Raw genomic sequence first — 144,179 nt, 5'->3', positions numbered from 1 at the left:
CCGGCCCCTTCCTACCGATGTTACCTCCGCGACTGAGCGCGGCGCGGGGAGTTCCCGCCCGAAACCCGGACGGTCCCTGTCCGATTTACCTGACGATAACGCCCGGGCTGGGGACAACGGGCCGCCCTGATCACACAATCTCGAGTACATAAACCCGGCCACATAATCTGGCTACTCATCCTGAATCGAAAACACAGTGGGCGATGAACAGTGAGCACCCACTCAGGAGGGATCGAACACGGAGGTTCCACAGACCTTGAGCTGTCGAATATTGCGATTACAGCACTTGCTTACTTACCGATACAAGTCTTCCTATCGACATGGGCGTCTGGGGATTCCCCGGCGTCGTGACTGATAGTGAGTGGGGTCACGCGGTGACCTGACCTCTGACCTGACCTGTCCGCAGACGCCGCTCCACCTGGCGGCACTGACCGGTGACTCGGAGCTGGTGCGACACCTGCTGGTGGCCGGTGCTGACCCGACGCTGCGCGACCGGCACGGCAACACGCCTCTTCATGTGGCCTGCGAGCGCGGCGACCGCGGCTGTGTGCTCAACCTGACAGAGCCGGTGACGGCCAACGAGATGCGCCAGGCGGCGTGCCGCTACACCTGCCAGCCGAGGCCGCTGGCCTGCGCTCAGCTCGACGAATGGAACTACCAAGGTGGGTGGGCCGAACGGAGCAGTCGGGGGGGATTGGGAGTTAGCTACTGCACTGGGTGGAATGTTTGAATAGTTGGGATCGGTGCACAACGTAAAGCGAGGTGGGCAGTTGTACCGACCCCACACACTGCAGCTGCAGCTAGTGGAACGTGAAACATCCATTAACAATAGAGGCGTTACAGGGGGCTCATAAATTCCCCGCTGTGTCAGGAGTGCTGCTCGGCGGAAGTGAAGGGCGGCCGTGCCGAAAATAGAGCCGCTATGCACAGACCGACTGGTGCCGGTCGCCCGGCGGTCTGTAGGGCGGCCGGCGGGGGCGGTCGGTCGCAGTATCGAGCGCCCGCGGCTGTGTTAAAGGGACTTAGCCGATTCCTGGTACGGCATGTTGACGAGTAGGCGGCTGCCGACACGGTGTCTGGTGTGCTAGCGGTCGATACCGACCGCCCGGGCGGTAACCGGCGGTCGCCGGGTCCGCCCCGGTGCGATCCAGACGACACCGGCCCCGTCTGCGCCCCGACCGACCGGCGACACCCACCAGAATACCCAATGGTCGAACACGACGACCCGCGAGAGGCTCATCCGGACTCATCCAGTCCAGTCCGCGGCCGTCTGTGGTTTCCGTGAGGCGGTGAGCGGCTCTGTCTGGCTGGGACGGGACTGAGTAGCCCGCTGCCGTTGTGCGGCCTGCGGGACGCTGTGCGCCGGGTCTCTACTGTGATGCGGCTCCACTATTGATCGGTCTGCTCCGCGGCCGGCGGCAGAGGGAGTTCCCCGGCCTCGCCGTCGCCGCCGGCCGACCAGCGGAGCGTGATGCCAGCCGGGACGGCCGCCACGAGGCCGGCCGCGCTACCGGCTCTCGCCGGATTGCGCGAGCGGCCACGCGTGCCTTCAGAGAGAGAGAGAGCGGCGGAGAACAGCCCGGCCGGGGGCTTCCCCTCCGCGGCCGGCAGAGCGAGGAGGATTGAGGAGAGAGGATGGGCCGCCGCCGCACTGCGCGCCGTGCGCAGTTCGCTGCGGCGGAACCGCTCTTTGTTGGGCCGCGCAGTGACGCGGCAGCGCGGTGGCGGACGGCGGCGCCGGCCTCGCTGGGAAGTCCGCGCGGTCCGCGCCGCGTGGGCTACCCTCTCGCGCGGCTGGCACGCGCCTGGGCCCGCCGCATGACCTTATTTGGTAGTCGGCGCGCGCGCAGCGTCGGCGGCGGCGCGTATTTTTGAACTGGTTTTCCCAGTCGTCGGCTGCCAGCGGCGCTAAATCGGAGCGGCCGGCCGGCGGGCGTGCCCGAAATACGCGGCCGGCCCACCGACGGCGGCGGCTGAATCAGTCTGCACGCGCGCCCAGTCACCAGCTCCGGCGGTCAGGGCCGGCCGGCCTCCTCAGTTAGTCAGTCACGTACCGTCCCAGGCGGTCGCCGCCGTGCGTCATTGTGGTTCTCAGAGGGACTAGGTCGGTGTCGGCGGGACCGACCCGACCCCACCGTTTGACGACACAAAGCCGCGGCGGAAGCCTGTGGCGCTGCCTGAGGTCAGGGGTCGCCCCTGGCCTGTCGTGTGGCCGTGATAAGGTCATCGGACAGCGGTCGGTAGTTCCCCCAACGTCAGCTCCGAGCCGAAAACTGAACCGTGACGGGTCGGAATCCGCCGGTTCTGACCAATTTTGTTCCTGTATACTATTGCATGTTATGGCGTAGCAGCGTGTCGGGCAGACCCTAATCTGGCCATTGCACCGCCGCGGGCCCCCTGGAATGTGCTTAAATCATATCCTCTCCACGGCAGTCTGGTTCGTGCGCGTACGCTGGGCGTCTACGACACACAAAGCTCCGGAAGCGTGTTGGACGATGGTCACGCTACGAACGCCAGCGCCCGGCACGTTCGGCTATCACGGCATGTCCTCAGTGTCTGTGAAAGCCTATCACGAGTCGGTCTCGGCCAGGGATTTCCTTCAACACGTAAAAACGAGCCTGTCGGGCGGCGGCGGCGGCGGCGGCGGTCGGGTGACCACCTGCCCCGGCCGGTGCAGCTGCACCCTCCTCCCCTCCCCGCCCGGAAAACGGCCAGGGGGCGGGCACGAGACGGGCCGTGGAGACAGGCTGTCGTGCTCCGGCCGGGATTTCCAGCTGGCGGCGGAATGTGGCGACTGGCAGCCAGCGCCCGTTCTCCACTCGTGACTGGCGCTGGCAGCGAACCCGGCGGGGACAGCCAGAGGCCGGTCAGGCCGCCTGACCCGCGGCCAAGGCCTGACCGGCCGCCAGAAGCCCGATCTGCCTCCGCCGGACAGGAGAGGACCGGTCGGTCCGGCTCATACCGGCTCGGGAACCTAGATCGGTGGGGCGCTGCTCGGCCGCCGGACAGCGGCGTGTGACACCGCATAAATCCGTAATATTGGCCGGCGCTGAGGACGCGACAGAGTCCCGGGCCCGTATCGTTTCTCGATATGTGAGCCGTGGTCTCGAATGGGTGGTGAACTCCGACAGTGTTCGCAGCCAATCAACCGTCATGAACGATAGGCAGACACGCGATTAACACTACACGAATGTAGAGAAACCGCGACTAGTTCTATCCGATGAAATATCACCCTGTTTGCAGCGCGCTCTAACTCCTTTTTTCGTTTGTTGCAGGTCTGAGCTGCCTCCACCTCGCCGTTGCTTCCCGTGACCGTGAAATCACGGCGCACCTCATCATTCACGGATGCAACGTGAACATCACGGTAAGCACTGAACCCTGTGCGATGTTCACTCGCCGCGTAGAGTAGCCTGGTTGTTTGTTTGGGGACGGCATGCATCTCGACGATGGCGGAGGGGGCACGGAGTCCCAAATGATCCCTTGGCCCTACTGCGCATCTAGCTGCATCGTTTGCAGCATGGGGACCTAAATCGGCCTCTGGCACCCTGGGTCAACATTCTAAACCCCGATGACCGTACCCCTCGCCCTCGTACCATCTGACCACCATTTTGCTTCGCCTACAGGAGGGTAAGAGCGGCCGCACCCCGCTCGTCCTCGCCATTGAAATGGGCGACATCGAGATGCTGCGCTTCCTGGTCGAGGCGGGCAAGGCCGAGGTGAATATCCCCACGTACGGCGGTCTCAGCGGCTATCAGCTGGCGCTGCTCAACGGCAGGAGAGACGTGGCCGAGCTGCTGCTCCACCTGGGCGCGCAAGTGTCGCCACTGCCTGACTCCGAGATGGACCTCTCATCGTCCGACTCAGAGTCTGAGGTAAGAATCAGAGTCGCTCGGCGGGAAAAGTTGATAGAGCCATGTCGCAAGGTGTTGATTAGGGACGTGCATACGGGAATGGCCGTCGCGGTAATGAGGTGTGGAGATTTTTTTATTGTTCTTTGAAGGATGATGGTGCAGGTAGATGGTGGGTCGTGACGGGGACTCCGGACTCAGACTCGAGTCGTCTCTGGGAGTCCCGAGACGTGCGGGCCAGTCCCGTCGCCCCGCCGCGCACCTCATTAGTCACCTTTTTGTCGCTGCCGCTCGCGGCTCTCAGGGACGGGCTGCCTGAGCCGGGGAACCCCGCCTAATAAGCACCGCCGGCGACGGTCCGGCGGGCGCCGTTATTGGAGTGGCTGCGTCGGTCGGCCTGTAGCGGCTGCGGGGAACTGTCCCAACTCGCGGACGGCGGGGAACTGTCCCAACTCACCGACTGGCGTCACGCGCTGCCTCTGAATCGAGTCGTCACGAGCGTCACAGTCCCATCGTTTGGCTATAAATAGCTGAGTGACTGTGGCCGTGACGCCTCGGTGCGGTGAAGTGGCAAACCGCTGCCCGAACCGGCCGGCTTTCTGGATCAATCGCTCACTGGTATGGGTGGCCACCTGGCGGATGGATTAGGAAGCTTTGCCGCTTATTGCTACAGCTAGGGGCGCTCGTTTTGTTACCTGGCCCAGTGTGTCGAGTGTGAAATCTTGGGATGGTTTAGCGTGTATTCAACACTGTAGTGGCAGTGTTCGAATCGTTGCTAGTTTTTGGTGTAGGTAACCATGTCTGACGTCTTATTTCTCTGTTGTTACAGAGCCTGATGAAGGGCGACGATGTCTACAGCGAGCTGCGACTACGTGGCCAGCCCCTGGTGGCAGCCCAATGAACTAGTGGATCGTTCTGAAACCGGGGGTCGGGGACACGACGGGGTCAATTCGGGAGGGACGGGGAGGGTACGTTGTTTGGGCGCCACCAGTCGATTTTGACTGGTGTATTTAAAGAAGACTAGAATGCCGTGGAATTATGTGCGCTGGCGCTGGACCGCATTGTTGAACGATATTGTCATTGTCTCATTGTAAATAGTCATCATCACTTGTAAATAATTCATGTTTGATGTCAAACTTGTAGTGGGCTCTGTTACTTGTGGACATGTCCCATGTAATACATGTTGTATGTTATTTGCTGTTTCTAGGAGGCCGAACTGAGGGATCACACCACCACATAAATCTTGGTCCAGAAACATGCCGAAAACTAGTGAATCAGGACTCATGAGCGTGGTAGATTGGTGCTTCTAGTAGAAGCCAAAACATTCACGATGGTCACATCCTATTTCTATATATCAACTGCGTGGGTAGGTACTAGGTAGGTATCTTCCCACTTACAATGCACATCAGACATCACGGTATAAATTGGCAAGACCAAAATGAGGGAAAATCTGCCAACCAATTGACGTATAAAGCGTTTCTTTGGTGGCCAATAAATATTGCAATCTATCATAAGCCTGTCATAGAGCCCCACACACACCCAGGCATACCAACGCAGACTCAAATTCACTCTCTTCGACACCTGTCCCCTGGCCAGCACTAGCAGACCACGCGGTGGCTAGCGGAGCTCGGCCGGCGCCGGGTCAGTCGGAGGCCGAGTCCGGCGGCCGCGACGGGTTCTGGGTCTCCTGGAACAGTTCATACAGCTGCACCAGCTGCTCGGGCCGCAGATGGTCCAGCTGCTCCTCGGAGATGTGCGTGCCGATCGGCCGCGCCCCCTTCACACCGCGCACGCCCAGCTGGCGCGCCAGGTTGAGCGCGTAGCCGGCCCACTCCTGGAGGAACAGACCGGCCTCGCGCGCAGGCGCGTCCCGATGTCGCCGAAACTCATCGCGCACGTATTGGTCGCCAAGGGCCTTCAGTTCGGCGGGCAGACCGCGGTGCAGTCGCAGCACTGATTTGTACAACATGCGCACCGACTGCACATGGGTCAGCGTCTGGGGCACCCCCATGATGTGGCCACCACCCACCACTGCGGCAGGACCCTGCAAATGATAAAATATAAACCTCAGCATCTTGGTGACAACTGCACAAATTGAAATCATACAAGGTTAAATGTTGAGAATTGAGATGCAAGATATTTAAGTCAACAGAGGTAATGGGAAAAAATTATCAAGTGTAAGTTGATAGGAAGGTAGGTACCCTTACCCTTACCTATTCCTAAATGTAAAAATGTGATCATGGTGATATAGATCATCCAGTATGAGATGGCCATAGTAATACAACTTTCTAGAAGTGATTTAAAAATAACCTAACTCTAAGCACAGGTAGGTATTGCATTTGATGCGGGCCCTGACAAAATAAAAGGACATAAGTAGCAAACATGCACAAATCAAACATTACATGATATGATGTCATGATAATGCAATCCAGCAAAACTCAATCCTCATGCATGCTTAATAAAAAGAAATCTTAGTCTAATTGAACAACATCAATGTGTGAATATGGTCATTGGTCAGGTAAATCAATGCTTGATAATCTGGGCTAGCACACCACGTAACACCTACACTCATAGGTACCTAGGTAGGTAGTGGGTGCAATGTGCATCATAATCCATGAAAAATGCCAAATGGGTATATTGAACTGTGAAGTCATTTAAAGAAAATAGTTCACTTTTAACATGGGGTTTTGAACTGGAATAGCAGTTTTGTAGCCTGACTGAATTTTGAGCATGAAATAGTAAATCCATTTGAAAAAAACAAATTTCAGGAAAGTGAACTATTCCCTTAAAGGGACCCTCCCACCTTCAAAAAAGTTTATGAATTGGCATGAAAGTGATGTCGCTCGGTTCAGAACGAGCGAAAACGAATATCTACCAAATTTCACCGAAAAATATTCACCGGTTTTCAAGATATTAGACTTTTACTTTTGTTTACTTTTTTGGGATCTCCGCTGTTTCTAGCGACTTTATTTTAGAAGTGCGGCGTTTGCGGCAGATGTTGCGCGCAAATAGCATATACCACCGCGTGCTACAAAACGTTTTAGTCAAACATTTAAAAATCGTTAGATATTTGCGCTGACGTCACACATTCAGAGGGGTATTCCTAAGCATTAGCCCCTCTGAATCAAAATGCTGCAATTTTGAAATTCAATATTTCCGATTTAAGGCATTTATCGATGTTGTGAGTGCCGAAACCGGTAATTGTGAGCCAGGGACCCCATTTTGGCTATCTCAACTCAAATCTAATGTTAAAGGAAATAGTTCACTTTCCTGAAATTAGTATTTTGCTATGGATTTATGTTTTTTATGCTCAAAATGATCAGAAAATAAAACAAAACGTTTTTGTAAAAAGGATTATTTTCTATATTTTAGTATAAGAAGAACTATATTCTATATAAAATAATGTTTGACGCGGAAGCTTATTACGCGTTGACCAATCATATTGCGTAGGACAAACCCATCGGCTGTAAGCAGCATTCTGATTGGCTGATGATGACGTGACTGCATTCCTCAGCAAGGCACGCATTCCTCTGCAAGGCACTCTTTTCGGAACGAAAAATGGAATATCTTCGTCTAGGGTGATCGTTGGGCCGTAAAAGCTTCTGATTTGTGCTAGTCTCAGCGCAAGCAACTAAACTGCTATTCCAGTTCCAAACCCCATGTTAAAAGTGAACTATTTCCTTTAAGGTGGGAGGGTCCCTTTAAGCTACCAGGCTGTATGGGGTGTTTGAAAAACAGGATACTCACCTGTCCAAACTGAAACTCAAAACTTGGGCTATAACTACAAAAAATCAAAATCATATACCTAGCTTTGATAATCACTCAGCAACAAATCAATCAGCCTTAATGTTGATGTAATGAACATGAGCACTTGCCTTGAAATTTGAATCACTGAGCTTTGCAACAATGGAATTAATTTGAACGCGACAAGGCCTAACCGCGGCCTCATTCACGGCTCAAAATCACAATAGACCCAAACTCAATTGCCCAAATCCATTGAATTGCCCAAATCCACACTAACTCTTACCAGCCACAGTGCTGATTCATTATAGAGTTCAGTGTGCTTATTCGACATCTGTGGATTTATGTTCTTTAATCAGTATTCGGAAGCACTTATGTAATCAATGACCAACGAAAGCATAGAAAGAGCCTTCTGCAATCAGCAGCGGCATGTTTTAGCGTCCTAATATTCTAAAAATGAACACAAAATTATGAAAGAAGAGCGCAATAACCGCATTTTCTGTGCTTCCAGTAAAGACTACCAGATGAAGGAAAGTTGACCTTCACCTGATTAAACCTTCACCAGAAGTGAAGTTGACTACCAAAGACGCCACTTCATTTCAATGTAGGTAAATAGCCAATAGGCATGATCAAAGGTAAGAGCAATTTGTCCAAAATCCAAATCACGTCCACATGTTGTATCAGCCGAGTGATAATCGTCACCCACCCCATACACCGTCGGCCACATATCTTTTCCTCCCTCCCTCTGCGGTCTGCCCTCCCCACATCCCAGCTCAGCGGTCAGCACTCAGCATGCATGGCTGCCGAGTCTGATCGCGTAGCAGCGCTCGCAGCGCTCATGCTGCCGCGGTCCAGCCCAGAGTACCTAAAACCCATACATTTGTCCAGCCGTCCAGCCGGTTTATAGCCTTGGTCCAGCCCCAAGATACTTATAAGAAACCCCCGGGCCCGTCCCGCCCGCCGGCACAAGGGGGGTGATGCACCCCCCTAAGGTTTTTCGGGAATAACTCGCGTAAAAAGCGGCTGATCGCGACGAAACTTACAAGACCCTCGCATTGATCAATTTTACACCTACCCTGAAAATTTCATGACCCTGACCCAAATGACCTTTGACCTGTGACCTCTTTTCCGAGACCATGTTTGGCCGGAATCGTGATTCGGCGTATGTCGGCTCGCATTAGCCGCGCGTTTGCAAGCCTTTCGTGGTTTCAAACGTTTAAACATGTTATTTGATGTTGCTCCCATGCATTAGGGTGGGTGTCAAGGTCACCTGAAGGTCAGGTCAGGTCATTGAACTTTGGTGACCTTGGTTCACTTTTTCGAGTTTTACATGTTTCTAGGCTAGTTTTTGGAGCTGAATTCGAATTTAAAAGCCATTTGAACATTTGCGAAGTAGTTTTGGTGCATTTGTAACATGTTACGAAGCTCTCAGAGGCGGATGACAGGTACTACGAATACCCGTCACGACCCCTACCGGTTGACCTGACCTGACCTGACCCGACCTGGTCTAAACGCTTAAGTGCTTAACAGTTAACGACATCATCTGTGATCAAAACTAACACGATATTTGTGATCAGCACCCCGGAAAACCCCTTAGCAGCCACGCTTTACGACTTTCTAACAGGTCCCGACAGGGGCGTCGCCACGGATTTTTGAGTGTGTGTGTGTGTGTGTGGGGGGGGGGGGGGTTGACGGTCTTCATCTTGATGGGTAGGGGCGTTTTTAGCCACACTCCCGTTTTTTTCGTGTGTTGAGAAAAACATCGGCGAGCAGCGCCGCAAAAGCAGCGGTATATCTTATTGTACGTACCTAGGTACACATCATTTTTGCATCGAGCATAGAAATCAAGCACAGGTCACCTGAGGTCAGTCACAATGTCATGTCAAGCTCAGTTTTAATGCCTCTAAAAACTGCAATCTTGTCATTCCTATTGATTTTCTCCTATAAGTCTGAAATTTGGTGTAATGAATGGGAGTATAAGTACCAACAGTTCATCAATATGGGATTTTACATCTGAGAAGTGAAGTCTGGTCAAATATGTGACCTGTCCTCACCAATCATGATAAGATATGGGAAAAAGCACGAGTGCCCTCTGGCCTCTGCTTTAAACGAATATGCTAAAAGCGCTAGATACTTTTGTAGCCATGGCACCTCTGCTCATTTTAGAGATAAGGTGCAACTATAATGACCAGATGGTGACTTGAATGGTCAATTGGTCAGTCATTAGGTCATCAAAGGTCTCTAACACATTTTCGACAACAACTTTCGATGGAGACGCTGTAGAGCGATGACAGCACCTGGAGTGTGTTCAGCTCAGCAACACAGATCGATCCATATGCAGCAGGTTCTTTTCCGGTCAGGACATGACCTTTACCTGATGTCAAGTTTTCTAGTTAAATTTTCAAGTTCAAATTGTAAGCCATGCGACGTATTTCGACGAAACAAACACGATGGTGATAACATGAATATCATACACATTCACTGAATCTATAGGTTGTTACAGAACAAATGTTTCGGCAGAATCCGCCCGTTTAGCTGTTTGGCCTCTGTGGTGCACAAGCCATAGACCCGAAGTCTGAGGCGAAGTTGGCGAAAGAGCTTTAAAAAAGCTATATCGAATACGCTTTCTGTGTCGCTGTAGCTCTTATTCGTGTTTTACGGGTCGCTAAGGTAAAAAGTTTACCAACGTAACGCTAAGGTATGCTTTCGGTCCCTGATCGAGGTAGAGCTTCGCGGAAAAGCGAGGATGCTGCCCGTGATGAGAGAACGCCGATGATGCCCAATTTCAAGGTCTTGGCCGGGTCATCTTAGGTCAACGTCCAAGAAGGGCAAATCTGGCCTGATAAGTGCTAGAACTTTGTGAGCCGTAGGGGAGAGCGGGGAGAGTTGTATCATGTCCAAGTTGTATCAGGGCGAATTGTGCCAAACTTATCCAATGGATGGCGCTCGCGACACGACCAGCCGACGAGGTTTTCCGGGCGCCATCTTTCCCTGTTCTGTCTTGTGGCTGAGTGGACGCGTCTCGAGGTGAGAGCCGATTTTATGTTTTTTTTAATGTCATTCTAAAAAAATAAGTTGCAAGAAAATGTGTGTTCTGGGCATTTAGATGTGCACGAATTTGAAAGATCTCCGTAGCGGTGCGCTGCGGTGGTGAGGGTAGGTTCTAAGGCTGCGTGAGTGAAAACGGATTTCTCCAGCTGTCCGCTGTTTTTTGAGCACGAGGATGTTTTTTCCAAGATGGCGGCTAGGTACATGTTGTATCAGAGCCGGGTGGGGTATGTTGTAACATGTATGTATGTATGTATGTATGTATGGGTATGTTGCTTTTGATCGCGAAAGCTAAGCCCTGGCTCGCGTTTGTAGGTAGCTAGTCAATGCTCGTTCCATTTCGGCACAATGTGTTGGCTTCTTTGCTCTTAACGGGCCACTTTTGCGTCTAGTCTGTTGATGTTTCGTTCGGATTGCATTGACCTAACTTTGGTCTAATAAAGTGAAGCCTTTGAGCATACCTATACATTGTATTAGCCCCATTTAATGTTGTTGTTATGTTCAAAACGGACGCCATTTAATTGCGTCCCAGAAAAGCTATTTCTGGCACCTAAAAGCTGACTCGCCCCAAAATTGGTCCTCAGCACCTATTTGGTGGATACCAGCACCAATCATGGAAAATGACCTTAATTAGCTGTTTCTGGCACCTATTCATCGGTACGCCTTACTCTTTTTTCTGAATCTGGCACCTAAATGCTGAGCGTAGCACCAATCTACAGGGTGTTTCACTAAAAGTGTCAAAAAGTAAAAGGCCCTAATGCACATAATAACTATGTTTTCTATGGACATTTGCACATCATTCCATCCGCGATTGTTGGACATTTGAATATGTAAAAATGATATCACCGTCACTCAAACCTATTACACATATCCGCCCCTTCTTTTGATGCACCGTTTCCGCACGTGTCCGGAGGTGGCTCACAGCCCGTTTTCATATTCAGCGTCCAGACTGTCGGCAAAGCCTTGCATTGTGCTCTTCAGCTCCAAAAGTGATGCGACTTAAGTCTTCCTCAGCTCTGCGAGAGCTACTGACCAAAACCAGAAGGCTAGCGGTGACAGATCGGGGCCTCGCGCTGGCAAGGGGCGGGCGGTGAGGCAGCTGATTATTCGGCCCGGGAACGGAACTTCTGGTCCAGCCAGTTCTTGGTGGCTACAACCGTTACAGTGGTTGTTTCTGATAAATTGGGGGCTTGGCTATTTCTGATGTTGAAATAAGCTTCTTGTTATCTTAAAAGGCCCTAAAAAAGACCCTGACCTTTTCAACGATTTCCGCCGAGAGGTGGGGGCGACCCGCCTTTTTTTTGGACTGGAACCGGCATCAAAGGAATCCTTTTAAACCTCTCAAGAAGCACTTTGAAACTTTTATAATCTGGGTCGTAGCGAGGTAAGAGAGTGAAACGTTTCCTGAAAAGTCGGCGTACGGTTTCAATGTTTCTGATAGCACCAAATGTAAGTGTAATCCACCGCTCCTGTTGCGGTGTAAATAACCTGTTCTTGTTCTGTATAAGGAAAAAAACGACTAGTAACTTTGGCCTCCTGCCCTCGCTCCGTATGAGTGTAAAATATGTCTTAAGTGGCCAAAGCATAAATGTTCAAAAATTTGCAACAAAGCCACGTGCGCAACCACGTGCTTTGCGTATTTTATATATCTTTAATAAGCATTTACTTTTTGACACTTTTAGTGAAACACCCTGTAGTAGAAAAATGACCTACTGGCTGGTAGAATCATGTTGTTCTGGTATAATGACCCCTGGAGTCTAGCCTAAAGGTTGCCAGTGCAGCTACACTCTAAGACAGCCCCGTAGTGATCTCAGCATTGTATATGACGTTTAAGTAAGCAAATAATATTAATTGTTTGAAAAAAACATTGTCATTTACCTACCTAAATATTTAAAAGTATTTATTTGTAATGCTTATAGGGAAACATTTTTGTGAGTAATTGTCTCGATTTTGACCATTAAAACGGGTATTGTATTTTTTGACGTCATCAAATAGCTCCAAAAAAGAAATGTAATGTTTTCATTCCGTTCAAGGCCGCTGAAGAAACGCGGGATCTTGCGTGGGACATTGTCCGTTGTTTGCCGCGCACAAGGCCCTATATACCGCCGCGCAGAGTTGTGCCGTGGTTGTCCCTTTTTCATCCGTTTCTTACTTATGTCATATGTGTGCATGAAGCTTTGATTTTGTTTTTGGTTATTGTGTGGCCGGTCAGTCAAACGCCCCTGTAGAAACCGGATGCTGCGTTTGATCGAGATGGAGTCAGACGATGATTGCAGAAAGCTAATAATATTGAAAAGAGGGCCGGTTGCGTGGCATGTCTGTTCAGAGTTGACATTTTGCTTTACTCCAGTTTATGACCTGAGAGCCTGGCTGGAAGTGACGGATCAAAACTTTTCACGTTAAAATGGCTGAGGGTGCAGTAATCTCTAGTCTCTACATAGCGGGCTGGTATAGGAGCGTCTTGCTATGCTGCACCCATGGGTGGAGAACCTGCCCCGGCCACCCCGGCCGTGGCCGGGGTAACTTTCAGCCGACCCCGGCGCGGCCGGGGTAACTTTTTCCATTTTTGTAAATCCTAAAAGCTGTCTCCATACGAAAAAACTGCCATCTATAAAAGCGTCTCTCATTATTCTTATATACCTTGAAAAGTTCTGGAAAATTTACTTTATTTTCATTTTGGAACTTCTATGTTTTTAAAGTCTTTTCATCGCGGAGCCCGACATGTTTCATAAAACAGAAGTAGGTAAATCATATTTAAGGGCCGTTATCGTAAGATGGCACTGTAATAACATCACAAGACAGGACGATCAGTGAGATAGAAGGACGAGCTGCTAGGGCTCAAGGCTCCCCCCCCCCCCAACTTAACCCGCGCTAGGGTGGTGGCCTTATCGTATAACACGTTGAGTCGAGAGGTGGGCTTTTCACGCTCCTTCTAACTCGGCTACTGGGCTACGAGGCGAGAAGCGGAACGACGTTTGAAAGAGCGACAAACGTGACCAGAGAAATCTGGTCAAGATTTAGGCAAGCTCAATAATAAAATCACCACAGATCATCAAAAGCCGAATTTCCCTGATTTTAGCGTTCTCCGAGTTCCGACAACTTTTCTCACAGTTCATGAACATCACGGAGCTTAAACACTGCAAACAAAACAACCCCCCTTCCGTTTTTTTGAATAACTCAAGAACCACTTACCTACGCTATCAACTTGAAACTTGGCATACCTTCTCCCCCATCAATTTGACGTCTTCTGTGTAATTTTTAAGAAAAAAAATTCAAACAATTTTGAGATATATCGATTTTAGTGATGTAACTACATGGCGTTTTTAGTCAAAAAGTGGTAGGTAAATGTTTAAAAAATCGCCAAAAATCAGGGCTAAAAGCAAATTGCAAATTAAGGACATGAATAGACGCAACTCAACGAGTTCTTTAAAATGGCTATCTCGGATTTTCCATAAAATGCGTTTTTCACCCCTAAAAATTCAAAAAACTACATTTTTTGGAAAACAGCTAATAAAATCCAAAATTTTGAGAAGTTCCAAAAAACCGGAATATATGTTATAGAGCTCTATTAGAACATTAGATGTCCCAAATTTCAACTTTCTATCTTGATTTTTGACCCCCAAATTGTAAAAAATAGCTCCAACATGCATAGGGCATGGTGACGTCATAAGCATTTTCGTGAATTAGAGGCACTTCTGAACATCGCATGTGAAAACAAATGGCACCACTAGATTCCTGGGACAAAGCTCGTCTAGAAATTTTTGATGTCAAAAACAAAAGGTTTGAAAAATTGACCTTTTTTCTCAGCCCTCGTTTAGTTATGTATGGTATAAACGATTTTTTATGCTTTCAATGCACACTTATCACCAGCACAGTGACTTGGGGTCACATATAACCATTACCATCGGATTCGGCATGAAAAATAAGCCATAAAACATGTGTCGCACGCCCATGTAGCAGAAAGTGAAAACCGTGACCTTTCGTGACCTGACCTGACCTTGACCCGTACTTAGTATGACCCCTATACGCGCATGGTACCTTCACTAGGCCTTTGAGGTCATTTTTGGTGAGTTTCGAGCAGCAGCTATCGATTTCACTGTCCGTAAGCCTAATCATGCAAAACCCCAGAATTTGACCTTTGACCTGACCTTGACCCGAAAGTTGACCTCAATCTTAAAATCTTAAGAGTGCTTTGGGGAGGCCTCGTAGAGACCTTTCGAACGCCGCCTCGCGGGGCTCGATGCGATCATTGGTTCTCGATATAACAGGGGGGGGGGTCGGATCCGACCCCCCCCCCAGGCTGTCGTGGTTACGGAAATAGCCCAGGCGGTGCCGGGTTAAGGCTCGGTCGCGAATAATATTTCAGGTGCGAGCTCAAATCAATAAGAGGGTCAAAACGGTCAAATTTGACATTTTGTTTTGTGTGGGAAGGTTGCAACTTCCACGGAATAAGCTTTTTTTTTTCTAAGCCGCCGCCCATGATCAGACGACCAGGAGTGTCCACCCACTGACCCACGCGACAACAGCACCTTACGTTAACACCTCCCAAGACAAAAATATGAAGAAAGTCGCGACACTCCCTGCTAAGAAAAGGAAAGCAAACAAAAACAAAGCTAAATACAATACTTAGTAAGTTAGTAAAATGTCATAAGAAGAGGCAAAGAAGTCAAGACTAAATGTAGCTTGACTGGCCGCTACACCATTCCCAAAGAAGATAGTAAGAAGGAGAGAGTGATCCAGGGGTTAGTGGTAATAAGCGCATGCAAAGCTTGCATTATAGAAGAGGGACAGAGCCTAGTCACACCCGGAGGAGTCAGATCCTCACCGAAAAGGGATACCGAGCTAAGCAAGCTTGTTGCTCGGTAAACCCAGGTCGGCGGGAAGTATCGTAGGGCTGATTTACGTATTGTTACGTATCCAGGAGAACTTAAGTGTGACTTGTAAGTACACAAAACAAGACGAGACGACCGGTATACAAATAGCAAGTAATGTAAATAGCAAGAAAGCTAGGTCATTGAGCGATGGCGATGATTCAAAGACATACAGTTAGTACTGTACGTACTGTATGATGTTTATAGGAAGAAAAAGCAAAGCTTAACAAAAAGAAAAGGGCAAAACAAAAATGTGGGATAAAAGTTCGAGAAGAAGTAAAAGACAAACAGGGAAAAGACATAAGGACCACTAAATACCACCACCTCTTGTGGCGATCTAGGTACCCAGTTAGAACATACCTACCCAGTTACAGAGATGTACAATGTTCCAAAATTAGGTATGCATAAGTGATATGCATTAAAGACAAATTCTGTAATTGTGTACATATAACTATGTACTGTGCAAGTATGTACCTGTGAGAGAGCGGGTAAAAAATACATTATCAGGTAAATGTACGTACATACCCACAATAAATAAAATGGGGGATCATTTCATTGGCAGGTATTCGTATGTTTACGAACGCAGGTGGAATACAAGAACAATAATGTCAGTGTTGGCAATGGTATCAATATTGATCGATAAAAAACTGCTTTGAGAAATCCTTGATTTCTCTCTTTGTTAGTGGAACTGCTTCCATATCTGTGAACTTAGGACCAATTATTGAGTTCCAAATTCTAGGTGCAGACCACCTAGTAGTGTAGCTGCGATAATTTTTTTCTGAGAAGAACTCGTGGAAATGATGGGTCGAGCGAGTATCTCGAAGCGGTTCGAGTATCGTAAAAAGTCTGTCAATAGATGAAGGCAAAGTTCCTTTCAACTTTCTATGCATTAGCAGAAGCATCTGCTGCTTACCAATGTCTCTCAACTTAAGTATTTTCAGTTTCTTAAAAATTGGTGCTGTGTGTGCGAGTCTATGTTCACCATCGATCATTCTGACCACACGCTTTTGTAATTTCTCGAGCTTATCTACGTTTGTAATATAAGTGTTGCTGTAAAGCATACAGCAGTAGTTGATATACGGAAGGAAAAGTGCGTTATATAAAAGAAGCAGCTGTTTAGGTACCAATATATACCTAGCTCTGCTTATGAGTCCAACGTTACGAGTCAGCGTTGTAGAAAGGTGTGAAATGTGTGATTTCCATTTCAGATCGTCATCTACGTACATGCCCAAGTACTTAACTGTTTTAACAAATTTAATATGTGCACCAGAGAGCAAAACAGACACATTGACAGCGCGTTTAGAATTATTGTAGAGCTGACAAAAAGTTTTGTCTGTATTTAAAGATAATTGGTTTGCTTGAAACCAAACAGCTATCTTGGGCATTGTGGCGTCGATGACTCTTTGCAAATGGGCTTCATCATTGCCTTCAATGAAAATGGCTGTGTCATCTGCATACAGATATGCAGTTATATCATCAGAAATGGAGGGAAAGTCATTGATGTAAATTAAAAACAGAAGTGGCCCAAGGATGGAGCCCTGGGGAACACCGATATCAACCGAAGCAAGGCTGGAGCGAACATGCTCTACCTCAACACACTGTGTGCGGCCTTCTAAATATGATTTCAGCATCATAAGTGCATTGTCACGTATACCGTAAGCATACAGTTTCTTAAGTAAAATGGTTTGGTTCACAGTGTCAAATGCTTTTCGGAGGTCAAGGTATAAGCCGCAGACAACTTTGCCTGCTTCAAATGCTTGGTTTACCTTTTCTTGAACCAAAAGAAGGGGCATGTAAGTGCTCATGCTTTTTCTAAAACCAAACTGAAATTCGGTGATGATTTTGTTATGTTCAAAGAAATGCTCAAGTCGGGTATGTACTAGTTTTTCTAGTATTGCTTCTAGTAAGCTTTGCAAAGGACATGATGGCATTTTTAGCACGATCATCCAGCAAATTTGACCTGATGACCTGACCTAGCACTAGGTGACATGCGTCCGAAATTTTAAGGCGTGTTGCAAAATTGTTATTACAATTACGAAATCTTCCGCACCTGCGTGCAGCAGTTTTCCCTAAAAACGTACAAACGGCAGACATCCATTATTATATGCCACAGAATAGGGGTTTGTTGATAGCCGTTGACAAATATTTGAGCATCATCGTCTTTCTGACTTTCGGTCGCCGGCCGGGGTAACTTTTTCAAACATTCTCCACCCGTGGCTGCACCATAGCTGGCTAGTGATTCTCTTTTGGCTAGAAATGGCATTAATCATTATCTTCACTGGCGAAAATGGCACTTGACATCACCGAATGCAACGTTCATGTTGTTAGGATACATAAAATCAGGAAGATTACGCGAATTAGGTAGGCAAACGTGGAATAAAATAGGTGCTGGATGTTTTGGTTTTGGTGCTGAATCAGCAAACAGCAAATACGGAGTTCAACTAGACGATCTGGCAACTTAAGGCTGTGTGGAAGCAATTAGGTGCCAGATTCAGATATTAGGGTCGAATAAGCATTTTGGGGCTGATCAGCAATTAGGTGCCAGAAACAGCTTTTTAGGGACCAGAAACAAATATTCCCCGTTCAAAACCAGTAGCAAGCACACTCCCTGAAACGTGAAATAGTGATACAAATTACCCTGCACCATGTGATACAACTCACCCAAGCCATGGGGCAAGTTGTACCTATCAAAAACATTGTTCTATTCGGGAGACCGTAGAAGAAAAACTGATAGAGGTAGCGGAAAAGTTACTTTGCACAAAAAAGCAGAAAAATCAAGGAAGTGGAAAGTATGGAAATAATGAGTTTATCACGGATAGTTACGAGGTTATGGGTCTCGGAGTAAAAGCTGATACAACCCACCCCACTCTCCCCTAGCTGTTATCGGGGTCCCGAGTACGATTTCGATGTTAGTTTTGAACAAAGATGATGACTCCATGCAATTGGGGTAGATCGGGTCGGGTCAGGTCAGGACTCAGGTCGACCAGCAGGCTTCCTGCCGGCCATCTAGAGTGGGTGACAACTGACGACCACCAACGATAGCTTCGTAATATGTTACATAACCACCCCGCTGCAAACACTGTTGAGCCTGTGCCAAAGATGAAAAACAGTTCTTCTATTATGAAAATATTTTACAATTTCAACAAAAAGACGTATATTGAGGCACAGAGCAGCATATTTTAATAAATCCAACCGGTTTCAAAGACCTCTCGTCTTCGTCATCAGGGATTGAAATATACAGAAAGGAGAAAGATTACATATTAAGCGCTGAAGAGAATAGCTATAATCACATGAAGTGTTAAAAAACTCAATTCGGGCAACATAGACCCACAAACATCGGAAGCAACGGCAGAACACAGCTACGACACAGGACATACAATTAAATGGGAGAACACATCAGTGATTGGATTTGAGGCTAAAAGGAAGCAAAGAGAAATAAAAGAAGCGATATATAGGTATCCAAGCTTCAACCGAAGAAAAGATGAACAGAAACGTTGGAAAATATACAATTTACCAGGGATGGATTGACCTCCTCAAGAAAGACGTCAACAAGAAATAGTGAATGACGACCTTAAGTGACCTTTATTTTTTTAAGCACGCTCTCCACGCGTTTTCTAACAGAAAAAGCATGATTATAGCTATTCTCTTCAGCGCTTAATATGTAATCTTTCTCCTTTCTGTATATTTCAATCCCTGATGACGAAGACGAGAGGTCTTTGAAACCGGTTGGATTTATTAACCTTCGCCCGCACATGCCATTTTCCCATCCTAGAACGCGCCATTTCGTTCCTGTTGGAGATAGAGCTTAGCAGTAAAGACCAAAAAGATTCTTTGGGAAGAGACGAATCCAATGATACCCAGTTTTACCTTCTCAGGTCAGTCATTGACCTTCCAGGTCAGGTCAAACTAAAAAATGTTGCTGTTTTGGGTCACCGTTGGATATCAAGTGCGCTGCTTATCAAATACCGATGACGATGCTGTTTTCTGGTGCCAAGCCAGCTAGAACCTCTTTGTCACACTATCCGACCAGAATTGTGCTGCTGAGGTCATTTCAGGTCAAGTTAGGTCAAGGTCAATTATATGTGTTTGTATGTCTGTGTGTGTCTGTGTGTATACTGATGTGTGCACCGATTGTTTTTGAGTCCATATCACATGAAATCATGATCTGAGAAGCTTTTACCAAAAATGCAGTCAAAAAACTTCACAAAAAGTAAATTCAGCTTGCCTAAAACGCAATTATCTTAGATGACCTAGGTTGACCTTTACCCTGACCTTGACCCCTGTACATCGTCGAACAACATGTTCCATGATAGGTGGGAGGTAAGACTGGCAAAAAAGGCCGAAATCAGGGTGTCAAAAGCTCACAAGGCCCATGGCAAACGCAAGATGTTGAGAATTGGCCATTTGGGTCATGACATGACCTGAAAAACAAGGTCATATCTCCGAAACCAAAAATCACAGAAACTTGAAATTTTCAGTGGACATCAAGAAAGGATAGACGAGCAGCTATACGAAAAATCAGCCTTCTAGCTTTAAAAATGTTGAGTGCAGAGCAGAAAGACTGCCTGGGGGGGGGGTGGCAACCACCCCCCCCCCATGTGCGGGCGAGGGTTAAAATATGCTGCTCTGTGCCTCAATATACAATGTACGTCTTTTTGTTAAAGGTAGTGTGCCACCTTTGAAAGATTTCCCATTTTATTTTTCCTAGGATAAGAAGCTTCTGTTTTTACCTAATATCGCAAAAAAAAAAATCAAAAATGGGCCTGGAATAGTGCCTTTTTCGCCTAAAAGTTTTTCGGTTTTAGATATGTATAACAACTGTAGTGGGCTCACCTGCAAACAGGCGTCGGGCAACAATCGCGAATGCGGCGCACTTGTGACAATAAGCAAAGGTCATTATAGTGTTACGACCATACGACGTACGGGAATGAGTTATCAGCTGTCTAATCGTAGACAACACAATGTCGAGCCTTAAACTGTAAGCCCGTATTGGTATTGTTTCTTTTATTTGGCTGTCGAACATTATTTATGGTTTGAAATATGATTTTATGTAAAATAATTGATATGAAAAAGCCGTCTTATAAGTTATGACCCCATTTCACCACACGCAAGTGGCAGAAATGACAATGATCAGCTGACGCATTTTTCTTGGCCGAAGTCAGAGCGCGCGGCCCGACGCACCACGCGTATTTGGAAATTCCGACCTCGACGAGCATCAGAAGCCACCTAACAGGCGTGTTCGAAACCGCAGGAGATGATGATGAACGGGTTTATCGAAACTTGATTGGATGAGCATATCGGTAATAGCGATTTCAGTGTGTGCATTTATTGTTCATAGTGGTGTGAAATGTGGTTGGGGTACGACCGACAACCCGTCGGGGCGAATTTCGCACTGGGGTACTCAAAATTTGAAGAATTTAAGACGTTTCCATGAGTTTTGAAGGTAAGGATAAGTTCTAAAAATCCGGTTCTCCTTATCTGGGCCATTAACTCCATACGGTCCAAGAAAGCTGGCACACTACCTTTAATCTTTACCAGAGCAATGAACAGTAATATCAATATTTTACAATTTCCTTTCGTTAATATAATTTATTTTTATTTTTATCATTCTGTGTTTAAATGTCATAAACATATGCCAAAAAATGAGTTGAGGAAAGTGGTAGGCATAGCCCGCGCCCCGCTGGGGGGGGGGGGCAGAATCTGCCCCCCCGTTTTTCGCCAATAACTTCTAAACGCGTTACGCCAGCGACGTCAAACTTTCAGTACCTTATCATACATCAATTTGACACGTTCCCTGAAAATTTGAGCGAAATCCGTCGGACATTTTTGAGAAAATGACGTTTTAGTGACGTCATGTTCGCCATTTTCGCCTCAAAAACGGCAAAATTTCAAACGCCGCCAACATCTTCATTTTTAAAGGAATCAAGACGTAACAAGAAAGGTTACCAGCGCCCCGTAGGGGGGGGGGGTGGCCGAAACGCCCCCCTGTCCTTTTCGGTCGATATCTCCTAAACAGCTGGAGATATCGCCACCAAACTTTCAGGACCCCTCCGGGCATCACTTTTACACATTGTGACAAAAAAATTAAAGAGGCTGTGATAGGTTGGCCACAAATGACGTCAGAATGACGTCATGTTCTGTCATTTTCGACCGAAAAAAGACCTTCGCGAGAAGACCTGTCAGGCCTACAGCTTTGAAGATACACAAAATGATCAAGACATAAAAGATGCAGAATAGACAGGGCTACAAAACTACTATCTCGGATTTTTGAAATTTTAGAGATTTGACCCCCAAAAATCAAAAAAAGCATTTTTTGGATATATCAGCCAAAAAATCCATTTTTTTAGTTTAAAAAAACCGGAATATATGTGATAGTACCTACCGTCTTCTATCTAGATACCAAATTTCAGATCGACACCTCGTTTCTTGGCCAAGTTATAGTGAAAAAACTGTTCAAAAATGATGACGTCAAATTTTCAAACTCAATTTTTGGCAATTCTAGACCACGTAGGGCAAAACAAAGACCACCATCGGACTCCCCGTGACGAGCTGCATCGAATCGATACCCATTTTATGCAAAAATATCAACTTTGAAATTTGACCTAATATGACCTGACCTTGACCTGACCTTCACCAAAACGTGACCTAGGCTGGCCCCAAAGGCTGCCTGACCCACATAATCGCACTTGTCATGTAAAATGGACCATAAAACATGTATCACACGACACTTTCATAATGTGACCCCGGTGACCTGACCTCGCTGTGACCTGACCTGGTATCAGTGACCTCAGATAGCAAAGTATGTGTTTGACGAACAATGTACCATCGATGGTTTTCAATAAATTACCAATTTACTCGCTTTCACAACACATTTCTTGAAATGCCTGTGAACGGTGAAAATCTGACCTTTGACCTGACCTGTGACGTCATCGGTTTGACCTAGGTCAATGAAATTTGGTCACAAGGTAGTTCCCGGGTGGGGCTATCGAACGCGTTTTGAATTTTGAAAATCGGCCGGTAACTTTCCGAGATCTTAGGGGGGGGGGGGGGGCCGAAACGGCCCCCCTACGGGTGGTAGGGTCCGCCGGTAGCCCTACGGGGCGCGGGTTATACGTGATTCTACTTTGTCTATCAAATGGCTATCTCGGTATTCTGAAACTTTTGGATTTTGGCCCAATTTTTTCTTTCTTAAAAAACTGACTTTTTTGGGAAAATAATTATAAAATCCAAAATTTTGAGTGTATCGAAAAAACCGGAATAGGGGAGAGCGGGGCCAGTTGAACCACTTTTTATATATTGACATGCACAGCGAGATCTAGTTGTCATATCGAAAAATGCACAATGCCATGAAAAAAATATGCTCTTTTGGCTTTATTTTAAGATATGTAAAATTATGTTTCAAACATATTTTGCTGCCAAACGCATGCTTATAAAACAGCTCTTTTTTCCCACTTTATTTACACATACGAAGCACAACACATCACTAAAACATATCTTGATATTACATGTGTCGCCTGCCTGCAACACATTACACAACCCATAATCATATGTTGACCGAACCAGTCGACCGTAAGCGTTATATCGCTATACCATTTTCAACATAAATGCATCGCCATTTGGCAGCAAAATGTTTCATTCGATTTTCTCTCAAAGCGATTATTCTCTCTGCCTCATAAAACTGTTCTACCTGAGATTTCAACTGCGCCATCACGAGTGTCCTACCATCCCTACGCTGGACATGTATGTAACGCTTCGTTAACAGAATGATGACATTAATGACACATGGCACCTGCGTTGCACCGAACAACACGGAACGAGCATCGCACGGAACATGTGCAGGTCGTATTCTCGAGTTCATATTACGAAATAGCCTAATCCAAAGGGCGTGCACAGGTGGACAGTTGTATAAATGATGTACGAGAGTATCGGATTCTCCACAGTAGTCACAACTCTGCGTGTCTATGACTCGTCTGACGTGCAAAAAGCGTTTAGTTGGCAAATATCTGTGCAACACCTGAAACTGAAAGGACTGAAGTTGGGTGGAAGCGCAACACGTGTATGGAATCTTAAGGTATGTGGCCCAAGCTTCTGGGGCTAGATGCTCGGCTTCCCACTTTATTAGAGACTTTGGTTTTTGACTTGTCAAACCTAAAAGATATAGCTCTTTTGTCCTTAAATTTACGATCCGCTTTACTTTGGATCCTATCCGGCAGCAAATAGCAGCCCCTCTCATCTGTCCTACATCAAGAAAGTCTCCAGGTCGCCGTAAATATAACTTCCAATCAGAAGGGATAGCCCTTATTAATCCTTGATACAGAAGGCTGTTCACTCTAAAGTTGTATTTCTCTCAAAATTCCGCGTACGTCATTAACTGTCCCTGGGTTGCAAGCAAGTCGTTAATGAATATTATTCCTTTCTGATACATTCGAGGGAAGAACACAGGACTGTTATCTATCAATATTTTTTCATTATACCACAAAATCTCTTCTCGAACTGTTTCGTTAGAACCGGGGCAGGGTTTGTGGAACAACTTCTTGAATTTCCGGAGCAAATCTTTATGAAAGTCGCTGAGTCTACATCTTTCCAAGACCTGTTCATTGAATCTAGTTCTCAAAAAAGTGTTGACCGTAAACGGGGCAATGCGAGATCGGAATATATCACCAGATCTCGATTCATGTCCCAGTAAGCGCACCACCCAACTTAATCTAAGCGCGTTGTGTAAACTATGCACTGATGTTGCACCCAGCCCACTTTCTTCCACCGTTTGGTAGAGCACATCTCGAGAGACTTTCGGCGGACGGCCGCGCCAAATGAATTTCATGATGAGGCTCTGAATCCTGCACAATGTCTGTTGCGGAATTACCAAAGATGCCAACACATAGTTCAGTTTTGATACCGCGAGGCTTTTGGCAACGGTTATTCTCCCTTTTATGCTCAAATGCCTTTCAGACCACATATTTAGCACTATCCTAATACTATTCAATATAGGTTCGAGATTGTCATCTAAGCACTGCCGGCTCGCGGAAAACCAGACACCTAAAATCTTAATACTCTCTGATGGCACTATACCACACACTGGCTGCGTCAAATCCTGACAAGGTCCAAGACGCATAATTTTAGTCTTGTTTAGGTTCAATTCTAACCCAGAAACTTCCGAGAACTCTCGCACGATCCGTATCAGCTCGTGAACTGATACCTCATCCCTTGCGAAAATCGTAGTATCGTCTGCGTACTGGGTCAACTTCAATTCCACTCCAGATACGGAAATGCCTCTAATTCTATTTGAAGCTCTTATTCTTAAGGCCAACATTTCCACAGCTAGCGCAAAAAGCATTCCAGAGAGGGGACATCCCTGCATGATGCCCCGCTTAGGCGAAAACCAGTCCGAGGTAAATCCATTGTTAATAATGGCAAGCTCAGATTGATTATATAGTAATCGTACCCACCTCGTAAAATTGGGCCCAAAATTGAATCGCTCGAGCGTATTGAACATGAAATCATGTTCAAGAGAATTGAACGCTGCCTTGAAATCAAGGGCACATAAAATTCCAGAACGTCTATCCACTGCTGTGTAGTCGATAACGTCTTGTATAATTCTCAGACTGTCGCGAATATTCCTGCCTTTAATAAAGCCATTTTGATCACGATTCACCAGGACATGAATAACCCTTGCTAGTCGCACTGCAAGCACTTTGGCAATGATTTTATACACTACGTCCAGGAGACAAATTGGCCTTTTATTTTTTAACTGCTTTTGGTCTCCTTTTTTGGGAATCAGTGTAATTAATCCCCTGCGTTGCGTGACAAATAATAATCCCGTTTCAAATGAATGATTTATATAATCAGTCACCAGATCTCCTAACTCATCCCAAAAGCAATGGAAGAACTCTTTGGTAAATCCGGAAACTGATGGGGCTTTATTTCCTGACATTAAATTTAATGCATTCTTGCATTCTTCCTTTGTCATCATTCCCTCGCATGTTTCTCTATCTAGGTCTGACAGCTGAGGAATACGGTCTGCAAACTCCAGGTTTCTGTTTGCTGTTTTACAGGAGGAGTGCAAATCTTCAAAGTAAGTTTTGCAGGCGTTCAGGATCCTCCTATCCCCCGTCACAGTTGAACCATGTTCATCATCTAACACGTATATTGCTCTCTCGGTCGCTTGCTTTTTGCACAGACGCAAGAAATATTTTGATGGTTTTTCTCCTTTCTCTATCCAATTTGCCTTTGAGAATAGCGTAGCTTTTTTCCCCGCTTCCTCTTTTATCGTTTCTAATTCAGATTTGACTTGTTGATATCTCTGTAACGTATCCTGCCCGCTTGAACCCAATTTTTGTTCCAGATTGGATACTATCTCCTCCAACTCCCTCTCCTTAGCTCGCCTGACCTTCGCAAGCTCTTTTCCTTGTTTAATACAAAGTGCCCTTATATTGCTCAACATTACTTCCAATAGCAATCCCGGGATATTGCAATCCGAATATAGCCCTACTCTATTCTTAGCCTTCCCTATCTCCTCCTTTATTGCCTCCTTTAAGCAGTCACTCTCCAATAAGCTATTATTTAGTTTCCAGAACCCAGGACCTCGTTTACCATTAGCTAACTTCATCTGTAATAGTACGACGCTGTGGTCACTCATGATCCCTGGATCTATTGAACATTTTTCAATTTGTTGCGAGCGGTGGATTCCAGCACTTATTATGAAGTAATCAATTCTCGATTGCTGAAGCGGATTTAGTCGCCTCCACGTAAAGCCTGTATTTTTAGGGTTAAGTTGCCTCCATATATCAAGCAAATCAAATTCCTCCATAATCTCTTTTAGAACTTCTACCGGACGGTGTGTTCTTCTCTGATTTTTGTCAACATCCAACTCACTTAAATGCACATTTAAATCTCCGGCTATAATAAGGTTTGACAAGTCATCTTGGTTATCCAAAACATCCTTTACATTTGAGAAAAACTCAACCTGCGCTGGCGTTGAATGGGTAGGCGCATAAAGACCAACTAATTTAATAACAGTGTTGGCAAGCTTGATTTGTGCGAAAAGAATCCTCCCCTCCTCGAAGCGTGTGCCACAATCTACCCTTTCTAAAGGATTTGTACAGCGCCGGGGCGTGAGAATGCATACACCCCTGGAAATGTTGCTACCATGCGAGAATAGTACCTCGCTGCCCCATTCACTTCTCCAAGTTTGCTCGCAATCAGGGGTAGAATGTGTTTCCTGAAGCACCGCAAAATAATCTGGGTACCTAACATGAATATGTCTGAAAACTGAACGTCTTTTCTTTCTCTCTCGTAATCCCCTTACGTTCCAACATATTATTCCGAATGTAGACACTTAGAGCAAATGTGTGGGTAACTCTAGAGGCAGAGTAGAACGGAAAACACGTTTCCGTCGATATCGACTCAACATGATAATGATACAGCACGGTTTACTGCTATTTAACGATGGAGCGTCAAGTAAACAAATATTGAACTTCCTGTCATACTGGCACACTAAACATAACCACACATACACTGTATGAAACTCAAACAAAACAACACATTCACACAAGAAAACACGTACACACATGACCTAGACATAGCCATGGGCACACGGCACCATAATGTTAAAGACCACATTTGTCTCAAACAATGAATCAGCCGTTTGAATGAATCAATGAGACACTTACTCACCCACCGTGAGTTCTGATCGGCAAATCATACCTACACCGACAAGAGCCGACAAAGAAAACATCCCCCTCCCTCCCGCCAAGTAAAGCAAAATCAAATAAAGGATCTGCCACGACACGGGCAATCTCACCATCCGTAGGCTTATAAAACAGCTCTACGCCCGTTTCAAATGACCCCGATGCGAGGGTCAATTGAACCAGCCCATGGGGTCAATTGCACCTATCCTTGACAATGGGATGTTTTCCTCTTTAAGGCCACTTTCTTAAGGAGATATTTTGTCCGGTTTACTTTTCCAAATGCTACATTCAATAGGTCGTTGGAAAGCTAAAAGTGCAAAGTTCCTCATAATAGGTGACATAAAGTACATAGACTATGGTAAAATGGGCGGATGAGAAAAATGAGAAATATCTCAGGCTATAGTGTGCTTTCAAGCAAAAGGCTGGAGAAAAGGGGGTCAAAAATTGAGCTCTATTAAACTACTATTTCAGTTTAAAAGCTCATTTCAAAGGTGGACTATTTACTTTAATGTTTACAGCCCCTGAACAATAACCATTGCAAAGGTCACCGGGGTCCATTGAAACGGCCTGTGGCCCTGTTTCAACTGACCCTCAGAGAAGCGTTTCAATTGACCCCATCCGCTCCCGCCATCTCGCACGCGCCGTAAAGCACATGTCAAACGAGCTGGAGGGACGACATCATGCTGAATGAAGGGCCAAATAAGGTGTTATTCCGGAGCCAGGAGTTCTTCTTTCAGCAAACAAAGGTATATGAGATATCACAAATTATTACATGGCTCCTTTGTTAATTTGGCATGAGATATTTTTTACTATTGCCCGGCATCAGGTTACTGACCTTTCAGTGTCAGGTTACTGACCTTTCTGAAGGTGAGAAGCGGTTGCCATGTCAACGGTCAATAGTAAGTTGCTCGCGCAGTGGTGTTTGAACAAAAATTCAAATGTCGTAATTTTATCGTCGTTTTCTCAGACTGTTCAGTTTGATTTCGTGGTTGGCTAGTCAAGTCATCAAGAACTGGGCCGTCATTTGAACATGTCCGTTCAAATACCCCGATTTAACTTGTTGGAGCCGCATGAATTGGATGAGCTATTTTCATCGCGCAGGGCTCAGGGCACTAAAAAGGTGATTAAATCAGCAGAAGACGTCTTCATTGAGTTCTTGCAAGTAAAAGGCATATCTGTTGAAAGCTGCATGCACAGCAACGATGTCCTGGACAAGGCTGTGAAGGAGTTCTTCATTACTGTAAAACGCAAGGACGATGAACGCTACAAATCGAAGAGTCTCCTCAAGTACGGCGTGAAACAGTGGAGCCTCAGACCGGCGGCGGCCAGCTCTTCACAGGCTGCATCTTCAACTTAAACATGTAAAGCAACTAAGTGTGTGCCGTAGACATGTGACGTGGCTATGATTGTATATCCAATACATTCAATTGTACCATGATATTTGTGTTTGGATATTTTTTATTACGGGATGAATGAGTACTAAGTAAAGATTCCGAGAGTTGGCCATGTAATAAAACGAATACTGCATGCGGGAGCGGGCAATAGCAAAAATATTGCCCTCTGTAACGTCACTGTCGCCCTCGGGTGAAGACCTCCACAAGTGCTATTGCCCTCGGCTTCGCCTCGGGCAATAGCACTTGTTTCGGTCTTCACCCTCGGGCGACAGTGACGTCACATCGGGCAATATTTTTTGCTATTGCCCGCTCCCCCATGCAGTATTCGTATAATATTCATAAGAACGATTTCTCCCAAACGCCCCTCAAAAACACAAAAACAAGTGTCAAATCAAAATTACCGTCCGTTTGCCGCCCAAACGCCGTTGACAAAGGAAGTGGTCGAGCGCGGATGCGCAGTGGTGTCGGCAACGCCATATGTTGCATACTGTTGAAAATAAAGCCATGTTTCATCTGACCCCGTGTTTCAACTGGCCCCGCTCTCCCCTACATGTCAGAGAAGTGGTCTATGTGCACCTACATACCAATTTTTAGAAGAATCGGTTAAAAAATGTGGGCGTTATTTAAAATTTTATGACGTCACGACACACACATTTTTTGAAAACTGATTTTTTTGGAAGTTCTAGATCTCGTACGGAAACAAAATTAGCACCATTCGATTCACCGTGAAAAACTGCATCAGATAGACACCTTTTTAGGCCTTAACAACCAACTTCAAAACTTGACCTTACTTGACCTGACCTTGACCTGACCTCGACCTGAAATTCATCCAGAGGTGGTCCATATCGCTGATTGAGTGTGCCTATTGAATTCTATGAATAAAATGACCCATAAAACATGTGTCGCACATGCCCTTTGTATATTTTGTTTTTGGTGACCTGACCTGACCTGACCTGACCCTGACCTTGACCTTTGAACGATATTGTATGCAACGAATATTGTCTTGGTAGCCTAAGAACACGTTTTGGGCAATCAGTCTCAGTCCATTCTTCGGCAACTACGGTGCAAGGCCGATACTGTAGAAACTTGCATTTTGCACCCTTGACCTGACCTTGACCTGACCTCTGACATACTTAAGCAAAAAATGGGCTCTTAAGATCCGCCTCGTTGAGAGCTTTCGATTGCCGTTTTCCCCGTCTTTTTACGACCATCGGTTCGGATTTCGGAAGTTAGACAGTGTGTGGGGGGGGGGGGGTGGCAGAATCTGCCCCCCCCCCCCAGCAGGGCGCGTATGGCTGAGTAGCCCTGCGGGGCGCGGGATAGGTATTGAATATTCCCTTTAATTAGGTCTGTTATCGTGACCTGGTGACCTGACCGTGAAGGACCTAGATCTGACATTTTCGAATCATGTGCACAAATTGTGCATTATAAGGCCTGTGCAAAAACGCAACCTTTTTTTAAATATTTGCGATAAATCTCATGGGAAGCGTAACACGACCCCTCCGCAACAGCGCTGGTTAATTAACCTGACAGTTCGGCACATTCGACATTAACTGACAAGTTGTATTGATAATATATAAGCTGAGGACCTGAGAAGCAACGCAACTTAACTATAATACGCAGCAGACTAGACGCAACACACAGCATACCATTACCTACGTTAGCACACATCGTGATGCATTCCATATTCACAAATGCCTACACATGGTATAATAATTAACAGTAGAGATAATATAATCTTAAAATCCACTCAGGCACATACAATATTCACGATTAATGACGCAGATATTTTGAGCTACGAAATAGTTTCATAGCCACTTCACAGCAAACATGCATTCAGCCTATAGAAAGCTTCAAGTTTTAACTTGACCTGTCTAACAATTAGGTAAATAACACTGAAGAAACACCAGCACCGTTTTAACCATCCAATAGACACATACTTTTTTGAGCGTCATGAGTCACCTTTAAATCACACACAAACAAATATGACCATAATTTAGCACGACTGTTTTTGATTCATTCCGCGGAGAGCAGATGCCACCGACAGATTTGTACACCCTGGGCGTCGCGGGCGTCCGCCCAGTGGCGGTGCTCTTCACTGCTGGTGCTGCTGTGGCCCAGCCCGAACCATCCAATCAGGTCCCGCTTGCGCATTGTCCGCTTGTTGTAGACACTTACTATAAGCGAGACATCCGAAAACTGAAACAGCGGCAGCTGCAAGAAAGGCGCTTCTGTTGTCACTCTGGCATCTTATAGACATAATCATTTTAGCAAAATGTTGCAGCTTTCTACTCTTTCTAGCCACTCTTTCCACTCTTTCCAGTGACGTCACTGGCTCACCTGGAACATCAGAGTCTCTCTGAAGAGCGGGTTGATCTGTGCCCTGCGTACGGATGTTTTCCCACTGGCCAGTTCGCTGCCGCTGCTGCTCACCAGAAGTAAGCGAACATAGGTGTCGGGCGCACGGCTGCCAGAGTTTGACCTGCGAGCGGTCAGCCGGCACCGTCAGAACGGGTCAACGGCAGAGGTTATTACTGGTCATGCTGTTGATGTTCATAAACAAAGGCTACAAGTATGTCGACTTTCTTAGGACTTAAGTAGGCGAAGCTAAAAAGAAGAAAAAAAAAACACAAACAGACTAACACAGTCGCAAACAGATCACATATTTAGTGGGCTTTATGATTTAGGTAATTCAATTTCCAGGTCAGCAATACAGTGTCATCTTAAGGAACGCATCAAAAATAATAAGGTAAAAACGAAAAGAAGGCAAGCAGCAAGGCTGGCACCCCGACCGCATCGTGAGACCTCCCACCTGAAGTGGGATCCTTTGACGACCTCTGCGGCGAGTCGGCCCGTGGTGCGGCTGTACTGCAGACCCAGCAGCAGGCCGGGAGCGCCCCAGCGCGGCAGGGTGCGAGCGCTGCCGGCACTGGTCACCACTGGACTGGCGGCGCCGCTACCGCGCCCCACCGCCCGCTGGAAACACCAGAGAGTGGGCTCAGTGCACACTGTCGGCCGATGGTGAATCGGTGATAGAGGCCGACTGACTTCAGCCGGAAGCTCCTACTCTACTAACTTTTCACGAAAACGGACAGTCCTACTCGCAATACAGATGCAGGCTTGTGGCCCGGCTGTTACATTTAAGGCGGTACGGGAGCAATAACAATACGAGTAGGTATATCATTGTTTCATGAGAATAAGACATAGATACACTGGTGGCACAGGAGCCAGAGCATGTCCTTTTATAACCCTATCTTAGACGTGAAAGGCAGCTCATGGAGAGAAATGAAACATTTCGTCGGCTATCACTGACCCTTTTCAGCCCACTCACACCTGTATGAATTTGCACGTTCCATGTTCATTATAATTCAGATTACATGCATAAAATAGTGCAGTGCCACACACCCCACACACCCAGACTCAAACGTAAGCCGCGTTTGGTGCTCCGTTTTAACTCCGTTTTAACTCCGTTCTGATCAGCTCAGAGAGGCTTGCAGCCCGAGTCAGCTCCATTCTTCTTACCCCGCTGTTGACGTGCGGCCTCAGAGAGAGCCAGATCGAGGTATGGCGCTGCAGTCTCTCCGGGGTGCAGGGCAGAACGGCCTCGCCCAGAGTCTGGTGCCGCCGCAGACGGTCACTGGCCAGGAGTCGCAGCCGCACCGCCGACTCCCGCAGGGCCTCTGTCGGGACGGGTGATTGCATGGGTCAACTCTGCTGAATGCATGCTGAATATATGTAAAAAGACGTCAAAGTTTGACCAAATGCATGTGGACGATGACCCCGCATGCCTCACAGACAGCTAAGCGGGGGCCGTGTGTGTGACGCTGACAATTTATAAACAAAATAACACATCGATTTAACCATACATTGCGCCCGCAAATGAATGTAAGGCAAAACTGAAGAATAAAAGTACGAATGAAGTCGTGTCGAAAGGACTCAGAGATATAGGTGATCACATAATTTGTTTGAAATGTGATAGAGCCTTAAGATAGAATGTTGTAAGTAATGGATAATAAAGCGGAAAAATTAATATACCTGGCTGTATGTTGTGAAAGACGAAGGTCTGGTTGAAGCGAGGGTTATCGCCATACTGCAGTTTGCTCAGGAATATCTGTTTCTTCTCCGGTAGCAGGGCTAGCTCCACCTGAGGCGTTCAAACGGCGGTGAGGCGAGGGTCTTTCCCTCTCGCAACACATCCAAACATGGTAACTGCTAGGTACTCGCTGAAGGATGTTTTTTAATGATTGAGTAAAGAACAAATTAAATAATAAAATTTAGCATGGATTTACATGCATATAGAAAAGTTTGGCAAAAAAGATGACATTCATATCCAGTGTTGTTTTTAAAAAGCATCTGAAATCAATCGGATTAAAATCTTAGAAGTATGCCCTAAAAACAATTAAAAATGACCCTAACCTCCTAGTGATTCGCCGTACCTGTGTGTAGCTCTGGCTCTCTCGCCTGCTCAGCACGCCTCTGGCCTGCACCACCCTGACAGTGAGCTTTTTGTTGAGCCGGTCGTACGCCCCGGCGACCTCCAACTGACCACTGCTCCAGCGTTCATCGTTACTGACTGAATCCACGTGCAGCAGATGACCCTGTCACAGCGTGATGTGGGGAGCGATTGGTGCAATATCGCGGTGAATGGATCCGATTGCGTGTAGATGGTTCGATTACATATGCCGCTTTTTTAGCTTTGTGGTTTAGATGTAAGCATATTTTTCATACAATACAGCACGTTAGATGCCTATAGGTGAATGCATATGACAATTATCTTTAAAGCCTCAGTCTCAATTTAAATATGCCTGCTAAAAAATGCAATGAATATTTATAGTAAAAACGCAACACAGTTTCCCAATGCATGGTCATACATTTTTTTTTGTGGGATTTTGAAGAACGAAAAATCGCCATCCGAAGGGCGCGGTCGGTCGGTAGCCAGCGGAGACGGCTGCGGCAGCTCACCGACACGCACGTGCAGCTCACCGACACTCACGTGCAGCTCACCGACACTCACATTGGTGGAGAGAGACGGCGCCGAGCTGGAGCTGCCCAGTGACGTCACGTCGATGCCAGAACGCCACGCCCGCAGCGGCGGCTGGAACGCCCGCCTCTCCAGCGCCTGTATCAGAAGCGAGCGGCTGTTACAGAGATGAGCCAGTCGCAATGAACTGCGAGGAGCGTCAATGAGTCAAACATTCTAACCTTTCGGTGATCATAGCTCGGTCAGCGGCCACCAGAGCAGAAATCGAGCCCCTCCGATATCGGCGCTATCTGCCCAAATGGTGGCCGTTTGCGCTGTTTGATAACAAATATTTTAGGACCGGAGAGTAGCCCTTGCACACTACTTGGTGACAGAATCAACCCATTGTTTTCCTTCAAGGGGGCCTTAGACGCAACCTCCATTACATAACTGGATTATATGCGTGCTTATTCAAACGCGGTGTAGTTTCTCACCTTCAGTAGTTTCCACTCCAAGTTGAAGAGTGACCTGGATCGTGTTCTATGCTTGTGTACGGGCGGAGACCGGGGCCGTTTGCGCCGTACGGGTCGGTACGGGTCGTACGGGTCGTAACCGCAGAGACTGGGACGAGCCTGACGGGTCGCCGCCGGCGCTGGCGAATTTGCATCAACACTGGCGGCTTTACTTGACTGTAGTATAGAAACAGACATGTGTCGATACAATGCGTAAAGGTAAATGCATATAAACTACACCTTTTGTCAGTTCTTTTCGGTACGTACTCGTCCGTTTTAGAACAGACGGATTCTTCGGATACCGCAAAGCTATGCATCAGTAGGTAAGGCATTGCATGGCGGCCGCGGTGATCGGCATTAGCCATTTTCACGACGGGCTATCTCATCTGGCGAATGCACCTAATTCTCACCAAATCTACACCTAATCTCTTTGATGACAAATACCTTCATATAATTAATTTATTTCACGGCTTTAATCCATGATAAGAACCCGGTTTACATAGCATATTTGACGAGGCTCTAGCTCGTTAATTTGGCGATAATTTCGATGCAGTGTTCTTCAAATATTTAGAGGGGATTATTTTGTAAATTGTTATGCACCATTGGCATCTTTTGCAACATCACGGACGGAGATATAAGCTTGCAACAAACCCTATGTAAACAGGGTTAAGGTCTGATGATATGACAAGCAAGTATATACCTAAGCAATTAGTGCAACTCTAGCTGATAGAACCTGATTTGAACCAAATCCTCACCAAATGTGCACCTAATCTACACAAAATGTGTACCAAATTAAGGAAATATATCGCTTTTAACATGTCTTATTGTCTCAACTTCTGCAATGTGCACATTGCAGAAAGAATGCATGCATGCTTCAGCCCTCTCCGTTATGGCCGAGTATTCCATTGGCATTCGCCAGTGGCTAGCATGGTTTCATGTTCATGCTTTCTGTGGGTTAAACAAAACGTCACAATGTATTAACTTTTATCAAATACATAGGTACTGCAGATGTAGCTTCTTAAAACCAAGACGGTGGAGAACAAAATCAGACCGACAGGGTACATACGTGACTATTGAACTTCGACCTCTCGCCAGTGCGTTAGATACGCCCGGCGTCGTCGCGTGGTTGTTCAAAGGATGCGCCGAGCACCGGATGGACAGTCGGAGCCTGTTTGATGTGTGTGTGTGGGGGGTAGGGGGGGGGTAGGCAAGAAAGAGACATGCCGCCTAGATGACACATCCGCCGCAACTACGAGCCTTATCGTTTATGGACGGGCTAGAATGTCGGCGCTAGGTCTTATGACGGTGTTACTGTTTGTTAGGATGCGTGAGGACTGAGAGGTGTGGTGATACGATACGGATGGCACGCTGAATTCATTTCCATGTCCCCTTGCACATAGAACGAGGGGATCTTTCACGCTGGCAGTTCGGGAAGTGCAACAATAATCGTGTACAGTGGAACAGCGGGGGGACTCATTCTGGTATGATTGTGATAGAACTGTATCAGGTCTGATTGACGACGATGATGACTTGCTTTCAAGGTGTAGTAAAATGACACCTTTTGGTGAAATAATTAATGTTTTGGGCAAAATATCGGCACACAGTGACAACAGCACAGACGTGCTTCATTGAAAGAAAATTGGGTTTACCTCGAGTCGATGAACACAATGGAGTTTATTTTGACGATAGTCGTCCGCTATGTGCAGGGCTGCGGAGTCGGAGTCGGAGTCGGAGTCGGAGTCGGTCGGAGTCGACAGTTGTGACCGGAGTCGGAGTCGGAGTCGGAGTCGATTTTAGAAACCCGAGCCGGAGTCGGAGTCGGAGTCACCGAAAATCTGTCGACTCCGCAGCCCTGCTAGGTCTGCGGAGTCGGAGTCGGGAGTTGGAGTCGGTCGGAGTCGACAATTCTGCCCGGAGTCGGAGTCGGAGTCGGAGCTGGTTTTTGAAAGCCGGAGTCAGAGTCGGAGTCGGAGTCGCCGAAAATCCATCGACTCCGCAGCCCTGGCTATGTGTGGGCAGGAGCTGTGACTGCAATATTGTAAAAGCGAAAACAGCCCATTGATATTATCATTTTTAGGATAAATAGTTAGTACCTACCAACACTGAACACAGGAACTCTTATCAACTTTCATATCGGCATTCGAAAAGGGAAACAGCGAAACGGCCTCATTACCTGGTTTACATAATGCTGCGGTATGTTTCGTACATTTCGTTAGCTCTAAAACGGACGATTTCCCACCGAATCTAACTGACAAAAGGCGTAGAAACTGTCTATAAAGCTGTCAACTGTCTGGTCAACTGAATTGCTGGACAGACTCACATGCCTACTCCAAAGCCCGCATGTGCCAGGAATGTCTTCTGGCACTGACTACCAGTGCCATCTAGTGACAAGATGAACATTCTGAGCCGTTACGTGCTCGGCGGCGCAGTCTACCTTCAGGCGCTGATTACTAGTGACATCTAGTGGCAGGATTTGAAGTATACCTACTCCGAACGGCCTATGCCAGGCGGCGCAGTCTGCCTTCAGGCGTTGATTAATGCTGACATCTAGCGACAAGCTTTTAAGTAGACTCCGATCGTACTGTGCTAGGCGGCACAGCATATGTACACATGGGCGTAGGAACGGCTGGAACATTGTGGGTGCATGGGTGCAGAAATCCAGCCATGGCCGGTGAAGCGGGGGGGGGGGGGGCGACACCCGAGCGAAGGCTCGTTACGAGCTTTGAGGGTGTACCATGTCGAAAAGGTACCAACCGATGAGTGCATTTGAAAGCATTGACCCTCGCATGTGTAGGGGGTCGGATGAACCCCCCCCCCCGTTGGTTGTTCGCAAATAACTCGCGCAAAAAGCGGCCGATCGCGACGAAACTTTTAGTACCCTCGAGTTGATCAGTTTTACACCTACTCTAAAAATTTCATGACCCTGACCCAAAAGACCTTTGACCTGTGACCTGATTCTCGAGACCATGTTCGGCCGGAATCGCGATTTGGCGTATGTCAGCTCACATTATCCGCGCGTTTCCAGTCTTTTTGTGATTGTAGACGTCCAAACATGTGAAATGATGTTCTTCCCATGCATCACGGTGGGTGTGAAGATAACCTGAAGGTCAGGTCAGGTCATTGACCTTTGATGACCACGGTTCACTTTTTCGAGTTTTACATGTTTCTAGGGTAGTTTATAGGGCTGATTTCGAATTTAGCATCCATTTGAACGTTTACGAAGTAGTTTTAGTGCTTTCGTGACATGCTACGACGCCGTCAGTGGTAGTTGACACCTAGGTACTATGGATAGCCGGTAGGACGCCTAATGGTTGACCTGACCTGACCTGACCCGATCTGGCCTAAATGCATGAAGAAATCATCTGTGATCAAAACTAACATCAGATATTTGTGATCAGCACCCCGAAAAACCCGATAACAGCTTCACTTTACGCAGTTCTAGCAGGTCCCGATTTTCCCGACTTTTGGAATATTGACCTGACCTGGAAGGTCAACCAATGAAGTAGGACCTTAAAATTGGGTATCATCGGCTTCCTCTCGTCACGGGCAACACCCTCGTTTTTTCCGCGAAGCTCTAGCTCGATCAGGGGCCGAACAGCAGGGGGTCCGACCGACCCCCCTCCCCCTCCCCCTACACATTAGAAGCTGGAAAACGCTGCACACATTCGAGGGCTAATGCAGGGTGGCGCCGATAAATGAAGACAATATGTGCTCCACACAAAACATCAATTTTTTTGGCAAAAGTCAGTACTTTGAATGAAAGTTTGGAGCTGGGGTGACTGATGGCGACCTGTCGAGCACATTTCACTCGATGAATCCCCCTCCGCGTCGATGACGGCCTCGATGCGCGGCCTGAACCGGGCGCGGGCCTTGGTCAGCATGGTTTTGTCCATCTTGACCATCATCTGCTTGATGGCTGACTTCAGAGAGTCAATATTGTTGTGTGGGTGTTTGTGTTCCTCTCGACTACGCCCCAGACGTTTTAGTCGAGCGGGTTCAGGTCCGGGGATTTTGGCGGCCAGAACTCGGGCGTGATGTGGCTGTGCAGGTTGGCGCTCATCCACTCCTGCGTCAACCTGGCCTTGTGGGCGGTTACAGAGTCTTGTTGGAACACATAGGGCCTTCCTCAGCCACTCGGTCGATCCAGGGCTTCACGACGTCACCGCCATCGACGGTGACGTCGACGTCGGGTCATCGTCGACGACGTTCTCGACTTTGGCAATGAAATCGTCGTCTCTGACGGCATCAGATCGTCGGGGATGTTTCTTCCGCTTTGCCACAGACGGGACGTCGCCCACAGACTCATCCAAGCTCCGCTTGACTTTATAATCATGGCTTCTGTCGACCTTGAGGAAGTTGGCGACCTCGGATGCCTAGCTGCCGGCGTGAAGCGCCACAATGACCGCGTGCCTTTTCATTTCTTCCGTTATTATCTTCAGCTGCAACGTTTCCTTTTGCTATGGACAACAATTTACATAAAGCATGGAACATGAATGCAAAAAAAATTATTGCTCTTCACAAAACAGTTTCCTCGTAACACAGGTTTGACATTTGTGGTTATTTACCGGCGCCACCCTGTATTGTCAATACTGACTACCGCAAAAAGTAAAAGCGGCCAACTTAGCCATTTTCGAAGATATCGGGCTAAAATTTTTGACAGTGGGTCATCGGTTCGGTATGTGTTCAATCACATGCTCCATTTCCTTTTTTCAGCACAAATGTAAGTTTTGAAGACCATCACTGATCACAGTAGCAAATGCTTCGAAAGATGGATAGTAGGCAACATATCCTGAATTTGCCGTGCTGCATGGGAAGTAGTGTTGATGAAAAAGGGGTTTTTGGTTCAGATTATTGTGGGTGCAGAATACATTGTCTGCACCCACTGGATAAATATTGTGGGTGCAGCTGCACCCTTGCACCCATGGTTCCTACGCTTATGTCTGACGGCATCATGTCGTCGGGGATGTTTCTTCCGCTTTGCCACAGACAGGACGTCGCCCACAGACTCATCCAAGCTCCGCTTGACTTTATAATCATGGCTTCTGTCGACCTTGAGGAAGTTGGCGACCTCGGATGCCTAGCTGCCGGCGTGAAGCGCCACAATGACCGCGTGCCTTTTCATTTCTTCCGTTATTATCTTCAGCTGCAACGTTTCCTTTTGCTATGGACAACAATTTACATAAAGCATGGAACATGAATGCAAAAAAAATTATTGCTCTTCACAAAACAGTTTCCTCGTAACACAGGTTTGACATTTGTGGTTATTTACCGGCGCCACCCTGTATTGTCAATACTGACTACCGCAAAAAGTAAAAGCGGCCAACTTAGCCATTTTCGAAGATATCGGGCTAAAATTTTTGACAGTGGGTCATCGGTTCGGTATGTGTTCAATCACATGCTCCATTTCCTTTTTTCAGCACAAATGTAAGTTTTGAAGACCATCACTGATCACAGTAGCAAATGCTTCGAAAGATGGATAGTAGGCAACATATCCTGAATTTGCCGTGCTGCATGGGAAGTAGTGTTGATGAAAAAGGGGTTTTTGGTTCAGATTATTGTGGGTGCAGAATACATTGTCTGCACCCACTGGATAAATATTGTGGGTGCAGCTGCACCCTTGCACCCATGGTTCCTACGCTTATGTATGTACATTCAGGCACATTCATATTATCAGAGAGCATCATCGGTTAAAACACTAAAATAAATTCATAAAATAAAGATATTTGCTGTAAAAGAGATTAGGTGCAGATTTGGTCAAATAAGGTGCACTCGCCGGATAGCCCGTCGTGAAAACGGCTATTGCTGAGCATTGGGTGATCTCATTGTGTCTTCAACAAACAAAGCAACAAAACAATAAAAAAGCAGTGCTGTACTTACGCCGTCCTCTGGTTCTTTGATTAGAATGGAGGGTAGACTTTTGGTCAGCTTCAACGGCAGAATATGACGTTTCGGTCGTTTAGAAACCTCTGCAGAAGGCTGAGCGACGGCCGGTGGGGAGGGCTCCGACCTCTCAGACTCTCGTGGCTGGGATAAAACTCGCGAGGGTGGAGATCGCTCCGGCGACGAATCCGGCGACAGCTTTGATGACGGCTCCGATGACGGTTTTGATGACGGTTCCGGTGACGCCTCCGATGACGGTGGCCTCCACTGACGGAGGCCGGCGGGTCCGTCCAGTGTTTGCAGCGGGAAGATGAGCAGGTGCGAGTAGCGGAAATACTGGCCCGGTCGGCCGGCCGGTGTTGGTTCCGTGTCGCTGGCCGCCGCCAGACAGGGCGAGCTGGCTGCCGGGGACGGCGCGCCGCGTCGGCCCAGCGCCGCCGGAGCGCTCTCCACGGAAGACTGCGGCGTGGCCGGCAGCCAGCGGCGCCGGCGGACGGCGGCGGCGTGAGGCACCGGGGGTAGAAGGCGGCGCGTCTGCCGCGGCTGTAGATCCTCCTCAGTCATCTCCGGGCACGGCGGCCGCGGCGGGGGACCCTCCTCGCTCGCCTCTGGCCCAGATAGCGGCTCGTAGCGGCCCGCGCTAAGACCACCGTCTGCATTTGAGTTCAGCGAAGCCTGTCTGAGCTGCACGCTCACTGTTTGAGTCGCGGGCACAGTAGAGTCCACAGGCGTCCCGTTCTCTGGCGAGGGAGGCCGCAGCCGGATGGAGCAGTGTGGTCGCGGGGATGCGGCTGGAGACGGCGGTCCCGGCACGGCCGATTGTCGGCACAGCGTTTGTCGGCGCACCACGATCGGCCGTCGACACTTGGGCACGTTCTGAACGGTGTAGGTGAGTCGGTGCACGGGACGTTCGGCGCCACCAGACGAGGGGTAGACGCTGGGCGCTGAGTCGTATCGGCCATCGAGGCAGACCCGATCCACCCGATCCTGTCGCGGCAAAACTGCAGATGTGAGCGCGTCCTCAGCAAAAACATTTTATCCAAAAAATAACTGCATTGCAAATATTATTGCATGAATTTCAAAGACCACATAATTTTTAAGGCTAAAATTGAAAATAATGGCTCATTATCTATGAAACTAAAAAACGTATTCTAAACGTGATTTTCATATTCTACAAAATACCATTACATCATTGTTGGATGATGAGCCCCCTCCCCTGCTCCTCCCTTCATCACTAATTGCCCGGGCCTGTGGGACAGTTAGACTCACAGGTGATTGGTACGTCTGTCGCGTGGACTCCGGTCCGCTTGGACAGCGAATGCGAGACCCGACCGACCTCTGGGGATGGCATGGCCGCTGGCCGTCCTCACTAGAGCTTCCCGACGACCAGTCAAATAACAGTGAGACGGCGGTTCGAGGTCCAAAATCTGCCGATAAAGGCAGCAGGGAAACCGGTGTTAGACCATAAGCAGGCCTCAGGTTTAAGCATATGGTGGGGCTCATCGGGGGTATAAAGATGGTGAAAAAGGGAGGCGACAGATGAAAACAGAGCGAAACGGCTTACACCCGAAACAAAATAGAGAGAAAGAGAGAGAAAGAGAGAGAGAGAGAGAGAGAGAGAGGGAGAGAGAGAGAAAAAGAGAGAGAGAGAGAGAGAGAGAGAGAGAGAGAGAGAGAGAGAGAGGCAAGGAGAAACAAAGAAAGAGATGAAGAAAGAGAAAAACAGGGAAAAATTATTCGGACATCGCATAATGGAAAAGTACGAAAGAAGGAAGGAAAAGAGGAATGTCGTCGCGGCCATCAGGCGCTCCCGCCCCCGCCCAATCAGAACTCACCTCTCTCCTTTGTGTGCTCCGGAGGTTCCTTATTTGAACTTGACTGTCGCGCGAGGAGTCGATGGTACCGGGTGTCCTGCGCTAATCCGGCCCCAGTGTCCGCAGTGTGTCCTCCGGACACTGGATGAGCTCGAACCGGACAGCTGTCTTCGCTGCCGCCCAGCCACTCATCTGACGCAGACGCCGCTCGGTCATTTAAAGGGATCCTCCCACCTTCAAAAAAGTTAATAATTGGCGTAAAATTGATGTACCGTGGTTCAAATAGAGCAAATATGAGTATCTACCTAATTTCACTGAAAAAAATATTCAGTGTTACTTTGAGATATCTGATTTTATTTTTTGGTCATTTTTTGGGGCCTTTGCTGTTCCTATGACGTCATTTGGAATCAATAATTTGGTATATTAAAAGTGCCAGAAATGTTACGCGCAAGGCAGATATACTACCACAGTCGGACGCTTGAGCCCAAGGAGGCTAGGCGCCCTAACCCAGCAAGTATAAATAAGTACTACCACAGCAACAATTGTCATTGTCATGGTCATTAATATAAGGCTTATCCACCATTCAGTGGCTATTGCGATCTATTATAGTCAGTTACATTAATAAAAAACACAGCATTCATTACACGACGTAATTGTCTTTTACCTACTAAGCTTTAGTAAAGGTTTAAAAATCGCTAGATCTGCCCCGACGTCAGAAAAGCAGAGGGAGCATTAAAATGCATTAGCCCCTCCAAATTCAAGTGCCGCAGACTATGAAATAAAATGTATCCGATTTCAGGCATTTCGCAATGTTCTGAATACCCAAACCGGTAATAGACGTGTTGCGCTATGCAAAAATGCCTCTTTTTTCGCACGTACTAGGTGCTATTTGATCTGAAAACTCCAGCGGTGAAAAAATCAGCTTGATTCATGAAGTTTAAATGCCTTAAAAATCGGTTTAAATGTCAATTATTATCACGTGACTAAATAACGAGCGTTGATTGGTCGTGACGTCACGATTCGTATCCAGCGAGCCCCGTGAAGGTTGGCTGCATTATGTTAGTGTTGGTCGGCGGACGAAGGTGAATCAGGGGCGTCGTTTTGTATAGGCCTGGTAGGGCCCGAGCCTTACCAATGTTTATTTGGGCCCTACCAATGTTCGCTGAGCCCTTCCAATCTTTTGTCACTTATCAGTTGATAAAAAATCAAAATAAACAGATAAGCAAATATTAAATAAGCACATATGCAAGTACATAAATCAGGTTCTAGCCACAGTAGGTGCATGTAGCTGACAATGAGGTTTCACGTGTCTAGGACTCCGGTCCTTAATGGATTTTAAGAGGCTCGAAAACGCAATTGGTTATAGAGGTCCATAACTGCCTCTGAGTCCCGCATACCACGCGACCGCCCCTAATAGACCCCGATCCGTCTCCACACCAGCCGCTGGAGGCCCTACACCGACTTCGGAAGGTGCCGCGGTGCTCCAGAATAGGCCATAGGTACATATATTGATTTGAGTGGGTGATGCAGTCTGATTCCTCAGGGTTCAACGCCAGGTCATTACCGCATCAGACCCCGAAAACTGAAGCTCGTAACTACGAGGGGCGTTCAAAAGTTTCGGGCCGAACAATGAAGGAGTTGGAATTTTGGCCTGCAAGGCGGTGTGTTAAATGATGTGTTATTGGGATGTCCACTTACGCAAATTAAGTAAGTGGCCATTAATTAAGTCTCTTCTGTGATTGATTCGGGCTTCTATTCGTAGCATAGTTCGCCATTTCGGATAGGATGGGCGACGCCCAGAAGAGAGCAGTGATTCGTTTCATAGTAGTTAGTGCAGAAAAGGCACCAAGCGTTAACCCTCGCCCTGGGCATTTTTCATAACACGGCCTGGCAGGGGGGAGGGGTCGATGCGACCCCCCTCCGCTCGTCAACTTTCCAAAACAGGGGCACACAATTGATGATGTGCGTCCATTCGATAAACATCGAGGAGAGGCTATAGGGAAGCTGACGTAAAGTGTGCACCTGATCCGCGACCACGCACCTGCGTACATACATGGGCGGGATGACGAACAGTGAAGCGATGAGCTTCGAGTTGTTGTCGCATCCACTTTTTTCTCTCCGAACCTTGCACACTCTGGTTAGTGGTTGCCACCTCTTCCCCAACATAAGAAAATTAGCAGCGCCAACCTCGCTAACAGCAGGGAGACGAAATCAGCCGTCTTGGACGTGCAGGATGGGTCCAAAACCCACTTGGTTATGGAGGCCTTGAGGGCTCTCGCGAAGCGCTGCGCGAAATGTGTTTGTCTTAACGGTGTTTATTTGAATAAATGAACTTTTTGGTCTAATGAGTCGATGCTGTATCTCTCTGCTCCTTCATGGTCGGGCCCGTAGCTTTCTGAACGCCCCTCGTACTGTCATCCTTTTATTTTGGCAAGCAGGTCTTTCTAACTATCGTTGTGTTTCCAGTCCTCGTTAGTTGTCGAACCCTTCAATTGGCGTGGGTCTTCAAAACCGTTCCTGGCCCCGCAGCCGTCTTTTTTAGTCGGCTTGGGCCCTCAAAGCTGTTCCTGTCCCCTTTCAGCACAGCCGTCCTTTTAAGTCGACGTGGGCCTCTTTCAGAATGGCGTGCATTCCTCCGACACTATTGCCTATATAACTGCACGTTTTGTGCATGGCGTCCGGTGTGGACCCAGATTTCCATAGTTTTTTTTTTTGTGTTTTTTTATATTTCGGTTAGTCTTGTCAATGACCAAGGCGAAAAATAAGTGGCCGAAATCCGATGAGAAAGGCAGATTTGGGGGTACCCTACCTTGTAAGCCCCGTCATATATGGCCAGCCGCCGCCTTTGGTTGGGCACTACCAATCATTTTCGGAAAACGACACCCCTGAGGTGAATCTTTGTGGAAGAAAGATGGAAAGCAAAATAAGTGGTGTATTACTCCAGGATGTACTAGTAGGTACTTCATCCTCAACACCTGATAAAGTGTTTGTTAACCCGCGCACCGACGGGGGTTCGCGCCAACTTACAGCCGACGGGGGGGGGGCGGATGACCACCACCCCCCTAAGATCTCGAGAACGAAGCAAGATAGCGACAAGCGGTAAACGGCATGGGGTACGCACGGACAAACTCTACAATTTTTACCAAAGTCATTTTCAGGTCAGGTCAAAGATGACGTCACAGGGGTCAAAAAAGTCAAAATGGCGGCGCTACACATGGATAGTTTTTCTCGAATAACTTTCGAATTAGGCAAGCTAGGAACAAACTAAGGGCACCATCGTGATCCTCTTGTCAATCGGCATCGAACCATATATATGTTGACCTCGAAAGGTCAAGGTCAAAGGTTGACCTCAGTTCACGTGACCTCGAGGTCATCATGTATATCATTCGATGCGCCTTAACGAGCTAAACACAATGAGACCATCCGCGCGGCTGTATCTCGTTTCTGTGAGAACTCATTGGAAGAAAACCTTTGGTGACCTTTGATGACGTCACATGACCTTACAGCTGCCCAACAGCAAAACAGGCCTCAAGGTAGTGAAGGTTGATCGTATATGAAGTCGTGTATGGTATATGGGGCCATTCCGAGGCGTTTTAGTGAGAAAAAACAGGAAGTTGATTTTTCCCCCATTGACTTATAATGGGTTGACTTAAAATAATATAACCAGTATAACGCCTTTTGGGGCGACTAACGGAGCGAGCGAGAGGGTGGGCCCTGCACGTGCAAACTTTCGAGGGGGTACCTCCAACTGACTTGTGCACGGCACCTTACTAACCGGTCTCTAGCGATGTGCCAAATTTGAGCACAATCGGCCCAGCCGTTCTCGAGATCTGGAAGCGGCACCCTGCACGTGCGCACGTGCAAAATGGGTCCCAACTGACTTGGGCACGGCACCCTACTAACTGGTCCCTAACCGTGTAGTGCCTAATGGATGCCTACCTACATGCCAACTTTCAGCGCAATCGGCCAAGTAGTTACCGAGATATTGCAACAATTACGAAACTGACACCTCTTCGTTTTGCACGTGGCACGTGCATAAGGGCCAAGGGGTCACCCACATGCATCGGGAATAGTCCAATACTTGATAGAAGGAATGAAGCTACCCTACAAAAATTACCGCGCGTAAATCGGTCAAGTGGTTGCTGAGATATAAGCCTCGCAAAAGCGTCCGCACGGCCGGCCGGCCGGCCTGTCGCTCACACTCAGAAATTTCCGTTAAAGGAAAAGGGCCACCTTTAACATGGGGATTGAAACTGAGATAGCCATCTTGTAGCCCGTGTCCGGAAACCTGTCTGTCTACCTCCTTACGGCCGATTTCGGCCTCCATTCGTAGTTATCGGCAATTTTAAAAGAAAATACGCCAGGAATGCGTCCTTATCCCAGGAATGCGTTCTTATCCGACAATACAGCCACCCGCGGCGAGGCTTTGGTTTTTTACCAATCAGCTCCAACCAGCTCAGCTTTAACCAATCAGCTTATCTGACACAATCCGACGAGTCTGTCTTCTGAACGCTGATTGGCTTGAGTGTGACGTCATCGCTATGCCATCATACAGTAGGTGCCGTAGAGAGTATCAACATAGTACCAATATGTTAAATAGTTTTAAATACTTATTCGCGAATTGTGCACTTCTGGCACCAGTTTTAAAAAGAAAATGAAAAATAATAATGTCAAAATGAAAAACAACGATATCTTCAATCTTCATATTTCACGAAGGTGGCCCTTTTCCTTTAAAGGGACTATCCCACCTTTAACATGGAGTTTGAGTTGAGATGGCCAAGTTTGCGGCGAGGTTCAGAAACCACTATCTATCTAGGTTGCAACCCCCGCGGCCTCTTATTGTTGAAGAAATTCGTTCCCTTCATTTGAAAATGGGTCTTGTGCAAGGCCCTATCTTCAACATGGAGGGACCGTTAGTGTGACGTCACCTCGTTTAGTCATTCTGATTTAAATGGGTTTGTTCGTTGAAAAATTGCTTAAAACTTGGTCTGAACTTTGTTGTGGTGCCTACAGAGTAAAAAGAATCAGCTTTATGACAGTAATGTGGCCTGGGGAAGGAGGTGATTTTGGGCTGTGACGTCACATATTTGAAAGTTTGTGTTTGGAATATGGGAAACCTAAGATGTTTAATGAAAAATAAATGCCAGAACTGTGTTCCTGGTCATCCAATCTATAAAGTCGGGCACAATTTAACTGGTTTTAACAACATTTTAGAAGGTGGGATAGTCCCTTTAATCTAAGGAAAGACTACGCTCGCTTCGCTCGCTCCGTAATAACACTTCAGTCAAGGCGACAACGTGGAACCAGCTGGCAGCTACCGAAGTACCGAGGACTTATGCGTGCGCGCGCGGCGCAGTTCGACGTACACAGCCGCACGCCAAAACGCCTCATCCCTCGCTAATAGCCCTCGACAGTACCTACATCTCGTCGTAGGTTATCAACACTTACGATCGTGACCTGCCTATTGGTTTCGAAGGACGGATCAGCCACACAGAACTAAGCCATTTTGCACTGCGCCTTCAGCATCAACTTAACTGGACCTGTGCCACATGTTTCTGCGCGTTGATCTTTCTATGTAGAATCATTGCTGTCGATGTATACGTACCTACTACCTACGCAGTGCTTTGTCAGACGAGGGACACTTCACCCCGACTATACTACCACTGGCAGTTACCTCGTCTGGCGAAGCACCGAACGCAGGATGTTCACCGCTGCTAAGAATGCAATGCTAGAGCTGGCGATCTTTTCGCCCAGATGCTTTTCTACTTCCCTTTGGCAGTGAGCCACCCCGTGCGCTTTGGACGCCGTAATGCGGCCAAATGGCACAGCGTGCCACAGAGGACACTTCCCCTGCCCCTTGGTCGCCTCACGCACTGCAGCACAGAGCCGGAGTCATCCTACTTCTACAGTAGTCTTGGAATCCATGTCACAGCTGTCAGCCCCCTCCGCACATCCTGCCAGTTGGGTGGGAAGAGGCTTTATGAGTAAGGCAGTTCCTACAATGCAAGGTTTAAACATGATAAAAACAGTTCAGCTCTCCCAGGAATGGATGAATATGTCGAAGTCACAATAAAGACGATGCAAATTGCGAATTACCACAGAGATTACTACGGCCCAATATGCGTCTTCAGTGCCGCCGTCCGGGAACGCTGCGCGCGCATACGAATCGTGACGTCACAGCCAGCATGGCCGTCGTTTTCGGTTGTCTGCTAATTGCGATTTTTATAAATGAAAATTAAACATGAAAACGTGCATGAAACTGAGTTTTTTCAATTCTTCGAATACGAAATCGCATATGAAGAATTCGTTTATGGTATTCTTGAAAATATAACAATCTGTCTATTGCGAGCCAGGGATCCCAATTAGGCTATCGCAACTCAAAACTAACATAAAGGTGGAATGGCCACTCTAACAGAAGAAATAATGCGATACGTCGAAGAGGGTCGCGAGGAAGAGAGGAGTGATTGTGGTTTTGATGCGTTGGAGAGGGATGGAGAGCAGGAAAAATGACGATCACTCGACACGTTAGAGAGGGGTTGAAGAGGCATTCAGAGACCTAAACAAAAGGACCTGGCAGAGGCAAACGCACACTTACATACTGAAGGATGTGACGGAGACGAAGCTTACACGTCAAGTGCGACGCGGCAGAATCGATACCCTCATTTCACCGAGGGACCTGGCTGAGACAAACCTACACCAGTAGCAGCGCGGAACACCTTCAATTAAGGGGGGGGGGGGGCGCACTGCCGACTTTTGGTCCCATTCTTTCCATGCAACGCCCATAGGGCTAATGTTAAAATGCCAAAATCAAGGGAGGCACGGTGCCCCCCCCCCGTTCCGCCGCCTATGACCTACACTCATTGATAAGACATTGATAAGACTTAGCACGGATACAAATCTACATCCCACACTCATCGAGAGATCTAAAGGAGACCAGCTCACACCGAGAGAGCCGACAAATCGACTTACCGAGGGACCTGGCGGAGACGGAGCTGCTCCTTCTACCGTCCTCTGACAATGATGTGGTCATGGCCGGCCGATAGCGGCGCCAGTCGCTCAGTCTGCAGCTCTGGGCGGTCATTGGACAAAGCTAGTGAACTTCACAACACAACACTGTCTAGAACCAGGAGCACTGCGGGTGTCCTTAGAGATAAGCCATTTATGCACAACTAGTCTTATCTATGACTCTGTCAGCAGGGGCGCGGGAACTACTTTCCGACTGGGGGGGCACACCATAATAGAGATTAACCTAGGGTACCCCCAAATCTAGGTTTCTCACCGGTTTTAGGCCACTTATTTTTCACCCCTCGGATTTTTCAACAAAAAAAGAAAACATTTGCAAAAAAAGTGTGGTATTCCGTCTCAAAGCTGTGGGGGCACCGCCCCCACGGCCCCAGAGTTGGGGGGGCAAGCTGCCCCCACTGCCCCCCGGCTCCCGCGCCTATGTCTGTCAGTAGCATAATATGACGCCACGAAATGATGCGATATGAAGAATACACATATCCAGAGCGAAGATCCGAGACAGCTTGCACCGGCGAACAGACTCGACAAGCCTTAGCTCTGACTTAGAACGGCTATCAGCTCTGATTCAGGACGGCTCTTAGCACTGATCCAGGACGACTCTTAGCACTGATCCAGGACGGCTCTCGGTTCTGATCCAGGACATGTCTCGGTCTGGTCCCAGGACGGTTCTAGGCCTGGTCCTTAGACAGATATTGACCTTGTCTTTGGGTACACCTTGGCCTGACTATTGGACGAGTCTCGGCCTGGTTCTTGGGCAGATCTTGGCCTGGTTCTTGGACGGGCCTCGGCCTGGCTCTTGGGTAGATCTCGGCGTTGTTCTTAAGCGTATCTTGGCGTCGTTCTTAGGCAGATCTTGGCCTGGTCCCGACCAGGTCTGGTCGCGCGGCGGCCCGGCGCCCTGCGGCACCTCGGCGGTGACTGGGGGTGGCGGCCGTCGGCCGCACGTGTGAAGAGGACGCACAGCTGGGGCGCCGGCTGTGGGCCGCGCCACACACCTGGCTCTATGGTTGGTCACGTCGGCCCGTCGGTGACTCAGAGCGCCGCTGCACAGCACACTGAAAACAATTTCACCCGAAGCTGGCGAATTAAGTGTTGCTCTACGGGTGGTATATGTGTATTAACTCGCCATGTCCAGATTCTAGCTAGAGGGTAAGCAGACTTGCCTGCCTTATTACTCGTAAATATGCACTGTACCCACAGTCTGCAGTAAGGTAGCTACCCAGCACCGGATATTGTCCCCGCGGGTGTCGAGTCATTGGCACAGCCCCCACTGATAGAGTTGGAACTACTCGAGGTATCGTAAACGCGTATCCGTGGATGGCGAACCTTTACATAACCTGCCCTGAAGGAGTTGGATCTACTGTTACAACTAGATGGCGTTGTCTCATACAGTTTTGAATTACAACAATTTTTTAACTTTTTTTTGAACCAATGATATATTGGCACATTGTTTGGCGGTTTTCAAGTGGGGGCAAAAGTACAATTGTTAGGGTGCATCTTTAAAACCTCTGCAATATTCATCACGGGACGATTGGCAACGCTTTTTCTTCCGAAACTACCAAGGGAAACCATTTTGATTCTTATATAGGTCACGAAAGCAGCGGCGTCATATCTTCTTGATTTCGGGCGGTCTGCATGACTGCCGGTGACTGAGTCATGTCGAAATTTCTATGGGAATTCGATTTGACCTTTCCCACCGATGTGAAACTTTCTCACCGATGTTTTCTAGGTGTGAGATTGCTATAATATAGATATTTTCCCGCAAATATGGTCAAGCGTGGGAGTTTTTTTGGCCCTCGTGACTTGGTCGGCGAAGGGTAGGCGTGGAGGGTAACCACATCTCCTAGGGGTTTGTGGGGCGCTGCTGCCAGGTAGGCGTCGATGAATACCTTTCGATGGAGGGGTCGCGAGCCACTGGTGCGCGAATAGTCGTGGAGGGTTACTACTCTCCAGAGTGAATTGCGAAAGTGTTATGTCCTAAATTGACTCCTGGGAGGGTGGTCAAAAATGGTTGCGGATAGGGGTACCCGCGAGGCACCGGTTTACTCGCCAGTTTTGGGTGAAATTGTTTTCAGTGCAGGACGACACAGAGCGGCGCCAGCGGCCGTCCACACACCCTATCACGCTTCATTGGGTTATGTAAACTGAGCGGCGCCGGGAAGATTATACGCCTGTGGTAGACACGGATCTAATGCAGGTTGTGTTACACAAACTTATCAGTTAACTCGATGCAAACCAAATAAAGCAATAAATCTCAATGTGAACTTGCGACCCTAAACAAGCATCCCTACATATTTCCCTCGATGCGTGGGGATCCAACGTTTAAACGAGTGTGAGGAAGAATAGTGCTAGAAAGTCCTATGCGTTTGTAATATCTTTTGAACACATACCTAAGCATATAAATACCGAAATCTCAAGAATCACCAATGTATCAGCATAAAACCATGATGACAAATAAAAATTTCGCAGTTATCTAAGGGTCAAAGTTGAAGAAGTGTAAGACGACGTTAGCTGCCGGCTGTCGGCTGTCGATCGCCACGTTTGCTGCCGGCCACCGTCCCTGACCAGCGACCGTAAGTCCAGTCGTTCTCCTGGCCGCTCTTCATTGGCCGATAACGCCGCGTACTTACCACGCTGCCCGAGGCCACGGGTCACGTAACCTAACCCAGCGACAAGGGTGGTGTTTCACCGATGAAAGCAGCACGCTGCTATCGCATTTCGCGAGCTGACGTCACACTTCTGGTGGTGTTGGAGCAGTGGGCTTGTTAATGTCTCCATGGAAACTCAATTTGACACGTGTAATACCTAGCAGCGTGCTGCTGTCATCGGCGAAACACCACCCTGGCTGCCCTTCCTTGGCCGGTAATGCGTACCACACGGCCCGAGGCCGCGGGTCACGTGACCTGACCCAGCGGAACCCCTCGCCGGGACTCGGATTGGAGCGACAGCACGAGCGCCGCCGCGAGTGTCAGTCCGGCGGAGCAGTGTGGCGCATGATTGAGTTGTGTTGCGTCTTGCGAGTGCAATGTGCAATAACCGCAGGCTGTTTAAAAGAGACGAACACCATTCGTTAGAGTTGTGTTTTTCTAGTGTACCTATTGTAGGTTACAAAGATGATTCAATACAAAGATGATTCCGAAGGTTGCAGCCGTACGTCTCAGAAACAAAAAAGCCTACAAAAAAAGCGGGAGTGGAAATCGAGTGTTATCTTTATTTGCTTGTTATAGCTTGTTTTCTTTACCTTTCAAACCGACGGCAGTCACAAATCACTGCTAACAGTAGCCACATGTAAGTACTAACATAAACGTCCTGCGGCGCGGACGCCTATCACACACCATGACAATGAGGAAAGCGGATGTGACTCGGCGGACCGAGCTATCAGAAAACTGGGATGTGGTGTGTAGCTAATGCAGCCCCGTCTCTGTCCCGACAATTACAAACCGAGGATATGGCAGCGGAAGCCACTATCTGAATCCGGTGGCTATGGTTCAGCGACGCTCAGTGGCGACTTTGGCAGTGAGGAGCCGGCCGGCCGGCCGTCTGTCCCGGCCCCAGGGTGGAGTGACCCGCAACTCGAGAGATTGTCACTACTGACTCCACGTCTCGAGGCGGAGCGACCCCGTGCACCGAGCCAGGACGGCCAGGCCCGACCTGTGCCCGTGGCAATGGGCGGAACCTCGCCTCCGATGGCCACAGCCCTGTCTCGGGCCAGGCCACTGCTGCTGCTTCTTCTGATATTCGCCTGGACGGGTATGTGAGTCTGAAAGTATAGGGCTGATAATTGCTCAGATGAATCGGGATGAATATGCACTATGCAGCGCATGAAACACGTGTGCTATCGGTTTAAAACATAAATGCATTCTTTCTTTTTCCTTTTCCAAGTTTTTTCTCTTTTTATTAAGTGCTTGGTTATGTCATTTAAATATTTTTGGGTAGTTTCATAGTCACAGGACGAGAGGATAAGGGATACTTTGTGCGGATGTAACCAGCGGCTGGTGATCCACCGGACAGCGCCTTGCTAAAGCTTTGATATAGCTTACATACTATCACGGCTTCGACTCCGAGGGAAATAAAAAAATGTTTCGGCTTCTCCAGCATGCAGTGTAAAATGTTTCAGATTCCAGCTCCGCCTCGGCATAGACTCGCTCTAATTTAAAAATAGTGAAACAATAACGATGCAAGCGCCAATACGATAAGACTCGCTCTAATTTGAAAATAGTGAAACAATAACGATGCAAGCGCCAATACGGCTATCGCGGGTCGGAAACTAATCCTTGTAAACCAACAAATGGGAACCGAAGCAATAAAAAGTGAAAGACAACGTTCAAAATGTCATCGGTTCACGATATATTTCGGTGTATTACCCCATTTTGATAATCTGAAATGGCTGTTTCATCGTCTTGTTTAATCTGTATCATTTTAATGCCAAATAATTTGTTTGAGCTAAAATACTGGGCTCTTAAACCTATTAGTGGCAGGGGGGGGGGGTTGTTTTTATCCACCCCTCAGGTTTTTCGGGAATATCTCCGAAACCGCTGAAGCTACGATGCTGAAATTTTCTGACTTTTCCTAAAACTAAATTGGGCACATTCCCTGAAAATTTCAAGTTCATAACTTTACCAGGGGCGGCTCCAGAGCACTGGGAATTGGGGGTCCTATTCGTGAAGCGAGTCATTTGGGCGAAGATCACGATGCTGCACCAGTTTTACGAACAGTGAATGAAAGGTATCATGTGATAACATATACAAAGTTATTGTGCATCCTCTTTTGACACGTTTTTGCTATAATAGGCGGATCCAGGCGTCCAAAAAGGGGGGTTATCTTTTACCTCCCAACATAGGTGCCCTGACACCGCCTATGCATGACCAATACAATTTTAGTCGTTCTCTCATAAGAAAATTGTAACATAACAAGACCATTGCCACCCTTTTTAGAAACAGTACCAACAAAAACCTTATTTACTATACTTTTTGTGTACCCCCAATCTCAATGATCTGTATCCGCCTATGATTTTTGAAAATGCATATTTTTAGGATCCATGTGAATTCCTGGTTCATTCTCTATCGATCGGCAAAAGTTGCGTTAAGATTGGTTCAGAAACCTGGCCGTGATAAACAGTCTAAAATGTATCTGCAATTTGCCCGTTTTTACCCCCTCTACCCCCCTATTGACATTTTTTAATTTTTTTTTTTAGAAATGTAGATCTCGTTGAGCCAAATCGAATGCCGTTTGAATTTTGAAAATCGGCCGGTTAGATCTCGAGATATCAAGGGGGTCGTAAACAGCCCCCCTGCCACTAATATGGGGTAGCCAGGAGCCTGCCACTAATAGGGTTAACCCGCGCACCGACGGGGAGGGGGCGGTCAACCACCCCCTGAGGTTTTTCCAGAATGGCGGAAAAACCGCGGCGCGAAGTGCCGCGAAATTTTGAATGCTTATTTTCTTATCAATTTTACACATGTGTGCAAGTTTCAACCTCCTATCTTTCAAGGTCAGGTCACCAGTTCACTTCGAATGGCCCAGCCTCAAACCACTTTTTTTTGCAATTTTGTCGCCGTGTCAGGGCTACAGTCAGTGGCGCAGCCGGGGGGGGGGGGTGAAAAGGGTGAGATCTCACCCCCGTCTCTTATCCTAGGGGCCCATCGTCGATTCGAACTGTAACGTTATGCAGCCTGACAACAATTTATTAATAAAAAAATATATTGTCAGGTTTCGTCATAGGACTGAAAAACAGTTTTCCGGCCTGATAGGCCCCCTTTTAGGATTTATAGTCCCATTATAAGTTTAAGAGGGTATAGCCAAGGCCCAAAAGAACCAATCCAAGGCCTAGGATGGCCCGTTCCAGGGCATGAGAGGGCCCATCTCAGGCTGAGAGGGCCCATTTCAGGCCTGAGGGGCCATTCCAAGCTTGAGAGGGCCCATTTCAGGCCTGAGAGGGCCCATTTCAGGCCTGAGAGGGCCCATTTCAGGCCTAAGAGAGGCCATTTCAGACCTGAGAGGGCCCAGTTGAGACATGAGAGGGACCATTTCCGGGCTAGGAGGGCCCATTTCAGGTCTGAGAAGGCCCATCTCAGGCCTGAGTGACAGGGTCCATTTCAGACCCTAGAAGGCCTGTTTGTGGCCTGGGGCCCCTTTCAAGCCGGAGAGGGGCCATTCAGGCCTAAGAGATTCCATTCCAGACCTGAGAGGACCCAGTTGTGGTATGAGAGGGCCGGCATCTTCGACATGATAGAGTCCATTTCCGGGCTGAGAGTGAGAGGGCCCATTGCAGGTCTGAGAACGCTCATTTTAGATTCGAGAGGAACCACTGCAGGCCTAATGGGCCCATTTCAGGCTTGATAGGGCCCATTTCAGGCCTGAGAGGGCCCATTTCAGGCCCTAGAGGACCTGTTCGAGGTCTAAGAGGGTCCATTTCAGGCCTGACAGGGCCATTACAGGTCTCAGAGGGCGCAGTCAGGCCTGAGAAGGCTCATCCCAGGCATGAGAGGAGTGAGGACCATCCTATGTGTGGGAGGGTCCGTGCCTGGTCTGGGTCTGAAAGGGCCCATCACAATCCTGATTGCGCTGATAATTGATACCATGCCTGATATGGTCAGGTCAGATCTGATCTGACCTGATAAAATGAGGCAAGTTTAGTTAAGATTACATGAGACAAGTTTTTTTTTTTAACTGACAAGTTTAAAATGAGACATTCATATTCAGTGATTATTCAAATGGCTTTGTGATTTTCCAAGAATTTTCGGGAAAACAGCAACTGTTTTCGTTCTTGGTAAGGGGGCCCAATTTGGTTAAGGGGGCCCGCTTTGCTAGGGAGCCCATCGCGAACGTCTTTCACCCCCCTCGCCAGAGTTCTGGCTGCGCCCCAGAGAGCATTGTGCAATAAATTGCAGCCAATGTTTACAGTCAAACGCAAAACAAATCACATCTACATGAGACAGAACAAACAAACCACACCTAAATATAAGAGTAAGTACACGTATCGGGTCATAGTGAGCGTCGTCCGCCTTGTCGCGGCGGTCCGCGGCGCTGAGTGCGGTCACCGCCGGATGGCTATCGGTGCACGCGTCACCCGGCCCGGGGATCACCCAACGGACCCCCGGCCGGACGCCGACCAAGCGACGTCGCTGTGCAGTACTGTGCGCCATACTGCGGGAAGGACCACTGATACCCCACCACAGCCTCCATATCCGTCCCCGACTGCTGCAGTCGGCTGCTCCAACTAGCGGGAGCAGAATGTAGTGTTCAGTTGACGTGCACAAATTTATTATAATTCGCTCCGAGTGCAACCGGTGATATTTCTCATGTTTTGACACATCGGGCATTGTGTGCATTGTAGGAATTGGTGACGTAGGTACAAATAAATAAAACATTTGCATGGCATCCTGACTGCGCTTCAGGAGCGCGCAGAACATCATAACAGGGACTATTAACCCGCGCGGGGCTGGGGGGGGGGGGGGTAAATTTTACCCCCCTCGCGAATTTTTGCGATATCTCAAAAACGGCGGCGCGCAGCGCCGCCAAACTTTTATTACCTTTTCGTACATCAATTTGACACGTTCCCTGAAAATTTGAGCGAAATCCGTCGGAAATTTTTTGAGAAAAAGACGTTTTAGTGACGTCATGTTCGCCATTTTCGCCTCAAAAACGGCAAAAGTTCAAACGCCGCTAACATGTTCATTTTTTCAGGAATCAAGACGTAACAAAAAAGGTTATACGTAATTTTACTTTGTCTATCAAATGGCCATCTCGGTTTTTTGAAAATTTTGGATTTTGGCCTACATTTTTTCAAAAAACTGACTTTTTTGGGAAAATCATTATAAAATCCAAAATTTTGAGTCTATCGAAAAAACCGAAATATATGTCAGAGAAGTGGTCTATGTGCACCTACATACCAAATTTTAGAAGAATCGGTTCAAAAATGTGGGAGTTATTCAAAATTTAATGACGTCACGACACACAAAATTTTTGAAAAATGACTTTTTTGGAAGTTCTAGACCTCGCACGGAAACAAAAATAGCACCATTCGATTCGCCGTGAAAAACTGCATCAGATAGACACCTTTTTAGGCCTTAACAACCAACTTCAAAATTTGACCTCACTTGACCTGACCTTGACCTGACCTCGACCTGAAATTCATCCAGAGGTGGCCCATATCACTTATTGAGTGTGCCTATTGAATTATATGAGTAAAATGACCCATAAAACATGTGTCGCACATGCCCTTTTCTATATTTTGTTTTTTGGTGACCTGACCTGACCTGACCTGACCTTGACCTTGACCTCTGAATGATATTGTATGCAACGAATATTGTCTTGGTAGCCTAAGAACACGTTTTGGGCGATCAGTCTCAGTCCATGACTCCATTCTTCGGCAACTACGGTGCAAGGCCGATACTGTAGAAACTTGCAATTTGTACCCTTGACCTGATCTTGACCTTGACCTCAAACTTTAAATTAAGTACATGTTTTTAGTAGTTCGTGATGAGAGCTTTCGATTGGCGTTTGAATTTTCGAAATCGGACCATTAGTTCGGGAGATAACAGGGGGGTAAAATTTACCCCCCCCCAGCCCCGCGCGTTCGGCTGGAGACCCCAGCCCCGCGCGGGTTAAGCAAGCAGGCGAGCGGTATAAGAAAAAAAGCAAAAGATTTACATCAAGATTCGAAAAATCTAAAAACACAAGTTTGTTCTGACAAACTATACCAAGCATGGTTAAAACTCTCCTCGCAAAAAATCTTTGATTGACATCACTAGCGTGAGGCCGGCCGGAATGACGGCTCAGTAGGGGTGGAGCGGTCTGACACTGATCATTTATTTCAGATACCGGACAATGTCAGCGGACAATAGGAATCATTCAGGACAGGTCATCATGTCAGCTGACACCTCTTGGATGGAACACAACGATCACCACCGGCACCGAAATCAGGTACTGTATGCCACTCCCATCGCCCTGAGGCACGGCGCCGCCGTATGACTATAACTTACTCGTACAATGGCAGCTTTGGACCAAACTATACAGTCGCTGTCACGGATTGTATGTTGACAGGGCCACATGTGACAGACAGTGCACAAGTGATGCAGTGGAAAGGAATCAAAACCCCTTTGATAGAAGTGTTCGAGGAACATATGTCTACAGCCTGGTAAGAAAGGGATGATTGTAATATAACCGTAAGAATATATTAGCCGTTTTCACTATGGGTTGTCTGGCGAATGCACTAAACTTGACCAAACCTGCACCAAATATCTTATAACAAATATTTTCCAGATTAAGAATTTATTTCAACCAAGTGTTTTATTCGAAAAAAACGTCTGATGTGAAAAACCAGGTATTTAAGAAGCTAGTACACCCCTAACCGATAACTTCTAAGAACCACAATGAACCTAATATGACCAAATCTGCATCACATCTGCACCAAACGTGTAACAAATGTTGCAGATAGCCGTCGTGAAAACGGCTATTGATAACCAAAATGATCTGCATATTTGCTTTTTTCGTGAAAAAAAAAAATCATGTTGAACAAGTTTGGATGACAAGGAGATAAATGTTTCATTATCTATGTCACGACACATGCACTCAGCCGGCCCATTTGGTGAGCTCAAAAACAAATTTGTCGTGAAAAGTTTGGATATTTTAAGTAAAAAATGTTGCCGTGAATATCGCTTGAATATTCAGGCCGAATTACAAATAGCTCTCACTGTTACTACAATGGTGGTGTTTTATGTCATGACTGACGTCACGAAGAAGGCGCCTTGCAAAATCGAATAATATTCATTTACAATGTTTCGACATAAGGTATAGTCTTTTGTTGTAGACTGACAACCAAATCCATAGAGATATACAACGGTTGGTAGGACGGTGTTGGCAGTGAGTGAAACATCGCTTTTGCAATGCAATGAGAAAAACACATGCATGATATATGCATGCGACCTCCCGCACACCGGCGCACCGGCACACATGCCAGTTTACCCCCCCCCCCCCCTTATGCCCCTTTCTACTTTCTCTAATTTTCTCTTATTCAGTTCTCAAAACATTTTCTGATTCCTCTATACCCCTATCACTGGCAAACTCTTGACACCTTTAACACTTTCATAAGAACTTGTATCTCAGTTCGGTCTTCATGTGTGTGAATTATGAGCGTGCACACTGCACAGTGCACACGCTGTTCCCTCGTGCTATGTAGCCGGTCCAATCGGACTGGCGCTGTGGACTGACCGTTGGTCCGCTGTGATCCGCAGGACTCTGACCTGTGTCTGGCCGCCATCCACGACGCTCGCCTGGCTTACCCGTCCCAATGGAGCCAAGAGTCCGCCAGAGTCCGTCTCAGAGTACTGCAGCACCAGGGTCCGTTCGTACCCAGCTTCCGGCGCGGCATCATCACACCACGTCCGGAAAGACTCAGCAGTGAAGAGAGATTGGGAGTAGAGTTCACCAGCAACAAAGTCTCTGGTGAGTTGCCATGCGAGAGGCGACGGTAAAGGTAGAAGGCGCATTCTCGGCCAAGCATTTTACGTAAGTTAAAAATTGGCACGATTACGAATATCATGACAGTTGCGTAAACGCCTTTAGGCATTTATGACGTATTTGATAACAAAATGAAACTCGTGTCAAAACTTACATATCTATGCCACGGATGGTCTCAGGTGTGACGTTATGTAGCTGAGCATCTTGATGGCAAGTGTCGTTTCTATGCTTACAATTGTTTTTTGTTAATTATTGTTTTGTTTAGTTGATAATGCTGGTTGAGCTGGTGTTGTTTGTTGTTATTTTGATTTATTTTAGACGCGCCCAATGACTGACACTTCTCTCGGCTCATTCGAACAGGGCGCCCATAATAGTTTTGCATCATGCAACCTGTACACTCGAATGGTAACCACGCGTCATTGTTTAATATATGAACATGGTCCCTAACTTTATTTTGACATTGCATGTCTATCCTTAAGTTGCTTTAAAACTTTCTCGATAGCAAATGAGACTCTTTTACACATCATCAAAATGTTCGAGAAGCAGTGTACTTGAAGAGTTCTTATCCTGACGTTTTTTTTTTTTAGAGCCTGTTCCGGAGATAGCTGTGGTCTTCGACACCTTCCGGTTCCGTGAGGGAGACCCACTGCAAACAGTACAGTGCCACGTTCCGATGTCAGTGAATTCGTCCGACTTCCAACTGTTCAGGCTTACCGGGTCTGTAATAAGATCAAAGGAAAAAAGGAAACATGAAAATGGTAAGTTAAAAATGTAGAAACAATGCCAACTCATCTGTCATCTCTTAGTGCCTAGCATGGTTGATGCCGATGGTGTCAACAAGAGTGCCGTTGTGATCAGCGCTGTATAATTGATATGTGTTTGTCATATACAGGGTGTCCCAAAAGTTTCTTTACACCTATTTTGTGATATTATTGGTCATTAATGTCACTTTGAGAACAGGGAGAAACATGATATTGCTATTGGCATGATGCTTAGTATGTCTCGTATTAGAGGGAACCCTTTTCACTGCGTCAGGCTATCTCAGAGACGGCCCTGACTGGTCAATCCCGCACCTATTTTTAACCCTCGCCCTGGCAGGGCATTTTTCATAACATAGGCAGGGGGGTCGATGCGACCCCCCCTCGCGATTGGCTCCTATGGCACCTAGAAACACCAAATTTAGTAGGTAGGTGGACCCCCTAGAGTTCTTGCCCCTGTGCAAATTTGGTTGGTCTAGGTCAATATTTAGGGGGGTTTTGGGGGGTATAAATTTAAAAATTTCGCTAAAAACAGGTCAAAAGTTTTTCGCTTATAACTTTTGATCTAATTACGATAGAGCAAACAGAAAAGCACCAGTGAACTCAGCACGTCAAGGCGCGTCGAATGATACACTTTTAACTTTTAAGCTTGCTTAAGTGTGCTTTAAGTTTTTTTTAATTTTTAAGTAAACTTTAATTAATCAATTAAGTTCAAGTTAACCAAATTGCATCATATCGCATATCATTCGATTCGGCTGATCACCAGGAACACAATGACACCATTTTTTAAGCTCTAGCGTCATTATGTGCCAAGTTATTGGCAAAAAACGTAATTTGACCTCAGTTGACCTCATTTGACCTGACCCATGGGTAAATACACCAAACAAAGAAGCATCAAGTGACCTGTTGTTAAGTACTGTGGTTTCAAAGCACAAAAGTGATAGAACGAAGCGGATGTCTCCAGTATTTCTCGAATTTAGCATTTTTCCATAGGCTTAACATTCATATTCATATTCACGTGTATTTGGGCAATCCCGAATAAGCTTCAGGCTATTCCTACCCATCGTCAACAGATTAAAAAGGGAATAAAAACAGGAGGACAAGCCTCACACACACGTCTCACACACTCTAAAATGCACTCACTCATCAGCCTCCGGACTTATCTCCGCAAAGGAGCTCGGCTCGCCCCAGCGTTTCTCCTAAGGTAACATTTCAACTGCCTTGAGAAGGGGGCACCTGGGAGGTGGCGAAGGTTTAGTGGTAGCGTGTTATAGAGGGCAGGTGCACGGATAGAAAAGCGGCGCCTCCCCATTTCAGTTCGGGATCGAGCGACAAAGAGGTCACTGTCCTGTCTTGTGGGTCGCTCGTGCACATCACCCACAGTCCGGAGCACACAGGCGAGCGAGTCTGGTTCGCCAGAACGTAGAACTTTGTGAGTGAGAGTGATTGTGTGGAACCTGCCTAGATCCGCAGCTGACAGCCAGCCAAGCCGTTGGTGTAAGTCTGATACATGGTCGTATTTTTTGCGGCCGAAAATGACTTTAGCGGCGAAGTTTAATATTTTTTGAATCCTAGACGTATTGAGCTGCGAGCCGTTACCGTACACTGCCAGGCAGTAGCGGATCTGAGACAGGACCAGAGCGTTTACTAGAGTGGCTAGAACACCGGCTGGCAGGCTGTGCCTCAGATGTGACAGACCAGTTAGGATTCCGAAACAGCGTTTACTGACGAGCGCGATATGCGAATTCCAACTTAAGGTGCGGTCGAAGACAAGTCCGAGATTTTTTACTTCTGAGCAAGGGACTAAGAGATGGTCGCGAAATTTTACACTGAATTGGGGAACGGTGCGCAAATTTTGTTTGCTTCCAAACATTACGACGTAATGACCTCTAACTGACCTCAGGTCAGTGACCTAAAAAAACCCGAAGTATATGTTATACAACTCGGTGAACTTAGCACATCCTGAAAGTTTGAAGGAAATCAGTCCAAAACTGTGAGTTGGACAGGTGCAGAAAGAAAATTGAAATTTGACCATGACCTTGTACCGTTTTTTTCTGACCTGGTGACCTGACCCAAAGTCACTGGGACCTGAAATTTTCAGGTCATATGAAAAAAGGTTGCTCCATAGGCTGTGCTAAATTTGGCGGCGCTGCACGCCGCCGTTTTTACGCTATCTTCGAAAAACCTTAGGGGGGGGGGGGGGTCCGATCGACCCCCCCCCTGCCAGGGCGAGGGTTAATCGCAGCATGAAGGTACCGAGGAAGGTCACAATAGGAGAAGTATGCTGACTTTATGGAGTTTGGTCAACTGGAGGTGGTAAGGGTCAGAGGCTAGTTGCAAAGACGTTTAATGTACATAGGGTGAATAGGTCAAAAACGCCCCCATTAAGCGCGAAACCTTCTGACACTCAACCCAACTCAGATTACTCAAACCTTTGGGCACCATCATGTAGCTCATTCTTTTTACTACGCTTTGAGACCAAGAAAAGACACTTGCGTGTGGTATTTAACCCCCAAAAAAGGTTTCCGCATACCCTTACAAAAGGGCGTTTTGCCCCACACCCTGGGTAATACGCCCACACCCATGTGCAAAGCGCCCCCACCCCATCCATCAACAGAAAATGATGAACATGGCAGAACTTGACGTCATTCTGACGTCATTTGTGGTCAACCTATCATAGCCTTTGGAATAACATGTTGTTGCAATGTATAAAATGGATGCCCGGAGGAGTCCTGAAAGTTTGGTGACGATATCTGCAGTCGTTTAGGATATATCAGCAAAAAAGGACAGGGAGAGGCCTTTTCGGCCCCGACCTACACGGCGCTACCCTGCACTCTCACCACCGTGCAAAACGCCCCCCTTTCAGAAAACTGGGGGCGTCTTGCCCCATGCATCGAGTAGGCGTCTTTCCCCATCCACTCCATTTCCGGTCAACAAAATATTGACAAAAAACGCGCCACTAACGCCGCCGCATAATAAATTCAACAGAATGACAATAAAACGCAGTTTTGAGTGATGTGCACAATAGCAAGTTTGGTGATATAAAGAGGGCATCAAAAGCTTAGGAATCTTCTGTAAAAACAACAAAAACAGCACCCAAAACCAACATCAGCACCTACCCACGCTGCTCCTCAAGACGCAGAACCGGAAATAGAGAACTACGTAAACAAGCAGCTGACTGTTCTGAAAGCCAGGATAAAACACCTATCCGTCGATAAGATCTACGATTTTTTTAGGGGAGGCGTTTAACCCAGGGGTGCGTTTTCCCCACAGTTACCCTACTCCGAATCACGGTTATTATTGGTGGAAACGACATTCTGCACAATTAAATTTGAAAAGAAAATGTCGGTCCGGCCGGCCATCTGTGGTTGTATGTAAATATCGTGAAAGTTGTTTGTTCGGAGGCTAAAGGCAAGCGGGGCTGCAGTGTGCGAAAATTTACAATGCGACTATCAGAGAAGGGATCACAAGTATGAAGGCTATATACATACAGATATTTATGATATTGATTGCTTTTGGAACCACATACATCGTCGCGTTTTTTCCCAAACCCCATATGCATTTGTTCTCCCGTGAATTTCCCACAAGTTGGATCGAAACTTTAAAAAAAGTTACAGTCACTCGGTTTTTCTCAAGTTTGTCTGTCGTGGCAGATCATGCAATGCCAGAACAAGCTTTCGAACGCACATAATTAATTAGAATCGGACGATTGGAAACTTTTTAAAAGGGATCTTTTGTGGTCCCCGGAAATTCACGGTCGAGAACAGATGCGGGACTTGGAAAAAAAACGTATCCATATGGCTCGATGAAAAAAAAACAGAACATCACCAGCATTTGCAGATTGCAGGCCCTGCAAAATCAGTAAAAGTGGACTTCCTGCGAATAAAAATGGGTAATTTGGAATGATGATTCAGCATTGAAATCATCATCATCATCATCGTTTATCAAGCATCGCTTAAGCAGCGACAAAGCATGTACATTGTACTTAGGTGTTGTTTTTATCCGCTGGGACTGAGAGCGTGAGATGATGTTTTTCGTACTCCAGCGTAGATGGGTAGCCATACGGCTTCCACGGTTGACAGTGATGACATCAGTCATCTTTTGCAAACTCGTTAAATATTTGGGCTGTCGTTACGCTGGAGTACGAAAAACATCATCTCACATGTACATTGTACATATAACACATCTCGAATTCGGTGATTGTCATGGCGCTAAAAGTCGTCGAGCGCGATGCTGCACTGGTAGGGTAGCGGTCGGCCCAGCGGCAACTACAGAGCGAAGGTCGAGCGGGGCGCCGGACGAGAGCGCTGAAGGCTGCAATGTCAGCGTGGGCACGTGAGCAGCCTCAGCAGTCGTCGGGAAGCCTGGCAGGTTCCTTGTAGAACCAGCCGAATGCTGTTCGTTAGGCCGCTCTCCATGCGTGGGGCCCGCACTCGCTCAGGGTCCACCGGACCGTCGGCAGCTAGCTCCATGACCGCTTGGAAGTCCATGCTGCACATGTTGTAGAGTTGGTGGAGGAATGAACCCTCCAAGTCGCTGGGGCACAGGACCAACTTCGCTAGGGAGGTAGTCATAGCCTGCTGCAGAAGATGTTGCGCTGCCATGTTGCCTGAAATATCACCATTAGGTAAACCTCGCCGGCACAGAAGGTTGATGCAACCCCCCTAAGTTTTTTTTTCGCAAATACTCGCGTAAAAAGCGGCCGATCGCGACGAAACTTTCAGTACCCTCGCGTTGATCAATTTTACACCAACCCTGAGAATTTCATGACCCTGACGCAAATGACCTTTGACATGTGACCTATTTTCCGAGACCATGTTTGGCCGGAATCGCGATTCGGCGTATGTCGGCTCGCATTAGCCGCGCGAATGCATTCTTTTCGTGGTTTCAAGCGTTCAACTATTTGATTTGATGCTGCTTTCATGTATTAGGGTGGATGTCAAGGTCACCTGAAGGTCAGGTCAGGCAGGGGTGGACAAATGTGCTGAGTTGGGGTAGCACGGGCGCAGCAAATCCGCCGCCGCCCTAGCGGTGACCTTGACCTCCGCCGTCTGTTGCGGCTCTAAAGCCAAGCCGGCGTGGAATTGGGAAAGCTCGTGCTTCCCCAACTCGGCACAATTATCCACCCCTGAGGTCAGGTCATTGACCTTTGATGACCTCTGTCCACTTTTTCGAGTTTTACATGTTTCTAGGCTAGTTTTTGGAGCTGAATTCGAATTTAGCAACCATTTGAACATTTACGAAGTAGTTTTGGTGCCTTTGTAACATGGTACGAAGCTGTCAGAGGCGGTTGTCACGTACTACGAATACCCGGTAGGACCCCTACCGGTTATAGCCTGACCTGACCTGACCCGACCTGGCCTAAATGCATAAAGACATCATCTGTGATCAAAACTAATATGATATTCGTGATCAGCATTCCGAAAAACCCATAGCAGCCACACTTTACGACGTTCTAACAGGTCCCGATTTTCCCGACTTTTGGGTCATTCACCTGACCTAAAAGGTCAACCGATGACTTAGGACCATAAAATCGAGTATCACCCGCTTCTTCTTGCCACGAGCAGCACGCTCGTTTTTTCTGCGAAGCTCTAGCTCGATCAGGGAATAAACGCGAGGGGGTGTTCGTATGTATGTACCTATGTACCTACCTATGTATGTACCATCCATTCGGACAAAATTTCTAAAAAAGGCCTGTGCCGGCGAGGGTTATACTTACTGCCGATTGTTCAGTATTGTTAGACACATTTCAATTAAGTCTAATGGCCAATAGTTGCAGAGCTAAATGATAATGAAAATAACAATAAAAACAAAAACAAAAAGATTTTAACCCGCGCCCCGTTGGGCTCTGCCGAGCAACGCGCCCTGTTGGGAGGGGGGGGGGGGTAATTTGGCCCCCATAAGATCTCGAGAACCACGCAACCTAGCGACAAGCGGCAAATGGTGTTGGATAGCCCTATCAGGGAACTACCTTGTGACCCAATTTTATTGACCTAGGTCAAACCGATGACGTCACAGGTCAGGCCAAAGGTCGAATTTTCACCGTTTACAGGCATTTCAAGAAATGCGTTGTAAAATTGAGTAAAATGCATTTCATTGAAAATCCTCGATGGGGAAATGTTCTTTAAACACATATTTTGCTATTTGAGGTCACTGATACCAGGTCAGGTCACAGAGGTCAAGTAACCGGGGGGTCGCAATATGAATGTGTCGTGTGATACATGTTTTATGACCCATTTTACATGACAAATGCGATTATGTGGGTCAGGCAGCCTTTAGGGCCAGCTTAGGTCACGTTTTGGTCAAGGTCAGGTCAAGGTCAGGTCAAATTAGGTCAAATTTCACAGTTGATATTTTTGCATAAAATGGGTATCCATTCGATGCAGCTCGTCACGGGGAGTTCAATGGTGGTCTTTGTTTTGCCCTAAGTGGTCTAGAATCGCTAAAAATTGAGTTCAAAAATTTGACGTCATCATTTTGAACAGTGGGGTCAAAAACCCAAAATTTTGAAAATCCGAGATCGAAGTTTTGTAGCGCCGCTTTTTGTCTACTAGACCATATAAAGAACTTTGAAATTGCTTGGTAATTGTAGTTTTGGTGAGCGTTACAAGGTTGCATGTTTTTTGCTCATTTTTGCTCTAACATGACCTCAGTTTGACCTCAATAACTCCTGACCTTAGGTGACCTGTGACTTGAAATTTGGTGTGAAGGTGTCAAATTGATGCCCAGGACGGTACTGAAAATTTGGCGGCCCTGCGCGCCGCCGTTTCCTTGCTATTCAGGAAAAACCACAGGGGGTGGGCCAAATTGGGTTAACCCGCTCCCCAGTGTCAGTCTGGATTTTCCACGACCAGGGCCTCGTTTCATAAAACTCTGCCGTAACTTACACCTTTCCGTAATTCACACCCTTTCAAACTACGGAGCGCAAATAAATCCGTTTCACAAAGCCACAACTGGAATTGTTTACACCTCCGTAACTAAGCACACTTGCGTAGTTACCGTAATTTATCAAGCGTCCTACAAATTACAATTTCATGTCAACACTTATTTTTTTACGAGAATTTATAAAACAAATATGTTGAATTTAAATCTTAAAAATTATGTATGAAAAAACAAAATTGATATTGATGACCATCCTTTATTAAAACAATATATTAAAAACAGCAGAAAGCCAGCTAAGCAGAAGTGCCTAACTACGAAAGTGGCGCGGCGCGGCGAATAAACAAAATTCCGATAGTGGCCACAAAAAGCGAATGGTACAGAAGATTTGCAGTTTCTTTTTCTCATTTTGGCTGTTCTTTCTTCCTCACCGGGCTCAACATTATAAAGTATATTAAAAATTAGCTTCGAATCTTCACATTAATTCAAAATCACGCAACATTTTTGTGCGTAGCTTACACCACTGATATCAAGAGCTTGATAAAATATTTGGTGTTAATTACGTCGTTTTATGAAACCCAAATGGCATCAATTGGTCCGGAATCGAGCATTTGCCGTAAATGAAGCTCCGTACTTTCGATGGCGTGAATTACTCCGGTCTCCGGCTTTATGAAACCGAATTGGCATCAAATACGCCAAATCTGGCATAATTGACGGAACGCCGTAAGTAATTCCTTTTATGAAACGAGGCCCTGGTGTGGGGGTGTTTGAACACCCCCCTTCTAACTCGGCTCCTGGGCCACGTAGCGACACGCGGTAAGCGGCAATCGAAAGAACGTCAAAAATAAGGACGAAAACACTTCGGTCATTTTTTGGGTCAGGTCAAAGGTCAGGTCACCAGAGGTCACCAAAGGTAAAATGTTGACCATTTCCACATTTTGGAAACTGCCAACGGCTATCTCGAGAACCGATAGAGTTACAGCGCCGCGGAAAAGCGCATTCGATAGCCCTTTTACAGACCTTTCTGAATAATGTTATCAGATTTGACCTCAGGTCAACGGTTTAGCCTCCAGAGGGCAAAAACTCCAAAAATAGCCATTTTTTAAGAAAATCAGTTTTTCGGCGATAACTTTTGACTCAAAAGAGCCATGGCATTACTTTTGCCAGCATCGTGTTCCTCTCGTCGAGACGCGTCGAATGAACTATAAGTTGACCTTGAAAGGTCAAATTGAAAATTTGACCTCAGGTCAAGGTCATGACCTGACCGAAAAAGGTCATGTTGCATATCAGTCGATCCGCAACGTCGAGCCGAACACATCTAAGGCGTTTTCAGCGCTCTATCACGCCTCTGTCAGAAGTTATTAGCGAAAAACTGTTAGATTCTGTTCGTGACCTGAGATGACCTCGGGGACATAACGAGGGGTCACAGTTGCCATTTTCCGGTTCAGTGTGTCAATTTTACCTACATCTCGATGTTTGAGAGTGTCCAGAATAGCGTTTGTGCAAAACAGACGCTTTTCAATTTTCTCCCATTGACTTGGCCGCAAAATTGACCTGACCTTAGGTCACCGATATCAAAATTCCGAGATAAATATTTTATAGATACTGTTACCCTCATCCATCGCTGAAAGTTTCAAAGTGATCGGTCACTCGGTGTAGCTATGGCAGACATTGAAACTTTTTATGAGGTGAGGTCACTTCAAGTGACCTGGTGACCTGACCTTGAATGACCTTGGTCTGAAATTTTTACAGCATGTGTAGAATTGATGTATGATAAGATGTACCAAAAACGGCGGCGCTCCGCGCCGCCGTTTTTGAGATATCTGCGAAAAACTGGACGGGGGGGGGGGGTGTTCAAACACCCCCCCACACTTGGGCGCGGGTTAATTATCATTTTGGTTTGCGACTATTGGCCATCAGACTTATAAACTTACTGCTAAGTTCAATGGTAATTAGACCAAATAACGCGACTAAATATCCTCCGTCCACGCAGTAAGGAACTGAACAATGGTGAATGGTGATGGCCTGGGGCGCAGTTTACGCTGATGCGTTGACAGAACTTCATAGCATGCCAGTAAAACAGGTTGTGAAGGCCCAAAAGAGCGTCTCTCAAGTACTGAGAAGGTCACATATTGCAGCGGCTAACCGTTTCCCAGAAAACATGCGCATCACCGAGAAAAAAATGTTTGAAAGCAGGTCAGAGGCCCTATTTGGCGGCACTAGGCGTCATCAGGCACGGCAAAAACGTGGCCAAAACTGGCACAAACACCACTTTCCTTGCGAAGAGACATGGTTTAACCCTCTAATGCCCACACATAGTTCCACGGTTCCTAAAATTAGCCCCTTGTGACGTATGATTCATTTTGGGTCCCTTGTTCGAAATCTGGAGTCAAAATTTTTTTCGCAGTTCAAATTTCGGAAATAAATTTTGCATCAAATATGATACATTGGGCATTCCACTTGGTAATTTTTAGTGGTATCAGACCACACAGAAGGAAGTGAAGACATAGATGAGAAAATATATGTTATTAAGAATTTCAGTAATAAAAGTGGCAGTTAAAATGTGTAAAATGCCAACAAGACGTCCTTTACTGTGCACTTTTGATCAGAACATTTTCTTAATATTTCATTGGCATCCTTCTGGTATCAAAATGTCCTTTCCGTCGGTGCTCAGGGAACAACGCTAATCATAGGCATCTATTTACGAGTGCCTTCTATTCCTTCAATTTCCACGATACAGCGCGTTGCACCTGTGCAATTTTTTCATAATTTAGACATGTGAGCCGTGCTTCTCAAACGTAGATGCGTTATGCATACTTGATATAGAAATGAAGACATTACAGTTGGCTCGCGGTAAGTGGTTGAAGTGAAGCAGTTCTGATACAAAGTGCTGGACAGCGTGCCGACGGACCGGGATCAATGCCAAAGACGATGTTGGTTTATCTTCATGATAGCCGGACAATCTCGGGTGACTGAAACTCTCAGCCTGTGAATCGTCAGTTAGTATTTTGACTGGTCGTGCGGTCCTGATGTCATCGGCGTCAGTATAACAGCCGCGCACTGACCAGTGCAATAACCGTTGTACGTGTCAGACAACAAAGGTACAGGTAACTGTGCACCGATCGGCAGGAACTTGCACAATATTCATTGACCTCATATGGAGGTGAGCATACGCATTACGCAATGCCGCACTTAAACTTTTATTACGGAGCGAGCGAAGCGAGCGGAGTCTTACGTAGAATAACGGAAATTTCTGAGTATGAGCGGCCGGCCGGCCGGCCGGCCGGCCGTGCGGACGCTTTTGCGAGGCTTATATCTCAGCAACCACTTGACCGATTTACACGCGGTAATTTTTGTAGGGTAGCTTCATTCCTTCTACCAAGTATTGGACTATTCCCTATGCATGTGGGTGACCCCTTATGCACGTGCCACGTGCAAAACGAAGAGGTGTCAGTTTTGTAATTGTTGCAATATCTCGGTAACTACTTGGCCGATTGCGCTGAAAGTTGGCATGTAGGTAGGCACCCACTAGGCACTGCATATCCATGTGCCAGAGTTGGGGTGCTGCTGCACGTGCGCACGTGCAGGGGTCGATTCCAGATCTCGAGAACGGCTGGACCGATTGCGCTCAAATTTGGTACGCGGTTAGGGGCCGGTTAGTAGGGTGCCGTGCACAAGTCAGTTGGGACCCATTTTGCACGTGCGCACGTGCAGGGTGCCGCTTCCAGATCTCGAGAACGGCTGGGCCGATTGTGCTCAAATTTGGCACATCGCTAGAGATCGGTGAGTAGGGTGCCGTGCACAAGTCAGTTGGAGGTACCCCCTCGAAATTTCGCACGTGCAAGGCTCAACCTCTCGCTCGCTCCGTTAGTCGCCCCATAAGGCGTTATACTGGTTCTTATGGTCAGTACAAAAGTAGTATCCATGTTTTAGTACCTATATGTAAATCCTTTTTGTTCAGTGGCACTCAGCTACCACAGTTGGCGGTATATGTCAATATATGACAACAAATGACATACCTGGCAGTGAAAATGCTTGCCAGGTGTCAGGCACCTGCTGGAACCTGGCAGCAGTGCATGGTTGCCTACTTCTTAGATAGGAAATCAAAGGAACCACGCCCTTCGGTCCGGAGTCTGTCTTCATGGCGAGCCCGTTTAGCCAGCTTCCTCTGAAGATGACGATATAGTTTTCCACTCCACATTCAACCTCTTAATACTGGGATGAACGGAGGAGATTTGAATCGCAAACAAATGGTGAGTCGTTCTCCAATATGAATGAAAAATGCTGGCTGGCTGCTAATGCAAGTCTTCAGCCATGCCCAGATAACACATAGACCCACAAGACATAAATAAGCCCGTCCACAACCCCTGTTGGAATATCGAAATTGTGCAAGAGACCGCGAAATCCTCCTGTCCCTAACATCAAGTCTCAATTTTTGGTTTCACGAGTATAAATGCTCGCACGGATAATCGTTCCTTGAAATCAACAAGCTTGTCATCGATAGCATGTCATTCCTAACGTGGTTAAGAAGATATGGTCTGCTAGTGTCCTGCAGATCAAAAAGTTCACTATTGTCATCGTCAAACAGTTGGAAAACCAGATTCCTATGAGCGTTAGAAAAGTCGAGACGTATGAGGCATGTAAGGCCACTCATAGAAAGCTAGATGTTGGAAGATTGACAAGGATGAGAGGCGGCATAAGCGTACCAATATCGTTATGACATTTTAAGTCTGGAGCGAAATAGAGTTATCTGGCGCAAGAGGTGCGAACTTCACAAATTTATGCATCTTGTACCATCGTCATTTGCAATGACTCACAGGCCATTGCAATGCTTATCACCTGAGAAAACTATGGTATTGGCACACCGTATGTTGCAGCGGCGAAAATTTCATAGAAAATATTGGAGTGCTATGCCCACTGTATCATATATAGCATCCCCAAAAATGGGGGTCCATATCTTTGACCCTGAAAAAGTTGCGATGTTTTGCAACATACTATGATATATGTTGAACATTTGTCTCACAGTATACCAAGTTTCTTTCCAAATAACTAATTTTTTTGTTTTCTAAATGCCTAAATTTACACTTGCATCTCAAATTGATTTTCGGCAAAGGACAAACTGACCCTCTTCAAAATCACCTGGTGGGAAACTGAGAAATCATTACTTAAAAATTTTGCCACCAGGTGGTTGCCAGGACGTACCACTTCTGATACAACAGGGTTTTCAACAATTTTCACCTCTATGATTAGCAGGCGAATTTTCTGCAAATTGACTTACAGATATGATACCGGGGGCACTAGAGGGTTAAGGACTAACCATATTAAAATACATAACAAATGTACGGTTTATCTTGTAGCCTGAACGACCCGAATGATCTGGGAACCAGCGGCCAGCCTGGTTGAGCTTGCGGGTCGGCTAAAATTGAATCGTCGAGCATTTTTGTTAATTGGCTCTATTGTTATCATTATTATTATTATTTTTTGAAAACATATACTTTCGTGTTTTACTTTCGTGTTTCATGGTATATGCTAAATTGAACGGCGCTTCTTGTGAGGTGTGAACACCAGTACACTTATATATTTTATTGGACGTAAAAGAATGTAAACAACTTTTGGGACACCCTGTAGATTCAATTTTCTCGCATTCCTTCATGGATCATGTTCTGTTCAGGCACTGAGTTCCTTGGTGTGCTTTTGAAAGTTAGAGATGTGTGTGTATGTCGATAGAATCTCAAAGCAGTTTCCGAGAGGCTCGGGTGACATCCGGCAACAGGGTGCTATGCTCCTTACAAGATAAACTCTACTCGGATGTAACCGCTTTTAGCTACATAGAGAACCGTAAGTATCACTAAGCCATGTTGAAAGCTACAGCTAATAGACGCATGACCGACATTGCAACGTTTTAAACATTTTTTCGCTCAGCCAATTATAGGTTTCCAAATATTTTCCTGATATGTTTGGCTAGCTAAAAACTTATGCCAAATGCTACCGCGCTGGGCGGGAAATTAAGCAAAGAAGGCTTAGTTTTTTTACGCGGAGCATTGAGATTCTTGGAGCTATAAGAGGTCACCCAATTAAGCCGTCGGGTTGACAGAGGCTCAAAGCCAAAAGCTTCAGATTCTCGTGATTAGACTTTTAGATCTGTCTTCTCAGCAAAAGCGAGAATAGGGTCATTTCTTCTATTATTTTCTATTGTCTCTTAAAGGAAATAGTTCACATTTTAACATGGGTTTTTAACTGGAATAGCAGTTCCGTAGCTTGGGCTGAGACGAGCATAAATCAGGAGCTTTTACAGCCCAACGATCACCCTAGGCAAAGATATTCTATTTCTCGTCCCGAAAAAGGTGCCTTGCGTTGAGGTTGTGTGCCTTGCATATATTTGCATCCAGTATGAAACGAGCATGGGTCCCGAAAATTCTTCAGAAACGCTCCAGTAACAAAAGAAAATTATTCAGAAAATTCTTCAGAGGCGCTCCAGTAACAAAAGCATGAGCAGATCGCCCAAATGCCGGTGGCCGCGATAATTTCTCTAGCTTCTGAAGAATTTTCGGGACCCATGCTCTTTTCATACTGGATCGCGTGTGCCTTACAGAAACTGAAAAGTTCTTCCTATATCAAAAATATAGAAAATAATATTTTGTTATAAAAAGGTTTTATTTTCTTTGCTGATCATTTTGAACATAAAAAATCATAAATCCATTGCAAAAAATATAATTTCGTGAAAGTGAACTATTTCCTTTAAAACAGTGCTGACACCTATTTAAGGCTGAAAACATACTTATTTCAGCCTACCACGCGCCTACTCGTCTCACGTATCGTGCCAGTCGTGGTGATGGAATACATATCAGAGTGGACTCCACAGTAACTTCAAACATCGTTTGGTATAAGGACGGAAGGTGAATAAACAATTAGTCGTGCTCCTGTTCCTTTGTGCTTTATGCATAATTTTCGCTTCAGTCACCAGGAAGTTACTAGCCGTTTTCACGACGGGCTATCCGGCGAATGCACCTAATTTGACCAAATCTGCACCTAATTTCTTTTACAGCAAATATGTTCATTTTATGAATTTGTTTCAGTTTTTTAATCGATGATGCTCTCTGATAATATGACAAAGCAGGCATATAAGCAATTAGTGCAACCCTTGCTGATAGCTTCGAAAAGACACACTGAACCTGATTTGACCAAATCTGCACCTAATCTGTAGTCTGTACCAGATGTGCACCAAATGTGTACCGGATGGCCGTCGTGAAAACGGCTATTATCTATTCTGTGCGTTTCCTGCAACAGTTGAGCTGAAAATAGCGCCTAACTTTGGCCTGTTTTGTAATGCAAGGTGTTTTCTCTATTCTTTTGCAAATTGTGTTTATATTTATTTACAAACCCAAAGGCTAATAACGACAAGCTCTGGAGGGTGGTGCTGCTATTGTAGGTGAGTACACACGTCTTGCATCATACCTTGCTATATTTAACTACTTGTCCCCAGCCCAACCCAAAGGATCACCCAAAAGTCACGCAGCCCCGACAGCTACATGATTGAGAACGCCGAACCAGCAGACTCTGGAGTTTACGAAGCGCGGAACAAAGGGTACGATAACGGCAGATCTTCGTTCTCCGTTATTGTGAGAGGTAAGCACTGCGTGTGTGCGCTGTTGAATGCATGATCTAAATTCAACTATTGTATGTCCAGCCAACAATCTCAACTAAAAATGGTTGATGCACCTTCCCCTTATATTTATTGACAGTCTTTTGAATAAGGAGGTGCCGGCTTGGTCCCCTTGAGCCCCTTGAGCACACCAGGCTCAAAATTCGTAGCTGATTTTTTTTTTAGTTAACTGCGAAAAACACAGGGAGGTTAACCCTCGCCGGACCTATTGGTTTTCTACATACGCGCCGGCCGAGGGGGTGGGGGGGGGGGGGGGGCGGGTACGACCCCCCCTCGCCGTTTCGCCCCTGGTGGAGCTAGCGCGTCGCGGAAAAAACGAGCGTGTGCGCCGTTACGAGACGCAGAGACTGGTACCCGATTTTAAGGTCCTAGGTCAACCGGTGACCTCTGAGGTCAGGTCAAGTGCCCCAGGGTACGGTTGAGTTTTTGGTGAATAACTTCGCAAAAACGGCCGCAGAGCCGCGATTTTGGCAGCATCGTGTTCGCCCCGCTCAGGCGCGTCGAATGATATACTTTTTGTTCGGGTCAGGTCAACTTGGGGTGTTGACCTCAGGTCAAGGTCAGGTCAGCACCCCCAGGTCACGAAGTTGGTCGAAATAGGTCATGTCGCATATCATTTGATTCGGCAGGTCTTCTGGAGTCCATTGGTGACTTTCTCGACTCGCTAGCTCAATTTGATCGGGAGTTATTGACGAAAAACTAATATGACCTTGATGACGTCATAAATGACGTCACGGAAGGTCAACATTGCAAAAATGACGCATCTAACCTTGCAAGGAGTGCATCAAATCACGATTCTGTGTGCTTGAAATAGTTGAGATCGTTCCCGGCGCCAGAATAGCAGTTTTCATTTTTCCCCATTGACTTATAATGGTGAGGTCACGAAAATGACCTGACCTCATATGACCTTTAGGAAAAATCTGAGACATACAAGTTGTGAGACTCATAATGGATACTAGATCCTGCAAGTTTCATTTCCCTGTGACATCTCCTCTGGCAGTGAGGGCGTTGCGAAGTTGCGACATCTGAAGACCGTGCAGAGGTTCACTTATGACGTCATAGGTCAGTGACCTGACCTGACCCAAAAATGCGATTGGTGTCAAAAGATGCGGCTTGGATCAAAGGTCAGGTATGCCAAGTTTCAGCTCTCTATCGCCAGCGTGTTCGGAGCTATCGCGAAAAAAACCCTATGGGGGGGCGGCACCCGCCCCCCCCTCGGCCGGCGAGGGTTAAGGTCCCTGAAAAACGCACATGTTAGAAACGTCATAAGAACCACGGATGCGTCCACTTGTGAACTGAGTTGGGTCCTGCGGCGGTCAAACTCTGGGCATGTTTGCCTGCAGGCTGCCCGGCGGGCCGGTTTGGGCCCGACTGTCGGGAGCGCTGTCCCTACTGTCTTCACGGCGGCCAGTGCCACGACGTGACCGGTCAGTGTGTCTGTCCGCCCGGCTTCTACGGCGACCGCTGCCAGATCAGTGAGTTTCGCACTCTCAGTGACACGACTCAGGTCGACCGGACGAAACGGCACTGGTAGTATTGATCAAATAGAGAATAGAGAAATATCAATATCCTTAATTGTACACAAATTCAAATTCAATTGCGTTGCAACCCTAAAACAACGCGGTTTACGAATCTACTTACTTTGTGAATGCACTTAAAAAAGAATGTCAGTCAATATCCAGACTTGACAGCGCCTTAGCAATTGTTGGAATATACAAGGGCTTCCACGAATTGCATTCGGAAGCTTCCTATTTCTGAATTGAAAGCATCAGTTTCAGGGGTGTCGTTTTCCGAAAATGATTGGTAGGGCCCAATTGGGCGGCGGACGACCATATGTGACTAGGGTTTCCCATGGTAGGGTACCCCCAAATTTGCCTTTCTCATCGAATTTCGGCCACTTGTTTTTCCACCTTGGTCACTGACAAGACAAACTAAAATCTTTAAAAAAAAACTTAGAAATCTACGCCATCACCGGACCCGATGCACAAAACGTGCAGTTTTAAAGGCACGTTGTAGTGTTAGCGGAACTCACGCCGTTCTGAGAGGTCCACGCCGAGTGCCGACTAAATAGGATAGTTGCGATGAAAGGGCCCAGGGAAGGCTTTGAAGGCCCACGCTGAGTGAAGAATTCGACAACTAACGCTACTTGCTAAAATAAACGGATGAGAGTTAGATTATTATGAGTTTGAGTTTTCGTGATCTGATGATGGAAGGACCTGGCGCTGGACCCTCGGGCATCAGGGTGTATGACTTACTGAAATCAATATAGCCTATTCTGGAGCATCGCGGCACCCTCCGTCGCTCCGAAGTCGGCGCCTTCAGAGGCTGGTTTCGGAGACGGGCCAGGATCTATTTGGGGCCGTCGCGTGGTGTGCGGCGCTCAGATGCAGCCATGGGCCGTCTAAAACCACTGGTCTTTCGAGCCTCTTGGAGACTTATCCACCAGGGGCCGTATTCACGTCGATCATTTTCGTAAGAATTTTCTTAAGTTTGACCTACTTCCTAAGAAAATTTTTTAATCACGTGAACTCCGTCGATAAAAACTTAAGAAGTGTCGACATGAATACCAAATTATACTTACGAAAGAAAATTGACTTACGAAGTCGACGTGAATACGGCCCCAGAGACTAAAGACTCAGTGGCGGATCCAGGGGGGGGGGGGCAAAATGGGCAGTTGCCCCCCCTCAAACAGCGTAATTATAACATTACGCCTATGGACGAGGCATGGAAAGAATCGATAAATTGCTATGGTTTGCCCCCCCAAAAAAAAACTCTGAGCTGGATCCGCCTCTGTAAAGACTCGATCCCAGGACATGACACCTAATTTCCAGCTACATGTGCTCAGCTCACCGTGGTTAGAACTTTAGATGTATATTTGCTTAATTGCTTATTGTTTTGTTTTTCTTTTTTTTTTTGTGAAGTGATGGCTGACAAAATATTGGTAGGGCTCAGGAAATTTTGGTAGGGCCCAATTAAACATTGGTAGGGCTCAGGCCCTACCAGGCCTATACAAAACGACACCCCTGATCAGTTTTTTTTTCTCTCAACATGAGACGTCGCGCTGAACCGCGAGGAGTCTTGATAGTGTTCTTCACCTTCAGGCTGTGACAGAGGCCGGTTCGGGGACAACTGTTCGTCGCTGTGCTTTGGGTCGGACGGTGGCTGCAGCAAACAACTGCTGTGTGTGCCAGAGCCATACGGCTGCGGGTGCGCGGCCGGCTACAAGGATACCTTCTGTAGCAAGCGTGAGCGATTTGAGACACATGAGCACATAACACACCAACAGTTTGATGCAATGCACTAGGTAAAGTTAACCCGCGCCCCAGTGGCGGTCTCAGCCAACTTCGCCCTAGTGGGGGGGGGGGGGGGCATATGTTACCACCCACCTCTAACTCAAAAACTAAGAGGGCTAGAAAGACGCGATAAAAAGCAGTCGATAGCTCTCAATGCGTACGTTGGAAAGTATTTCAGTCATTTTTCACCTTAGAGCAATATTGGGGTCACCAGAGGTCATCAAAGGTCAAAATTTGCCAATTGTCACTATATTTTTCAGAAAACATGCCGCTATCTCAGGAACTATGGTAGCTAGAACAACGCATGGAAATGCAATCGATAGCTTTTGAACTCTTCTTTTGAAAAGGTCATTATCAATATTGACCTCAGGTCAACGGTTTAGCCTCCAGAGGGCAAAAACTCCAAAAATAGCTGTTTTTACGAAAAGTGTTTTTCGACAATAACTTTCGACTACAAAAAGCCACGACATTTCTATTGCCAGAATCGTGTTCCCCTCGCCGAGACGCGTCGAATGAACTATAATTTGACCTTGAAAGGTCAACTTGAAAATTTGACCTCAGGTCAAGGTCATGACCTGACCGGAAAAGGTCATGTTGCATATCAGTCGATCTGCATCGTCGAGCCGAATACATCTAAGGCGTTTTTATCGCTCTAGCATGCCTCTATTGGAAGTTATTAGTGAAAAAAACTGTTAGATACTATTCGTGACCTGAGATGACCTCGGGGACATAACGAGGGGTCGCAGTTGCCATTTTCCGGTTCAGTGTGTCAATCTTACCTACATCTCGTTTGAGAGTGTCTAGAATAGCGTTCGTGCAAAACAGACGCTTTTCAATTTTCTCCCATTGACTTATAACGGAGAGGCCGCAAAATTGACCTGACCTTAGGTCACCGATATCAAAATTCCGAGATCAACGATCTATAGATACTCGTACTCCTATCAATCATTGACAGTTTCAAGACAATCGTTCAGTCGGTGTAGCTATGACGAGCATTCTTATTTTTGTCTGAGGTGATGTCACTTGGCGTGACCTGGTGACCTGATCTTGAGTAACCTGGGTCTTAAACTTTTACAACACGTGCGGGTAAAATGCACGAATAGTTGTGCCAAAAACGGCGGCATTCTGTGCCGCCGTTTTTGAGATATTTGCGAAAAACCACAGGGGTTGTTCAAACACCTCCCGGCCCGGCGCGGGTTAACTTTTTTGAGGGTGGGAACTGGGTGATTCCCTATTAACCCGCGCCCCAGTGGCGGTCTCAGCCACGAAAAGTGTTTTTCGACGATAACTTTTGACTACAAAAAGCCACGGCATTTCTATTGCCAGAATCGTGTTCCCCTCGCCGAGACGCGTCGAATGAACTATAATTTGACCTTGAAAGGTCAACTCGAAAATTTGACCTCAGGTCAAGGTCATGACCTGACCGGAAAAGGTCATGTTGCATATCAGTCGATGCGTCTCAACAAGACAAACACAATGAGACCATCCCCAGCGTTCTACTTCTATCTCTTTCCAATCGCGAGTTATTGGCAAAAAACTGTTTGTAGCCTCAAGTGACCTCGGATGACCTGTCTAGAGGCTATCAGCAAAAATGACACCTTGGTCATCACGAGTGGACTAAATCATTGTGATTCTGAAATATTTGGACTGTTCCTATGCGTACACACGGATCTAGAGGCATTTTCATTTTTCTCCATTGCCTTATAATGGTAAGGTCACGCCACTGACCTGACCTTAGGTCACGGATATAAAAAATCCGAGATATTCAAATTGTAGGCACCTATAACATCATGCAATCCACCAAGTTTGAAACCTTTCTGACAAACACTGCAGGCTGGACATGATTGAAAACTTTTTTTTAGGCTTGGTCAGTTAACTTGACCTGGTGACCTGACCTGACATGACCTGGGGTCAAAAATTTCACACATTGTCCAAAATTGATGTACAAAAAGCTACCCCAAGCCGCGCGGCTTATTTACACGCGAAAAACGCGACAGGGTGGTAACATATGCCCCCCCCCCCACTGGGGCGAAGGCATCACACTGTATGTATCCAAACGTGTCTTTTTGTCTCTGGACGCATTATTTTTGTCTCTGGATGTGTCATTCCTGTTTCTGCGTGTGCTAAGATTGTCTTTGAGTGTGGCATTAAAGTCTCTAAATGCTTGTTGAACGCCTGTTCATATTCTGTTCATCATTTGTCAGTTCTGACGTCATCCGCCCCGTGTGCAGCCTGTGACAGGGGAACGTACGGGCCCGACTGCAACTCGCGCTGCGGCCGGTGTCGAGAAGGCAGCAGCTGCGACGGCGCCAGTGGCAAGTGTGAGAGCGGCTGTGAGGACGGCTTCGAGCCGCCGCTCTGTCTGGACTGTGAGTTCTTAGTCGGGACTGTGAGCGCTCCCCCTGGACTGTGAGTTCTTAGTCGGGACTGTGACTTCTCGATCTGGACTGTGAGTTCTCGGTCTGGACTGTGAGCTCTTCACGGGAAGCAGCGGAGAGGCATGTGCAGCGTGGGAGCTATGATCTGACATAAATGTTTTGAAGGTTTCCTGATCATGATAATGAAATGTCACGCTGTGCGCACAATTTAACGAATTCATTGAAAGAAATTTGATATTGTTCTTTTCTTGAACCATCATTTACAGGAAGTGATTCCTTACCTTGAATTTTAAAGACTTTTTTATGTTTAGGAAGCACCAAGCTCACAATACGATCACATCAATATCTGCATATTTTCCATTGGTTGAGCTGCTGTTGCGCGCCACTCCTCCAGCAGCTTACCGCACCTTTGCCGTTCCAGTGCCGCCGTGGTTCCGCGACCCACCGGCGCTGGTGAATGTCGGCTTTACCGACCTCAGCATCACCCATGCGCTGTGGAGGGAGGACTACGATAACGGGTACGGTACCGGCGCCTACAGCTACACCATCCAGTACCGCAGGAGCGACGGCAGCGCGGCGGTCTGGACGAACGGCCAGACGGAGTGGCCGCCCCCGGCTACCGGTCAGTAGTCAGTACCTTCACCGGCTGACCGGGAGTAGCCGAGAGGCCCCGGCTGCGAGGGACTACTGTTGACGCCAGACCCCTTGAGACCCTAATTTTTCGCGATTATTTTTAAATGCGTGGAATAATTTCAACCATATTTAGGAAATAGCCGTTTTAAGACCTGCCGATACTTTTTCTTCAAATACATTTTGTTGTCACTTAAATATTTGTGGCACTTGTCATTGACTCGTAATGTTAACTGTTTTACCATCCTGGATAGAGGCTTTCATACGTCATATGACATTAGGCTCCGCCCACGACTGCGGCATTGACCCGTGCCCATCAGCGACCTCTGTACAAACGACACCCCTGCCATCTGTAAAGGACTATGAATTTCGCTGACGCTTCAGCCTTCACGTGCTATGAATCAGTTGCAGCAGACGGTCAAGTAAATGTTAGGCTCTTGTTGACTCTTATATACTCGTATAGGACCAAGAGGACAATCACTCCTCAGCCTACTACTTACACGTGCTTCGAACAAACGTTAACGATTCCTAACAAATACGATTTTCGATGTAGGATATCTGCTTGGTTAAATTCGAGCGGGCCTTATGATATGAAACGAAGGCAATTAACTTAATTATTGTATTGCGTTGGTTGATGGGTGCATAGCGATGTACAAATCAGCAGCTACTTGATGACATCCGACATCCCATTATCGCATTATCTGCAACGCCATAGGCTTTAAATACAGGTGAATATTTCCCAACCTTGTGTCAGGTATATGCCATCTGCCCGTCATTTGCAGCTTATAAAGATAAAACAAATACCTATCCGCGAACATATCAGCCTTGTACAAGCAATGCTCATTGAGCATTTATTGCTCCTCATTCATCATATCGCTCTTTTGGCACTGTCAGAAAAGACGTTACGCACAACTCTGCCGGCTTTCGGCACCGCTCGACCATCCCCGCTCCCCGCCACAGCGCGAGTGACCGCGCGCCGGCCCGAAACCGCCGCAGGCCAAGACCACAGAGGCGGGGCTTAGCTGTGACGTCATAACGTATCACAGACTGACTGGTGATAGCCTCTACACACCATAGAGATCTTATCTACACACGGGGTGAAAATCTTGCTCGAAATTTAACATTACGAGTCAATGAGAAGTGCCTGAAATATTGAAATGGCGACAAAATATCTAAATTGTAAAAGTTTCGGCAGGTCTTGAAACGGCCATGTCCTGAGCTTGGTTGAAATTCTTCCACGCATTAAAAAATGAACACGAAAAATAAGGGTCTCAAGGGGTCTGGCGTTAACAGTAGTTGGGTCACCCCAGGTCCAAACAGGGACCACACGATTAACCAAACAGCTACCCGAAAACACTGGTCGATCGCCCTAGTTAATCCGTCTTCTGATCTGACAATGCTGTGACCCCAAAAAGATCGTTCAATTATAATTGTATCTGGTTCCAACAACAATGCGTGGAGTTGCTGAACAGCATAGGGAATTATGTGTTTGGCATGACTGCTTCCAGACCGCATGTATTCGCGCTGTTTTCAGGTAACGTTATCCTGACAGCCAGTGGGCTCAAAGCCGAGACAGCGTACCAGGTCAGGATGGTGATCACGGATGAAGAACGCGGCACCAGCACCAACGACACCAAGGTGCTCACCGTCAACGTCACCACCGACTGTCAAAGTAAGTACTAGAGCCGCATGGCCTTGATACACTTCAGACGTAACTACTTCTGACGCTGCACTTCAGAAGTAAGTACGAGAGTCACACGACCTTGATAATAGCTGCACTTCAGAAGGCATTGACAAAATGACTAGGTTCCCCCTCGAAGCAGCCATTCTTGAAGTAAAGGAGTGTATGTACCATAAATCTGGTACACTAACTTATGTGACCCTGTTTTGTTTTTTCGCAAATATCTCAAAAATGGTGATTCGCTATTTTTGACACACTTAATCACGTACACATCTTTTCTACACATGTTAAAATTGCAGACCTAGTTCGTTTAACCTGCGCCTCGCTGGGGGTCCTGGATTTCCACGCCTTGCTGGGGGGGGGGGGGTGTTTGAACACCCACCTTCTAAATCGGCTCCTGGGCCACCTAGCTATACACGGAAAGTGGCGTTCGAAAGAGCGTCAAAAATAGTGACGTAATAATTTTTTTCTCACTTTTTTGGTCAGGTCAAAGGTCAGGTCACCAGAGGTCATTGAAGGCAAAATTTCGCCGATTTTCAGGTCGAATGTCGACAACTTCCCAGAAGCCAAAGCATAGCTCGGGAACCAATAGAGATGCAGCGCCACGGAAAAGCGCATTCGACATTCCTATTACCGCCCTTTCTGAATATTTATCTCAGATTTGACCTAACGCCAACGGCTTTGCTTGCAGGGGACAAAAACTGCCAAAATAGCCGACTTTTTTGGGAAACAGTTTTTCTGCAATAACTTTTGTTTTCAGCCTTGCACGAGTTTACTTTTACCGGCATCGTGTTCCTCTTGGTAAGACGCATCGAATGAACTATAATTTGACATTGAAAGGTCAACTTGAAAATTTGACCTCAGGTCAAGGTCATGATCTGACCGAAAAGGGTCAACTTGTATATCAGTCGATCAGTATCGTCGAGCTGAACACATCTAAGGCATTTTCATCGCTCTAGCATGCCTCCATAAAAAGTTATTCGCGAAAAACTGTTAGATACCATTCTCGACCTGAGATGACCTCAGGGGCATAAACAGGGGGTCACGGATACCATTTTCATGTTTAGTGTGTCTAAGTTACTTGTAAGTCAGTGCTCGGGAGTGTTTATAATGACTTTCATCCAAAAAAGGCGTCTTCAAGTTTTTCCCATTGACTTCTTACAATCGGGAGGTCGCAAAATTGGCCTGATCTTAGGTCATCGAATTCAAAATTCTGAGATAAACATTTTGTACATGCTGTTGCACTAAGCAATCACCGAAAATTCAAAACGATCAGTCACTCGGTGTAGCTATGGCAGACATCGAAACTTTTTATGAGGTGAGGTCATTTCAAGTGACCTGGTGACCTGAGCTTAAATGACCTTAGTCTGATATTTTTACAACACGTGCAGAATTGATGTATAATAAGGTGTGCCAAAAACGGCGGTGTTCCCCGCCTCCTTCTTTTTGAGATATTTGCGAAGAACACACGGTGTTCAAACTTCACCTTTCAAACATTACATTAACCCCAGCAGGGCGCGGGTTAATTTTATGACATCATTACAGTGTTTTTGTCGATGATTTATGTCTGATAGTATGACAAAGAAGGCATACAAGCACTTAGCAGCATGCTGAAAGAAAAACTACACCTGAAATTGGAATATTATTACGGTACACAAATCTCCACCCCTTTTAACTTCATTTTATGCCAGAGTAAAAGATGTTTGCATGGACAATTGGAGATTAATTCTGCCACCCGGTAGTAAGTAATATATCCTCGTAAGCTTAGAACTACACCCGTTGCGGAATAAAAGTACGGTACACAAATCTCCACCCAAAATCAATTCATTTTACACCCCTAGGTAAAGGGTGTAAAGGGGCGTTAGGAAGAATTAAGCATGTAATTTACGATAATAATTTTACGCCACGGTGCAATTTAAGCCAAAACAATTTCTACGCCTTGCGACATGGTGTAGAAATACCAGCGGGCTGCGAAGCTGAATGTGTACAATTTAAGTCAAGATGTAAAAATAGCTCACGTTATAATCCGCATACAAAACAAAAGTAAACGTTAATAATTGTATGCTCTTTTCCAGAGGGAGTAAAAATACGACTGGGTAAATATACATCGCCAGCCATAACTATCCCCCAGCGTGATTGTATCTACTGTCGTCTTCTGAGCACTTTCGATAAAGTCAACTATGGTGCATCTCTCCAACGTGTTGTTTATTTAAAATAACTTGAAACGACAGAACACAGGTTGCTACAGATTGGTTCCTCCCAACACTGACTTCCCTGAGGATATCACAAGCTGCACAAATCACATTTTATTCACAGCACAGGTCATCAGGTCACTAAGTCACGTTTCATCATGTACTTTAAAAACAACTGAGCATTTCTTCGTGTAACGAGTATCGACACCAAACGTACGGTCTCTGAAATCAAAGCACAGGTGTACGAACTAGGAAAGCACTGACAACAAAAACTCCGTAAAAAAAAAAACTGACTGAGGCCTTCTCAACTCACATCATCTTCAGTGCCTATAGGTACTGAAGATGTTTCACGGCACGACACTACAGTGCGTTACGTGTATCGCGGTGCTGAGCTCCTATTGGAAACATCCACATACTCGAACGCTCTCAATGTTGGAGCGTCCAAGTTTGTAGATGTTTCTATGGAAACTCAATGCCGCGATACTAGTAGCGCACAGTAGTGCCGTGCCGTGAAACAGGGCCCTGCTCGGTCACCCGACCACTGCACTGGTGCCTCTGAATCGGCAACAGTGGATTATACGAAGGATGGCATTCTCGGCCGCACTAAGAGGAATCGCGAACTTCATAACCCGTGCATATATGACCTCAAAAAGGATCATGCTGGGCCCTCTAAAAGGCAAATATAGCACAGCGTGCGCCGCAGCGAAGGCAGCCAGCATCTTCATCTCACTGTTTGGGAGGCGATATTTCACATCGCTGACCAGGCACTGGGTTTCTGGGTGAACGGACACAGAGTTGCGCCCATCCTGCAGCTCCGAAATCGTCGTGCCGCCACCGATCACCAAGGTGGCCGCCAGGTCGTCATCTACCAAGATTGAAAGATAAAAAGAACTATTAACCACTGCAATCTTTAAGTTAAGAACGACTTTGTATGTCAGGCCGTCTATCCGTCCGTCCATCCGCCCATCCATGTAAATTGAAGGATGTAAAGAAATATTAAGCACTGTAATCTTTAAGAAAATAGCAATTTTGAATGTCGATCCTTAAAAATTGACAGATGAATCTATTAACCCGCGCACCGAAGGAGTTCTGAGCCAACTTAGAAGCGACGAGAGTTTGAATAAGATTTGAATAAGATGGCACGAAGAAGGCGAAAGGTCATCTAAATATTTCCTCGGTTTAGAGAAAAGAAATGCAATGAGGAAAAGCCCAGCAGAGCTTATCTCTGACAATCATAAAATTACAGAAGCGTCAGAAATCCTTAAGGCCTTCACCAACGACTTAACCCATAAATTTAACAAAATAAACAGTGCTCCCAAAGAAGTAGTTGAAAAACTCGCACTTGAGAACATCAATGAAAAAATAAACACACATGAACGAGCACTCCTTGAGAACACAATCTCTTACCAAGAATTAACACAGGCAATGCAAAAAATGAACAAAGGAAAATCCCCAGGCTCAAATGGGTATACGGCATGTTTCTTTAGAAAATTTTGGCAGAAATTGGGGCCCTTCCTTTACAGAGCATTTATATATTGTACCAAACTTGGCAAAACCCTTCTTTCTCATCGAGAGGGGATCATAACAATGATCCCCAAGGCCGGAAAACAACTCAACACTTTAAAAGGTTGGCGCCCAATAACGTTGTTGAATGTTGATTTCAAAATAATTTCGTCAGCTATCTCGGCACGAATACAAAAAGTAATAGGAAAGCTAGTAGACCCATGTCAAACAGCCTACATCAAAGGACGATACATAGGTGAAAATACACGCTTAATATATGACGTGATAAATCTCCTTTCAAACAGAAAAGAATCAGGGTTAGTTATGTCTGCTGACTTTGAAGCTGCATTTGATTCGCTCTCGTGGGAGATGATACTGGAAGTGTTAAAACAGTACAACTTTGGACCAAATTTCATAGAAATCATTAAACTTCTATATTTAAAGGAAATAGTTCACTTTTAACATGGGGTTTTGAGCTGGAATAGCAGTTTCGTAGCTTGAGCTGAGACTAGCACAAATCAGGAGCTTTTACGGCTCAACGATCACCCTAGACGAAGATATTCCATTTCTCGTTCCGAAAAGAGTGCCTTGTAGAGGAATGCGTGCCTTGCACAGGAATGCAGCCACGTCATCGTCAGCCAATCAGCGTGCTGCTTACAGCCAATGCAGTATTCGTAGGTTTGAGCTACGCAAGATGATTGGTCAATGCGTAATAAGCTTCCGCGTCAAACATTATTTTACATAGAATATAGTTCGTCCTATATTAAAATATAGAAAATAATTGTTTTTACAAAAAGGTTTTATTTTATTTCATGATTATTTTGAGCATAAAAAATCATAAATCAATAGCAAAATACTGATTTCAGGAAAGTGGACTGTTTCCTTTAAACAACGATAACTTCTCCCGAATAATAGTAAACGGGCATTTGGGGGATAAAATATACCTGAATTGCGGAATCCGACAAGGAGACCCGACTTCAGGCTACCTTTTCAACCTCGCAGTGAACCTGCTTACGCAACAAATCAAGAAATCAAGAAAAGTAACCGGCATCAAAATTTCAGACAGTGCGGAAGTAAGAATTTCTCAATATGCCGACGATACCATCTTATTCCTAAAGAATGAAACAGAATGCGTTAAAGGAGCTATACAAGAATTGCAAAGATTCTCAGAAGCATCAGGACTTAACTTAAACATTGACAAAACATGTTGTCTGCGGATTGGCTGCGCAAGGCAGTTCAACAACGTTGGTTGCAGCCAAATCAAGTTTGTTGACCAATTGAAAATATTAGGAATAACGTTCAATGAGAATAACAAAAACATTACTCAGGTCAATTTCGAACCGAAAATCACTCAGATTCAAACAGAAATTCAACATTGGCGTAGAAGAAACATTACAACGTTAGGGCGAATAACAGTCGTCAAGTCCCTGTTGATGTCAAAATTAGTTCATCTATTTATGGCCCTACCTGACCCCTCTAGAAAAGAATTTAAAAGTCTTGAGAGAATCTTATTCGAATTTGTTTGGGGTGGTAAACGAGATCCAATAAAACGCGCGAAACTTATACAAAACTTTACCGCAGGTGGTCTTCGCATGATAGATGTCCAATCCTTCTGCGCCAGCATGAAGCTGACATGGCTCAAAAGAATAATGGCATCAAACGCATCATGGTCACGTATAGTCGAAATTGAACTACCACCAATTGAAAACGTGCTTCAATTTGGCAGTAAACAACTAGAGAAATTGATGAAGAAGGTTGAAAACAAGTTTTGGAGCGACGTACTAAAAAGTTTTGCAAACTTTAGCAGAGTATACGTACCTGATGAGGCTAACGTACTTTTCGAAAGCATATGGTTTTCAGATTACACGAAATTCCAATGTTCAATAATACGTAGCTGGTACAAAAAAGGAATTCGGCTCATAAATGATTTGTTTAACGAAAATACAGGGACCTTACATACCAAAGAGAGCCTCGAAAATGCTTACGACGTGAAGATGACATTTTTATGTTATTCGAGCTTAATCAGGAGCTTACCTGATTACATAAAAAACCAACAAATAGATAAAACACTTGGGCCGATAATGCCACATAGAATGTGCGTGGTGTTAAACAATGAAAAATTTTCACGTCAAGCGTACGAAGCAAATGTAAAACATAAGCAGTTAGAAATACGGAATGCTAATGAACGCCAAAAAGCAAAGTGGATCAGAGATATTGGGGGTTTTGAGGAAAATAGCCTTGCAATCTTAAAAAAGGTCACAAAGTCAGCAAAACTGATAACGTTTCAATATAAACTCATAAATCGCATAGTAGCAACGAATACCTACCTTAAGACTATACACATTAAAGACGAAGATACTTGCACGTTCTGTAAAGTAGAACCGGAAACACTGGTTCATATGTTCTGGCATTGTAATAAAGTAAAGTCCTTTATAGCAGATATCAAACGCAGAATTTTAGATCCGTACGAAATACGCCTCCCTATAAACAGCAAAACTTGGTTCTTCCTAATCGATGCAAATCCACAACAGACACATATATTGGCTTTAGCAAAAATGGTCATATATGAAGCAAGGTTACGAAATATCACACCAGAGGTGACACACCTAATAAACAAACTGAAAATTGTTGTAGAAATAGAACAACAAGCAGCTAATCGCATAAACAAACAAATAGAATTCGAGAAAAAGTGGGGAAGACTAAAAAGCATCTTCGTACAAAACGATGCACATTAACTGCCGTATATTTTTTTACACAAATCTTTGTACGTCAATCCATAACACAGTTGCACACTTGCAGCACTCTTGCCTGCAAATGCATGCATTTGCATGCATTTGTGGGCATGTAAATTGTATCTTCATGCAATTTGCATCTCATGTGAGATCAGTTTGCATCATTGCATGTTGTAGGCTGATCTGCATGAGGAATAGAAATACGTAAAAACACTTAAAAATACATACATAAAATGCATACAATAAATACATAGTATACAGTATACATAAATATACACATCATATTTATAAAACAAACATGCCACAAACACCCGGATGATCCCCAAGGTCACGAGCTCGCCGGTCGCGGGAAGGGACTAGCGGCTGTTTTGTCTTGCATGTGACGTGTGAAAGGAGCAAAACAAAGTAGAAAATAGTAGAGATTCCAGTCACGCCGCCGCCGCCTCGATCGCCCCGGTGACCGGGCTGGCCGAGTCGCCGCCGGCGCGTCTTCCGCCGGCGTCGCTCGCTGCATCGCCGGTGTCATTGATGGTTGATAGTCATTGATAGCTGTTAAAAGTTGATATAAAAACTGTTCTGTATTGATAAATGTAAACCTCTGGGCTTTGTTAAATAATTTGTATTTTTTGCAGTGTTGTTATCCTTATCTTGTGTTGAACGTTTCACCCGGACCTTGCCTCGCTGTTTTGCTCACTCTGACTTGTTTGGTTGCCTGTTCGCTGTTGGAGCAGTGCCGCAAAGACCGGTCCCGCGGTGGTGCCATGTGTGCCTTGACCTGTGTAGTGCAACCATTGCAGCGGTGCAGTGATAGTGGGACGCGTGTGAGCTGTTGGGGGGAGTTGTCGTTGCGCGTCGTGCCAGCTGAGGCAGCTGATGAAACGACTGATGAGCCACTGGTGGCGCATCATTGGAGTGGATGATGTCGGATGACTGTGAATGTGATGAGATGATCTGAGTGTAATAAATGTATATTATCGAAAAAAAAGAAGCGACGAGAGGGTGGATGACCGCCCCCCAAAGATCTCAAGAACTAAGTAACTTCGCGAGAAGCGGCAAACGACATTCGAAAGCTCGTAAGAAGGTCTATGAAAAAAGTACTTCGGTCATTTTTCGCTAGGGTTCAAAATGACGTCATCAGAGGTCATCGAAGGTCAAATTATGGGCCTGTTCCAGCGCCTCCAGTAGAAATTCTTGACTGGAGGCTCTACCGGAGGTTTCACTGGAGGCGCTGGAACGCAATCTGGAGATTTATGGAGATTGGCGTCATAGATACCAAAAGAATGACGATTGTTCTCTCTTGAAACGCAAAATTTGTTTTCAATTTTAGTAAAAAAGATTAACAAAATTATAGCAGTGAAATTTTCTTTTCATTCAAGTTGTAAATTCTCAGTCAAAAGTTCTTTGCTTACATTCGTGATTGTCACATGTGCGCCATAATTGTAGACCAGAGCCTCCAGAGAAATTTGGACCTCCCAACTCTCTGGAGGCTACTGGAGGTTTCTGGAGCTTTGGCGAGAGCTTTCTGGAGCTTTCTGGAGGCGCTGGAACGTTCTCTGGAGGATTCTAGAGCTTTCTGGAGGTTTCTGGAGGTTTCTGGAGGCGCTGGAACAGGCCTATGCGAGTAACCGTAAAAAGACCGACAACATTCAACAAACGACTCCATAGCTCATGAACAGAGGAGATAAAAAGTCGTATAAAAAGGAATCTGATGGAAATAAGAATGACTTGAAATTTATTCCATTGACTTATAATGGGCAGGTAAAAAATGACCTATTCGTAGGTCATCGATATGCAATTCTGAGATATACGAGTTGTAGGTGCTCATCACCAAAATTATTTCTGTGAGTTTCAAGATCTGCTTTCAACAACGAGATAACAAACTTCGAAGATTGTGTTTCGAGGTGAGGTCACTTAACGTGGCCTGGTGGCCTGACTTTTTTAAGATATGAGCTAAAGATTTCCAGAGGGTGTGCGAAATGGATGTATCAACAGTCGTGCCAAATCTGGCGGCGCTATGCGCCGCCTTTTTTATGCTATCTGACAAAACCTGAGGGGGGGGGGGCTCCCCCGTCGGTGCGCGGGTTAAGCACTGTAATCATAAGGCAAAGAACGATATTGTATGTCTGTCCACCCTGTGTCTGTCCGTGAAAACTGAAAGATATAACTAATAAGCACTGTAACATTTAAGTACAGAACGATATTGTATGTCACGGACCGACCGACCGACAGACGAGACAGACGAAACAGACAAATGTAAAATATTGGGGGGGGGACACGTCCCCCGTCCCTCCCCCCCCCCTCCCCCGGTGGCGGAGCCCATGGATGAGACAGGCGAGACGGACGGACGGACGGACGGACGGACGGACGGACGGACGGACGGACGGACGGACGGACGGACAGACGGACAGACGGACAGACGGACAATTGTCGTCAGTCATCATTAATGGTAGTTTAAAACTCACCTTCAACGGGTGTGGCGCCCTCCGGAGGCAGGAGTTGTGCGGTGTAGCACGCCTGTCGCGTCATTGAGGTGACTTTGTCCTAATGCCATTCTCGCCGGCGTGACCCACGACGAGAGCCAGGTCACCCCAAACCTGAAAGTAATACACAAAATAAATTAGCAACTTTTTCAGGCCAAGATTCTAGTACTTTTGTAAAACGTAGAGAAATGAAATTACTAAACATACCTAAACATATGTTGATAAATCGACACATTGAACATTTGATGAAGTTACAGTTAACAACCTCAGTAGGTACTTAACTGATTTCTCAATTTGCCCTTGAGAACAAACTGAGAGGGTCAATTTGAGCTTCTGGAATCACTAATCAGAATGCCACGTAATGACACAAACAGCTAAGTGAGTGACGTGCATACAGACAGCAGCAAATCAATTTCATCAACTGCTACATCAAAACATTATCAAGTCAACTTACCCTCAAAGTTATTCGGAAATGGGTCCAGCACTAGTCAGTCATGACCACACCGAACGCACCAGCACACTCGCACCTATCTCACTGTTTCAACCGCCAGAAGATCACTTGCAAGCGCCAGAAGTCTCCGTGGCTCCGGTCCGGAGCAGACACAAAAATGAAAATGGCGGAAACGGAAGGCTCGCGAGCCGCACGTGGACGCTATCGTAAAATAATGAGCATATGGGTGCAGAACTATCATGTTTAGGGTATTTTAAATCCTTGTCATAAAATAACACCATCCTCATCGAAACACACTTTACCAAGGATGCATATTTACACCATGATGAGGGTTGAATTATCAGCTGACAAATCAGAGTGCAAATTTATGCTATCAGATGGGTATTGTTATCCAACTTGAAGAAAATACACTATAGTAGTAATTTTACCATCCATCAATTAGAGGGGTAAATATCTCAAAAATTAGAATTGCACCATGAGTGTTAAACTGGATTGAATTAACCCCCAAGAATACGCTCGTGACAGAGTACATTCGCACCGGAGCATTATTTTATTCTCCATATACGTCGAACAAGGGTATAAATATTCTTGATTTCGGTGTAATGGCGGTGTATAATAATCAAATTCAAATTACCAAGGTGTACTTTTCTTTCAGTGTAGCCGAGCGCTACGAAGAAACACACTGAACCTAATTTGACCAAATCTGCACCAAATCTGACCAAATTTGTACCTACCAGATGGCCGTCGTGAAAACAGGTATTGTGGGAAAACTTGAAAGATTGATAATTCGGCTATTTTTTTTTCAGAGCCAGGCAAGATCAGTACACCAACTGCCACAGACGTCACCAGCACTTCGGCCAGCATAATTATCGAGGTATACTTATATGATCATTCCGTTTTTTTACCAGCGCATTTTTTATGCTTGGTAAAGATCTCACATCATTACGGAGCGAGCGAAGCGAGCGGAGTCTTACGTAGAATAACGGAAATTTCTGAGTATGAGCGGCCGGCCGGCCGGCCGGCCGGCCGGCCGGCCGTGCGGACGCTTTTGCGAGGCTTATATCTCAGCAACCACTTGACCGATTTACATGCGGTAATTTTTGTAGGGTAGCTTCATTCCTTCTACCAATTATTGGACTATTCCCGATGCATGTGGGTGACCCCTTATGCACGTGCCACGTGCAAAACGAAGAGGTGTCAGTTTTGTAATTGTTGCAATATCTCGGTAACTACTTGGCCGATTGCGCTGAAAGTTGGTATGTAGGTAGGCACCCACTAGGCACTGCATATCCATGTGCCAGAGTTGGGGTGCTGCTGCACGTGCGCACGTGCAGGGGTCGTTTCCAGATCTCGAGAACGGCTGGACCGATGGCGCTCAAATTTGGTACACAGTTAGGGACCAGTTAGTAGGGCGCCGTGTACAAGTCAATTGGGACCCATTTTGCACGTGCGCACGTGCAGGGTGCCGCTCCCAGATCTCGAGAACGGCTGGGCCGATTGTGCTCAAATTTGGCACATCGCTAGAAACCGGTCAGTAGGGTGCCGTGCACAAGTCAGTTGGAGGTACCCCCTCGAAATTTCGCACGTGCAAGACTCACCCCCTCACTCGCTCCGTTAGTCGCCCCAAAAGGCGCTATACTGGTTTCTAAAGCTGACATGAGTTCGACTCAGGTTTGATTATCAGATTTGGATCTACATGTGAGCGCTCACTCCTTACAAGCCTACATGGTATTGTCGTCGTGTAGTGTTGTCGCGATTCTTGAGTTTGAGAGGGACAGTGTGCCTCTTTAACGCTTACCTATAATCTTCAATAGCGCTTTTCTGTTACAGCCTTTGCTGTTGTATTTTGGGCCTTGGTTACAGCCTTCTATTAAATCAATTTTTTGACGTTCCCTCCTTGAACGTGCTCATTTCTAGCGTCTGAGCAATGCAGAGGAGGCGTGTGCATACGAGCTACAATGGACGCTCAGCCCTGTGTCGGCGGAAGTGAGTCGTGGTAGCGTCCGTCCTGGAGGCGGCATTAGGGAGACGGTATGGCTAAACGGACTGGTTCCCTTCACCAGCTACACCCTTGTGGCGGTGGCGGAAAACAGAAAGGGAACAAGCTCCACGTCTTCAGTGACTTTTCAGACAAATGAAGCCCGTGAGTAAATTGTTTGCACTGTTCTTCGCCTTTGCACGGCATCCGTCTTTCAAAGATCATCGTTTCCGTTACGTTTAGCTTCTTGGTTTACTTACAGAATGAGCTAATTGCTGCCACTAATTTGATGTAGCGCTTATGAAGTATTTTTTCTCTTTTTTTTTTTACTAAAACATCCTTCTGATGGTCACGGTGATCGATCTATACCGCAGCTCCGTCCCAAGTGCTGGACCTGGAAGTAAAGCCAGATGTATCAAACCACGTCGCCACCTGGAAAGAACCGAAATGGCCCAATGGACGAATCCGGCAATACACTGTGATACTGACGGTGAAGTTCTGCATGCCTCGGAGACAAAATAGTCCAGAGAACATTTTAGCTGTCAAAAAAGGGCATGACTAGTGTAAATGAAGCCATATTTTCATATAAGGATTATAAACGGGAAGGTGAATGAAAAGTAAGGTTAATTAAATTGGACACTCTCGGCTCTCTTATCATGACTCAGAGTGTTTATGTTTTTTCAGCACTTACAATATAAGGCATGTCCTGAACAAAGCAAGAAAGCGGTTGATGAGGAATTCACTCAGAATGTCACCGGTACAACCGCCCAGCTTCCAGCTCGAGTGCCGTTCTCGCGCTATGTCGTGACGGTGTCTGCCGTCACCATAGCCCCAGGAAGGTCGTTAGACGTGCGTTTCGAGAGTTCGCCCCAAGGTAAGAGCTAACACTTCTTGACGTCTCCGAATGTTTTGCATGTTAGACAAGTAAAGCCAGCACACAGCTTTATTACTATTTCAGCGTCAGCTACAGGCAGCTTTTGCCAAATTGTCATGGAACTCAGATTTGTTTTTCAACAGAAAAACACAATTCTAAAGAATAGTGTTTTAACTATTGACAACAAACTTTCGGCTGCACCTTTTTCCTTCAGTTTGAAAAAAAAACTGGAGTTCGGTTTGAGAAAAGGATATTTACCTAATTCAAATTGAATGGCACGTGTTTCAAATTGAAGTATACCTTTTCCAAATTGAACTCAAACTTTTTCAAACTGAAGGAAAAAGGTGTAGAAGGGGTGCCTGGTGGCTGGTGTAATGTTGACATAGGCAGTAGGCACTGACTCGCAAACTCTGAATGCCGATGGCTGTATGTACATTGTACAAGTATTCAATATTTATTATAAGCTTTCTGGCTCACATGTATGTGGCAGTCAAAATGCTCTCTGAAACGTAAATGTTCGTTGCTTGTTGCATTCTCCTTTGCAGTCATTTTGTCACCCCTCGTTTTTGTTGTAGCTCCATCCAAGGGCCCATCCGGTGTAAGAGCAGTCAATGCAGACGAGACCAGCGTCAATGTACGCTGGAGCTTTCCGGACTGCACAGCATGGAATGACTATTACGCCAATATCAGGTGCGGTGAGAACTATTCAATGGCTAATACTCGAAACAAATGCTTACACTTGGGCCCAATGATGTAAATCCCTTAACCGGGCCTGGCCCAACTTCGCACCTGCGGCGGTCATCCACCCCCCTCCCCCGAGATATCAAAAAACAAGCAAGCTAGCGACAAGCGTTAAACGGCATGGGATATAGGAAAACTAGGTCTATAATTCTCTGTATAGGTTATCTTTAGATCAGATCAAGAATGACGTCACAGTTGAAAAAATAGGCAAAACTGCGGCGCTAGAGTTAAAAAGGTTTTTTTTCCGCGAATAACTTTTGAATTAACCCTATTAGTGGCAGGGGGTGTGTTTTTATCCACCCCTCAGGTTTTTCGGGAATATCTCCGAAACCGCTGAAGCTACGATGCTGAAATTTTCTGACTTTTCCTAAAACTAAATTGGGCACATTCCCTGAAAATTTCAAGTTCATAACTTTACCAGGGGCGGCTCCAGAGCACTGGGAATTGGGGGTCCTATTCGTGAAGCGAGTCATTTGGGCGAAGATCACGATGCTGCACCAGTTTTACGAACAGTGAATGAAAGGTATCATGTGATAACATATACAAAGTTATTGTGCATCCTCTTTTGACACGTTTTTGCTATAATAGGCGGATCCAGGCGTCCAAAAAGGGGGTTTTTTTACCTCCCAACATAGGTGCCCTGACACCGCCTATGCATGACCAATACAATTTTAGTCGTTCTCTCATAAGAAAATTGTAACATAACAAGACCATTGCCACCCTTTTTAGAAACAGTACCAACAAAAACCTTATTTACTATACTTTTTGTGTACCCCCAATCTCAATGATCTGTATCCGCCTATGATTTTTGAAAATGCATATTTTTAGGATCCATGTGAATTCCTGGTTCATTCTCTATCGATCGGCAAAAGTTGCGTTAAGATTGGTTCAGAAACCTGGCCGTGATAAACAGTCTAAAATGTATCTGCAATTTGCCCGTTTTTACCCCCCTCTACCTCCCTATTGACATTTTTTAATTTTTTTTGAGAAATGTAGATCTCGTTGAGCCAAATCGAATGCCGTTTGAATTTTGAAAATCGGCCCGTTAGATCTCGAGATATCAAGGGGGGGTCGTAAACAGCCCCCCCCCCCTGCCACTAATATGGGGTAGCCAGGAGCCTGCCACTAATAGGGTTAAGCAAGATAAGGAAAACTAATGGTACCATCGATATTCACTCGTCAATTTGCAATGAAATATATATTTTTGGCCTCGAAAGGATAAGTTCACAAAAGTTGACTCATGGTTACGTGACCTCTAGGTTGACTTGCATACTACGGAGTACGGTAATAACCTGCGGTTATTATTAGGGGAGAGATAGAGCTTATTTCTTTATCTTTTAAAGAAGACTTAATATAAGAGAGATGGTAGTATCGTCTTGGTGTCATATCTGATCAAAGCGACCATCCTCCAATGTCCCAACTTACCCCGCGGGCGGGGTGAGTCGGGCCAGGGGTTGGGGCAAGTTAGTGCACTAGGAAAAACAGTTTATCTAAACACATTTGTATTCATGTTTCACATGAACAGTCATCGCTAATCCATGCGGGCATGTTTATCAACATTTAATGACAAAACGCAAAAGTTCGCAGTACCCCTGCGGCAAACAAAAACGCACACACGCAAAATGTGTATGACCAGCTTCAGATGCTTTTACAAAATGCACCACCAACCTCACTCATTCGCTCTCCGAGTAACAGTTTTGACAGATGAAGACTCTGCTGCCCCCTGTGCATAGCGTATGTGCCCAATCTTCACACTGCAAGCATTGCTCCCTCGACTTGCTTTTGACAAACTTGCCCAACCTGCCCCACATCAACCTGGCCCAACTAACCCCGAAGCGCCATTCTTATTTTGGAACCACGTACGTGACCAATTCACAATGATTTGGCGAAGAACGGTTGAGAGTGTACTCGTATCCAAAATGTCCGCAGGTCTCTCAGGCGTAGCGGATTGGCAACGTGTCCACTATCAATGACACTAGAAAAGAATATTTTCAAAGCAAGAAAATCACTTTTGGTACCTGAAAACACATTTTTAGCGATTAGTAACAGCACTTACCTCAGGACGCGCCGACACCACGTTGACAAACAGACGGCGTTACAGTGCATGCGCAAAATAAGTTTGAACGCCAACAGCCGAGAAGTATTGGAAATATCCCTTCCGTCCCAACTTACCCCTGGCACCAACTAGCCCCGGTCTCCCCTACGCGTCTTAACAAGCTGAATACAATGAGAATGTTTGCATCTCTTTTCTGTAAAGATTTATTATACAGGGTGTCCGGAAAAAAGTTTACCCATGAAAACTTTAATACAATCCGCAATTTTATGAATATCTTTACAATTCTCTCACATCATCACACGACCATGAGAAGTTAATGCTGTAATTTTCAAGAAAAATGGTTTACCCGCGCCCCACTGGGGTCTGCGTATAACACGCCCTGGGGGGGGGGGGGTCTCTCCATAGCCCCCCCTCCTTTCTCCGAAACTACTGGGCCGATCGTCAAAATTCAAACGGCATCTGATAACCTCGGAAAAACTGTCGAGCAACATCTAATTTCATTGACCTCGAGGTCACCGATGACGTCACAGGCCAGGTCAAAGTAAACATTATAAGCATTTTGGCTTGTTCACATTTTGGGCTCTGGCCGCCGTCTTACAAGTCAGATCAGGCTAATTTTTGGTTTATACACTCATGAACAGATGCTCTAGATACCCTGAGGGTACCAAACTTGTACTTTTGATTTTCAGGTCAGGGTCAGATCATCACAGGTCACGGAAATATTATATCATGCGTCGGTCACGTGACACATGTTTTATGGTCCATTTAGGTCATGGATTTCGAATTTGTTGTCGTCTGTGTCATTTGAGGTCATTTTGAGTCGAATTTAGCTTAGGTCAGGTCACTTTCAGGTCAAAAAAAGGTCAAATTTTGAAGCTAAAATTTTTCAACAAAAAAGGTATCTATTGGATGCAGTTTGAGCTCAGGAACACGATGGTGCTATTTATATTGGTATACGATGTCAAATACGTACTGTAAAAATGATTTGAAAAATTAATAATTGTAAATGTTTTGCAATAATGCGTATAACTTGGCCATTTTTGAGAATATTTAGCTAAAACTTGCTGGAGTTAGTCATAAGCATGCTTTCTATCACATATATTCCGGTTGTTATCGAAAAGTCAAAAACTTTTTGAAAAAAATATAAAAATATAAATTTTGAATTTTATTATATAAAATTTTCAAAATTTTCAAAATTGTGAAAATCCGAGATTGCAGTTTGATAGCGCAGTCTATTCTGAGTCCTCTCATGCAAAGAAATTGGATTTAGGTTAAAACTGAGCTCTTGGGAGCGATTGCCGTGGTTCAATGTTTTGCGTCGAAATCGGCCGAATATGACGTCACTCTGACGTCATTTCCGGCTGACCTATGATAGCTACGAAGTTCATATTTTGACACAAATCCAGCCGAAGGTACTGAAAGTTTGGCGTCGATACGTCAAGCGGTTTGAAAGTTATTGCAGAAAAACGGGAGGGGGCTATGAATAGCCCCCCCCCCGCCCCAGTGGGGCGCGGGTTAATGTGATTGGAATTGCATTACGAAAAAACACGTGGAAAACGCACGCCATAGTGTATCTGTTACAGGCAATGTGTGGAATCAGGCATTCTATAGAATGCCTGACCGACCAGGCAATATAGAATCCCTAGGTATTCTATGGAATGCCTGACCCACCAGGGATTCTATAGAATCCCTGAGCATTCTATAGAATGCCTGATTTTCAGGCATTCATAGAATGCCTGGGAAATACACGAATCTTTCCAACATATAAGTGTATGTTGTATAAGATTATGAGCACAGACCGACACGTAACATTATTATTTTCTGCCAGGCTACCTTGCGGTCAGCTATTTATGTTCATTCAGTCAAATGTTCATTCAGTCCTTTATGTTCATTCAGTCCTTTATGTTCATTCAGTCAAATTTTCCTGACCTTATTAGGTCAAATTGTATCAGGATTTCATTCTGAGAGTACAGAGTATCTTAACGCTAGAAAGACGATGGTGGTAATGTCAATATCGGAAACGCCTTTGGAAGGTAAAAAAAGTACTCAGAAAAAAGTCTGACAAATCGCCCATTCTTGGAGGTGTTTGCCTTCTAAGGAATTGATTTAACCCGGCAGGCGGTGGGCCTACCAGCCACCTTCCGCGCGGTGGGGGGGGGGGCACTTTTTTGCCCCCCCCCATATCTCCGAAACTACTGGACGGATCCGGAAAATTCAAACGGCGTTCGATAGCGCTGTCAAATTTGTCGAGGGAAACCAAATTTCATTGACCTCGGGGTCACCGATGACGTCACAGGTCAGGTCAAAGATAAAATGTTTCACCGTTCACGGGGCTTCTAGGGAAAGCGCTATAACACCGAGTAAAACGCATTTTGTCGAAAATCAGCGATAAGGCGTCTGTTGTCTAGTACATATGTTGCTATTAGAGGTCACTGGTCATACCAGGTCAGGTCACAGGTCAGGTCACCAAAGGTCACCAAGGGTCACCACATGAGCCCAACTTTATTAAGGTTATGCGATGCATGTTTTATGGCCAGTTTTTCATTTCCAACTCAATGGTGTTGGTTATAAGACCATCAGGGGGAGTCTAATGGTAGTCTTTGTTTTGCGCTACGAGGTCTAGAATTGCTAAAAATTGAGTTTGAAAATTTGACGTCATCAATTTTGAACAGTTTTTTCGCTATAACTTGGCCAAAAAAAGAGGTATCGATCTCAAATTTGGTATGTAGATAGAAGGTGGGAGGGGCTATCACATATATGCCAGTTTTTTTCGAAATTCAAAAAACTTTTTGGATTTTTTGGGCTATTATATAAAAAATATATTTGTTTTATTTTTGGGGGTCAAAATCCAAAAAATTCGAAAAACCGAAATAGCAGTTTTGTAGCCCTTTTAATTTCACACCTTTTATGTCTGACACATTTTTCTGTACCTCTAAAGCTGTAGGCTTGACATCTCTTCCCGCGAAACCTTTTTTTGGGTCGAAAATGGCAAAAATGACGTCACTCTGACGTCATTAGCGGCCAACCTATCATAGCCTTTGGAAAAATTTTTGGTCACCATGTGCGCTAGCTGCTCCCGGGAGGGTACTCAAAGTTTGGTGACGATCGGCGCAGCGGTTCTCGAGATATATCGAAAAAACTAAAGGGGGGGGGGCAAAAAAATGCCCCCCCCACCGCCTGGAAGGTTAACCCGCGCCCCACTGGGGTCTGCGTATAACACGCCCTACTGGGGGGGGGGGGGCTATTCATAGCCCCCCCCCCTCCTAACTCCGAAACTACTGGGCCGATCGTCAAAATTCAAACGGCGTCTGATAGCCCCGCAAAAACTGTCGAGCGAAACCTAATTTCATTGACCTCGAGGTCACCGATGACGTCACAGGTCAGGTCAAAGTAAAAATTATTAGCATTTTGGCTTCTTCACGTTTTGGGCTCTGGCCGCCGTCTTACAAGTCAGATCAGGCTCATTTTTGGTTCACACACTCGTGAACAGATGCTCTAGATACTCTGAGGGTACCAAACTTGTACTTTGATTTTCAGGTCAAGGTCAGGTCATCACAGTTCACGAAAATATTATTTCATCCTTCGGTCACGTGACACATGTTTTATGGTCCATTTAGGCCAAACATTTCGAATTTGATGTCGTCTGTGTCATTCGAGGTCATTTTGAGTCAAATTTAGCTCAGGTCAGGTCACTTTCAGGTCAAAAAAGGTCAAATTTTGAAGTTAAAATTTTTCAACAAAAAAGGTGTCTATTGGATGCAGTTTGAGCTCAGGAACACGATGGTGCTATTTATATTGGCGTACGATGTCAAATTCGTGCTGAAAAATTGATTTGAAAAATTAATAATTGTTAATTTTTTGCAATAATGCGTATAACTTGGCCATTTTTGAAGATATTTAGCTAAAACTTGCTAGAGTTAGTCATAATAATGCGTTCTATCACATATATTCCGTTTTTTTCGAAAAGTCAAAAAGTTTTTGAAAAAATGTAAAAATATAAATTATGAATTTTATTATATAAAATTTTCGAAATTTTCAAAATTTCGAAAATCCGAGACAGCAGTTTGATAGCGCAGTCTATTCTGAGTCCTCTCATGCAAAGAAATTGGATCTAGCTTAAAAACTGAGCTCTTGGGAGCGATTGCCGTGGTTCAATGTTTTGCGTCGAAATCGGCCGAACATGACGTCACTCTGACGTCATTTCCGGCCGACCTATGGTAGGTACGAAGTTCAAATTTTGACACAAGGTGTCAAATTGATGCAGCCGAAGGTACTGAAAGTTTGGCGTTGATACGTCAAGCGGTTTGGAAGTTATTGCAGAAAAACGGGAGGGGGGGCTATAAATAGCCCCCCCATCCAGTGGGGCGCGGGTTAAGGTCAAACTGGAGAAAACGGCTACGAGCCAAAAATGGACAAAATTGGCCTGACCTAAAAATGGCTTAGCTATTTGTTTTATATATGTCATCCTTTTAACATTGCCAAAGAAGCACTGGAGTAAAATTTCATAAGTTTGACGACCTTTCGAATACCACATGGCCCAGAAGTCAAGCTGGAAGGGGAGATCGAACAACACCTAATCCGGCTCTACGGCCGGGCCACCGCCCGGACGTGGATTAATGAACCATTTATTCAGGTTACTCCCTGACATTACAGTGTAGGTTGAGCTGTCCAGTGTCCATGTATATTGAGAGTCGTTACACGAAGTGCTTATGACGACATAAAATGTGACCTTTGGTGTATTTTTACCTTCATTTCTAACATCAGAACAAAGCCATTGTCATTCGCAATCACTTTCGATTCAAGCCGTACGGTCCACCCTCCCAGCCAACACTCTTCTAATGCAGCTTCGTATCTATAGCAGCATAATCCTCCGAGGGTAACCGTTTAAGCGACTGGTTGGCCTGTGGCTCTCCCGCGTGCCTTGCGCCGTGGCTCTCCCGCGTGCCAACGGGATTGGATCAGTTGCTGCTTGCGGCGCACCATTTGGTGGTCGGCATAGCCCAATTTCTCCCTCGCTTCCTCTCAACTCATTGCCCTGAAATGGTGTGAGGTGACGACCGGCCTAGGCCAGCAATGAAAATTAGGTAAACAAATAGCATTACTGCCACTGACCCCTAATTTTCGAAGTGTGTTTCGCACAATCAAAATACTTAGGCATTCAATAGAATGCCTGGGAGCTTTAGCCAGGCATTCTATAGAATGCCTAAGCAGTCAGGGATTTTACAGAATACCTAGGGATTCTATAGAATGCCTGGTCGGTCAGGCATTCTATAGAATGGTATGGTATTTTTGGCTTACGGGCCACCACAGGGTCCTGTATTTGGGCCCGGTGAAAGCCTAGGCATTCTATATAATGCCTGATTCCACACATTGCCTGTAACATATCTACCTACTTGAAAAATTCAGCTGAGTACTACCAAAATTGGTAATTTTATTAAAGATTCTTTGGGAAAGCTTTTTCCGGACACCCTGTAATTTTTCAGGATTCTGGCTCCAAGTATGTTTTTTTAATAAGCTCGTGTTTTAGCGAGCAAAACAGGCAAAAACGGAACCTGAGAAAACCGAACGTCGACTAATTTCTTAACATGTGATTTTTTCCCGAATAATTTCCATCCGTGCGTTCTGGGACTAGATATTAGACCAGTATAACGCCTTTTGGGGCGACTAGCGGAGCGAGCGAGAGGGTGAGCCTCGCACGTGCGAAATTGCGAGGGGGTACCTCCAACTGACTTGTGCACGGCACCCTACTAACCGGTCTCTAGCGATGTGCCAAATTTGGGCACAATCGGCCCAGCCGTTCTCGAGATCTGGAAGCGGCACCCTGCACGTGCGCACGTGCAAAATGGGTCCCAACTGACTTGTGCACGGCACCCTACTAACCCGTCCCTAACTGTGTACCAAATTTGAGCGCAATCGGTCCAGCCGTTCTCGAGATCTGGAAACGGCCCCTGCACGTGCGCACGTGCAGCAGCACCCCAACTCTGGCACATGAATATGCAGTGCCTAGTGGGTGCCTACCTACATACCAACTTTCAGCGCAATCGGCCAAGTAGTTACCAATATATTGTAACAATTACAAAACTGACACCTCTTCGTTTTGCACGTGGCACGTGCATAAGGGGTCACCCACATGCATCGGGAATAGTCCAATACTTGGTAGAAGGAATGAAGCTACCCTACAAAAATTGCCGCATGTAAATCGGTCAAGTGGTTGCTGAGATATAAGCCTCGCAAAAGCGTCCGCACATACTCAGAAATTTCCGTTAATCTAAGTAAAGACTCCGCTCGCTTCGCTCGCTCCGTAATCAGTTTTTACTCCGAGACCCATAACCTCATAACTATCCGTGATAAACTCATTATTTCCATACTATCTCCTTCCTTGATTCTTCTGCTTTTTTGAGCAAAGTAACTTTTCCGCTACCTCTACCAGTTTTTCTTCTACGGTCTGCCGAATAGAACAATGTTTTTGATACAACTTACCCCATGGCTTGGGTGAGTTGTATCACATGGTGGGGTAATTTGTATCACCATTTCACGTTTCAGGGAGTGTGCTTGCTACTGGTTTTGAACATAACAACAACATTAAATGGGGTTAATACAATGTACATGCTCAAAGGCTTCACTTTTATTAGACCAAACTTGGGTCAATCCGAACGAAATATCGAAACGAACGAAACATCAACAGACTAAGTGCAAAAGTGGCCCGTTAACAGCAAAGAAGAAAAACATTGTGCCGAAATGGAACGAGTATTGACTAGCTACCTACAAACGCGAGACAGGGCTTAGCTTTCGCGATCAAAAGCAACATACCCATACATACATACATACATACATACATGTTACAACATACCCCACCCGGCTCTGATACAACATGTACCTCGCCGCCATCTTGGAAAAACATCCTCGTGCTCAAAAACAGCGGACAGCTGGAGAAATCCATTTTCACTCACGCAGCCTTAGAACCTACCCTCACCACCGCTACGGAGATCTTTCAAATTCATGCACATCTAAATGCCCAAAACACACATTTTCTTGCAACTTATTTTTTAGAATGACATTAAAAAACATAAAATCGCCTGTCACCTCGAGACGCGTCCACCCAGCCACACGACATAACAGGGAAAGATGGCGCCCGGAAAACCTCGTCGGCTGGTCGTGTCACGAGCGCTATCTATTGGATAAGTTTGGCACAATTCACCCTGATACAACTTGGACATGATACTCCCCTACGCTCGCTTCGCTCGCTCCGTAAACAGTGGTGCCGTCATGCTGTCAAACTTGTATTGCAATGTGACGTATAAATACCATGGACGGAACCGCTTACTCAATTATAAAATCGGCAACAGTGAAAAAACAAAGTTTCCCCAAATTCGTTAACACTTTGTCCCACCGCGGTACGGACATTAGGTGCTGCTGCAACCAGTGACGTCATCAACGTATGCTATTTTTTTAAGACACAATTTCCGGGTACTTACCGTGCACAATTTGAAATCGATTTTTTTTTCGGTAAGAAATTCTTGGCCAGACGCTGAAGTTGCTACAACTCACGTGAGAGCTTCGGTAATGAACTTGGAGCCAGCGTCCCTTTGGAAAACGAACTATAGGAAACAAAACTTTGGTTACCTTTGATGAGGTCACATGGCTTTGCAGTTGACAAATTTAGCAGTTGGTCATTACTACTCGTTCCAGTGAAAAATGAGGCATGTGATTTTTCCCAATTGACAATTATAATAGAAAGGTTAAGAATTTATCCCTTTGGTCATCGGTATAAATGGTCCAAAATTTAAAAAAAAATTGTCGGCATCTACCTATGGCCTCATTCATACTGCAACTTTGAAAGAGCTCGGTCATGTACTGTACGTATGTACGGCTCTGACACGGTGACATACTTGTATAGAAGTCATTTGAGGTTGGGTCATTAAAAGTGACACTGTGACCTGACCTTTGGAAAAGGAACTTATAACTTGCACACAATATGTGAAATTGTAAAAGAAACAGTGACGCAAAATTTCACGGCGTTACGCGTCGCGTTTTCCCGCCATTTACGAGCAGTCTTAGGTGGATAACTGCCCCCCCCCCCGCAGGTACGCAGACTAATTACATATTGCTTCTGAGTGTCATGGTTAACTATTGTTCATTTCTGGATTTCTTTCAACATTATGATATTCATTTTTATAATAAGCTGAATTGGATAAATATATTGATCGATCCTAATGTTCACAGGGTTAACGTCCTCGTACTAGGTGCAAGTGCATGGAACATGAATACAAGGTATGATAAGGTCGGCAAAACGTCACAAACTGAAATCGAAATCATCGAGCTTACACCATACTCCAACTACTTTGCTCAAGTTTCGATGAACAACAGCGTTGGTGTTTCGCCAGATCCGCAGACGACACGCTTCTCTACACGACAGAGCAGTTACGGTGCGGTATAAGATGAGCTCGACAAAGCATCGCATTTTTACTGTGGTATGACGAGCTAGTACGTAACTGTATAATGCATGAAACAGAATGCAGGAAGAGTTACACTCCTGCAACCGTTTCTTCTATAAGCTTGTAAGGTCCCTTTTAAACGTCGGTGCCACACCACCTTTACCTAACTGAGCCGACAGCCTACCCAAGCGCTTTGCCGCCTCCCCCTGCTGACGTCCGTCCGTGTTTGGTGGGTCAGGTCCGGATCGGCCAGCCAATTTCACCGTGCTCACCGTAACGTCCACCAGCCTCACGGTCGGGTGGGACAGGCCGTCGCCGCCGCTCTGCCGAATCACCGAGTACCGGGTCGAGTGCCGCGGTGACGGCTGCCCCGCTCTGCTGACGGTGCCCGCCGACGGGCCCGGCTGCCGGACAGCCCACCTCGGACGTCAGTGCGGCGCCACAGTGACCGGGCTGAAGGAGGTCACTTCATACACTCTGGAGGTGGGTGGGTCCTTCAGTCAACCTCTTACCATTGACTCGACCTTCTCAACGTTGAATACAATTTTGGTTATATTTGTTTTGTTTAATTTAATTTCAACCCGCGCATGACTGGGGGGGGGGGGCTCTACAGAGCCCCCCTCCCGTTTTTCGGCAATATCTTTTAAACCGTTTAACGGATCAGCACGAAACTTGCGGTGCCCTCAGCGGCATTAACCCGCGCCCGGCTGGGTGTCCTGGATTTCCACGCCCTGCTGGGGGGTGTCTGAACACCCCCCCCCTTCTAACTCGGCTCCTGGGCCACGTAGCGATACGCGGAAGTCGGCGTTCGAAAGAGCGTCAAAAATAATGACGAAATCACTCCAGTCAATTTTTTGGTCAGGTCAAAGGTCAGGTCACCAGAGGTCATTAAAGGCAAAATTTCGCTGATTTCCAGGTCGAATGTCGAAAATTTCCAAGAAGCCAACGCATAATTCGGGAAACAATAGAGCTACAGCGCCGCGGAAAAGCGCATTTGATAGCCCTATTAACGCCCTTTCTGATCAATTCTCTCAGATTTGACCTAACGTCAACGGTTTTGCCTGCAGGGGGCAAAAACTGCAAAAATAGCCGATTTTTTTTCGGAAACAGTTTTTCTGCAATAACTTTTGACCCAAGCCTTGTACGAGCTTACTTTTACCGGCATCGTGTTCCTCTCGTCAAGACGCATCGAATGAACTACAACTTGACCTTGAAAGGTCAACTTGAAAATTTGACCTCAGGTCAAGGTCATGACCTGACCGGAAAGGGTCATGTTGCATATCAGTCGATCCCTATCGTCGAGCTGAACACATCTAAGGCGTTTTCATCGCTCTAGCATGCCTCTATCAAAAGTTATTTGCGAAAAACTGTTAGATACCATTCGTGACCTAAGATGACCTCAGGGCATAAACAAGGGTCACGGACACCATTTTCATGTTCTGTGTGTCTAAACCACTTGTAATTCGGTGTTTGGGAGTGTTTTTAATGTCTTTCGTCCAAAAGAGGCGCATTTCCATTTTCTCCTATTGACTTATAATGGGGAGGTCGCAAAATTGACCTGACCTTAGGTCATCGATATCAAAATTCTGAGATATACATTTTGTACATGCTATTGCTCTTAGCAATCGCTGAAAGTTTCAAAGCGATCGGTCACTCGGTGTAGCTATGACAGACATTGAAACGTTTTATGAGGTGAGGTCACTTCAAGTGACCTGGTGACCTGACCTTGAATAACCTTGGTCTCAAATTTTCACAACATGTGTAGAATTGATGTATGATAAGGTGTACAAAAAACCACATGGGGGGGGGGTGTTCAAACACCCCCCCAGCAGGGCGCGGGATAATGGGGAGGTCGCAAAATTGACCTGACCTTAGGTCACCGGTATCAAAATTCTGAGATATACATTTTGTACGTGCTATTGCTCTTAGCAATCGCTGAAAGTTTCAAAGCGATCGGTCACTCGGTGTAGCTATGACAGACATTGAAACTTTTGCGCCGCCGTTTTTGAGATATTTGCGAAAAACCACAAGGGGGGGTGTTCAAACACCCCCCCCCCCCAGCAGGGCGCGGGTTAATTTGACACTGTGTGTTAAAATTTAAACTTTCTAGCTACCATAGATTGGCTGGAAATGACGTCAGAGTGACGTCATGTCGGCCGATTTTAATGCAAAATATTGAATTACGGCAAACGCTCTCAAGAGCTTAGTTTTAAAGCTAGATCCAATTTCTTTGCATAAGTGGACTACAAATACACGTAGTTATCAAACTGTTATTTCGAATTTTCGAAATTTTGAAAAGTTTGAAAAATATGTTTTACAATTACAATAAATACATTTTTTTTTAAATTTGATTTTTCGCAAAAACCGGAATATATGTGATAGAACACACGCTGATGAACTACATGCTAGCTGATGAACTCTAGCAAGTTTGAGCCCAATATCTTTAAAAACAGACAAGTTATTTGCATTATTGTCAAAATTTTACAAGTACCTATATATTTTTCAAAAACCATTTTCAGTACGTTTTTGACATTGTACAGCAATTTAAATGGCACCATCGTGTTCCTGAGCTCAAACTACATCTGATAAGCAACTTTTTGTTGAAAAATTTCATTTTCAAAATTTGACCTTTTCTGACCTGAAATTGACCTGACCTCCGGTAAATTCAGCTGAAAATGACCTCAAATGACACAGACGACATTATTTTCGAAATCGACGTGTAAAATGGACCATAAAACATGCGTCACGTGACCGATACATTATATACAATTTTCGTGACATAGGATGACCTGGCCTTGACCTGAAAAATTCAAAGGAAAAGTTCGGTACCCTCAGGGTATTTAACCTTCACCCCAGTGGGGGGGGGCATATGTTACCACCCTGTCGCAGTTTTTGCGTATAAATAAAAAACCGCGGCGCGTAGCGCCGCGCCGCTTGGCATAGCTTTTTGTACATCAATTTTGGACAATCTGTGAAATTTTTGACCCCAGGTCATGTCAGGTCAGGTCACCAGGTCAAGTTAACTGACCAGGCCTAAAAAAGTTTGCAATCATGTCCAGCCTGCAGTGTTTGTCAGAAAGGTTTTAAACTTGGTGGATTGCATGATGTTATGGGCGCCTACAATTTGTATATCTCGGATTTTTTTTATATCCGTGACCTAAGGTCAGGTCAGTGGCGTGACCTTACCATTATAAGTCAATGGAGAAAAATGAAAATGCCTCTAGATCCGTGTGTACGCATAGGAACAGTCCAAATATTTCAGAATCACAATGATTTGGACCACCCGTGACGACCAAGGTGTCTTTTTTGCTGATAGCCTCTAGAAAGGTCATCCGAGGTCATTTGTGGCTACAAACAGATTTTTGCCAATAACTCTCGATTGGAAAGAGATAGGACGCTGGGGATGGCCTCATTGTGTTTGTCTTGCTGAGATGCATCGAATGATATGCAACATGACCTTTTCCGGTCGGGTCATGACCTTGACCTGAGGTCAAATTTTCAAGTTGACCTTTCAAGGTCAAATTATAGTTCATTCGACGCGTCTCGTCAAGAGGAACACGATTCTGGCAATAGAAATGTCGTGGCTTTTTCTAGTCAAAAGTTATTGTTGAAAACACTTTGCGAAAAAAACAGCTATTTTTTAGTTTTTGCCCTCTGGAGGCTAAACCGTTGATCTGAGGTCAATTTTGATGATGATCTTATCAAAAGAAGAGTTCAAAAGCTATCGATTGCGTTTCCATGCGTGTTTCTAGCTATCATAGTTCCTGAGATAAATGCATGTTTTCTGAAAAATATAATGACATTTGGCAAATTTTGACCTTTGATGACCTCCAGTGACCCCAATATTGCTCCAAGATGAAAAATGACTGAAATACTTTCAAACGTACTCATTGAGAGCTATCGACTGCTTTTTACCGCGTCTTTCTAGCCCTCTTAGTTTTTGAGTTAGAGGTGGGTGGTAACATATGCCCCCCCCCCCACTAGGGCGAAGTTGGCTGAGACCGCCACTGGGGCGCGGGTTAAGGCATATATCAAGGAGTGCGTAAACAAAAAATGAGCCTGATCGGGCTTGTCAGCCGGCGGCCAGAGCCTAAATTATAAACAAGCAAAAATGCCGATAATTTTTACTTTGACCTGACCTGTGACGTCATTGGTGACCTCGAGGTCAATGAAAATAGGTTTCGTTCGACAGTTTTTCCAGGGCTATCAGGCGCTGTTTGAATTTTGACGATTGGCGCAGTAGTTTCGGAGATAGGAGGGGGGGGGGGGCTCTCTTCTTGGCCTGATTCTTAGGGAACAGTTTACAGGTCAAAGGTCATTTGGTTCAGGATCATGACATTTTTAGGGTATGTATGACTAAAATTCATAAAATAGAGGGTGCTGAAAGTTGTGTTGCAATCGGCCGCTTGTTTAGCGAGGTATTTGCAAAAAAAAAAAAAAAAACGATGTGGTCCATCCCACCTCCTTCCTCCCTATATGTGTGTGATAGTTAACCCGCGCCGGGCCGGTGCTCCAAGATTCCGCACAGGGCCGGGGGGTGTCTGAACACCCCCATTCTAACTCGGCTCCTAGGCCACGTAGCAACACGCCATAAGCGGCAATAAAAAACGTCCAAAATAAGGACGAAAACACTTCTTAACACTTCTTCTTATTCAGGTCAAAGGTCAGGTCAGAGGTCACCAAAGGTAAAATGTTGACTATTTCAACATTTTGGAAACGCCGACGGTTATCTCGGGAACAGATAGAGCTACAGCGCCGCAAAAAAAGCGCATTCGATAGCCCTTTTACAGACCTTTCTGAATAATGTTCTCAGATTTGACCTCAGGTCAACGGTTTAGCCTCCAGAGCCAGAGGGCAAAAACTAAAAAAATAGCCGTTTTACGAATAGCGTTTTTTTCGGCAATAACTTTTGACTTAAAAGAGCCATGACATTACTTTTGCCAGCATCGTGTTCCTCTCGTCGAGACACGTCGAATGAACTATAATTTGATCTTGAAAGGTCAACATGAAAATTTGACCTCAGGTTAAGGTCATGACCTGACCGGAAAAGGTCATGTTGCATATCAGTCGATCCGCAACGTCAAGCCGAACATATCTAGGGCGTTTTCAGCGCTCTAGCACGCCTCTATCAGAAGTTATTAGCGAAAAAAACTGTTAGATTCTGTTCGTGACCTGAGATGACCTCGCGGACATAACGAGGGGTCACAGTTGCCATTTTCCGGTTCAGTGTGTCAATTTTACCTACATCTCGATGTTTGAGAGTGTTTAGAATAGCGTTCGTGCAAAACAGAAGCTTTTCAATTTTCTCCCATTGTCTTATAATGGAGAGGCCGCAAAATTGACCTGACCTTAGGTCACCGATATCAAAATTCCGAGATATAAATTTTATAGATAATGTTGCTTTAATCAATCGCTGAAAGTTTCAAGGCCATCTATCAGTCTGTGTAGCTATGACGAGCATTCTTATTTTTTCTGAGGTGAGGTCACTTGGCGTGACCTGGTGACCTGACCTAGGGTGACCTGGGTCTGAAATTTTCACAACATGTGCGGAAAAGATGCACAAACAGGTGTGCCAAAAACGGCGGCGTTCTGCACCGCCGTTTTTGAGATATCAGCGAAAAACCGCAAGGGGGTGTTCATACACCCCTCCCCCGGCCCGGCGCGGGTTAATTCCACAGGTACTATACGGCACTGGCTGACACATCTGTATGTCTATTCAAGGTTGCTGCATTCTGCGAGGACGTAAGAAAGCAAGGTTCTCCGTCAAGCGTGAATGGAACAACACAAGAAGGAAGTGAGTGATATGACTGGCCCCTTACATGCCACAGCATTTTATGTCACAGCACTGCTCCAATGTCTCGTTCGAACATCGGTATGGCTGTTTTTGACGACGGCCGGGTGGTTCAAGGGCTTTGTTGAAAAAGTCACATAACAAGTCTGTCAACTGTACGTTTCGTGCTCCGTGTCATAAACCCGCGCGCCGACGGGGGTCTGTGCCAACTTAGAACCGACAGGGGGGGGGGGGGTGCACGGTTGACGCCCAACTAAAATCTCGAGAACGAAGCAAGATAAAGACGAGCGGCAAATGGCATGGGATACGTACGGACAAGGTCTACAATTTTTATTCAAGTCATTTTTAGGTCAGGTCAAAGATGATGTCACAGGGGTCAAGAAATTAAAATGGCAGCGCCAGATATGATGAGAACTTTCCTCGAATAACTTTTGAATGAGCCAAGATAGGAACAAACTATGAGCACCATCGTGATCCTCTCGTCAATCCGCATCGAAACATGTATGCGTTGACCTCGAAAGGTCAAGGTCAAAGGTTGACCTCAGGTCACGTGACCTCAAGGACATCATGAATAATTCGATGCGCCTTGACGAGCTGAACACGATGAGACCATCCGCGCAGTTGTATCTTGTTCCTGTGAAGAGTTATCAGCAAAAAAAACCTTTGGTGACCTTTGATGACGTCACATGACCTTACAGTTGCCCAAGAGCAAAAAAGGACATAAGGTAGTCAAGGTTGATCGTATCTGAAGTCATTCATGGTATATTGGGTCATTCCTGCGCGTTTTAGTGAAAAAAAAAACAGGGTGTTGACTTTTCCCCCATTGACTTAAAATGGGGAGGTCAAGAAATTGTCCTGACTTTAGGTCATCGATATCATAATTCCGAGATAGACAAATGGTAGCTACTATTGACCTCGTTACATCCTGCGACTTACTTTTAAAGACATCCGTCATCTACTGTAGCTCTGACACGGTGATATATTTGCAAAAAAAAGTGATTTGAGGCTGGGTCATTCGAAGTGACCTGGTGACCTGACTTTGAAAAGTAGGAGATGCAAAGTTGCACGCCATGTGTAAAATTAATGAGGAAAGGTCATGCTAAATTTCGCGGCGCTACGCGCCGCGAAATTTAGCATGACTAAATAGCGTAAATAGCGTAAAAACCGCGGCGCTACGCGCCGCGGTTTTTACGCTATTTACGAACAACCTCAGGGGAAGGGGGGGCGGTCAACCGCCCCCCTCGGTGCGCGGGCTAATGATTTAACCCTCGCCCATGTAGGGGGGGGGGGGTGCAACCCCCCCCTGAGGTTTTTCTTAGCTACACGCCGAACCGTTTCAGATAGCCTGCTCAAATTTTCAGTACCCTCTGGGGCATCCTTTGCGCAACTTTTGGTATTTTTTGTCAAGGTCATGTCAGGTCACGGAGTTATGACGTCATAAAGGGAACAACCTCCGGCCAGATTTACGCTAAAATGGAGATTGCTTCACATTGGTATAAATGCCGACTGACCTGACACACTGATGCATTGTTTTAGAATCACAACTGGCTGATTTAACATTGGCACAATGTCCGTTGACATTTTGAAGGTTACTTAAGGTCATGGTAAGGTCAGTGACCTCGGTTGACCTGTAATGACTTCTTGCACTTGTATGCCTTTTCGGGGTATTTTGATGCCCTGAATTCGAATTTGCTATCCATTTCAGGCATCGTCGGTTGTTTCTTGCAGTTCATTTTGGGTCAGGGTCAGGTCAGTGACGTCACACGCCTGACGTGACCCAGTGCACAAATGACCTTGCAGACTTCCGATGCTCCCAACGCATCATTTTTAGAGTTATGACATCGAAATACACACCAAACGATAGAGAATTGATCAAGGATCACGATAGTGAAGGTTTCAAGTCGATATCTCTTACCATTTTGCCGCAATCGGCGCGGAAATCTGAAAAAGTTGGATTTTTTCCGAAAATTTGACCTTTGACCGGTCATAAGTAGGCCTAGGACCAAAAAATATACCAACAATCGCGAGATCTCGTTGAGAGCAATCCGTTTGCCTTTTCTGCTAAGCTCTACGACGCTCCGTTTTCAAACGCCAGGGGGGGGGGGGTCGCACCAACCCCCTGCATGGGCGAAGGTGGCAAAACACCGTTTACGGGCGAGGGTTAATTATCTTGAATTTATTCGTTCTCACCGTCTGATTGGTGCAGCATTCACTAATGTCTTGATGCACTTAAACTTTTCATGCACTTGATGTGACCATCCCACATTAACTCTCGCCCCGTAGGGCGGACCCTACCACCCGTGGGGGGGGGGGGGGGCGTTTCGGCCCCCCTAATATCTCGGAAACTTACCGGCCGATTTTCAAAATTCAAACGGCGTTCGATAGCCACACCGGGGAACTATCTTGTGACCAAATTTCATTGACCTAGGTCAAACGATGACGTCACAGGTCAGGTCAGAGATCGGATTTTCACCGTTCACAGGCATTTCAAGAAATGCGTTGTGAAATCGAGTAAATTGTTAAGTTATGGAAAACCATCGTTGGTACATTGTTCTTCAAACACATACTTTGCTATCTCAGGTAACTGATACCAGGTCAGGTCACAGAGGTCAGGTCACTGGGGGGTCACAATATAAAGGTGTCGTGTGATACATGTTTTATGGTCCATTTTACATGACAAATGCGATTATGTGGGTCAGGCAGCCTTTGGGGCCAGCTAAGGTCACGTTTTGGTGAAGGTCAGGTCAAGGTCGGGTCAAATTAGGTCAAATTTCAAAGTTGATATTTTTGCATTTAATGGGTATCGATTCGATGCAGCTCGTCACGGGGAGTCTAATGGTGGTCTTTGTTCTGCCCTACGTGGTCTAGAATTGCCAACAATTGAGTTTGAAAATTTGACGTCATAATTTTTGAACAGTTTTTTTTCGCTATAACTTGGCCACAAAACGAGATATCGATCTGAAATTCGTTATGTAGATAGAAGACGGTGGGTGCTATCACATATATTCCGGTTCTTTCTATTTTTTTATTTTTTTGGCTAATATATCCCAAAAAAATGCTTTTTTGATTTTTGGGGACCACAACTCAAAAGTTTCAAAAATCCGAGATAGCAGTTTTGTAGCCCTGTTAATTCTACACCTTCAATGTCTTAATCATTTTTCTGTATCTTCAAAGTTGTAGGCCTGACGGCTCTTCTCGCGAAGGTCTTTTTTCGGTCGAAAATGCCAGAACATGACGTCATTCTGACGTCATTTATGGCCAACCTATCATAGCCTCTGGAAAAAGTTTTAGTCTCAATGTGTAAAATTGATGCCCGGAAGGGTCCTGAAAGTTTGGTGGCGATATCTCCAGCCGTTTAGGAGATATCGGCGAAAAAGGACAGGGGGGGGGGCGTTTCGCCCCCCCCCCCTACGGGGCGCGGGTTAACTCTCGCCCGTATTGGTGTTCTTCCAGCCGCGAACGTATAAGGGGGGGGGGGGCTACTAGAGTTGTTTCGAGCCGTTTCGCCCCTGGGCCCTGATCGAGCTAGAGCTTCGCGGAAAAAAAACGAGCGTGCTGCCCATGACGAGAGAAAGCCGATGATACCCCATTTTAAGGTCCTAGGTCATTGGTTGACCTTCCAGGTCAGGTCAATGACCCACAAGTCGGGAAAATGGGGACCTGTTAGAACGTCGTAAAGTATGGCTGCTATGGGGTTTTCCGGGGTGCTGATCACGAATATCGTGTTAGTTTTGATCACAGATGATGTCGTTAAGCATTTAGACCAGGTCGGGTCAGGTCAGGTCAGGTCAACCAGTAGGCGTCGTGACGGGTATTTGTAGTACGTGTCAATCGGCTTTGACAGCTTCGTAACATGCTACGAATGCACTAAAACTACTTCTTAAATGTTCATATGGTTGCTAAATTCGAATTCAGCTCCAAAAACTAGCCTAGAAACATGTAAAACTCGAAAAGTGAACCGAGGTCATCAAGGGTCAATGACCTGACCTGACCTTCAGGTGACCTTGACACCTACCCTAATGCATGGGGCAACATCATATCACATGTTTGAACGCTTGATACCACGAAAAGACCGCAAACGCGCGGCAAATGCAAGCCGACATACGCCGAATCGCGATTCCGGACAAACATGGCCTCGAAAAGTAGGTCACAGGTCAAAGGTCATTAGGGTTAGGGTCATGGAATTTTCATGGTAGGTGTAAAATTGATTAACTCGAATTACTGAAAGTTTCGTCGCGATCGGCCGCTTTTTACGCGAGTTATTCGCGAAAAACCGAGGGGGGATCCGTTCGACCCCCTCCCCCTGTAGAGCGAGGGTTAACATTAGTTTTGAGTTGGGTTTGCCAAATCTAGGCCCCTGGCTTGTACTTACCGGTTTGGGCACTCACAACATCGAGAACTGCTTTAATTCGGAGATAGGATGTTGACCTCGACAAATAAAAAAACTTAGGGTATAGGGATTAGGAAGTGACGGGGCGATCGCCGATCGCATTCGAACCCTGCGCCGCCACCATCCGCACGACACGAGCCGTTCCACCAATCAGAGGCCACCACGCCGCCGCTCAGCGGCCCTTGCGCCTGGGCCTGGGGCGCAGGAGCTGCCGCCAGGCGCCAACCGCTGCACTGCTCGCCCAGGGCCCGGCTTCAGGGCCGCCTTCGGATGAAGCTCGTAGTGTCGCAAAAAAGCTATATCTTGTCATATACGAGCGTAACCGGGCATATTTTTTTATTGACATTAACCCGCGCCCCACTGGGGTCTGCGTATAACACGCCCTACTGGGGGGGGGGGGCTATTCATAGCCCCCCTCCTAACTCCGAAACTACTGGGCCGATCGTCAAAATTCAAACGGCGTCTGATAGCCCCGGAAAAAACTGTCGAGCGAAACCTAATTTCATTGACCTCAAGGTCACCGATGACGTCACAGGTCAGGTCAAAGTAAAAATTATTAGCATTTTGGCCTGTTCACGTTTTGGGCTCTGGCCGCCGTCTTACATGTCAGATCAGGCTCATTTTTGGTTCACACACTCGTGAACAGATGCTCTAGATACCCTGAGGGTACCAAACTTGTACTTTGATTTTCAGGTCAAGGTCAGGTCATCACAGTTCACGAAAATATTATATCATGCGTCGGTCACGTGACGCATGTTTTATGGCCCACTTAGGCCAAAGATTTCGAATTTGATGTCGTCTGTGTCATTCGAGGTCATTTTGAGTCGAATTTAGCTTAGGTCAGGTCACTTTCAGGTCAAAAAAGGTCAAATTTTGAAGTTATAATTTTTCAACAAAAAAGGTGTCTATTGGATGCAGTTTGAGCTCAGGAACACCATGGTGCTATTTATATTGGCGTACGATGTCAAATACGTGGTGAAAAATTGATTTGAAAAATTAATAATTGTGAATTTTTTGCAATAATGCGTATAACTTGGCCATTTTTGAAGATATTTAGCTAAAACTTGCTAGAGCTAGTCATAATAACAATTTCTATCACATATATTCCGTTTTTTTTTTAAGTCAAAAACTTTTTGAAAAAATTGTAAAAATAAAAATTTTGAATTTTATTTTATAAATTTTCGAAATTTTCAAAATTTCGAAAATCCGAGATAGCAGTTTGATAGCGCAGTCTATTTTGAGTCCTCTCATGCAAAGAAATTGGATCTAGCTTAACCCTATTCCTGGCGGGGGGGCCTCAGGAGCCCCCCCCCCCTGAGGTTTTTTGGTTATTTCTCCCAAACACGTTGAGCTAGGAAGCTCAAATTTTCTGACTTTTCCTAAAAGGCTTCTACGCAACATGTCTGAAAATTTTGAGTTGATCTGACCTCAGGTCAGGTCACCAGAGGCGGTTTGGTGACCCTACCTCAGAAAAGTTTGCAATCACGCCAGAGCTAGAGTTTTTGACCGATCAATTTCTTCTCTTCAGGGTCAGGCTTTAGTTAGGGTACCAGTATGTGGAATTTGTTTATCTCGGAATTTTGATATCGGTGACCTAAGGTCAGGTCAGTTTCGCGACCTCCCCATTATAAGTCAATGGGGGAAAAATCAACTCCCTGTTTTTACCACTAAAACGGGTCGGAATGGCCCCATATACCATACATGACTTCATATACGATCAACCTTCACTACCTTGAGGTCTGTTTTGCTGTTGGGCAGCTGTGAGGTCATGTGACGTCATCAAAGGTCACCAAAGGTTTTTGGCCAATAACTCCGTACAGGAACAAGATACAGACGCGTGGATGGTCTCATTGTGTTCAGCTCGTCAAGACGCATCGAATGATATACATGATGACCTCGAGGTCACGTGACCTGAGGTCAACCTTTGACCTTGACCTTGCGAGGTCAACATATATATCAATCGATGCGGATTGACGAGAGGATCACGATGATGCCCTTAGTTTGTTCCTATCTTGACTAAGTCGAAAGTTATTCGAGAAAAACTCTCTCCATATCTAGCGCCGCCATTTTGACTTTTTCGACCCCTGTGAGGTCATCTTTGACCTGACCTGAAAATGACCTTTGTAAAAATTGTAGATCTTGACCGTGCGTATCCGATGCCGTTTACCGTTTGTCGCTATCTTGCTTCGTTCTCGAGATCTCAGGGGGGGGGGCCAAATCGGCCCCCCCGCCAGTTTCTTGTCCCGGCGGAGCCCGCCAGGAATAGGGTTAAAAACGGAGCCCTTGGGAGCGATTGCCGTGGTTCAATGTTTTGTGTTGAAATCGGCCGAACATGACGTCACTCTGACGTCATTTCCGGCCGACCTATGGTAGCTACGATGTTCAAATTTGACACAAGGTGTCAAATTGATGAAGCCGAAGGTACTGAAAGTTTGGCGTTGATACGTCAAGCGGTTTGGAAGTTATTGCAGAAAAACGGGAGGGAGGGGCTATAAATAGCCCCCCCCCCCAGTGGGGCGCGGGTTAATGTGTTGCACATGCTGGACGGATTACTGGTAGGGAACAGGTATGAACGTAGGTGTCACTACCTAAACATAGGTGGGCTGAAAACTGAAAAGGTGATACTAGTTGATAAATCATAATGTTGAGGATTAACAGATAATATGACTATGTAGATGATAGATAAGTAACAGATGATATGATAATATGGCTTTATTTACTTAGCGCTGATTGAGTTTCTCCAACGTTGTCCTACTGTTCCTCGGCCGGTGTGTAGAGAGTCGCCTGAGCCAAGTGGTCGGACCGATCGGTGTGCGACTGCGCCTCTCTGCCGTGACCGCCAGGGCCCGGGCCGCCGGGCGACGTGAGACAGCAGGGTCTGCAGCTGACCGAGCTCCACGTTCGCTGGACTACGCCCGTCCAGAGGAACGGACGCATCCTGCGCTATCAGGTGAACGTCTCGGAGTCAGAGGACGGCCCTCCCCTCCAGAGCCACGTGATCAAGATCGGCCGCGACGACGAACAAGGTGAGTACCGGCCGCAATTGTAACGCAGAGCACAAAAGAGGATCGCCAGGACCAGGTAGTGCAAGTAAAATCTGAAAGCACTATGTACAGCTGATGCGTAGATACCTTTTACTTTCAACACGCGAACATCTGCAGGAACATGGAATGAGGCCACAAATTCATCAGCTCAGGTCACCCTACGTAGTGCAAACGTGTCTCATGTACTCATCACGTACAATCCAGATTCTCGTGGTAAACCTCTAAGCCGCCTGCGACCCGGCAGCACGCCACCACAGCCTGCTGGTGGAGGGCCTGGAGGCGGGTCACCGCTACCTGGTCCGGGTGGCCGCCAGTACGGCCGTCGGACAGGGCAACAGCACCGCCGCCTGGCTGGAGACGCGCGTGCCGCCGCCGCAGCTGCCGGCCTCGCCCGAGGTGCAGCACGACCTGGTGACGGACAGCACGGTGCAGCTGCGGCTGCCGTCGGCCGCCGGCGCCGGCGGGCCGCCCGTCTCGCGCTACTACGTCATCGTCTCGGAAAACCTGGATCTGGACGGCGCAGCGGTGGAGGCGTACCCTGCCAACGACCTGCCCAACGCCGAGGAGGCCAGTCGCAGGGGCATCAGCTTCTACGTGGCAGCTGTGGCCGATCCGGTAGGTGCCGGAAGTGGGAACGGACAGCGGACGACTGATAGACTGTTACAGTAGGATACCCACTCGTACCCGTGGCCGTAAATGTCTTGGTTGATTAGGATGAAATAGCATATCGGCATTATAGAAAGCAATTATCTTGATGGCAGAAAAAATTACCGTTTGACGTGCAGACTGTGTGCAGGTTAAAGATGGACCTGTGATCATCACGCCAATTTATTGGCCTAATCATTGTTGAAAAAGATGATTTGCTGGAATGTTGCAACTTTGTCTTTCGTGTCTTTTTGTCTTCTGTGTCTTTTATGCTGATCTACACATGATCACGATTTCTTTAGGAGCACGTGGATACAAACGGGACGTTCGTTATTGGCGATGGAAAGTACTACAACACTTCTGAGAAGTCCTATTACAACCAACCTCTGAAGACCGACCATACCTACCGGATCGGCATGGCGGCGCTATCCAGGCTGTCAGATGACAACATGGGACTTAGTTTTAGAGCCGTGGACGAGCCTATCACCGTCCGAGCTCCAAATGGTAATAATATGCACGAAGTGCCTCCAGTTCCGTTATTTAGAAGCTATAGCCCGTAGCTATGTAGTAGAAGCTATGAGTAGTAAAGTAATCTTGATGTAGCCTCTGAAAGCTGATGAGTTATTTGCTTTGATTTCAAGCTATCTTCATGCAATTCCTTGCCTTCATATCCCGCGCCCCGTTGGGCTCTGCCGAGCAACGCGCCCGGTTGGGGGGGGCATTTTGCCCCCCCCCCCTAAGATCTCGAGAACCACGCAGCATAGCGACAAGCGGTAAACGGCGTTGGATAGCCCCAACGGGGAACTACCTTGTGACCCAATTTTATTGACCTAGGTCAAACCGATGACGTCACAGGTAAGGTCAAAGGTCCAATTTTCATCGTTTACAGGCATTTCAAGAAATGCGTTGTAAAATCGAGTAAAATGCATTTCATTGAAAATCATCGATGGGGAAATGTTCTTCAAACACATATTTTGCTATTTGAGGTCACTGATACCAGGTCAGGTCACAGAGGTCAGGTCACGGGGGGGTCACAATATGAAAGTGTCGTGTGATACATGTTTTATGGTCCATTTTACATGACAAATGCGATTATGTGGGTCAGGCAGCCGTTGGGGCCAGCTTAGATCACGTTTTGGTCAAGGTCAGGTCAAGGTCAGGTCAAGGTCAGGTCAAGGTCAGGTCAAGGTCAGGTCAAATTAGGTCAAATTTCAAAGTTAATATTTTTGCATAAAATGGGTATCAAATCGATGCAGCTCGTCACGGGGAGTTCAATGGTGGTCTTTGTTTTGCCGTACGTGGTCTGGAATCGCTAAAAATTGAGTTCAAAAATTTGACGTCAACATTTTTGAACAGTTTTTTCTCTATAACTTGGCCAAAAAACGAGATATCGATCTGAAATTTGGTATGTATATAGAAGAGCGCTGGGACTATCACATATATTCCGGTTTTTTTCGAAATTCGGGAAAAAATTTGGATTTTTTTTAGTTTTTCTAAAAAAATCAATTTTTTGAATTTTTTTTGGGTCAAAAACCAAAAATTTTGAAAATCCGAGATAGCAGTTTTGTAGCGCCGCTTTTTGCCTACTAGACCATATAAAGAACTTTGAAATTGCTTGATAACTGTAGATTTGGTGAGCGTTTCAAGATTGCATGTTTTTTGCTCATTTTTGCTCGAGCATGACCTTAGTTTGACCTCAATAACTCCTGACCTAAGGTGACCTAAGACTTGAAATTTGGTGTGAAGATGTCAAATTGATGCCCAGGAAGGTACTGAAAATTTGGCGGCGCTGCGCGCCGCCGTTTTCTTGCTACTCAGGAAAAACCACAGGGGGGGCCAAATTGGCCCCCCCAACGGGGCGAGGGATATAACAGTTTTATTTGTGTCACATTTACTCGTGGAATTATGTGTTCCTTTTCAGCAACCGGTACTATACTGGGCAGTCTGTTCGGTATCATGCTGATTCTGCTCATCGTGATCGGGGCTTTGGCATTCAGGTAAACTAGCAGCGACAGCGACTGTTCTGGTTTATCTGGTTTACTGTACACGTTTTTTCGTAGTGTTTTGCTACTATCCGACAACTAACGGTAATTATCCGTCATGCATAAGCAAAATACTGTGAGGTATAGATATGTATTTAGCCACTTCTTGGGATATGATACCAGCTGTCATTTTTTTCAGAAGGCGCATACTGGCCCAAAAGGCCGCCACCCCTAACATTCAGGCGGACGGAAGTCCTGGTAAGTGTGCTTGTAAGATTGTAAATGCGTCCTGCATAATGCTGGATCTTCGCTGTTTGTGTATTTTTTCCTTTTGCGTCCTTACTTTTCATTTATTTTTCTTATTCGCTGACTTAACCTTCGCCGGACCTATTGCTTTTCTACATACGCGCCGGCCGAGAGGGAAGAGGGCGGGTACGACCCCCCCCCGCCGTTTCGCCCCTGGTGGAGCTAGCGCGTCGCGGAAAAAAACGAGCGTGTGCGCCGTTACGAGACGCAGAGATTGATACCCGATTTTAAGGTCCTAGGTCAACCGGTGACCTCTGAGGTCAGGTCAAGTGCCCCAAGGTACGGTTCCGTTTTTGGTGAATAACTTCGCAAAAAAAAGACGGTCGCAGAGCTGCGATTTTGGCAGCATTGTGTTCGCCTGGCTCAGGTGCGTCGAATGATATACTTTTTATTTGGGTAAGGTCAACTTACCCAGACCTGCCCTAAAAATGCGGTGGGTGTCATAAGATCCGGCTTGAATTAAAGGTCAGGTATACCAAGTTTCAGCTCTCCATCTCCAGCGCGTTTGGAGCTATTGCGAAAAAAACTATGTGGGGAACGGCACCTATAAGTGAAGTAATCTTGACGGCACCCGCCCCCCCCCCCCTCCGCCGGCGAGGGTTAAAATTCCAAAATGCAACTTTTATTTATTTTTTTACCTTAGTTTTACAGTTACAGTACAGTAGTTCGAGTGTAGGACCTATCTTTTTTTTGCACTTCATCTCATGCAAAGAAATTGGTTATTACCAAAATATCCTACTCTTGAGAGCGATTGCCTTAACCCTCGCCGGACCTATTGGTTTTCTACATACGCGCCGGCCGAGGGGGGGGGGGGGGCGGGTACGATCCCCCCTCGCCGTTTCGCCCCTGGTGGAGCTAGCGCGTCGCGGAAAAACGAGCGTGTGCGCCGTTACGAGACGCAGAGATTATGTAGTACCCGATTTTAAGGTCCTTCGCAAAAAACGGCCGCAGAGCCGCGATTTTGGCAGCATCGTATTCGCCTCGCTCAGGCGCGTCGAATGATATACTTTTTGTTCGGGTCAGTTCAACTTGGGGTGTTGACCTCAGGTCAAGGTCAGGTCAGCACCCCCAGGTCACGAAGTTGGTCGAAATAGGTCATGTCGCATATCATTCGATTCGGCAGGTCTTCCTGAGTCCATTGGTGGCTTTCTCGACTCGCTAGCTCAATTTGATCGGGAGTTATTGACGAAAAACTAATATGGCCCTAATGACGTCATAAATGGCGTCACGGAAGGTCAACATTGCAAAAGTGACGCATCTAACCTTGCAAGGAGTGCATCAAATCACGATTCTGTGTTCTTGAGATAGTTGGAGATCGTTCCCGGCGCCAGAATAGCAGTTTTCATTTTTCCCCATTGACTTATAATGGTGAGGTCACGAAAATGACCTGACCTCATATGACCTTTAGGAAAAATCCGAGATATAGGTACAAGTTGTGAGACTCATAATGGATACTAGATCCTGCAAGTTTCATTTCCCTGTGACATCTCCTCTGGCAGTGAGGGCGTTGCGAAGTTGCGACATCTGAAGACCGTGCAGAGGTTCACTTATGACGTCATAGGTCAGTGACCTGACCTGACCCAAAAATGCGGTTGGTGTCAAAAGATGCGGCTTGGATCAAAGGTCAGGTATGCTAAGTTTCAGCTCTCTATCGGCAGCGTGTCTGGAGCTATCGCGAAAAAAAAACCTATGGGGGGCGGCACCCGCCGCCCTCCCTCGGCCGGCGAGGGTTAAGCCCATATTTTGCATCTGAAAATCGGCCGAACATGACGTCACTCCAGAGTCATTTTCGGCCGATATATGGAATGCTACATATTATTCCTTTTTGACAGAAGACGTCAAACTGATGAAGCCGAGGGAACTAAAAGTGTGTCGATACGTATGGCAGTTCTGAATATATCGCAAACAACTGGAAGACTCTGTATGTAGAGCCTCCCAGTCATGCGCGGGTCTAGGGTGCCAACTCTGTTCTGGCGACTAGCAAAGGAAACTCAAAGCGCTCAAACATGCTGCTATAATTAGGGAGATGGTTGATGACCGCAAAACAAAAACAATTATCATGTGACGCCCGCTGATATGATTGGAACGATCCTGATACTATAATTATAATTTATAATGCTGATGATATTATGTCCACAGCCACCCCAGCACAAGTGCCAATGGAAGAGCTGTACACCAATCCGGCTGAAGGGAGTGCAGAGGAGGAAAGCACCTACGAAAACCTCACGGTGTGTCTGGACTTTACATTTCTAATTAGAGAAAGAGACAGAGAGAGAAAGGGAGAGAGAGAGAGGGAGTGATAGAGAGAGAGAGAGAGAGGGAGAGAGAGAGAGAGAGAGAGAGAGAGAGAGAGAGAGACAGATAGAGCGAGAGAGAGAGAGAGAGAGAGAGAGAGAGAGAGAGAGAGAGAGAGAGAGAGAGAGAGAGAGAGAGAGAGAGAGGGAGGGAGAGTGCAATATTTACGTTCTTCTATCAGCGACTCAACTTGTACTACCTAAAGGTAGGGTATATACCTATCATTTTAATGCTTTGTGATGTTTAAAATACTGGTTTTGCCGGTAAAACCCTCGCTGATTCTGCGGTGCTTGTTTCCACCACCGCAGTCGCTGTTCCTGAACAAGTCGCGGGTTCGCTTGTCGGAGCTGGTGGCGGTCGCTCGGAACACGGACCTGCTACAGTCGCAGTTCTCTAGCCTGCCGCTGGGTCTGACACAGCCCTGCCTCTACGGCCGCAAGCCGCAGAACCGGGCCAAGAACAGATACGGCAACCTCATGCCGTGTGAGTGGGCCTGAGAGTCACCATGGTCGCTCATTAAAAACGGAAAAGGCGAATCATGAGTTAAAGTGAATTTTGGCATGATTAGGGGAGATCCGTGTAAGACGCCCAGGGTCGGTAAGAGGCCCCATCGCTTTTTTTACCAAACCAATAATGTTATTTATTTTTTGATGTTCTTGTAAAGCAGAAGCCCTCTTGAAACAACAACTCACGAAACCTGAGGTATCAGGTGCGTCGCAGCGACTTTTGGTAAGCCTGTTTCTGTTTTTGCCCCTTTACTTGCTAGATATATGCATCTTTATCACCCTTATATATCTGAAAAAACAATGGCTATCAAATGCAATCTTATCTCATCGAAATTGTCACATGTTAGCTTCAGAATAGACCATGTTCTGGTGCGCTGCAAATGTCTCATAAACCATAAATATTGTGACGTTAAAACACTGCATTTTTTTAAGAGGCCCTCCCTTCGAGGATTATAAAACGCCCCCCGATAAAAAACGCCCCCGATGCTAATACGCCTGCACCTGCGGCAGGCGTGGCATTCTTTTTTCAAGGAGTTTGTTTTTGTTTCTTTTTTTTCTGTTTCTTTTTCTAGAGGTAATAGGTACAATTTTCGTTGGTCATCAGCGTTTGGTTGTGCTAGTTTTCGCATTGTTCGAGCGCTTTGGAAGTGTTATTGGTTTCGATAACACCGTATTTGCTTAGCTTTTCGAAATAAAAGGCCTTGCAGCTGTGTTCGCAAAACGTCTTTTACAAGTCGACTTGCCTTGTTAAACGCCCGAGGGGGGGGGGGGGCGTCTTACCATACCCATAGTGTAAGAGGCCCTTTTGCAACTTTTTCCAAAATGTTAAAGTTTACGGTTTGTGTACCCCCTAGATTCATTTTGAATGCAAATATGTATGGGAAAATGATGCATGCTCACAGCGCATGCACACGTTAGCTCTTAAATATTATCAGTTGTCTAAAAATAGCAACTGAGCTTAAGGGGGGGCCTCCTGCACCACTCTCCCCTACCTCAGGGCATCAGCTGAAATTCAGCATTTCATGTAAAAGGCATTACCTACGTGAGTTGCAGGCAAAAACTGAAATCTTCGTATAAAAAAAACAGGCTGAGACCAGGCAGTTGCTGAAATATGGTCGAAATTGAGTACACTCGCTGCCTAGTCATTACATAAATGTCCAAGCCACTGCCCGCACTTTTTTGTGGCAATTACCGCAGAGGTGCGAGTTCTCGCGCGCCTTTTTGGTATCCACATTTCACTGCTGGAACGGGCTGATGGTGTGCGATACCAGATATTGAACTCGGTGGCGAGATGACGGCCTCAAATCCCGTCTTCCAAATTCATTTCTAACCCAAACATGATCTTACCCATTCTAACCCAGCCCATGACCGAAAGCCTGATTTCACCTACATACCTACCATGTTAAATATGCATAACGTGTTTTGTGTTAAAGTAGGTACATACTTCTCACACCTAACCAAACCAAGGGGCTTGGTTAGCTTCATTTAGTTAGGTGATGTTCGTTTTGTGCCGAACCAGAGACCTTTGAATACGAAAAAGGTGTGGAAACTAGTATATCTGCAGTTACAAAAACTCCTAGTCATCACTTGGGCATTTCAGGTATAGCCTAGGCAACGAGTGTACTCAGTTAATTACAACCATATTTCAGCGACTATCAGACTCCACCTGGCATTTCATGAATGCCTAAAATTTTCAGGCATTCGCTATCAGCGCGTATTTCTACAATATTTTTAGTATTTTGCGGCATTCCACGTAATGCCTACAATTTTAAAATGCCGGATTTTAACCAATGCCTACGACTTGTGCAAATTTAATGACTTTTTTTTGTAAATTAGTCATCGATTTCCTATCGCTAATGAGCAGCCGGCCGACAAGCCGGCTTCGGAAACGGACTTTGATGATGGTGCTGCAGAATGCGACGCGCGGTGATATGATAGAGGTGGGCATTGGGCAAGGCTCATAAACAACTAAGTCGAGTACCTATTCCGGTTGTATCTTACATTTATTAGCTTTGTTCTTTGGCAGACGACAACAGCCGAGTGAAACTGGAAAAACTGGAAATGGATGAGTGCTCGGATTACATCAACGCTAATTATGTCGACGTAAGCGTATGCAATTGTCAAGTTTTTTTTTTTCGACGTTAGCTTCAGGCTTTCATCCGACTCTTGTTTCATTTCCTTATGTTTATTGCCGTAACATGTATGTACAATATAGTCGGTGGGGGGTGAAGACCAGCAATTTTACGGCTCCGTGGGGTACTGTCTTGCCAGAGAAACATGTTACGAGTATAACACCATGTTTGTGTTCATGTTTGCACGTTTGCTACGCATGCTCATGCACCTATAATAATGCGTCTAAATCACTCTTGTAAGGGTCATTTTCTAATAGTGATGTCAGTTACGGAAAATCGGAATACCGATACCAAACCAAATACCAACCAAAACCACGGAAAATACCGAAACCAAACCAACTTGGGAAACTGAGGGAAATACCAACTTTTTACCGATTTCTTAACCTCTTATACATTAGTGAGGGCTAATGATACCAGCAAAATACCAAACACATTACGATTGAAATACCAAATACCAAGTTGGTATCGGTTTGGTATCGGTATACCAAAAAGTTGGTATCCGATTGACATCTCTATTTTCTAAGGCAGAACACGTGTTCTCCTCTCTGCAGGGCTACGAACGGCCAGGAGCGTACATTGCCACGCAGGGACCCAAGCCGGAGACCATTTTCGATTTCTGGCGGATGCTCTGGGAAAAGAAGGTGGCCAGAGTGGTAATGCTCACCAACCTTGTGGAGGGAGACAAGAAGAAATGCGACCTCTACTGGCCGGAGGACAGGCCGCTTTTGCTTCTGAACCTGAAGGTGGAGAAGGAGAGCAGTCGCATGTCCAACGACTACACCGTGCGGACGTTCGTCATGGTCCGAGGGCGGGAGCGGAGAACGGTGAGACAGGCCAGCAGTGGTGGCTGATGAGAGCTGGTGGGTAGGGCTGGTGGTCGTGAGCACTGCAAATCCTTGTCTCTGCAGTCCTGACTCACATATACTGCTCAAAGCTGCCAGTGCAACCTTGTCACCGAGCTGATATGAACAGCGCCTCTCTAACATGATTGCAATGAAAGATCACTTAAGCAGATCCGAACAGTGTTTCAGTCCAGTTTCAACCCGTTGTGTTTTTGCGGTAGCCCGTTTTGTGGCTAGCGGAGCCTTGACGTAGGTATCCCGCTGTGTGTGACTGACAGTCCGGGGCCCGTCTCAGGTGACTCAGCTGCACTACACCGCCTGGCCGGACCACAGCGTGCCCCTCTATCCGTCCTCGCTGGCCCGCTTCATCCGCGAGCTGGATGCCGTTCCCGATGGAGAAGGACCCACGGTCGTCCACTGCAGGTGCGGCGGGGCTGTCGCCCTCTGAGATAAATAGAGGTCGTTTTTAATTACGGTGGCAAGCATTTTGGTACACACTATTATTATCTAATTTATCATTAATTAGTATATAATATTGATCATTATTAATTATTATTAATTTTATAAGTAAGTATTTTTGGCTGATGTTGCCTCTAGAAAACTATGCTGTCGCGTAATGATCGTGCTCACCATGAGTGAATGCACGTCAACTGGCCTGTATCGTTCTGCCTGGCGACGGCACCTGTCTGACGCACGGGCCGCGTTTTTTTTTTTTTTTTTTTGGTATAGCGCTGGCGTGGGGCGAACTGGGACAGTGATTCTGATCGACGCTCTGCACAAGATGGGCCGCTGCGAGCAGGCGGTGGACGTGTACCGGCAGCTGACGGTGGTGCGCCAGCAGCGGGCCAACCTGTGCGCCAGCCTGGCCCAGTACCAGCTGGTGCACCAGGTCCTCGTCGAGCTGCTCGTGTCGCCGTCGGCAGCGGTGCCGGCCGCCCAGCTGGCCGTCCGGCTGCCGCAGCTCAAATCGGTGGCAGACGGTCCGTCTCAGCTGGAGCAGCAGCTCAGCTTCCTGGCATCCAACCCGCCGCCGGCCTCGTACGCCAGTGCGCGCGCCGAGAACCTCGAGGGCAAGAACCGCTCGCCGGAAATTCTGCCAGGTGAGCGGTCTGTCATCCGTTCGGTAAGAAAGCGACACGTGATCACAGCGAACCCGTTACAATTCGCCGCTTTCCAAAAGTACGATTGCATATTTCAAGTAGCTTGTCAAGTGCATCGTCGAACAAACACTCTGTACTTATGGTTTCATACTCTGGCTCCCCCCTCCAAAAAAAGATAATACCATCCTCTGACTGAGCCCCAAATGCTGCCGGCAGAGGACAAGAGTCGCGTCTTCCTCCATAGCTGCGGTCTGCGCGACAACTACGTCAACGCTGTCTTTGTGCAGGGCTTCAAGAAGCCGGACGCGTTCATTGCCACGGAGGCGCCTCTGCCGAAGCGACGCCACGTCTTCTGGAACATGGTGGTGGAGAAGCAGTCGCAGACGGTGGTGGTTATGAACGACTTGGAGCCTGATGACGTGAGTGGCTACAAGAAGCCATGCATTACTGTCGACATGTCGAGTTTCACCCATTTCATTGGGGAAACCCTACCGCTAAAACCCGCGAGACCCGTACGTTTTCATTTCGCCTTGCCACAATCATGTGCAGAAATTCACGGCGCTGGTCGGGGTTGTCAGGTATTTTGGCCGACCACGGAGGAGCCTATCACGTTCGGTACCGTTGTGATTCAGCTGAGGAGCCGGGTCGTCGAGCCAGTGGAGACGCTCGACCTCACCCTGAACGTCTATGTCAACGGAAAGGTAGGTGCCAGACTTGATTAAAGTCTGTCCCCTGCCGGTAGTCAGGTAACGCCTTAGCCTCCAGGCATGGCTGTCGGGTCACTCGCCATACCTAAACCTGTGACAGGCTACGACTGACAGGCAGTTCTGTGACTGTGGTCCTGTAACTCACTCAGATTGACCCACGTGACTGTGATTGTGAGTTGTGACAGTTTCCGACTGTGACTCTGCGATACTGTGGTCTGTGACTGTGGCCACAGATGGAGACCTCCCAGGAGGTGCGTCTGTTCCTTCTGCCGTTCGGTGATCCGGCCGGCAGTCTGCCCTCGGCTGAACAGCTGGTGGTCCTGCACTCCGCCTACGAGCGGTCTCTGCCACACAGCTACGGAGGCGTCACCACCGTGGTCTGTAGGTACGTACGGACGCAATGATACGTATATCAACTATGCTGTGAAGTTTCACATGTCACGATCGTCACAAACGTCTTTCCACAGCTAATATATTTAAAACAAAACATAGTCTAAAAAGACGTAACCTTACCTGCAACCTATAGTTTCTGCTGCGGCATAGGTATATGAGGCATATATGATTTTAGGGGTATATGAATGACCCACGGACGCAGTCGAGAACACCATGAATATGGGCACTCGCAGAGGTACTGCGCCAGAATATTAACCCGCGCCGGGCCGGTGCTCTGAGATTCCGCGCCGGGCCGGGGGGGGGGGTGTCTGAACACCCCTTCTTCTAACTCGGCTCCTGGGCCACGTAGCGACACGCGGTAAGCGGCAATCGAAAGAACGTCCAAAATAAGGACGAAAACACTTCAGTCATTTTTTGGGTCAGGTCAAAGGTCAGGTCACCAGAGGTCACCAAAGGTAAAATGTTGACTATTTCAACATTTTGGAAACTGCCAACGGCTATCTCGGGAACCGATAGAGCTACAGCGCCGCGGAAAAGCGCATTCGATAGCCCTTTTACAGACCTTTCTGGAAATGTTCTCAGATTTGACCTCAGATCAACGGTTTAGCCTCCAGAGGGCAAAAACTCCCAAAATAACCGTTTTTACGAAAAGCGTTTTTTCGGCAATAACTTTTGACTCATAAGAGCCATGACATTACGTTTGCCAGCATCGTGTTCCTCTCGTCGAGACGCGTCGAATGAACTATAATTTGACCTTGAAAGGTCAACTTGAAAATTTGACCTCAGGTCAAGGTCATGACCTGACCGGAAATGGCCATGTTGCATATCAGTCGATCCGCAACGTCGAGCCGAACACATCTAAGGCGTTTTCGGCGCTCTAGCACGCCTCTATCAGAAGTTATTAGCGAAAAACTGTTAGATTCTGTTCGTGACCTGAGATGACCTCGGGGACATAACGAGGAGGTCACAGCTGCCATTTTCTGGTTCAGTGTGTCACTTTTACCTATATCTCGATACTTGAGAGTGTCTAGAATAGCGTTCGTGCAGAACAGACGCTTTTCAATTTTCTCCCAGGGGCATTCCATGTCAACCGGGACAGCCAAAATCGGTCACCTCTGCGATTTTGTTCAAACTTGGTATACTTATTGCCTATTGGGTGAAACCTCTGAGGGTGAAAGGATTTTGTCATATGCCCTCGGGCTACAGAGATACAAGCTGCTAAACTTCTGCTTTTTTAGCAGAATTGGACGTGTACTGCAATCTTGAAAGATCTATAGCTTCAACATTTTTGAAGCTATTAATTTCAAACAAACTGAAACGTGTACATAAGGAGTTATTCTAGTAAAATTTGACAATTTTTACATTTTTTTGATTATTTTGAATTTATTTTATTTTGAATTAATTTCTTAAAATGTTAATTGTGAAAAATGGGTACCCTTCGATTTTGCTCAAATTTAGATATTGTTTTCCACTACACGTAAGGCACAGGTGCTGAGAAAATTAGAGTGGGCCAAAGATAACTTTGGATGATATAGCAACAAGAAGTGCAACGTAGCACGGGCGGTGGAAGGGGCCGAGTTTGCTAACCCCACCTGTTTATCGCCAATAACTCACGCCATAATTATTATATTAACGTCAAACTTTCAGTATCTGTCCAGAATCGAATTGCAAATCCTCCCGTGCATGAAATAGGTAAATCGGGCCACAACTTTTCTAGTAATGGCGGTGTAAAGTTAAACATTCCTGCCGGAGCGGCTCGGCGGCCGGCGCCGGCCGTTAATGCCTGAATGGTAGACTGTGCCGGCGCGGGACGGTTCATCTTTGCATCGCGCTTCTTACCGCTGATTATGATCGATTCGTGTCAAATTTTGTGTGAAGGCTTAAAAATGTACAGGCAATGTAATGGTCAAATACCTACATACATGCGAAAATCAACAGGTAAAAATTGAATTATTAGGGCGCAAACACAATCTGTGAATGAAACGTTTCCCGCGTCGGCCGATCTCGCCTCTGCCGGCGACATCTTACTCTTAGCAGGCCAATAACTGCCAAATTTATGGTTACATTAGCTAGAGATTCTCATAACACTACAAATGTCGTATAAAGGAAGAAATAGGGAAATCGGCCATTAACTCTTAGCGCTATGGGCGTATAAACGCAAAATATTCACTATAGTAAATTTAATCACGTTTAACCTCATTTGATCTTGAAGATATTGATCTAGGGCCATGAAATTGGCACACGATAAAGTTCCCCATCGCCCCACCTACAATTCAAATTCCGTTTTTAATACCCGTTTTTGACTAAACCGGGCCTTTCTCCCCTAGCGCTGGGAGAGTCAGGCGTATTTCCTTTTTGCAACCAAAGAGAGGCGCTGCCGGGAGAATGCTCAATTGCATCATTAAAAAAGAAAACTGGCTTACAGCTCAGCGATGACCAGCTATCTTCGTGGCTTAGTAGTTAGTGTGCCGAGTGTACCCAACCCACCTCGTAATCTATAGGTCGCTGGCTCGTGGCTGGTCAGCCTCAAGTGTTTTAACACGCGTTCATTTTTGTTTAATAGTGTTCGTATCTAAGTAGCATTTGGCCAGCCAGCAACTGCCGTTAGGGCTATACATAAGTTTACGCGTGTTAGATTAGGTCAGGTCAGGTTAGGTTTGCTTTGGTTTGATTAAGGTAGAAAGAACCATCTTCGCGTAGCGCCTCTCCTTGGTTGCTAAAACGAAACGCGCGAGTGCCAGACATTACGAAGACCAAAAGACAGTTACGTAGGCGTCGGCCCATTCTGAAATTTTCATATGAAGTAGCTAATGTATGGAAGAATAAAATATGCAAAAATCAGCAAAATCGAAGGGTACCCATTTTTCAGAAATTCAAAATTTATTTTTTGAATGTTAATTATGCTCACTAATTAGTTAATGACGTCCATATTGTGATCTTCAAATTAAAGCCTGATCTATTCCCTCCATTTCAAACTTTGTCGCGTGGTGATATGTCTAAAACTTTAAAAGTTATGACGCTTTAAAGATGATAATGTGCCTTGCCGAAGTCAATGTTTGATGATGTGTATCTCGGAAACGTGACGTCATATCTTGGCAAAAAAATGTCTCCTTTCTTTTCACATATAGATGAGTAGGTTCACAAAGTTTCGCAAAAATCGGAGGAGGTGAGGTTCAAAATCGTCATTTTTTGTCCCACTTGACGTGGAATGCCCCCCCATTGACTTATAATGGAGAGGCCGCAAAATTGACCTGACCTTAGGTCACCAATATCAAAATTCCGAGATATAAATTTTATAGATAGTGTTGCTCTAATCAATCGCTGAAAGTTTCAAGGCAATCGTTCAGTCGGTGTAGCTATGACGAGCATTCTTATTTTTTCTGAGGTGAGGTCACTTGGCGTGACCTGGTGACCTGACCTAAGGTGACCTGGGTCTGAATTTTTCACAACATGTGCGGAAAAGATGCACAAACAGGTGTGCCAAAAACGGCGGGGCGGATCTGCGAAAAACCGCAGGGGGGGGGGGGGTGCTCAAACATCCCCCCGGCCCGGCGCGGGTTAATCACCAGTCTGCTGAAGTGTAATGTTGCAGAGATCGTGCTTCGAAATATACTTTCAATGAAATGATTGCTCGGAAAGTTTTATGGATGTCATTTTGTTGGAGCTGGACTTTATTTGTCCCTTGATGTTTTGTATTATTGTGCCGCAATTATTCGTTGTAAGTCCGGCACAGTCAATATGTTTTGACGCGGAAGGATTGGTGTGATAGTGAATTCATTTTAGAGTGGTGCTGACCTGGCGGACCAGTGCAGTGGTGCAGACCTCGCGGACCAGTGAGCACATTTGGCAGCGGCAGGATCGGTGTGACAGTGTTTTTTTTACTGAACTTGTTTTTGTGTCAGGAGCGGTGTGACCGGCTGCGGCCTGTTCATCGCCTCCTCGTTCGTCATGGACCAGCTGGCGGAGGAGCAGGAGATTGACGTGGTAATGGCCGTCTCCACGGTGCGCAAGAGCCGGCCGCAGTTCATCGGGACGCTGGTTAGTGGGCGGCTGATGGTGGCCAAGAATATAGCTGATGTGTGATAGCCGCAGGGTGGTCAGAAGAATTTAGGGAAAAATTGAAAGAAGGTCACCATTTCTCTCTGACGCAAGCAATGCTTATTTACAGGCGAGGATAGTCTCAAACTGCTCTGCCTTAGATATTCATAATCATGTTTTGAAGGAGGCAACTGTTTTTTACATTTGATATTTCCTAACAATCTCCTGAAGCAAATTACATTACCGATATATTACCCAATTGGCGTGTTACCGATAATGCTATAACAAAAGTCGACGCTAAAAATTTGATCGTCCAAGATCCTAAATAGCTGAATGCCAGTTTTTCAAGATGTAGCTTTCATCACAATTTTTGGTACTGTTTATCGAATTTAGAAAGTTGTAGCAACTAACATTGCGAATTATTATGTTGCTTATTCAAAATATGCTCACAAAGCCCAATGAGCTCAGCCATCACCTCAAAATCACAAATTCGGTAGGTGTTTGGACTAGTGTTAGCTTTTAAAATATACGTAAAATATATGATTGTTATCAACCACAGGTAGTTTGGAAATAGAAACCTAGCTAAATATCTAGCACCGACCAAATTTGTAATGGTTATTCGGTATTTTCTTATTGATGGTATTTTTACCATACAGACGGCTTCAAGTTTAAGTGTTAAGTCAACTCAAATGAGGTCAAAGCGCATCGACTTTAATAACGGTTTTGCCTGGTACATATTTCCAAATAAGGTGCGAGATCAATGAGACTGCAATTAATGATGCATTTATCAACGTTATTTCCCTCAACATTACTGCGCCCATGTGACCTGGAACCGGTGGTGCTTTCAGAAACAATTTGAGCTCTGCTACGACGCGGCTCTGGCGTGGCTGAAGGCTTTCGATATATACTCAAACTTCCAGTGAAAGTCCCTTTTATCGTCAGGATCTACGAGACAAAGGACACTTTGAGCATACGCAAGGCTTTAAAGTTCGAATATCACAATATCCTAGCCTAGCCCATTTAAAGTGGCAAATCTAGCCCATATAAACTAGCAAATGGGCTAGAATATTGTGATATGCTAACATAGCGGTTGTAGTGCCAAATGTTTGTGCTCCTTGAGACCAACTCAGTATAGTAGGCGCGCACTCCTGTGGCCTGATGGGGTCACTTGGAATCGCCCCACTAGTCTGTCAAAGTGGCGTGAAAAGTGATATGAACTTGTGACGTGCCGGAGGGACGCTCTACCTAGTCGGCCATTGTGATGCTATTGACTTTGTGGATGACCGGTCCACTTAGTCTGCTTGTGCTATGTGCTTCGCCCCTGTAACCTGGTAGGGTTATGTCGGACTATGCGTACCTATATCGGTTTTAGTGATACGTGCCAGTGTGCCATGACACTTGGCATGGTTTTAGCTTTGGCTGGTGCAGTTGAATCACTCGCAGTAGCGTTAAGTGCTAGAAGTAGACACTGTTTGGGCTTATGAACATTTATGCATGCAATTATCATACAATTATACTGCTTTTGTTTCAGTATCTACTATCTAGATAGTAAATGTATGCATTTTCCCTGTTTTAGAGTAAGTAGCATTGCAGTGATGTATGTTGCATTTACGCAGAGGAAGTAGGTACCTATTGGTGTTGAAATTGACTCATATAACCGTGCCCTTTGAGGCTTTCCCTCGTGCTCCGTTCATCGAGGTGGCAAACGATATAATACTGAGGCATTCAAGCGGAGCTAGCTTTGTCGCATATGCATTCCATGGCAGATGGTCATGATATTGTTGCTTGACATAGATTAGTATCCGGTTCTGATATACATTTATAAGCAGCCGTACTGCGTTTGCAAGGGCATAGCTTTCAATGCTTCGATACAAGTCAAGCGCCAATGTGAATTACTTTCTCATAATCGTAGCCAGCTTCTGTAATTTTTAGAAAAATAAGGTGCGCAGATATTGACTAAATGTGTCGTACATGCCTGTTTTGTCAACTACAAATCGTAATCTAAATCTATATGAACCCACCGGTGTGTAAGAAATGAGGCGTGATGAATGTTTTTTTTTTTACGTTGATAATCGCTCGTGGCTGAGGCATCACAATGACGTGATATGCTTATATGGCTTATGTTAATCGTTGCTCGCGCATATCGTAGTGTTCAGATTATCCGAGAAAACGATAAAAATGACTTATTCTCAAAGACCAAAATAAACGAATTTTATGCAGTTGATGTTCCGTTTGTACTATGTAGCTTACACTATGTTTTACATACATTAGACTATTTGACGTCATTTTACGTCATCATCAGGTCACCTGACCGGCAAACAACACCGACATCTGTGGACGATTCTTTAATTCTTTATATTCCACGACTAGCAGAATGTTAAGGGCTGGACGTTGTCGCGGCTTGAAAACGTGGCCGTATGTGGGATCGACTGAAAACTCGCACACAACAAAGTTGGCAAAATAGATAGAAAAGGTAAGAACCTAATTATAAAAAATAGTAGCGAAAAACTGATAACGGGGAAGTAACTTCAGGCCAGCACGGGTGCCGGTTAGGTCGGTTGGTGTCATTTTTAGCGCTAAAACCCTAGCTGGGTGTGTCAGTTTAGCGCTTTTAACTGGGGAGTGGGGATGAGTCTTTTGCGCTGGAGCTCTAAGTGGGTGTGTCACGATCTGACTGCAAATTTGGGACCGCTTGGCACTAAATGATGAGGTGAGAAAACTCCTTTGTAGGAGTGACGCATGTCCGTGTTTAACCGCCACATACTAAGCATTGGCTGATTTTATCGTCGCACTGCTCACCGACGACCGGCTGGACAAAGGTGGGGACACGGTGGGGCCGGAGCCCTCTGCTATCGTGAGCTGGCCGGTCGAAATTACAACGTAACGGAGGTAGTTGTCACGCGGTTCCATCTCCTTTAGCGCAACTCTGCCAGCTAGAAGTACAGTCGACTACAGAATGATGTTCCACTCCTCAGAAGCTGTCAGTTGACCGGAGCGCTAAGTTGTGCCGTTTATCACGCAACTAAGCGTATCGATTGTGAGCATTGGGACAAAGCTATAACCCGCGAGTTGCTGGGGGGGGGGGGGGGCGTTAAACGCCCCCACTTTTTTCGCCGGGCCACAGCATAAAAACGGCGCGCCGCAGGCGCGCCAAATTTTGGGTACCTTAGGGAATTGATTGAAATTTATTGTGACAAAGTTTCAAAAAATCGGTCGGAAAATTTATGAGATATCGAGGTTTTAGTGACGTCATGATTTCTGAGTTTTCGACCAAAAACGGCATATGTTCAAAAAATCATATAAAATCACAAAATAGACATACAGACATGCCGTAAACGCCATTAGACTGCCAATACCATGATCAATCAAATGGCTATCTTCGATTATTGATTATCGTTCCGCATTTTCCAAAATCTTGAACTGAATCTTGGCAATTTTTCGTGACTACTTCACGACCATGGTACATGAATTTCTTAAATTGAACTTTTTGAGCCAAACACGTACACATATGATAAAATGAATGTCACCATCGTGTTCTACGCCCCAGATTACCTATAAAACATGTGTCACAGGCTGCGAATATCAGTTTTGATTTTCGGGGATATGTGCCTACCCGGTTGACCTGACCTTGACCCTGACCTATGCTTGACTGACCCCTATATGGAGCTGACACTCTTGAAGGCCTTATAAGATGGATTGTGCACCGTTGTGACAGAGTTTATGGCGAGAGGCGCCCATTGCGAAGTCCTGAAGTCCATGCTACTGAAAGCCCGATTTCAGGTGTTTGACCTGACCTTGACCCGACCTTTGACCTCAAAATTCAACTTTAAATTACTCATCTGAAGCGTCTCGTCGCGCTCTTTCGTTTGCCGCCTCGTGCGTTTCGCTGCACCTATTGGTTCTCGAGTTATCGGCTGGGGGCGTTTAACGCCCCCCCCCCCCAGCAAACGGTGGGTGGCGAAATACCCCAGCAACTGCCGGGATAATTTGTGAACTCAGCCCGTGTGATGCGGCACAGCCTACCACTACAGGCAAGTAATTGCCTGTAAAAAGTGGAACATCATTCTGTAGTCGACTATACATAAGCGCATTGTCTGCGATACAATCTATTTCGTTATACCTGATGCCAGTTGACATTAGGTTTACACACATGCGCACAGCGAACGTGCAAACTTGGAATAGCTACATAATAAGGTATGCTATAGTGCTTATGAGCCTAACACACTGGCTCAAGTCCAAGAAATATTGGATATGATGGTGCTGAAGTCATACCCTGGATGCTCGAGGTGGCGATCGATGGGTTCGGGAGAGTTGCAGCAATATGGGCGGTAAGAAACTGTACGAGACTGATCACCCAGTTTTATGTGATTCCACAATCAAGGTACCTACCTATGCAAGAAGGCAAATAAGAATTTCGCAACACGTTTGGAACAATAGGAAGTGGAACAATAAAACGATGGGAGTTGCACTGATAAAAGCACGTGAAACATGTGTTGAAATCAACACTAGGTTGACCTCTTGATCCCATATCCCACGACAGAAGAAAGGATGCGCAGCTCTTGGACCTCTTGAACAAGTTTACACCAAAGTTTCTGGTCACCAAGCAAATGTTTGGTGGTGTCTCATTGCAGCTGACGACTTGGTTTTTTAATTAGCTTCCGAGTTTAAATTTAAGCTATGGTGTGCCTATTTATATTTAGATATTTGATAGACCGTTACTGAAGATCGTGTTATACGATTTAAATGAAGTCTTAAGGCCGCCGTCCACTGCGACGGAATTCCGTCCGGAGTCCGTCCGGAATGTCGCCGCACGCTCGCCGCATCCGGTCCGGATGCGGTCCGGATGCGGAGAGCTAATAAATGTTTCCTATCACTTATTACCAAATAAAATATTGCAAGTAACCAGCAGCGAATACTCTTGCCATTCTAAGGAAATAATTTTTACTTACTTCATGATTATCGAGTTCCAATTCTTCGTACAATTCACAATGTTTGCCTCCGATACGGCCCCAAACCACGTCTGTTCCGGACGTTCCGGATGCGGAAAAGTTCAACGCGTCGAACATCACTCTTCCGTCTCCGTAGCAACCGCATCCGAAACGCATGCGGAGAGCTGACGGAAAATCAACAGCTGATTGCCGTTCGGATGCGGTCCGGACGGAGCGCACACGATTTCCGTACGGACCGGATGCGCCCATAGGGTTCTGTGTTAAATTCCGTACGGACCGCACGCGTTCCGCACAGTGGACGGCGGCCTTTAGGCTAAGATTGCGTAGCTATAGCTGATATATTCAGATAAGATGGATGGTGTACAAGCTTTATCCAGTCTTTTGCACTGCTCTGCGCGTGTGCGAGATGCTGTATTTTTCATACCAGGCACAGAACACCCAAGCAACCCATACAGCATTCAGGTAACGTCTAATCGTTCGCTCTGCCGAGTCACATCGGAACACTGGATGCTCTACCCGGGAGGATTTCTTCACGTGCGAGCAGACGGCATCAGTGAGAAGCTCAATGCCTGGGAGTGGGTGCGCGAGGCAGGCGTGTACTCCCGCCTGGTGAACCTCAACTTTTTCCGCACCCTTCGTCTGCGCAAGGCATTTGGCGCTTGGCTCTCGTCAGCGCGCGCTCATGCGTTTAGCCGCAGCCGACGGCGAGTCGGAGAGGCGCTGCGTTTTCAGCCACCCTACCTGAGCGTTTTGACGACTGGACTGGCCCAGCTGCGACTGGCGCTCGATAGTCTGAGGGTCACACCCGCTGACTTGCCAGAGGGCGTGTTCTCTGTGGAGGCTCTAGCGACTACCGTGCACGAGATGTCAGAGGTGGCGACGCGTCAGTCGCGGTTGGCCATTCATCTGACGCTGGATCATGTGCACCAGCTGTGCCGACAGTTGGTAAGTGACCTGGAGCGAGCCTGGAGGCACCTGCACCAGGAGCACTGTCCCAGTACGTACGACAGTCCGGTGCTGGGCACTGCCCGCGGCCGCGTGGCGCACCTGCGCAGTCGAGTGGCGCGCTGTCGCCGCCTGGAGTCGCTGCTGCCGGTGTTTCTACGGCTGTTGGCCAGTCTAGTGCTGGCCCACGCCAGCGCCAGTCTGTGCTCTCTGCTGGAGCCGCTGACCAGCCGTCTGACGGCTGAGCGGAGGTCGCTGCTGATGATCAAGGCAGAGGTGGCGCAGCCGGCGGCCGGCGGCGGCGGCGAGGAGGCCGGCACAGCGCGGCCGCAGCTGCTGATCCGCCCGGACCGGGCGCAGGCGGAGTCCAGGCTGCGAGAGATGACCAGGGACGCCGCCTGCATGCTGAAACTGGGCGCAGAGAGAGCCCTCCAGCCGCGCCTGGAAGGCTGGGCTATGCGGCAGCCCGATACGTTCCGAAGCCCCCTGGCGAGCGAGCGGGTGAACGCCCATGAGGTGAGGTTCATTCACGTACTGCGTGACGCAACTTGGGGGTCCGTTGAACAGCAAACATCCCTGATCACACTCCTGACATCTGCCATGGCTCAAGATTTTGCTATTGTTAATGACTTTATCGAGAATAATGTCTGGATTCTTGAGGCTTTTCACCACTGCGGGGTGGACAATGCGCGCTCCAGCAAGCTTCCATCACGGCTCACGGACGTCATCACCGAGCTGAAACAGCTTATCGCATGGCACAGCCAGCTGGACGTGATGCCACCGCAGCTGTGTGCCGGCCTGCTGCAAGTGTCGCTGGCGGAGGTCAGGCGCAAGCTGACTGAGAGTGTGCAGCGACGAGCCGCCTGGCTGCTGACAGTGGTAACCGACGCTCTGGACGGAGCTCGAGCAGACATGCGGAAGGTTATGAAGGAAGTACCGGCTGAGTTTGATGGTGGTGGCGCACAGCTCTCTCGCTGGTTTTATCGCATCACTAGCCTGATTCGAAACACTTGGAGCCGGTTCGAGCCGGTTGGCACAGCTCTTCGCTGCTCCATGCTTCTGAAACACGCCAACTGGCAGGAGGGCCACGGCACTGCGGCGCTGTTGGAAAAGCTGGATGAATCCAACAAGCAAATGACAGACGACTGGAGTGCCTATCTGAACGCACTGTACAGTCGGCATAGCGCTCTGCTCGCTGAGCTGGACAAGCGCATCCCGCACGCCTATAGATTCCACGAGAGTGCTCTGAGCGCAGCCGAGTCAGTACGGCACCAGGCTGACCAGCTACCACGCTGGCTTGGACACTCAGACGTCATCATGAAAGCTCTCATCCCCGGCTTTGATCCGTCAATGGCCGTGCGACTGGACAAACGGATCGGCCAGCTACTGGAGGACGTTGCGCGACTGACGCAGCTGATGGCGCAGTTGGACCGTGTCATGGAAGAAGTGGACGAAGCAGAGCGCGTCATTCGACTGCTGTTTCATCGGCACGTGGAGTCGAGGCCGGCGCGGCGCACCTACCGGCGCGTCTCGGAAAAGGTGGGCGTCTGGACGTCTCTTCGTGACCTGCTGGCGCTAGCACGTCTCTGGTTGATGGACATGCGTAACAGTGAGCTGCGCAACCTGCTCACCGCGGACCTGAATGCCTGGCATCAGAGAAGGCGTCACTTCATATCGGACGTGGCCGCCGAGCGGCAGTCAGTCCGCTTCTGGCGGGATCGGATGGAGGAGGTGCGCCGCTTGGTGGTGATGATGGAGGCAGTTCAAGGAGAGGGCACTGGCAGCGACAACTGGTCGCCGATCGTCGGTAGGATGCGCTATCTCATGGCCGAACGGGAGCGAGCTGCAGAAGCAGCTACCCTGAAGTCTGAAGCTCAAAGTAGCAAAGATGCTATCGACAAGCAGCATCAGCTTGAGCTAAGTCATGACCATGATCAGCACGATCCAGTTACAAAGAGGAATGAAAAGGCTGAAACAGAAACTAAAAATGAGCGGAAGGAAGACATGAATGAAGCAGAAAAACAGCCAGACGAAGAAACAGCCGAGGAAGAGAAGCACCAAGAGACGCTGACACGGCACGTCAGTGTCATCTACGAGCAAGTGAGCCGCACACAGAAGATATTCTCTGCCAAGGAACTGGTGCAAACCATGGACGCTAAGCTGGACGCCATGACGTTCACCATGCAGCGCTACGTGCCAGATTTCATCGTCTCGAACGGTCTGCTGATGGACGATGCAGTGTACACGATCAGCGAGGGTGCTTCATTCGAGACGGAGGTGATGTTCCAGATGTCTGCGCTACGGGCGGTGACCGACTGGAACCTAACCAGCGCCTGGTGGCGGCCCGTGCTGGCCACCAACGAGCACTGGGAGCGGGCCGCGCTCCTGGTGCGCCGTTTGGTCGGTCTGCAGCGTCACTGGGTGCGCCTGCACCAGCTGGTGGCCACAGACGTGGTGGACACGCCGCCGGCGTTCGCCAAACTGTCCTCCATCTTCTGCGGCCTGACGAGCCGACTGCAGCAGGAGCCTCGGCTGTGCGCCCACGATTTCAGTCAGCTCTTGGAGGAACTGCGCTTGGCCGACTCGATAGTCTCTGAGTGTCTGACAGAGGCCGGTCCGTATGTAGAGCAGGTGGTGCGCGGACAAAAACGGTGGTCGGCTGACCAGGGCGTGCCAACCGTTCTTCCTGGCGATATGGAGCGACAGCTACGCGTCCAGGCCGAGCAGGAGGGATTCGTACTGTCCAGCGAGCAGCTGGACTGGCTGGTGTCCCTTCACGAACACCTAACCGAACACAGAGTGGCCGTGGTCACTGGTGAGCCGGGGTCAGGCAAGTCGACTCTCCTGGGTCTGCTGCGAGCCGCTAAACAGCAGATTCTTGCAGGATCAATAGACGATGTATACCTAAGCAACGGAGCGGCGCGCGTTATCGAGCGCGTGCTGGTGGGGCCGCGCCGCCTGGAGCGACTGGTGGTATCAGCGCGTCTGATGGGCACTCTGCCCATGGTCGAGGAGTGGCTCATCATCGACCACGACTGGCCGTCTGTCGAGGAGGTGGTGGTCGCCTTGACACCAGTCGTGGAGCAGAACCACAACCTGGTGCTGGTGCTGGAGACGACTGACCTGCACCAGCTGGGACCGCGCGACCGCTCTGTGTCCTGGTTCTCGCTCTCCCCGCACAAACTGACATGGAGGATGATAATGAGTGCGTGGTTCGAGCAGGTGGCTAAGACGACCCTGTACCGATACGAGCTAGAGACACTGAAGTCTCTCACAGAACAACTTTTTCCGGACATGATAGCGTTTCTGAGCCGACACAGCACGACGCTGAGCCGCGGGAGCACTGGGGAACAGCTGGCGTCGGGCTACCTGGGCGGTCACCAGGTCACCATGTTCCGGCAGCTGTTTACCGCTCTAATGTCCGGCTACGATGCCCACCTGATCCGTAACACAGCCGATACTCGACGCGTACTGAGGCGCGTCGCCTCGCTGGCGTTTGTGTGGGCGTTCGGCGGTGCTCTGGAGAGACGTCACCGCGCCCTGTTCGCCTCCACCGCGCGCCAGCTGATGGCCGCAGCCGAGCTCGACTTTCCAGCCGAGGGCTGTGTGATGGAGCACGCCCTCGACAAACGGGCCAACTGGTGCCGCTGGCCCGCCGTCGCTGGAGGTCACGTTACAACTGGCGGCCGCCAGTGGCACGTGCCGGTGCCGCAGCAAGGCAGCGTCGCCTCGTTGGCCGTGCGTCTGCTGCGGTGCGGCGTGCACGTCCTGTTGCTAGGACCGCGCGGCGCCGGCAAGACGCAGCTGCTGCGCCACGAGATCGCGCCGCGCTTCCAGACGGTATCTTTGGACCACGCACCTTACGCGTCAGCGCCGACAGCGCGCCGCTACCTGCAGACGCTGTGCCGACGGGTGCACACGGCGATGCCGCGACCGGCTGTAGTCGTCGATGATCTTCACTATGCCACTGACGAACCGGGTGGCGCGGGTCTACAGCACCTGCTGCGCGAACACTGCCGACTGCACGGGTTCCGCTCCGGCGCCGACTTCGAGTTCCGCTCGACGGGGGTGCTGCCGGTGTTTGCCACCGCGCTGGACGTGCCGCCACCGGCCGTAGCAGAGACGACGCACTCGTTGGCGGCGGTTGCCAT

At 46.6% G+C, this 144,179-nt stretch overlaps 4 protein-coding genes across 7 annotated transcripts in view; 2 read left to right on the top strand and 2 right to left on the bottom strand.

Annotated features, from left to right (window-relative positions):
* Nucleotides 1–5,041, top strand: part of LOC122392881 (NF-kappa-B inhibitor cactus-like) — a 7,861-nt gene extending 2,820 nt beyond the window's left edge. The window contains exons 3-6 of the mRNA XM_043388211.1: nt 407–662; nt 3,276–3,364; nt 3,624–3,872; nt 4,678–5,041. Coding sequence (XP_043244146.1) covers nt 407–662; nt 3,276–3,364; nt 3,624–3,872; nt 4,678–4,749 — 666 coding nt within the window. The 3' untranslated portion in view covers nt 4,750–5,041. The remainder of the gene's footprint in view (nt 1–406; nt 663–3,275; nt 3,365–3,623; nt 3,873–4,677) is intronic.
* An 81-nt stretch (nt 5,042–5,122) lies between these two features.
* LOC122392882 (succinate dehydrogenase assembly factor 3, mitochondrial-like) lies at nt 5,123–8,025 on the bottom strand. Of its 3 annotated transcripts, none has more exons than XM_043388213.1 (2): nt 7,724–8,025; nt 5,123–5,892 (listed from the first exon to the last, which is right to left on the bottom strand). In XM_043388213.1, the coding sequence occupies exon 2, from the start codon at nt 5,857–5,859 to the stop codon at nt 5,491–5,493; it is 369 nt and encodes a 122-aa protein (XP_043244148.1). In that variant the 5' UTR covers nt 5,860–5,892; nt 7,724–8,025; the 3' UTR covers nt 5,123–5,490. The 3 variants fall into 3 exon arrangements, with proteins under 3 accessions (XP_043244148.1, XP_043244147.1, XP_043244149.1); XM_043388212.1 differs by having other exon boundaries at nt 7,876–7,985; XM_043388214.1 differs by having other exon boundaries at nt 7,596–7,910.
* A 22,113-nt stretch (nt 8,026–30,138) lies between these two features.
* Nucleotides 30,139–52,394, bottom strand: LOC122392896 (rabphilin-3A-like). 2 transcript variants are annotated; one of them, XM_043388251.1, is made up of 13 exons: nt 52,220–52,394; nt 48,725–48,824; nt 41,777–41,947; nt 41,211–41,368; nt 39,939–40,928; nt 34,044–34,238; nt 33,604–33,708; nt 33,026–33,187; nt 32,625–32,733; nt 32,112–32,269; nt 31,402–31,565; nt 30,930–31,071; nt 30,139–30,803 (listed from the first exon to the last, which is right to left on the bottom strand). In XM_043388251.1, exons 2-13 carry the CDS (start codon nt 48,783–48,785, stop codon nt 30,606–30,608), a joined length of 2,613 nt encoding a protein of 870 aa, XP_043244186.1. In that variant the 5' UTR covers nt 48,786–48,824; nt 52,220–52,394; the 3' UTR covers nt 30,139–30,605. The 2 variants fall into 2 exon arrangements, with proteins under 2 accessions (XP_043244186.1, XP_043244185.1); XM_043388250.1 differs by lacking the exon at nt 52,220–52,394 and adding an exon at nt 49,210–49,592 and having other exon boundaries at nt 48,725–48,949.
* On the top strand, nt 52,265–136,356 carry LOC122392895 (receptor-type tyrosine-protein phosphatase mu-like). Its single transcript, XM_043388249.1, has 37 exons — nt 52,265–52,528; nt 57,598–57,703; nt 57,824–57,917; nt 59,014–59,224; nt 59,827–59,997; nt 72,604–72,714; nt 73,664–73,772; nt 74,360–74,502; nt 75,883–76,014; nt 77,641–77,784; nt 80,064–80,201; nt 80,632–80,832; nt 82,375–82,512; nt 92,686–92,753; nt 93,797–94,022; nt 94,232–94,347; nt 94,542–94,731; nt 95,307–95,421; nt 105,752–105,954; nt 106,202–106,446; nt 111,685–111,757; nt 118,988–119,170; nt 119,433–119,803; nt 120,136–120,337; nt 121,755–121,830; nt 122,015–122,073; nt 124,261–124,349; nt 124,725–124,899; nt 126,949–127,025; nt 127,606–127,878; nt 128,192–128,319; nt 128,626–128,996; nt 129,213–129,415; nt 129,575–129,697; nt 129,937–130,088; nt 133,999–134,134; nt 134,983–136,356. Exons 1-37 carry the CDS (start codon nt 52,444–52,446, stop codon nt 135,055–135,057), a joined length of 5,712 nt encoding a protein of 1,903 aa, XP_043244184.1. The 5' UTR covers nt 52,265–52,443; the 3' UTR covers nt 135,058–136,356.
* The last annotated feature ends 7,823 nt before the right edge of the window (nt 136,357–144,179 follow it).

This window comes from Amphibalanus amphitrite, unplaced genomic scaffold (genome assembly GCF_019059575.1).
Source record: "Amphibalanus amphitrite isolate SeventyFive unplaced genomic scaffold, NRLGWU_Aamphi_draft 000505F_arrow, whole genome shotgun sequence".
NCBI lineage: Eukaryota > Metazoa > Arthropoda > Thecostraca > Balanomorpha > Balanidae > Amphibalanus > Amphibalanus amphitrite.
The sequence above is the reverse complement of the archived record's forward strand: the minus strand, read 5'-3'. Positions and strand labels throughout refer to the sequence as shown.

Bases quoted from the DNA above. Each gene is read 5' to 3' on its own strand.
- LOC122392895 (XM_043388249.1), top strand. From the start codon at position 52,444: ATGGGCGGAACCTCGCCTCCGATGGCCACAGCCCTGTCTCGGGCCAGG. The intron at 124,900-126,948 runs GTGAGTGGGCCT...GTTCTTTGGCAG, and splicing joins ATACGGCAACCTCATGCCGT to ACGACAACAGCCGAGTGAAA. The intron at 128,320-128,625 runs GTGCGGCGGGGC...TTTTTGGTATAG, and splicing joins CCCACGGTCGTCCACTGCAG to CGCTGGCGTGGGGCGAACTG.
- LOC122392896 (XM_043388250.1), bottom strand. From the start codon at position 48,836: ATGACCGCCCAGAGCTGCAGACTGAGCGACTGGCGCCGCTATCGGCCG. The intron at 41,948-48,724 runs GTAAGTCGATTT...CGTCTGCGTCAG, and splicing joins CGTCTCCGCCAGGTCCCTCG to ATGAGTGGCTGGGCGGCAGC. The intron at 32,734-33,025 runs GTACGGCGAATC...TGAACGCCTCAG, and splicing joins AGAGCCAGAGCTACACACAG to GTGGAGCTAGCCCTGCTACC.
- LOC122392882 (XM_043388214.1), bottom strand. From the start codon at position 7,649: ATGATTTTGATTTTTTGTAGTTATAGCCCAAGTTTTGAGTTTCAGTTT. The intron at 5,893-7,595 runs GTGAGTATCCTG...TATCATTTGCAG, and splicing joins TTGAGTTTCAGTTTGGACAG to GGTCCTGCCGCAGTGGTGGG.